The sequence below is a fragment of the Haliotis rubra genome, unplaced genomic scaffold (genome assembly GCF_003918875.1).
Source record: "Haliotis rubra isolate DU_JTF1 unplaced genomic scaffold, ASM391887v1 Scf555, whole genome shotgun sequence".
Lineage (NCBI taxonomy): Eukaryota > Metazoa > Mollusca > Gastropoda > Lepetellida > Haliotidae > Haliotis > Haliotis rubra.
Window position 1 is genome coordinate 73,533 of NW_025767252.1, and position 135,192 is coordinate 208,724.

The following is a 135,192-nucleotide window of genomic DNA, read 5'->3' on the forward strand; positions in this document are numbered from 1 at the left end:
TAGTAGAGGGTATCTTTCTGTTGTATGATCTGCAGATTTGAGGTAGTGTCCTGGTAACTCCATAAATATCCTCCCTTATTTACTTGAATTGCGATCCGTTACAACTGTATATATATTATGGGCGTGGTGGGCGAAGCTGGCTAAGGCGCCAGGCTAGTGATCCAACGAGCATGAGGTGCAGGGATCGAGCCCACCTGTGGCCGGTGTAAAAACCTTGGAGTCAACTTTGTGTGCAGACTCTTTCAGAGTTGTCACAACCCCTAGTGTACAGTACACAACCCTGTGCATTTAAAAGAACCCACGAATCCATTGATATATGACCAGATGGTGGCCACATGAATATGTGCAAACACCTAGTTGCGGGTACAGCAACGTGCAGTGAACTTGGACAAAGTACTGTGACTATGTGTCCCAGTCCACCCAGGTGTGATTGGGTACCTCGTAAGGATGGGAAAGCCGCAATAACTTGGTGCGCCTAGTGGCAGCAAGAGTTGTATGCTCTCCAGGGAGCTGAGATTGATAATAAGATGTGCTGTTGAGATTGACATCCAGTGATCAAGGGAAAAAAATGCCCGTGCCTTGAGCATGCACTAGTGCGTGGATACGTATGTATATTATCCTCCTGTGACTGAGGGTTATAGGTATGTATATTATCCTCCTGTGACTGAGGGTTATACGTATGTATATTATCCTCCTGTGACTGAGGGTTATCCTCCTCCTCCTGTGACTGAGGGTTATATGTATGTATATTATCCTCCTCCTGTGACTGAGGGTTATATGTATGTATATTATCCTCCTGTGACTGAGGGTTATACATATGTATATTATCCTCCTGTGACTGAGGGTTATACGTATGTATATTATCCTCCTGTGACTGAGGGTTATACGTATGTATATTATCCTCCTGTGACTGAGGGTTATACGTATGTATATTATCCTCCTGTGACTGAGGGTTATACGTATGTATATTATCCTCCTCCTGTGACTGAGGGTTATACGTATGTATATTATCCTCCTGTGACTGATGTATATTATCCCTCCTCCTGTGACTGAGGGTTATACGTATGTATATTATCCTCCTGTGACTGAGGGTTATACGTATGTATATTATCCTCCTGAGGGTTATAAGTGATGTATATTATCCTCCTGTGACTGAGGGTTATATGTATGTATATTATCCTCCTCCTGTGACTGAGGGTTATAAGTATGTATATTATCCTCCTGTGACTGAGGGTTATACTGTATGTATATTATCCTCCTCCTGTGACTGAGGGTTATACGTATGTATATTATCCTCCTGTGACTGAGGGTTATACGTATGTATATTCCTCCTGTGACTCCCTCCTCCTGTGACTGAGGGTTATACAGTATGTATATTATCCTCCTGTGACTGAGGGTTATACTGTATGTATATTATCCTCCTCCTGTGACTGAGGGTTATACGTATGTATATTATCCTCCTCCTGTGACTGAGGGTTATATGTATGTATATTATCCTCCTCCTGTGACTGAGGGTTATACTGTATGTATATTATCCTCCTGTGACTGAGGGTGTATTATCCTCCTGTGACTGAGGGTTATCCCTCCTCCTGTGACTGAGGGTTATCAATGTATGTACATTATCCTCCTCCTGTGATGTATATTATCCCTCCTGTGACTGAGGGTTATAATGAGGGTATATTATCCTCCTCCTGTGACTGAGGGTTATAATGTATGCATATATCCTCCTCCTGTGACTGAGGGTTATATGTATGTATATTATCCTCCTCCTGTGACTGAGGGTTATAATGAGGGTTATAATGTGATGTATTATCCTCCTGTGACTGAGGGTTATACGTATGTATATTATCCTCCTGTGACTGAGGGTTATCCTATCCTCCCTGTGACTGAGGGTTATATGTGATGTATATTATCCTCCTCCTGTGACTGAGGGTTATAATGATGTATATTATCCTCCTGTGACTGAGGGTTACTGAGGTGACTGAGGGTTATATGTATGTATATTATCCTCCTCCTGTGACTGAGGGTTATACGTATGTATATTATCCTCCTCCTGTGACTGAGGGTTATATGTATCCTATCCTCCTGTATGAGGGTTATGTATATTATCCTCCTGTGACTGAGGGTTATATGTATGTATATTATCCTCCTCCTGTGACTGAGGGTTATAAGTTATATTATCCTCCTCCTGTGACTGAGGGTTATATTATCCTCCTCCTCCTGTGACTGAGGGTTATATGTATGTATATTATCCTCCTCCTGTGACTGAGGGTTATACTGTATGTATATTATCCTCCTCCTGTGACTGAGGGTTATACGTATGTATATTATCCTCCTCCTGTGACTGAGGGTTATATGTATGTATATTATCCTCCTCCTGTAATTGAGGGTTATACGTATGTATATTATCCTCCTCCTGTGACTGAGGGTTATATGTATATTGTCCTCCTCAAGTGTCTGTGTTACAAAGGAAATAGTAAGCAATACCATACATTGTATACAATTGTATGCATTGCACAGCCCTTGCAAGAAGCTCTGACTCAAAGCAAGTGTATACTGGTGATAGTGTTTCCTGGAGAATGCTTTCTGTGGTGACTTCAGTGTAGATGTGTAAGTCCTACAGCAGTGTCACCGGGGACAACAGGAAGTGTATAGATGGGATTTCACTGCTGTCACTGACTGTAGCCACTCACAAATAAATTGATCAATTATGACTCTGTAATAGTTTCTATTGTCAATACGAGAGGTTAAACATTACACTTTCTTAGAAAAACACAATGTTCTTCCTGTCTGTTTGTCCACAAACTCTTAATGAGAAGAGTGAGTGAGTGAGAGTATGATTTTACGCTGCTTTAACAACATTCCAGCAATATCATGACGGATGTATGATATGCTGTACAGAAAAAAGTGGAATAATAAGAAAAAAAGAATGGTAAAAAACAAAAAAAAAAACCCAAAATCATGATGGGGGACACAAGAAATGGGCTTCACACATTGTACCCATGTGGGGAATCAAACCAGGGCCTTTTGGCGTGACAAGTGAACACTTTAACCACAAGGCTACCCCACCACCCCCTTGATGAGAAGAATCTGACTGTTGTTTTTAAATATTACTGATAAGTGACTGATGTGGAACTGCTAGAAAATATGGCTTAGTTGTAGTTGAGGAGGTGTGAAATTGGGTTCTAGAATATTGCACCAATATAGCAGCATGCATACAAGTGTGTGTCCGCATGTGGACTACTAGTTATATAGTGCTCAGATACCATTTATTGTGGATACCCTACTGTATCCTGTTTCTTTCCTTGTTTTGTCCATTTATGTACCATCCTTTAAGCCTGGTAGTAGGATTGCCATTCTCTGAGTAGATACAGAATACATGTACTTCATAGTCAAGTGTCCATCACTGACTGTTATGTAGCTGATTAAAAAATATCACAAAAAAGATCTTGTTAATGTGGACAGTTCTTTTAACAGTGATTTTAACAGTGATCTTCATGGGTACTTAGGGGCAGTGGGGTAGCCTAGTGATTAAAGCATTTGCTTGTCACTCCGAAGACATGGGTTTGATTCCCACATGGGTACAATGTGTGAAGCCCATTTCTGGTGCCCCCTGGTGTGATATTGCTGGAATATTGCTAGAAGTGGCATAAAACTAAACTCACTTGTGGGTACTTGTGATTGACATGTAGTCATTGTATGGTATAAAGTTTTCTATATCTGAGCAGTTGCAGAAACTGCAGTACTGTTATGTTAAATCTCTTAAAACCAGACTCTGATATGTATCGGTGTGTCTGGTACAGCAGTATGTCACTACAATACAACAGTACCATTGTTGATACTAGTATCAATACATATGCATCATGAAATTACTCATCCATTGTACCACAACCAAAGTATCACACTACACGTTGGTGACTAAATATCAGACCGGAGTGTGGGTCAGTCCCCAACACATCCCAACACATACATCTCCTGCTCTGACATGCTGATGTACACCATTACATGCATGAGTGCTTGTCTGGCGACGTTTTTACACTCCAGCAGGTGCTTGTGTTATCTTGTATCATAGAATAGGTTAACAGACTGATGTATTTATGATAAATCAGCATCTGTGGGTAATTACTATGTGCGATGATCAATGTCATCGGTTCCCAATTGCGCAGATCGATGCTCATGCTGTTGATCACTGGATTGTCTGGTCCAGACTCGATTATTTACAGACCGCCGCGCCATATAGCTGGAATATTGCTGAGTGCGGCGTAAAACTAAACTCACTCACTCATGTGCGATGATCACCAGACGATGACAAATGGCGAGGACATCCATCATGTGGTATTAGTGTATAAGGTCTTTCGTTGACTTGAACAGTGAGGATGACATCCATCAGTTGCTAGATACTTGATGTCAGTAGCATTCTATGATTTTGATCAGTTGAAGCCTGTAAGGTGACATTGTTCCTGAGTATTGCTACAGTTCTGGTGGGGCGGTGGGGTAGCCTAGTGGTTAAAGCGTTGGCTCGTCACGCCGAAGACCCGAGTTCGAATCCCCACATGGGTACAATGTGTGAAGCCCATTTCTGGTGTTCCCCAGCCGTGATGTAGCTGGAATATTGCTAAAAGCGGCGTAAAACCAACTCAGTCAGTCAGTACAGTTCTGGTTTAAGGGGGCATACAACCTGACTCACTCCAACCATTCATGGAATCAGCCTGCCTTGGTATCTGTCAGCTCATGAATTAAAGATTTGAAGACGGAAACAGTTGTAATCTGGAGTGTTATGATATGTTAAACTTTCAGCGAATTGCAATAGTTTGCTCTACGTTATCAGGGTGTCAATAGGAGATCCAAAATGCCAATTTATTGTTGACAGTTAGTATAATAATTGATAGTTACAATAGTTGCAATTTGTCATAAATAAAACATGTTGTGTAAATTTCAAACATGACTTATGGTTGGCATGGCTAACTAAGCAGATTAGAGTTACTTCCCCCTGGGCACATTGGCGTAGCTGTCAGGCCACATCGGATAAAGATGTGAAAGGGAGAAAATATAGTTGTGACATAGTAACTATCCTCCAGTTGTCCCTTCACACAGTCAGCTGGTGGTATCAGGTGTGTATCAGTTATTTATAAGTAATAAGTAAAACTGAATGTGTGGTACGTCAGCAAATGAAATTAGAATGGTTGTGATTGTTTGAGATACCGTCTGTGTGAAGTCTAATTGGTTGGAATTGTTTTGAGATACCGTCTGTGTGAAGTCTAATTGGTTGGAATTGTTTTGAGATACCGTTGTTTCAAATGAAGTCACGTTGACCCTGATTGTTTATCAGATATGGACAAAATGTTTAGTTTGTTATGATTGTTAATGATGAATTGATCTAAAGCAGGCCGCAACTTCAAAGATGAATAATAATGGTAGGTCTTTAATAACAATGAGAAATATCATATACTAAACAAATGTGTCTCTAATGATAATGTACTGTGTTTGAATTCTTTATCAGGAAAAACTATTACGCTGTGTAATAAGCTCAGCAAGGTGAACCTGAGCAGTGATCTTGGGAAAGGTATATGTGAGCCCATCTATTCATCAAGTTGGTATGTCACTCAGTCCCAGGCTGCTGTAGCTGATGTTTGTCCCCGGGGTGCGAACCCCTCCTCAGTCCGAACTGCTGTCATGGATGCATCAATCACAACATCGCTGACGGAGCTTTTTGTCTCTGTACCGTTTGATCATCAGCGATTAGTCTCTTTGGTGTCATCTCTCAGTTCAGCAGAAACAGTTTTTATGTAGCTTTGTGTATGATGATTCATCAAAAGGAAGAGGTTTGAAGGATAATATGATCCTTGAGTGATGGGACTGCTGGGTGCTGGGACAGAGATTGTGTGTTGAGGAGGATGTGTCGGTGGAGGGCGATATGACAATATTGACATAGGAAATGATACGTGTTGTATTTCAACATCCAGATCATATGGAGTACAGCAAATGACTGGTTTCGGGGATGCATCTCGTGGGTAGTTATCTCAAGACACACTGATGCAGAATCGTGTACCATGGTTTCTGTGTCTTGAGATAACTACCCACGAGTGATCATGTCAATCAAGAAATTGTCTGATCCAGACTCAATTATGACACAGAAACCATGTAAACGCTGATGGTACTCCCAATGAATCTGCCAGATTGACAGGTTTCTGCATCAGTGTATCTCAGCTGTCACTTGAATAGGGTGTTATGTTAATTTGTTTGTCTCAGTGTTGTTTAATACTGCACTCAGCAATAGTGACAAGTCAGTGCTCCGTAAGTAATGCTCTGTATGTAACTGAGTCTGGATCAGACAATTTTGTGATTGACATCACAAGCATTGATCTACCCAGTTGGGACGAAATGACATGCATCAACCAGCTCAGCGAGCCCAGTCATGTTAAGATGCTTCTTACAACAAGCATGGGTTGCTTCACACTAGCAATTGGACCTTCATGTGTTGAGAAGGGTGATAATGAATGTGGGATGTCGTTATTAGATGCATCATACCAGCTGTCAGATATAAGCTTATTGGATGTGAGTGATGGATGGCTGCAAGAAGGGGGTGATGGAGAGTCTCACGCCCTGATGCTTGATGGAGATGAATGTAGAGTTATGATGGATGCCCTTACAAAGGGTAGGAGGAAGAGATCAACTTGAAAGCAGGCTCAATCTAAGTCAGTCAATTAGTAGATGATCGGGAATGTTTCCTTGTTGTCAGGATGAGAGGCTGTTTGACCAGGTGTTGGTACATCCAAAGATAAATCCCTGCAACGTTGATGTTGAGTCAGCCAGATAACAACATTTCACTCCCTACATCATACACTCTTTATAGGTCAACTGTATGATGTATGATTTTGTGTGTGCGCTTGTGTGTGCAGGGTTCATGGATGTAACGATGCAGTGGTTGTTTATATGCAGTGGTATATAGCTGTTTATATGCAGTGGTATATGGCTGTTTATATGCAGTGGTATACGGCTGTTTATATGCAGTGGTATACGGCTGTTTATATGCAGTGGTATACAGTTGTTTTTATGCAGTAGTATACGGTTGTTTATATGCAGTGGTAAATGGTTGTTTATATGCAGTGGTATATGGTTGTTTATATACAGTGGTATATGGTTGTTTATATGCAGTGGTACACGGTTGTTTATATGCAGTGGTATATGGTTGTTTATATGCAGTGGTATGTGGTTGTGTATATGCAGTGGTATATGGTTCTTTATATGCAGTGGTATGTGGTTGTGTATATGCAGTGGTATACGGCTGTTTATATGCAGTGGTATACAGTTGTGTTTATACAGTAGTATACGGTTGTTTATATGCAGTGGTATATGGTTGTTTATATACAGTGGTATATGTTTTTTTATGTGCAGTGATAGATGGTTCTTTATATACAGTGGTATATGGTTGTTTATATACATTGGTATATGGTTGTTTATATGCAGTGGTATATGGTTGTTTATATGCAGTGGTATATGGTTGTTTATATACAGTGGTACATGTTTTTTTATGTGCAGTGATAGATGGTTCTTTATATACAGTGGTATATGGTTGTTTATATACATTGGTATATGGTTGTTTATATGCAGTGGTATATGGTTGTTTATATGCAGTGGTATATGGTTGTTTATATACAGTGGTACATGTTTTTTTATGTGCAGTGATAGATGGTTCTTTATGTACAGTGGTATATGGTTGTTTATGTGCAATGGTATATGGTGGTTTATATGCAGTGAGTGAGTTTAGTTTTACACCGCACTCAGCAGTATTCCAGCGATATGGCAGCGGTCTGTAAATAATCGAGTCTGGACCAGACAATCCAGTGATCAACAGCATGAGCATCGATCTGCGCACTTAGGAACCGATGACATGTGTCAACCAAGTCAGCGAGCCTGACCACCCAATCCCGTTAGTCGCCTTTTGTGGCAAGCATGGGTTGCTGAAGACCTGTATTCTACCCTGGATATATGCAGTGTTATACAGTTGTTTATATGCAGTGGTATATGGTTACTTATATGCGGTGGTATACAGTTGTTTTTATGCAGTGTTTTTTTCTTTTCAGTGTGTGCTGATAGGGTTGGCCAGAACGAAGAGGAAGAGTCTGTTGATCCAGTTGTCCTGGCAACCGACAAACTCCAGAACGATCAGGTATTCACCCGAGGAAATGATTCTCATAAAACCATATATCAAACACTTCCGAGTACAAATTGGAATCCTTCTATTTGGCTTTGTCTTAATTGACAGTTTATGTAAAGAACACTTGTTGTAAAGCACTTGTCACGTATTCCACACAACAATCAATACTTACAAAGAATGTGATATATTGGATATTGACTTTTATCAGATAGGGAAGTAATACTTGGTGCATACAGACGAAGTACTGTCCGTGATTTCCTTCTGTAAAACCACTTCTAGAACAGAAGGAACCGACCAGTATCACTTTTGTAACGTGTACATAACTCTATTATACAGAGAACTGTTTCATCTGACGTGACCAGTTGAACATTTAGCTTTATTGATAAGTAAATGAAGACAGATGAACTCAGGATTAGGAAAGTAACAATAAATAGAACTAAAGATGTATTGCAAGGTTTCTGCCCTGAGGCTGATTATTCAACAGGAATTGAAAAGCGCGCTGATGGTATTCTATCACTAGTATGCATAACTGTCAATAGTTTCAATAGTTCCTGAAGGTCATGAATATAACATCAATAATGTATGAGAACATTCAGATTTACAATCAAATCCTGCTGCGTACTGAGTTGCAAGCGATAAGATAATTTCAGGTTTGAGTATTGAGAGGGACGATAATGACCAACTGTATTTACATTTTCAGCAGTACTAGTTTTCACTTCTATTACATTGACTTGTATGCTTAACTAGCCGTAATGTCAGTGTATGAAATAGGCCCGTCCGACTGCACGAGACGGTCTAGATTTCTGACGTACGGTCTAAATTTACAGCTAGCCAGCCCGATGGTCTGGTAAATTATTTAGATGTTCCATACATTTGAGTAAATTCACCATATTTGGTCTGGTTAAATCCATTTTGAAGTTACCAGCCCTGATGTCTGGCTGGATTTTTGGCTTATTTCCTACACTGGTAATGTAATACTACCTCATAATAATTGCAATGGTTGACACGGGGTGAGGGTCAGTCTGTCAATTTGGTTGACAATAATCATTTTGCTATCAACTGGCAATGTTGCAGGTTCACTGACATTCAACAGTTTGATAGCTGACTTCCTTCTGGATAACATGGGGACTTAAAATGTCATCAGAGACAAGAACATTCCGCTGTGCAGCAAAAGCTCTCTGGCACACGCAAACTGTTCAAACAAAACATGAAAGACAGCATGTCTTAAACTGAAGCCTTTCTAACAAAGTAACATAACTACTTTTAAGATATACCAAAGCTTTCATTTTCTTCACCTTGTAACTTAAATGACAATCGTAAATCTTGCAGAGTTCAGAGTACGATGGTGAGAACCCTCTGACAATCAACACTGACTTTCAAGACGAAGACGACGAGAATCCTCACACAAGCAACACAGACTTCCACGATGAGGAGATTGTGAATGAACTGTCCAATCAGCTCAGTCCACATGTTTCGCCAACCAGTATTAACCACCTCGAGTCACACAGCGGCCCTCCCAGCGAGGCAGGGTCGTCACGTCCTCCGTCCCCAAGCAATCCGTCCAGCTTATATTCCCCCAGCCAAAGCTACCCTGTGTTCCCGTCATCTTCCCGGCCCCAAAAGAGGGGGGGCAAAGGTCAGCGAAGAACAGAAGGTCAGAAGCATTCTCTTCTCATCCAATCTTGTGTGAAATGATGTCTTGATCACTGTCATATATCTTCTAAATAATAATGTAATAGTGTCATTTTTGTATAGATCTTTACACCATTGTCAAACCAGGTGAAGTACGAGACAAAACAATTATGGATGACAACTTCTTTATTACACTCTAGTAGACCTGGCATAGATCCTTCTTGAAAACTGTATAAGCCTCTAAATATTCCAGAAGTATTTCTATTACAGTATTACAGGTAATAATGAATTTGTTATCCATTTGTCTCCTTTACCATAAACTGAGATGTAAGTTTGACTAAAGTGCTGAACATTTCTTTCTACATCGCACAGACAGTGGAATAGCTGCAATACTGTTCACACCAATGCTAAGCCTCCCTCCCTCCCTCACTCACTCGCTGCCTCTCCTTCCAGATTCTCCCGGTAGCAGGTAAAGATGGCCTTGCCAAGTTCGTGTGCCCCGTGTGCAAGGATGAGATGAGCACACTACATGATCTCACCGTCCACATCCGCCAACACAACTCCACCGCCATCAGCTCCAACTCCGCCAACAGTTGCACCATCTGCGGCAAGATCCTCAGTTCCCAGAGCTCACTGGACAGGCACATGTTGGTCCACTCAGGTAAATAGAATTAACAACATCAATCACATAGTCAGAAGACATATGATTCCATTCTTCAATCTGAGCGCATCGTGAGCAAGTGTTTATGTATGTTTGTTTGATGTTTAATGCTTCCGTCGGCAATATTTGGCTATATGGCAGCAGTCTGGTACTGACAATGCAGTTGATAACATGAGCATCGCTCTACGCATTTGGGAGGTGATGACGTGTCAACAAAGTCCGCGAGCCTGACCACCCAATCCTGTATGTCCCCTCTTATGAGTAAGTGAGTGAGTGAGTTTGGTTTTACACCGCTTTTAGCAATATTCCAGCAATATCACGGCGGGGGACACCAGAAATGAGCTTCACACATTGTGCCCATGTGGGGAATCGAACCTGGGTCTTCGGCGTGACGAGCGAACGCTTTAACCATCAGGCTAAACCCCACCCCCACCCCCACCCCTCTTATGACAATCATGGGTGGCTGAAGACCAATTCTATCCCAAGTGTTCATGATTCTCAGGCATAGTGATGGTTTAGAGTTTCTGTAGTTTCATAATGTAGATGTGTTTCAACGTAGTGTTCCCTTCCAGGTGAACGTCCATTCTCTTGCCGAGTATGCAAAATGTCATTCACTACCAACGGCAACATGCACAGGCACATGCGCATCCACAGCAAGGAAGCAGAGCTCGGGATGATGCATGGTGTCAAGTCTGGCTCTCGCCGTGGCAAGGGAGGATGGCGCCCTAAGACAGTTGTGCACCCTTCTATGCAAGACCTTGATCTCAGTACTAGTGAAGCTGCCTCAAGATTTCTTGAACGGCCGCCCCCTCAGTTTGCATTTCACATGGCACCCTCCGACATGCCGCCATTTGGTGGTAACAAGAGACCCTCAGAAGAGTCCCAGTGGGACCACCAGTTGTCTCTGAAGATGCCGATGATGTCTGGTGTTGCACTGCATCCTCCGTCCTTGTCAATGACAACCCTTCCTACAGTGCAGCAACAGCAACAGCAGCAGCAGCAGCCCCAGCTCCAGCCCCAGCCCCAACACCAGCCCCAGCGGCAGACTATAGAAAGCACCATTGGCCAGATTCCAGTAAGTGCTACAATGTTCTTGGTGTAAATGAAACTTTGTGATAGAAGTTATGCCAATTTGAAAAGTGTTGCACAATGTCATTGAATTGTAATACAGAATACTGTTTGTCAAAGTTTCAGTACTTGTAAGAAGACAAGAAATATTTTGACATATTGTCTTTTTATAACATTATTTTGATTTATTGTATTCTCAACATATATGTAGGAATAACTGACACATTACGTGTGCATTTAGCACAAATGATAACATATGAAGGACTATTTACTAAAGAAGAAGTTGATGATGATGATGATGTTTGCAGCCTCAATCTGGCAACGTATGCATGAAGGAGGAAGATGAGCCAGCCTTCCCAGTCATTCCTCAGCCAAACTCAAGGACCCTCATCTACCACAAGATGCTTGACCCAAATGGGGTCAAGGTCAAAGACGAACCCAACACATCCTCCACACCAAATCAAGACACAAATGAGGCTGGAATCTCTGTTGGGTTTTATGATTTGGACTTTGTTGACTTCACAAGCAACAAGTTTCCCCTGATAGCCAAAGCATGGTGCGAGCACTGTACCCGTCAGCCAAGTAGCAAATACCATCGATTTGACTGCACTGTGTGCAGGAAGGCTTTCCCTTGTAAGGCTGCCCTGCTCCTGCACACTCCTGTCCACACTGGGAAACAGTTGACTTCCTGCCCGTTCTGTGACTGTGAGTTCGTGGAACAGGATATCATGCAGACACACATGGTGAAACACATGTCGGAGCGGGGTCTTGAAGACACTCAGGCTGTCGACCCTCACTCTGTCTCACAGCAAGACTTTCTGGCACAGTTCAGCCTGGCCCCGAGGCAGCTAGTTAAGGGCAAAGAATCTCATGCCAAAAAATTGCAAAGATTGAAAAGAGAGAAAACAATGAATATTTCCCAAGACTTGGTCATGCTTTTGTACCATCTGTCATGCCCAAACCTCAAGTGTCATTGGACACCAAAGCCAAACTAGCTAAAGAAGTCGAGGATCTGAAACGTATCTACCCACAAGCTATGTTCGTACCCGACAGGTTCATTTTCTCCCCGGTGAACCAATGTCGGCTCTCCCAACAACTGGGTCAGTCAATTCTTGCCGTCCCCCAACAGCCAAGAAGTCACAGCCCCACCCCCATGAGTTCAGTCACCCCACCCCCAGTGGAGTCCAAGCAATCCGAGTCCCCTTTCATTGAAGCGAGTCCTGTGACAACACCTCCACTATGGGAGGAAGGTCAAGGAAGGTTCCCCTGCAGATACTGTGATCTTGCCTTCAACAACCAGAGAAGCCTGAAGGGTAAGTGAGCCTTCCGATGCTTTTGTCAATTTTTATTTATGGAAACATGAAATATCAATGGCCAGTATGTTACATGTTGAAGAATTTCTCAACTTAGGATAGGATGATGTCAGATAATAATCATAGCAATCACAGCTCAACTCATTGTCCAAGATAATCCCCATGGAGTTACAGAAGATAAAACTGTATGGGAGATCGAGTTCCATTTCCCCTGAGCAAGTAACAACAATATTGGAATTCTCACCAAAATGTCACTCCATTTGATGAAACCATGGTTGGCCAAGTCATCTATGGTGCAACAATTCACTGTATTCACTTCCTAAACATGTCAGAAGGCTCTGATTTGGAACTTGAATTATAATTCAACTTAAAAAATGTTGTCTTGGCTTGCCAGCACGACATCTTGAAAAACCTCTGTGGCCTGAGCCACTCTCCTCTTATCGCCTCATGTTGATAGAGCTGGAATACTGTTCTCAGTGGTGTGAAACCAATACTCACTTACTAACAGCAGTTGAAATCATGGAGTTGATGATGCATACTATTTTATCATTAGAAATATATCAACTTCCCAATACAAGTTGTAAATTTCCCTTAAAATCAATGCACCTGTAAACCCGCATACCAGAGTTTTAAATGTGTGTTGGCTGCAGAACATGTTCTTCATGGAGAGTGGTAATTTACTGTGTTCATTTTTAACTTTGCGGAAGGAGAAAGTCAGGTAAGTGTGTTCGTGTCTGCACCTTGGCCATGTTTATTCTGTGTAAGTGTGCATGTTGTGCATCTGTTGGTACACCACCCCTATATTCCTCGGATTATACTTTTTTTTATCATTTTACCTTTTTTGTCATTTCAGTTGTGTTTCTTCTTTTAGATTTACTGTGTAGCATGTGCACTGGTCATGAAAAGAATAGCTAGTTGTTAGGAATACATTTGCTTCTTGGATCTACTTTATGTATTAGGTTGATTATCATTTGCATTGGAGTGTATGGTTTGCTTTGCCTGTACGATGTATCCTGGAGTAGACTTGGTGGTGTCTGGTGGTTAAAGCTTTGGCTCCTCACACTAAAGACCCTGGGGTCCCTTCCACAAAGCGATCATAGTGCTACAACCATCATATTTCTGTACTTCACATAGACTTGTGATAGTCATACAGGCAGAATCGCTTTCTGGAATGAGGCCAGGGATACAATGAGTGATGCTATTCTCAGTGTCTCATGCACTCCTTCGCCCAAAGCTGAATAAAAACTCAAAATAATCACAAGTTCACAATTGTTTGTTTTTTAAACTCCCATTTGAAAATGTAGATATTGCACAATATTCTCTGTGTAGTAGTAGATGCATGTATACGTAGGACTTGTTCTCAACTACAGTTGATGTTTGACATACCGTTCCATAAATGACTTGTCCCCAGGAATGTCAACTGTCAGTTGTTAGGGAAACCATACAATAATGACATTTGTGTTATATTTTGTGATTAAATTAAACAATCAATATGAACTTATGAATACAGATAAGTGATTTTATACAGAACGTAATGCAGGTCATAACTAATGTTTCAAATTTTCAGAGCAAATGTTTAGAACAATGAGGTTTTTAATGTATTGAGAGTAGCACTGATCCTGATTGCAATGAGGTAATTGGCTGGTACATGACCACTAATGTGGGTGCTCTCCTTGTACAGGACATACACGTACACACCTGGGTCTGACGCCCTACAAATGCAACCTGTGCAGCTACTCCAGCGCCGACAAGAGCACCCTCATCCGACACCTGCGTACACACAACGGAGAGCGACCCTTCCAGTGCCTCATCTGTGACTTTGCCTTCACCACAAAAGCTAACTGTGAGAGGCATGTCAGGTGAGAAGATTTTCAGACTTACCAGGCCACAGTAAGCAGGCTTTTATTGTCAGTCCTGAGACTCTGCAAAATAGCTGCAACTGGACCATTTTCCACCCTTCACCAGTTAGGCCACACCAATTTTATTTCTTGTTTTATGGCTTTTTTCCTAAGAAAACCTAAAGGCAGGAGGGAAAAAGACTAACACTATAAAAATAAAATAAAAACAAAAAGTAATGTTCTTTTTAAGTATTAAAAGTATTTTACTTTTGGCAATTTATGAAGTGTATATGGGGCAAAAACAATCTAAAAAAGATTTTCTTGAAAGTTTACATTTTTGGCCAATAAAACATTAGGATTTAATTTTTGAGCAGGGAAAATTAATAAAAAAATTGTTTGTATACTTGAAAAAAATCCCGGACCCGGACGCAAATGAAGCACGATCGGCAGATCCATAAAAAAAGAAATAAATTTGGTCTGGTCTTATTACATTAAACTCCACTTTTTATTGTATGGATTGTTTTCGGCACGATATGGCTGAGATATTGCCGATGTGACGTTAAATAGTAACTCACTCACTCACTATTACATTAAACAATGATACATTGATTCATCCCTACCACCACAATCTGAATTACTTAGTAGTGAAGAAATATGAACCTTATTTCTGGTGTCTCTGCTCCAGGATATTTTAGTATTGCTAACATCAGTGTGAAACGATGAGAACTCATTTAATCACTGACTCACTCACTCTCATGACAGAAAGAAGCATGGCAAGCTAATGAAGGAAGACATTGAGCAGTCCATTGGCTACAACAAGTATGTAATGGACACAGCGTCAAGCATGGACGCCTTCCACTCCCCCGACACGGTCTGCAAGTACTGTGGCATTGACTTCAAGTTCTTCCACGCCCTCAAGCACCACCTCCGGTCTCACAGCAGCTGCCGACAGAAGCCCTTCCTCTGCCAGAGATGTGATGTTGGCTTCTCCACCAAGGCGAACTGTGTCCGCCACATCCAGAAGCAGCACCTGGAGGTCGGCCAACACCAGATCGAGGGCTTGATCCACGTCAATGAGCCTTCCATGATGGATGACATGGAGAGAGTGACCAGCGACAGTCAGGAGTCGGCCAGCCCAGCTAGTCTCTCCAGTAGTGGTAACTTCCAGGTAAGGAAACAAGATGTTGGGTATACTTGAAGGTACAGCTGGCTAAGGCATCTGTTTGTACAGTCAGGCAGACTTTCATGCCCCACACTGTTCAGTGCCATGTTTGACCAGAAATAGTACACGAAAGTGATGTAGGACATCCATACTGACAAGCCTATTAAAATTAAATCTCCCAAAATATCTGTTGTCCTTACTCAAGGCTTTAGCCGACAACATTTCAGAAAACATGTATGTCAAGGTTATTTATCTGTCGTGCGACAATGACTCACTAGTGTAAAGTTATTGAATATTTTCAAGATATATTTGTGTGTGTGATGCTACGATTGTGATGCTGACCTACCTGTGTGTTGTAGGTTTCCCCCCAGTCCCCCCGCAGCACACAAGGTGGAGCCCGTCCTCCCCCACTCCTCCATGCTGGTGAAGCTGGAGCCACACCTCACCTGCACCCAGCCTCTAGACTTCAGTCTGATGAACTCTCCCTTCACCCCAACCCCGGGGCTCAGTCGCAGTGACCAGCCTATGGATCTGTCTGTCAAGAAGAGGTCACCTTCACCAAATGCATCTGGGGTACGTCTTATGATTCAGTGCTCAAAACTTGCCTCCACATTAAGTATCACTTTTGTTAGACCTGCCTGAGGACCTGAGGAGATGTAGACCTTATCGACACTCACTGCAACATTAAATGAAATTCACTCACTCAAACTCATAACATAAATGGCAGGACATACTACAAAAATACTGGGTTTTTTGTATTCCATCTTGATGCTCTGCAATATTTTTATAATTCCATCTTGACACTTCGTAATAATTCTATTTGCAGCACTTAAAATCAGCCCTGCAAAGTGGTGAGCTCCCCAACAGGTTCTTGCAGTTTTCCCCTCCAGCATCCGACCACAGTCAGAAGGACGAGTTGGATGAGGATGACTTTGTCCTTGTCAGCGACAACAACAACAACAACGACAAGCACAGCTGGGAGATATCTCCACTGTCCATGAAGGAGAAACGTAACAGGGAGGCCAAGAAGATGGCGTTCATGGCCAAATACAGGATGCACTCCCCCAACTCAGGTACAGCTGCTCATGCCAAAAGATGGATTTTTTCTTAACATCCGTATCTTTACCTGACCTGATTTACAGGTTGCTGTGATAAAGCTGAAATATTGCTGAATACAGCGTCATGGTTACCATAGCGACTGCATGACGTGAACATCTACTATAAGGAATAATGTCATGTTTCTAGGTGGGGATTCTGTGTCCGACCTTGCGTCCGTCCACAAGATCCTCAACAACACAGGAGCCTACAAGTTCAACATGTTCCTTGGAACCAGCTGTGATGCCGAGGAGGAGGACAAAATGTCAGCCTTCAGGAAGCAGCTAATAAACACTGCAATCCACAAACACACCTCCCCATGTGACTCTCCCTCCTCCGAAGCCAACAGGGGTTCCCCAGACAAGGGCTCGGCTGAGTCGGATGTACAACTCCTGGCTCAGTCATACAGGGAAGACGTCAGGAGCAACATGAAAGAACAGCAGCAGCAACAGCAGGAGGACGAGGAGGACGATGAAGAAGAGAATGTGGTTGACGAGGAAGAGGAAGATGAAAATGGGGAGGAGTCAGGCTTTATTGATGACCAGGAAGAAATGGATTCCAGCAAGCATGGCATGGATCTCGATGTAGGTTCAGGTTGAATTCATGCTAGCATGATTTCATCAACTGTTGTTTGTGCTAGATCTGAAACATCAATGCCTGTTTCATTTATCTGCTGAAGCAGATTCTGTCATGTGTTAAAGGCAGTATAAGCAGTGGAACAAAAAAGTCACTCACTTACTATGAAATAGTTTTGGTCATGCATGTTTAGTTAACTTTGGAGCTTTCTGTAAAACCTAAAGACTATTGTAAATATTCTGTTCCCTTAGTCTGTTCTTCAAACTTAGAAATTTGTCATGGCTTCTTGAAGTGCTGAAGGTTTTAACTTTTCCCCAGGAGGAACATGATCTAAGCAATGGACTGTTCCCTGAAACACCAGTGAAGAAGAAACGTAATTCCTACGCAGACTCCCCCCACAAGTTGGCATGTCCTTACTGCCCCCGGTCATTTCCATGGGTCAGCTCACTCAACAGGCACCTACTCACACACACAGGTGAGGAATCCTTCTGTGTAAACTGTGTAAAAAGCACTTGCTCACAAACACACAAAAGTTAGGGATTCTTGTTAACAATGTAACAGGGTCCTGCTCAAACTCAGATAAGGAATCCTTGTTAACAATGCAAAAAGTCTGTGCTCACATCAACAAGTTAGGGATCCACGTTAACAGGGTATCAAGCACCTGCTTTCACAGAGATAACAAGTACCTGCTCACACAGTCCTTGTTAACAGTGTAACTAGCACCTGCCCACACACAGATAAGAAATCCTTGTTAACTAGGTAACATGTACCAACACACAAACACAAATTAGGGTCATTTGTTAGTGTAACAAGCACCTACTCACACACGTGTGGAATTCTTGGTATCTGTGTGACAAGCACCTGCTCACACTCTCCCAGACTACACAGTTCAGTGTCTGTTTTACTATGTTGATCCTCCAGGCCAGAAACCATTCAAGTGTCCTCGATGTCCAGTAACCTTCTCCACCAAGTCCAACCGAGAACGACACCTCATACGCAAACACGGAGTGAACATGTTGGACCCAGCCTCCCGACAGACCATGGACAGACCATACAAGTGTCACCTTTGTGTCTTCAGCTCCTTCTCAACTGAAAGTAGGTCCAGGAGTAGCTAGATTTGCATTTACATGTAGGAAAAACATGAATTGTATGCATAAAAACACCTATACTGTTTGTATTCTGAGGGGCTTGTTGGCTACATATGTGTCCAGGAACCTCAGATCTGCCATTTTTGCCCAGTATGAACCATAATTATATTGTCTATATGTATTTTTGACTCAGTAAATTGAAATTGCCATACAGATGAAGCTGAGCTTAACATTGATGGCTCTGAAGTCATGTCAGTCAGCAGATGGGTTAGCAGTTATGAAATTAATTGTAAGAAGCTGGTACATAGTCAGGTGAGCTACAGTGCCTGTGGCATTACTTGCTATTTTAGGTGTTTTGACAAGACACCTCATTGAAGGTCTTGTTCCAGGCAACTTGTTGAAGCACTATCAGGAAAGACACAACGGAGTGAAGCCCGAGCCAGTGCCGGAGGGATACCCTATAGAGGGAATGGAGAGTGAAGTAGGCAAAGGTATCGACAACGATGATAGCTTCTCTGACGATGACACAAACATGGTGAGGAGCATATTCAGATAATGCAAAGTATTGATTATTGTTGTCTATTTAACATGGTTCATTCTTGGCATCATTGAAAGATATCAACTCACAGCAAGACTATATTGTCTGTTAATTTGAATTGATCAGAAACTATGTCAAAATAATTTTCCAGATCTCTGTCAAGTCCAATGATGCAATGCCAGGTCCAAGTCCTGGTGACAGCGGTTCCGATCTGGACCAATCAAAAGCTGACATGTCCGACTACAGTTCATTCATCCAACAGTACACTTCAGCAGAACTCGAAGGTCAAGTTCAAGGTGATGATGAGGATGATGATGAAGACATCATTGCCTCAGCAGGATCTGGTGAGCGACAAACAAACCCAGAGCGAGACAATTACAATGTGGACAAAATCAAACATTGCTGGAAATGTGGAAAGTCCTTCCCATCACGTAAGATGCTAGTTCGTCATCTGAAGGAACATAATATCGACCTGCCCTTCAAGTGCTATCTCTGTGATGCCTCATTCGACCACAGGAAGGAGTGCCTGCTGCACCAGGAGAAGCACCACACCCGGGACTGGAACGTCCTGAGGGAGAAGAACAGCGTGGACGACATTGACTGCTTTGCCTCCAAGATGGATGTGGTGGTGGAGCGTCACTGCCGGGCTGGGAATGGAATCCTGGTGGAGGACAATGACGAGGAAGATGGTGGCGAGGAACCCATTGAGTCTGTCACATCCGACTACAACCAGAGGAAGGTCTACTGCTCTCTGTGTCCTAAACGCTTCTGGTCATTGCAGGATCTCCGGCGACACATGCGCTCTCATACAGGTGAGTCCTCTCAAGCTTTGTAATACAGACATTGGTGGAGGCCTGATGGTTGGAATCTGTAGAGATTTGCTTTGGTACATTTAAGAGTTGAATGTAATACATTGACACATATGCTTATTTTCTGAAGTATTATAAACATTAAGCCTTAACAGGTTAATATTACTTTGTTGCTTATGCAAGGTAACATAAGTTTGACATCTACCATAGATAAATTTCCTGTGGTACTACAATTATCAATTTAAATACAGATATTAAGTAGTATCTGTTGTAGCAAGTACCACCAATCTTGATTCAGGAAATTTGTTAAGTTGAATATGCCATTCATAATATGTTCTTGTATACCATCCTGTGCTTATCTTCATATAGAAGTGAGGAGTTATCTCCCTTGAAGGTACTTATTATACCAGTACTATTCAATATACACTGGCCTATATATTCGTATGTACCACCCTGTGACATGAGTCTTGTGCTGCTGTAGGGGAGCGCCCCTTTGAGTGTGACGTGTGTCAGAAGAGGTTCACTTTGAAGCACAGCATGATGCGACATCGCAAGAAGCACCTGCCTGGCTCCCTCTCCCGCTCTCTCTCCCCTGCATTCAGTGATGATGAGGACATTGTCCATAATGAGGAAACTGTTCTGCCTGGTCAGTGTTTATGTGGATTACCAACTCATTCTTTGTAAATCGTGCCCCACTGTAAATCATTGTGCCCACTGTATGTCATTGTGCCCCCATTTTGTGTCTCTGCTACCCTGATTGTGTGTCATCCAGACTCCTGCTCACCAGCTTAACTTTCAAACTTAGGACTTTTCTACAATTCCAGTTTTCTGAAATCAAGAGGTATTTTACCATTGCAGTTAAGCATTGCATTCAACACATTGACAGAGCTGTTCCTCACTGTGTTATCAGTGCAATAAAGCTCACCACTTTAAGTCTCTATATGTTTAATTGTTTACATTCCAATTTGGAAGTATTTGCTGAGCTAGTGGACATATATCTTGGAAGTAATAAAAGCCATTATATTTCAGGGCCTGGTCGAGGGAGAAGTGCTCTCCGTTACCATCTGACCACAAACACAAGGAGAGATAACCCTGTACGTACATGTTTCCAGGAGTTACACCTTGGATAAGATGATGAAAGAAGTTCCAGAATTTGTGAATAATGAAAATATCTAACAGATGTATTTCTTATCTCATCCTTTGTTACAATGTAGTTTGTTCATAACCTTGATTCTGAGATAAAGTTTCTCAATGCCTCTTTTACAACTGTCATTGTTTACACTGTGTCTGCTACAGGTGTTTGTACCTGAGAGGACCTCCGCCAGCATGGTGCCCCAGATGAATGGGGGGAGTGATGACCATGATAGAGATGATGACATTTTGCACAACCTCCTGGGAGTGGACGAGTCAACCATCAACACTATGCTGGACTCGGCTGATTCTGCAGCCAAGATGCTGGGCTTCAAATAAAATAACATGGACGTGAAGATGCTCCATGTCCAAATATGGAGGAAGGTGTGTCCCTGTGTCATTGTGTGATGTCCTTGAACCTTGTCTGAAGTCTGGTTGGGAGGCAGATAACACAAGTTATCATATAACGGATGGCGTCAGGATCCAGTAAATATGCAAATGAGGTCTTCCAGCAGGAACTACGTCCATCCAACGATTTAATGTCTGCTTTATACGATGTGTCTGCATTGGGGTTTTCTGAGTTGTGGGTGATTTTGTAGACAAACCTGGCTGCAACTCCTCTGGGACTTTTGACAGTTGTGCCGCTTTACTCAAGAACTGTATACAAATGTAGTTCTTTGGATGAAAATATGACTTAAACATTAATCATTGCCTTCATCTGTTTCTATAAAGTCACCATAAAAATTCCAATGCCTGATCTTGGACACATATTTTACGGAGAAGGTTGATCTCTGTTTGTCTGGTTGTGAGCCCATGATCTTAATGATTTGTCGAAGCCTGTTTTGTGACTTATGGTAGCTGTGCTGAGCTGGTGCTACACTATAGGTTACAACACCTTGACGTCAGCTGACTGACTCGAATGATAATGCCATAATCTACCCTGTTGAATATAGAAGTATTGTTGGCATAATTAAACTGTGGTGAAGATTGAGTGATCAAGGGTTGCCCTTGATATTGCCACCAATGTACATAGTGAGAGCTGGACGGGTGGTGCCATCTTGGAACATCACAAACTTCCATATCCCAGAGGGAATTGTTTAGCGTTAGACCAACTGTGTCCAGATCCCCTACTGATCCCCTACTGACATTCTATATTTAAACCAAAGCCAGGATATGTATATCTTGCAATATGCAAATATTATCAGCAGTATGCTTTTTACATACATAGTATTTTTGCTTGTACAAGTTGACTTTAGCTGTTTGTGTTTGGGAGGAATGTGTCTTGGAGTAAAAGCTAAATTATTAAAACCAGCATTATGATGTGGTTACAACGGTTATATCGTGGTTGTGTGTGCAGCATTACAAAGTTGTTACAATGTAGTACTGCTGTTGATACAGTTTGTTACTTTATATCTGTTTTCTTTTCGGGACAGTATCCTACTTAAGTGGACTTGTCACGTGTGTATATATTTGTATAAACTTGTGAAACATTCCTTGTTTACCACTGGTATAGTGTATATTGTGTTATTATGGTCCTTGTCTCATGTGAATATGCCTTAAATTCGTCCAATTAGAGATAATCATTGAAGAAGTTGTTAATTTATAGACTTGATAATTTCCCAAGGAATATATATTTATTTGGTTATTATCATCATACAGACATCATTCCACAGATTGTGATTTTATTACTGTAAATATTTATTTTATATTTTCATATTTAATGAAATTTGTCATTTTTACAAATATTTTTGTATTCATTACACATATGTTGATGATGCTGAGAGCATCTGGATGTGTCCATGTTAGAGAAATGATCTGAAGAGTAGACTAGGTTGTCAAAGTGCCTTGAGACGTACAGCTGTTTCCCTATACTGTTGCTGTGTTGCTTACACAGAGCAAGACCCTCAGCTGCTTGTCATTTATTCTGTTTAAGATTGTCTTGAAACATATACATATCTAGTAGGGATTTAGTGCTATAAAGTTATCCCGTCAAATTTCAAATTGATTGACTGTTCCAAGTTTTGCTCTTGTATACAATACATGTGTAGTATGAGAAATGCTTTACATATTTCATATGTAAACTTACCTAGATGTTTTGATTAGCTTCAAAATAGCCCAAAATGGATAGAATGAATTTTCTTGATTTATTTGTTTGAACTACAAGTTTAGGAATTGCTCTAATCATATTTGATGAGTTCAAGCATTATTTGTTCTGCTTCCAGAATTAGTAGTATTGCCACAGAGTATGATTTGCGAATCAGCGTAGTGTAGGATCAGGCCCAAGTATTTCATCAGCATTACAGGAGTATTCACACATGGTTTATAGTTTTAATATTGCTCATATTTTGGGGATGTCAAACTCAGTTTTGCAATAATTTCCTCTTTTTTTCATCCCACTTTCCTAACATTTTCAACTAGTATTACAGTTTTTTACTCCTCCGACGGTCGTTACAGACAAAACTAGATTTAGATGTTTTGCGTTCTATAAATGGCTTGAAGATAGTATTGGAATATGCATAATGTATGGGAGTGTGTTTAACTTATTACACAAGTGTTCAGTGCCTATTGTGTGGCAGCAGATAAGCTTTGTATTGTCAGCATTTACAGCATAAATGAAATTGTTCAATCATAATGAAATATATTTTTTGTTTTATAGAATACTTTTTGATTGAGAAATTCATGTCAATATTTTGCAATATGTGTTTGATCTGTTGTGTATTTGTTGTGTTTTTTTTAATGAATTTAGAGATCTGAGACTTAGTATTTGGCAAATGTTCAGTGTCACCATTAGACTGTTACTAACGTGTTATACCACCCTGTTATAGCTCAGTCTGTTCTTATATAGCCTGAATTTTAAAAATTGACAGAATGGCTGAGCTGTTTTCTTTCATTTTATATCAAGTAATTTTGTCATTAAATATTTAATTTCCTTTTTAATAACAATTTCCTTAAGAAGTCGAAATTAACAAAAAGTTCTGATTGTGTTAGTGCTTCAATTACAGAATGAACATACACTATTTTTCTGGCTGGAGTGATAGGTTTAAATGATGCATACAGTTGTACAGTATTTGTTATAAGGGTTTATGTACAGTAAATAACTCCAATTCTGTGTCCACTCTTGCCAGGAGCGCAGTTGCCTCAGTCGTCTAAGGTGCCGTGATTTGCTGTGCCAAGATAAACCAGAAACGTACAGTCTTGAGTTCAAATCCCGGTCTGATGCCTAGGTAACCATGCTCAAGGGTTTCACCCCGTGGTATTCAACTCGGCGTCAGTTCTGGCTTTCCTCTCACATCAAGGCGACATGCTTTAATTTGACAAGAATAATGTTCAAAGCGACATTACACCCAACTCACACAGCACCTGCGATCTGTAAACTGTATGGTGTGAACAGACTACATGTGACATGTGAGTGGAGGTTGACTGGTGTGTGGGGTGGTATAACAGTAATAGTGTCCTGCTGAGGTTACTCTTCATTGGCTGAGTGTTGGTAGTGTTCTGTTACTACAGTTACCACATACAGCCAACTGAACTATGATTATATAGCACTTTACACACCTATAGATGCTTTATATTCAGGTTTAATTTAACACATACTAAGAAAGTTGGAAGGTATGTTTCTCAACTATTGGTATATGATAGTGGAATTTTAATGGATAAGGGTAGTATCGCCATGCAACTTAAAATGAAATAAATGACAATTTGACAATGATAGGAACAGTGAAAGCTAAACTATGAAAATAGATATCAGTCACATAATTCATTAAATTGACTTTTTTAAGCTTATTGTGTATAAGGATTGTCTAGTATGCAAATTGAAGTTCATACAGAAGTGGAGGATATGATATTCAGTCACAAAAATTGAAGCCAAGATCTGTTTTATTAAGTGAGGATCAATCTTGACAGTTGTAGTAAAGTGTTCAGTATATCAAGGATATTATCAGCTGGACTGTCCAGTGTCAATCACATATCTGTGTGTTGTCTGAAGGATATGTGGGATATAAATCAGTTATCTACCTTCCAGTGAATCAGTGCCAAGCCGTCAACCAAATATGCAACATCTTTATGCCATCATGTGATCTGATCATGTGAGATATTGCCACTATGTATTGTCATAATTCTTTCATTTTTGTCAAATATTTGTGACCAAATCTCCATTAATTCATTTTCATAATCAGGGTTTGAAAAATAACCACAAGATAAGCTAATACCTGAACCTTCTGCATTCAGACCTGTGAACAGTCTCACAAACCAAAGGCCATAAGTATTTTTCTCATTAATTTATGCATAAAACAGAACATTCCCCAGTGATGTATCACTTCAGAGATCTAAATCAGTTTTTAAGATGATTATACAAATTATCTATAATACATTTACTTTTGATTTTCTTTCAACCTACTGACCAAACTTTTCATTGTCCAGGTCTGTAAACCAAATATTCCCATATCACTGGCCTTAGTCATGTGGGCCCGAAAACTGCAGGGGAGTTAACTCCTAACATTATATGAGAGAGACTGTTAGGGAGTTTCACGGTGACATATATGACCCTCACAATCAGCACTATGTGGCTGACACGTAACTGATACTGCGCAGGTACCGATTGAGGTATGTTGAAAGCCCAAATATATGCAATCAGTAAGATTTGACATGCCATTTTGAAAGTATTATGCAAACTATACTGCTCAACTTTTGATAAGAATACACAATGTACTGAGATACTTCATGCTACATCATCTATATTTGTACCTTGATAGTGTTGAGTGCTGCTGACGATATTTAACACTGGATTGCCAAGACCTGATTGGTCAAAACCTGATTGGCCAAAAGTTGATTATTTATGGACCTGTCATATAGCTGGAATTCTGTGGTATCTTGTGTTAACAACAACAAAACATGAACAGATGTAAGTGGGTTGCTAACAGAAAATAGTTAGCGTATCTCAGTAAGTTGAATAGTGTATTTAGGCATTTTGTTGTTTATACGGTGATTTTAATAAATGTACATTGTGATATTAAATCTGTGATTTAGGGCAAAGTGAAACCATAATTAATCTCAAGCATGTTTTGTCAACATTATTACCACATACTAAAACCACTTGTTTTCGGCCTTTGAAGGTCGTACAGTATTGTAGCTGTTTCACGTACAGTAAACTTCTAAACTGAGTGTTCATCTGTTATCATACTAAGTATTGATAACCTTAAGTATTCACACCAAAGATATTACTAGAAAACAGTATTAACATTGACCGATGTCAAGTCGTGAAATCAAACAGGGTGCTGTTGTACAAAGCGATCTTAGGGCTAAGGTGATCGTAACTCCCATCGTAACTCCCATACCTCCCATCGTAACTCCCATCGTAACTCCCATACCTCCCATCGTAACTCCCGTAACTTACGACAGTCAAAGTGCTATTGTTGCTTTGTACAACACCACCCTGATACTTAATGCTTACTACATATACGTCAAAGTATTTCCTATCTCGGTGGAGCGGTGGGGTAGCCTAATGATTAAAGCGTTGGCTCGTCACGCCGAAGACCCGGGTTCGAATCCCCACATGGGTACAATGTGTGAAGCCCATTTCTGGTGTCCCCCTCCGTGATGTTGCTGGAATATTGCTAAAAGCGGCGTAAAACCAAACTCAGTCAGTCCTATCTCGGTCTACAATGTTCATGAAGTGTATTTTATAAAGGTCGGCACTGTACAGAGTGTCGACAGCAGGTACTTTGTACAGGTTCATGTATCCTCAACACAAAATGTTGGTTAGAAAAAATATTTTGGGGATATTTTTTTAATGGAGACTTAGCACACAATTTCATAGAAATGTCCCCTAAGATGTTGATGATCCCTTTCTTCAGTATATATAAACCTATACTTTACTGTTCAGTATATGTACTATTCCATGTTAAAGCACAGGTAAGAATTTCTTTTATTGTTAACATCTCAATGTAAGAATCAAGTGTCTAGTTCTGTACAGATTGGTTTCTTTGTGTCAGTGTGCAGTAACAGTTTGCTTTCATTCTGAAGCTTTATGATTCTATTGAATGTGAAGAAACGGACAAGATTGACATGTACAGAATTTTGTTCGTTCATCAGCAGTGTGAGGCAGCAATTTAGTGGTGTTGGTTGTAGAACTGAAAGATGCTTGTACCAGCTGTAGGCAGGCGTGGAGATGCACAGTTATCTCCCTTCCTCTGTCTGGCAAGCTGCAACTAAGGGCGTCCATCCACCTGCACTCGTCAGGTAGTGATAAATACAATAATCTATCTACAACATAATACCATGATGATGTCTGACCTATTTACATAGTCTTTGCCAAAAGAAACAGAATTTAATGTTTGAATTTAAAATTTCTTTAAAAATTGAAGATTGAGTAGATTTAAGGATTTCAACTTTTTTATTCTTTCAGTTGCTATGGCTTGGTAAAGCGCTAGTACCTTGTTGAGCATGTCTATGCACAGGTTGCATTTTGAAACAATACAGAAGTTGAAAACGTAAGCAAACAATGGGATTAATCTTTTGTTGTAAGAGTAATACATTGAGAAATTCCTGCTATCATCTGTTTTAATAATGTGTTTGTAGTTGTTCATTGACTAGGTTGTTTTTTTCACTTCAATGGAAAGTTTGGTTTGATTAGTTTATTGTTTGTAGCAGGTTTAAATTGTGCAGTCTCCATGATGTGTGTGTTCCTGCCTACCTGCTGTCTGACCATATCGGTGTGATACAATTCTATGCTGTAACACTGTCATATCTCATAGTCCAGTATAGTATAAATGATCACCATCATTATGGAACCAAACCATAACACCACCAGTGTTGAAATGATGGTCAAAAAACCTTACGTAGTACCAACATAGAATTATTTAACCACGTTTTCTGCTTTTGAATACTGTTCTTCATCTTACGTAGAGGTGTAGTTGTGTGTGTGTTAGATTAACTTAATTTATGTGTATCATTCTGCTGAGTGACCTGTTATTTATTTGTTGGTTGACTAGTCTAGACACAGTATTGTTCCCACGTTGGCTGTAGAGTTAACCAGTGACTGTCATGTTACAGGGAGAGACATTCATAGACACCTGCAGCCTCTGTCTATGCAGGTAGAGCAATGGCTTTTCCAGAACCAGACTTCAGGTGTTACCATGGATACAGGCACTTGATGCTTAAATACTGACCAGATAATACTGTAATGAAGACATAGATAGTGTGATCTCAGGCTGACTTTTTCATGCGTACAGATTGTGAAATCAATCCTAATGACCAAATTTTGATGATGTTTTACACCTTAAAGACAAATTTCAGATACATGGGGACCTTGTAAATATATATATATATAAAATATCTCTCATTATATAATTTAGGTCATATAAATACTTTTATATTATATTTGCCAGCCTTTTGGTTCTTTTTCCATTCTGTTTCTCTTTATTATTTGCATCAAGTGCCTCAAGCCAGGTATTGGTCCTGATGGACAATTATATTTGTTCCAAAGCAACATATTTTGTAGATCTTTTGCCACCGCTGTTTTATACTATGAGCTTGACAACATTCCAAGGACAGCAGGATCAGACCATGATGTGTCATATTGTACTGATCACCTACTATTGATGACATGTCTGGAGATGTTGAGTAGGAACATGGATTAAAGCGACAGTTGTTGACTAATGGTCATGCAGGTAGATTATATTGTATTTGAATCACATTCCAAACTATTGTTAGGGTTTATTCTGATTTTTTACTTTTAAAAATTATATCAGTTTTTACACTGATGAGATTCTGTTCCTTCCTGTGTGTATGTTGATGACGTGTGTTACTCCATGGATTGGATCTTCTCTCACAGCAGTATTTTGTACTGTGTTATGCCTGAAATAGACCAATGTTACATTGGAAAAGTGTTCAACCTGTCTTTGTCCAAATCCATTGTCTCTAAAATATCCCAAATCATGAAGTAAATTCTTAATACAACACATTTGCATTTGTTATTTCTTCCTATCAATAGGCTTGTGAAGATCCGGGCTAGAATTGGTCTTCAGCAACCCATGCTTGTGGTAAGAGGTTGGTCGACCAACTGGATCAGGTGGTCAGGCTCTCTGACTTGATTGACACATGTCATCATGTCATCGTATATATATCTACCATTTGCATTGATCGTTGCTCATGCTGTTGATCACTGGATTGTCTGGTCCAGACTCGATTATTTACAGATCGGTGCCATAATGCGGTGTTAAAGAACAAACAAACAAACAAACATCCCGTCAATATGCTGACAAGGAGGGGGCGTCACATGCCAAATGGTCTGATATGACCTTATTTGCTGTATAGAGTTGAATTCTTTGGTGATGACACAACCTTATGATCGCTACCATATAGCTTTAATATTGCTGAGTGCTGTGTTAAACAAAAAACAACAAAGGCCTGTTTATGGTTGTTGGTCTGTGAGCACCATACAAGGCTGGTGTGTTTCACCAAAGTTTTAAACATCTGAGATATCAGTTGGAATATTGTTCAAAGTGAGTTTAGAACCCAACTCACTTTTCACTCACTTTGCCACTCATATTGTTATATTCCAGGCTATATTGTAATCGTTCGGATTATTATTGGTCTGTAAGTCTCCTTGGAGCTTTGCGCACCGAGGTGTAGATCCATATCTAGGCTCTTGGCTTGGAATTCAAAATTGTTCCAAAGCAACGTTTGACATTAAATTTCTCAAGATCTACTCCAACACTCACTTGTACAGATGCACAATCGAATTCCCAACAATTTTGCCTGGACGGGTCAAGTCGCTCAAACGTACCCTCAGTTATTTTGTCCACCACATATACTTTTCTATTAGTTTGATCCCAAAATGTGAAATTCTGCACAATGCCAGTATCACAATGATGTCCTGGTGATTCCAGAACACTAATTGTTTTGAACGTAGACAAAACCGAAAAAAAGGTACATGACACTGCCGTGACCTCGGCTGTATTTGGATGATCCGCTCGCCTGTCAAAACACGTGTTCTGTCCTGTTTTGGGCGATGATATCTAGCTGAATACAATAGATGAAAAAGTAAAGCCAAGGAGACCTCATCACCTGCAACTATATTTTGATTTATTAGTCCTGCAAACTCAAATTAAAAAAATAATTTTTTCTTTGATTCTGAACCTTTGGGGGAGGAATTTCTCACTGCATAGGCAGATCCAGAGTGGGAGTGCAGGGGTGCGCAAAAGCTGTCCTGAATTTGTTCCCATTGCACCAGTGATAGATACAGGCACTGTTCTTTTTAATGACTCCTTCAAAATGTATGACTACACCACGTATAGTATGACCAGAAATTATTGAGAATTTTAGGAATATGTTTAATTGGATGTCTAGTATAAACAACCTTGACCAGCTATCAAGTGCTTGGTTTCATTCAAGAGAGACAACTCCATTAATCCTTTTTCATAAGTTTGTGAAAAGTTATCCCCCTTTGTTTACTTGCTAGCAGACGCCAGTTTCAGTGATCCTCAGTATGGATGATTTAGAGAAGAGGAAGTTTGATTTTAGAGTATTATAACAAGGACATCAGATCAGCTAAAGTGATTTCAAGTAGAACAGGCATCCCTTTGACCACTGTTTATCGTGTTTTGAAAAATATTGCAAATGGATATGGCATTGAGCACCAGGGGAGGCGCAGGTAGGCCCAGAAATTGACTGTTGGTGACAGGAGGCGGCTTTGTATTCTTGTTTCTAAAAACAAACGAAGGAGTTTAGAAAACTTAAGGCTGGATATGATTGATAGAGGAACTGTGGCTGTCTGTAAGGAGACAATTAGAACTGAGCTGCATGCAATGGGTTGGCAGAAAAGTCGAGGAATTCCATCACCGATCATGAAACCTGAACAAAAGGAGCGAAGGTGGAACTGGTGCTTACAGCATAGAAATTTTATTTTTAACTGGGACAATGTGATGTTCTCAGATGAAAGTTTTGTGTGACTGTTTCCTAAAACACTGAAATTCTGGACCAAACAAACTGAAAAACCTTTGTATCAGCGCCCAAAGTACAGTCCGAAATTTAACGTGTGGGGTGGCATATCTGTGTTAGGGGCAACGCCCCTCTGTATTTGAAGGGAATATGAACAGTGAACGGTACAGAGATATTCTCGAGGGACATTTACTTCCATCTTCTGCTCACGTGTTCTATGGAACTTTTTGGATTTTCCACAGGACAACGACCCAAAACATCGTTCAAAGCATTCACAGGCCTGGTTTCGGACCCACAATAGGACATTTTTAGATTGGCCAAGCTATAGCCTTGACCTAAATCCAATAGAAAATGTTTGGGGACTTATGAAGGAAAGTGTCAATAAGAAATATCTGACAAATATTGCTGAAATGAAAGAAGAAGTGGTCCGATATTGGGACAGCATGGACCACGACTTTCTAATTTCTTTGATCAGTAGTATGCCCCGCAGCATTGAAGCCTGCATTGCTGCCCATGGTGACTTGACAAAATACTAACTGTTCACCTGTCTTTGAATCTGGAGTTATGTTCTGCTAATATTCACATTTAATAGGTGAGTAATGAGTGAAATATTTAAGAAAAATTACAATAATTAAATTCTCAATAATTTCTGGTTGTACTGTATCGTCCCCACTGCAGGGTCGCATGGTTTCAGTAGCTACAGAGGTGGTTGTGTAACCTTGTGGTTAAACTGTTCGCTCGTCACGCCAAAGGCCCGGGTTCGATTTCCCCACATAATTACCACGTGTCAGCCCATTTCTGTTGCCCCTCCGCCGTGAAACTGATGGAATTGTGCTAAAAGCATCGTTAAACCCAACTAATTCACCCATTCAGTATCTACACCGGCTTCTGTTCAGAAAGCACCCCATGGTTGACCATGGTAAGGAGGCGCACTGAGTACAGTGATGTTTGTTCAGTGAGAACATCGTCCAGAGCTGACAGTCATAGTGACACGTCTCTAGAGGCAAACAGACCATCGCGCCAACGGGTATTGCTGACCTCTATGTCCCGGTACAGTCTTCTCCATACAACGACTACGCATATACAGGGACACTCTAGGCTACTTGGGTTTCCCGAACTTTCCCCATTGTCGGAATGATTGTGCAGATATTGGATGACTTTTCACGAGAGGTAAATATAGCAGGTACTTTAGAAGAGAACAGTAGAGGTCTTTACACACAATTAGGACTGTCGTGTCAGATTTGAAGAGGAATCGAATGGTGTATTATATACATGAAATAGCTGTGTGATATTAGACATATCTTTTCAAAACAATCCGTTGGGTCAGGAACTCTGAAGTATATTGCTTATTGAATGTATATATGTGTTTAATATTACTCGAATGAGATATATCGGGTAAAAAGGTTTCTGAGGTCATTCGGTGCATGTTTGCACAAACTAAACACGCACATGGAATGTGAGCTGGAAAAACAATAAAAATCCATTTAAATTTTTGTTTGGAAATGCCACGCCTTTCAAATCAAGAACGTCAACGTGCTATGGGGTGGCTTGATGCTGGTCAGTCTGTGGTCGCTGTTTCAAGATTCTTAAATTGCTCCCGACAAACAAGTTTTAATCTTAGGATGAGAGTGCATCAAACCGGAACTGTTGCCGACCGCCCGAGGGCGGGAGCGTCACGTGTACGTGTGACGTCACTCCGGGAAGATCAAGCAATATGATTACGTCATCTTCAATTCGAAACAGATTTGTTTCAGCAAATTCCACAGGTAGGGAGATGTTTGGTGGAAGGATAACTGCGCAAACTGTCAGAAATCGCTTGCGTGCCGCTGGACTTCGCGCCCGAAGACCCCACAATGGCCAATTTTAACTCCTCTTCATCGCCGCAAAAGACTGGTGTGGGCCACAAGACACATAAGGTTCTGTCAAAGACAGTGGAATTCGGCTGTCTTCAGTGACGATCTCGATTGACACTGAGATTTACCGACGGCAGAGCCCAAGTGTACGTCAGGCGAGGGGAACGTCACGCTCAAGTCTGCGTCCATGATGTGGACAGATTTGGTGACGAAAGCATAATGGTATGGGGTTCGTTTTGCGCACACGGACGCTCTCCCTTTGTTGTCGTTCGAGGGAACACCGCCCAGTACAGGGATAAGATTTTGTAACCTGTCCTGCTTCCATTTATGCAGAGACATCGCCCTGGACTGACGTTCCAACAAGACAACGATTGACCGCATACGGCAATTCTTACACAGAATTTTCTACGAAATGCCGGTATTCCAGTTCTGGATTGCCGTCGTGTAGCCCCGATCTCAATCCTATCGAACACATCTGGGACAAGCTGGGTCGGCGTGTTCGTCAGCCAGTCAATCCACCACAGGCGTGGCATCTCCTCTTCTTGATATTTTACTACAAACTGGAAATAATGATATATGGACTCAACAGCTTTGTGAAAATAAATGATGGAGAAAGCACAAGATAAAGAATAGTCTCATTGATTTGTTTATACAGAAGTGGCACTCCGTGCAACGCTGTACATCAAGGGACCATCTGTATTCAAAATCATAGTTTATTGGAAAGTAAAAATGTCTCGGATTTGATTAAACTGTTAACCTTTTGTCGCCCTGTATTATGCAATTTTAACTAGATCTCATGTCGCCATTACTTACCTTATGTATAGATCTCTGTAAACCCCAATCGTGATATGTATTGTAGCCTTGAGAGAAAATAAAGTTCAGTTCAGCAAAATCTTCCACGTCACCTTGTGCAGTGGCGACGTCGGGGTGTGTTTACTAACGTTCTAAGGTCCACGAGGAGACGTTGTGTGGCTGTAAGAGACGCTACAGGACCCTCACTGAAGACCACAATCGAATTGTTCTCTACGCTGTTAACTTCATGTTGGAGGGTGCCTTGACATCATGAACGTTGTCGTTGTTAAAGGTAGGCAGGTAAGGTTTTTGGGCGACCTTGGGCCTTAAAAGGCTTATATACGCCCAAGACTTAACAATCTGTTATATTTTTGTTCAGTTAAATTACGTCGTACTTACCCGTTTTAACGAGGAAGTCTCATGCAGCTCTTTGTATGCAACCATACATTAAATTATCTCCAAGTATTGCGTTCATTGTAAACGTATTTTTGGTTTTGTTAAGCACAGTTTCTTTAAGAGCCTTACGTGGGTTTTCATGAGCTGGACATTCAGTGAGATAGTGCTGAACTGTTTCTGGGCAGTGTAAGTTACAGCTTTCGCACAGGGGACATAGGTCTTTATCTAAAATACTTTTATATGCCTTTAATCCACAATGACCGACGAATTTTAAAATGTTTGTTTACTACAGGACCAGTAGAGTACATGTGTCTACCTGTATTTTTATTGTCCCATTTATTTTGCCAAGATGCAGTTAATAATAATAATAATAATAATAATAATAATAGGGCAGAAAGAAAGAAAAAATGGGAAAAGAAGAACAAGTATATCAAACAAAATAAACTTTTTAGAAATAATGAAAAACACTTCTACAGGCAACTGAAAACAAACGGTGATGGTGAACATGACAAACGGCCTCCAATGGATGCCAATGAAAGGTTCTGGAAACAGTTGTGGTCTCAACCCGGCGACTGTAACCTGGAGGCACCATGAGTCAGTGATTATGACTATGCAATGCATGAGAAAGTAACTAGATCGTTTGTCTGCTACATCTCACCAGATTGCCTGAGAAGTGTTATCAAAAAGTCCAAATCTAATACAGCTCCAGGCTCTGATGGCATTCCAAACCGGTACTGGAAATTGTTCCCCTGTCTCCAAACACAATTACTTCATTGTTTCAATTCTCTCGTGGACACAGGTGATGTTCCTCCATGGTTCTGCAAAGGTCGCACAATACTCCTTTCCCAAAATGGAGACTTGACTGATCCGAAAAACGTCCGCCCTATCACATGTTTGAATACACAATATAAATTATTCACAGGGTGTTTGACAAACCTCGTGTCATCATACTGCTCTGCTAATGATATAATTTACAGAGAGCAGAAGGGAGCGAGAAAGGGATGTTGGGGTGCAAGGATCAACTTCTTGTACAGAAAATGATTTTGGAAGAGGCTAAAACATATCACCGCAATCTCTCCATGTGCTGGATTGACTATAAGAAAGCATACGACTCTGTCCCTCATGAATGGATTCTGAAGTCTCTTCATTGTATTGACCTCCCGGAGCGACTACTTGATTTTCTCAAGTCTTTAATGAGTTGCAGGTCGACTCAACTTGAGATCTACTCGCAAGGGCAGGTGCAGACTTCGGAATCTATTCCAATCAGAAGGGGGAATATTCCAGGAGGACTCCTTCAGTCCTTTGCTTTTTTTGTTTGTCTCTAAATCCTTTTGAGCTCCCTGCTCAACAGAGAGGAGGGTTACCATCCCTGACCTCCTCAGCACAGATCCCAAACACCGCTTACTCATCTCCTTTACATGGATGACATCGAGCTCCTTGCCAAAGGAGATACCAATTTGAAAAAGCCGGTTCTCCTTGTCGAGTCCTTTTCGAGTGATATTGGCATGACATTTGGACTCGACAAATGTAATACTCTCCATTTGAAACGTGGCAAGGTAGTTAATGGTGTATCGGTCAAGTTACAGGGGGGAGGAGTTATTGAGCATCTTGTGGAAGATCAGGCCTACACCTATCTTGGAATGTAAGTTCGAGACAAGCTCCAGAATGCCCAGATTCAAGAAAAACTTCGGGCGGAGTATAAATCTCGCTTAAAGAAAATCTAGAGCTCAGAGCTAAATGCTCGACACAAGGTCAAATCCACCAATACTTTTGCTGTGCCAGTCCTTTCCTATTCCTTTGGAGTAGTTGATTGGACAAAACAAGACATCCAGTGTCTTGACCGCCTGACCAGAAGGATCATGTCTGATAACAGAGTTCACCACCCTCGTTTCTCTCTTAGCCGTTTATATATGCCAATCAATTCTGGAGGTCGGGGTTTGATTAATGTGGAGGCTCTTCATGATAGAATTCTTTTGTGTACTTTTGCACATATTTATTTGTCGGACGATCCTCTGGTGATGCATGTGAAGACTCATGATGAAAGCAAGGTATTCCACAGCTATTTTAAGCGTGCCAAGGTTGTTGGACAGAATCTGAAATTTGAGGTTGATTTTACTGATGGCGATGTACTGCTGGACGGTACAGCGAGGGGAGTAAACCAGGTGAAATCCTTCACCAATTGCAAGTCTGCCCAGAGTCGGTTATTTGTGGAGAAGCTTTCTGAGAAGCCATTGCATCGTGTGTACATACAGTGTGTGGAACAGAATAGCAATCCCACCGACTCCTTCGCCTGGATGAAGTCGGCTGGTCTCAAATGTGAAACTGAGGGCCTCCTTTTTGCTGCTCAGGACCAGTTACTTCCCACTCGCAATCGCCAAAATGTGATTCTTAAGGAAAATATCAATATGAAATGTCGACTGTATAATGAATTTACAGAGACTGTCCAACACCTTGTTAGTGGATGCCTTTCCTTGGCACAAACAGCATATCTTAAACGACATGATGGTATGGCTCGTTGCTTTTACTACCGTCTTCTCTATGCTTGTGGCTTTGACTCCGAGGTCCATCCATGGTACGACCCTGCGCCAAACTCCACGATAGCTGGTATGCTCATGGCGCTACAAGTAAAGTTATTTGGGCGAGACTCTAGACAAAGTATTTCTTAAATAAAAACATTTCGAGGAGAGTTTTGAAGGAGAGCAAGCTTTGGGTTGTTTTGAGATCTTCAGACAGAGAATTCCATAGAACAGCTGATTGGTAGGCAAATCTGGGCAGTGTGCACAGAAGATTAAATGCCAAACCAGTAATCTCTTGGTATTGGCTTAACTGATTGAATATCTGGATGTGGTCTGTTGCAAGCCATCTTAGTCGTTGTTAAAGAGTTTCAGCGAGGGTTATCTCCCATTCTTCAGACAGTCATTCTTCAGACAGTTATTCTTCAGACAGCTTAAAACAACATTTACGGTCTAATGCACAGCAATCGAGAAAGCTGTTACCTTTGATACAGAAATGGAATAACCCAGTTAAGTATTTCAATTGAGAAAGGGAACACAACCACATTGACATATATGTATGTGTATAATTTATTTATATGATATCATCATGTTGTCATGAATAACATGTAATGAAATGTTCATACATTGTATGTTCATCTCTATTCATATATGTCAATAACAATTAGGTGGTAAAGTTTATGCTCTTTTTGTAGATTTCTCGAAAGCATTTGACTCGGTAAATAGAAATAAACTATGGAACCTTTTATGAATGCATGGATTGAGTAGGAAAATGAATAAACTTTTAGGCAGTATTAATGAAAATGTAAAGGTATGTGTAAAACATAATGATGATGTCTCAGAAACATTTACAAGCCAGTTAGGAGTAAGACAGGGCTGTCTAGTACTGTTAATGGTCTACAGAGACAAATTGATGAATTAGAAAATTATTGTGATAATTGGAAACTATGTGTAAACAAAGATAAGACGAAAGTTGTAGTTTTTAAGAAAGGTGGCAAAATATCGGGTAAAGAAAAGGAGAACTTTTAGAAATAACATCGTTCTATAGATATTTAGGTGTTTGCTTCACCAAAACCCCCTCATGGAATAGACACACTAGTACTGTAAAAGATTTCTTGGCGTTATGACAAGTACACCTAGTGTTATGGTTTTCGGTTAATGTAGTAGATTCCCGATGCACATATTTTCTCAAGTTAAGGCTATCAGATACTGTATGTCGAGATTGTCACGGTCCGCTAGGCAGTGCAGTATGGCACATGCAGCATGCCACGTGACGCTGACAGACAGAGATTACCCTCACAGGTGACTGTCATCCATTAGCTCACTCTCTGTAAAAAAAAACCTAGCGTTGCACCGTCACCACGCGGTACTCTGTGTCTACCTCAACACATGTTCAACACAGAAACACCCCGCGTCCTTCAGAACAGGCACTGGTCCATCCTTCCATACTTGGCCAACTCACGAAAACAGCATTGGAAAAGGCGATCCAGATCAGACTGAATACAAAAACACCTCTTGAAATAATAACCTCTGAAAAATGCGGTGAGGTGGGGTAGCCTAATGGTTAAAGCGTCCGCTTGTCACGCCAAAGGCTGGGTTCGATTCCCCACATAGATACAATGTGTGAAGCTCATTTCTGGTGTCCCCCGCCATGACATTGCCGAAATAGTGCTAAAAGCGACATAAAACTGTACTCATTCATTCACTCACTCACTCTGAGAAATGCTCGTTATTCGTTACCAGAACTGATTTCCCGCTTTAGCCTAGACATGAGTAGGATCTAGTTGTGTGTTACTTACAGCTGTGTAAAAGTATAACCAGATACCTCTGTCTAGCGTGTATACACAGATGTACATTACTGACAGCCTTAGAATGTGCTGAATCGTCGGTATCGACTATATTTGTCACATTATCATCACTGTACAGTAAAACTGAACATATCTTGTACCCTGTACCCGTTTTTTATTTTGTAATAATAATTCTTGATCTTGAGCTATGTATGGCGAAGGCGCCGATGGTGATAAAGATTGGAACCGCCTTCAGCATCACCAACGACGTACCGCGCTGTATCGTGTACAACAGTGAACATGCAGAACATGCGGCTCCGTGCTGGCACCACTAGGGATGGTAGAGTCTCTACATGACGGGTGTGTAAACCTGCCTCCCCGTCTCCCGATCAAACTGCGGGATATATAACATAGCTGTATGAAAGGTAAGATATAGTGTTTAGCAGTCGTAATGTTACCCATTTGTAATTTGTTTAGAAATATGTTCTTTTTCTCGAGGAGTTTATTAGTTTGTTTTACTCTTCAAGACATACCATGATGCTGACAGCGTTGCCGTATCCTCTCATACAGGTTTGTGTCTTCAGATGCACTACCACAATGACGCACAGCGCAAGTTGAGTTTAGGATTAGTGAGATGTGTGGTTACGGACATCCCACATCTTCCTCGAATTGTGGAATCTGTTAATTCATTTCAGGCAATGTTAGAACTTGAAGTCATGGGATGTGTTTATGGATAACAACTTCTTTTCATTCTTTACACGACGTTTCAGAGTTAATTCTTGATGCTTCATTGTTGACCTGATGAATGTTAGAACTGGCGTTTATTTGAATGCACCCCGGTTTTTATGTCTCAATCTGTTAAACTATTATAGATACGTAAACCACCTGTGTTTATGGGAATATGATATGAAGTCTACGTCGTTTATACTGTATATATCTGCAAGCTGTGCACATCGTGTTTACGTTTATATTTCCATATAGTCAAGCTTTCCAGTGGCGAGATGTGAAACAAGCTAATGTGGTCGGGGACGCTGCCGAGAGACGTGATTATTTCACCACCAATGTCTTCAAAACCGTCACGCAATCTCATTTGTCTGTGTCCACGAGACTCTATACTTAGCGCCACCTAGCGACAATCTCCAGACGAAGGACCCTAATTAACGCTCACAACGAGCTTGCTGTCAGCATGCATCGCTGTTTTGTGGGGTTGGGGTAGCCTAGTGGTTAAAGCGTTCGCTCGTCGCGCCGAAGACCCGGGTTCAATTCCCCACATGGGTACAGTGAGTGAAGCCAATTTCTGGTGTCCCCCGCCGTGATATTGCTGGAATATTCCTAAATGCAGCGTTAAACCAAACTCACTCACTCACTCACTCGCTGTTTTGTTGTCAAATTAGTGCTTCACGTTACCCGGATGTTTGATACAGCCTGGAGCATATACAGTCCAATATTTGCCGTCTACAGGGTGAACCCTAGACTCTCGTACAGACCCTGAAGCAAATATATCCAAGAAAGCCCACGCAAGTCTAGAAAATGTGGCAAGTCTAGATTTCCTCAGCTTCTGAAAATGAAGAAAGTCTCAGGGCTCCTTTTCATTATATTATATTTATTTTTTTACTATGAACCTTTTTCAGTAAAATATGTTCATTTCAGAGACTAGTTGTTAGTCTAGGTGAACCCCGCTGTCGATGCTGAATCAATATGCATTTCATGACTCACGTGTAACACGTTTTGCTGTAGCATCAGTTGCTTATTTTATCTCTCGGTATTTATCATTAAAGGATTCACTCGCGTTATCTGTGAACCAAACCGTATTGCCTTCATGAATTCAATTCATTATTCGTGGTCATTAGAACATATTTACGAGCATTTATATCAGAGGGTCCTGGTATGTTGTTTATCTAAGTGCGATACGCAAAATGGAAATTGTGTGTCACTGAACTGTAGGTGAAATTGTTAGCGATGTATTGTTCATTTGCTTTACAGAAAATATGTAAAGGTTCCAATCTAAGTATTTGCATGATATATTTGTTATTCTATATTCCTTGATATTAAACCAGAGACCATATTAAACATAAAGTATTCATGAATAATTACTCGTATTCGTCACTGCATATTCGTAAAACATATCGTATTCGCTTCATAGTGTATTCATATAGTGTATTCTTTGCAGCCCAGGTAACTGGCGCCGATGGTGATAAAGATTGGAACCGCCTTCAGCATCACCAACGACGTACCGCGCTGTATCGTGTACAACAGTGAACATGCAGAGCATGCAGCTGCGTGCTGGCACCACTAGGGATGGTAGAGTCTCTAGATGACGGGTGTGTAAACTTGCCTCCCCGTCTCCCGATCAAACTGCGGGATATATAACATAGCTGTCTGAAAGGTAAGATATAGTGTTTAGCAGTCGTAATGTTACCCATTTGTAATTTGTTTAGAAATATGTTCTTTTTCTCGAGGAGTTTATTAGTTTTTTTACTCTTCAAGACATACCATGATGCTGACAGCGTTGCCGTATCCTCTCATACAGGTTTGTGTATTCAGATGCACTACCACAATGACGCACAGCGCAAGTTGAGTTTAGGATTAGTGAGATGTGTGGTTACGGACATCCCACATCTTCCTCGAATTGTGGAATCTGTTAATTCATTTCAGGCAATGTTAGAACTTGAAGTCATGGGATGTGTTTATGGATAACAACTTCTTTTCATTCTTTACACGACGTTTCAGAGTTAATTCTTGATGCTTCATTGTTGACCTGATGAATGTTAGAACTGGCGTTTATTTGAATGCACCCCGGTTTTTATGTCTCAATCTGTTAAACTATTATAGCTACGTAAACCACCTGTGTTAATGGGAGTATGATATGAAGTCTACGTCGTTAATACTGTATATATCTGCAAACTGTGCACATCGTGTTTGCGTTTATATTTTCATATAGTCAAGCTTTCCAGTGGCGAGATGTGAAACAAAATAATGTGGTCGGGGACGCTGCCGAGAGACGTGATTATTTCACCACCAATGTCTTCAAAACCGTCACGCAATCTCATTTGTCTGTGTCCACGAGACTCTATACTTAGCGCCACCTAGCGACAATCTCCAGACGAAGGACCCTAATTAACGCTCACAACGAGCTTGCTGTCAGCATGCATCGCTGTTTTGTGGGGTTGGGGTAGCCTAGTGGTTAAAGCGTTCGCTCGTCGCGCCGAAGACCCGGGTTCAATTCCCCACATGGGTACAGTGAGTGAAGCCAGTTTCTGGTGTTCCCCGCCTTGATATTGCTGGAATATTCCTAAATGCAGCGTTAAACCAAACTCACTCACCCACTCGCTGTTTTGTTGTCAAATTAGTGCTTCACGTTACCCGTATGTTTGATACAGCCTGGAGCATATACAGTCCAATATTTGCCGTCTACAGGGTCAACCCTAGACTGTCGTACAGACCCTGAAGCAAATATATCCAAGAAAGCCCACGCAAGTCTAGAAAATGTGGCAAGTCTAGATTTTTTCAGCTTCTGAAAATGAAGAAAGTCTCAGGGCTCCTTTTCATTATATTATTTATTTTTTTTACTATGAACCTTTTTCAGTAAAATATGTTCATTTCAGGGACTAGTTGTTAGTCCAGGTGAACCCCGCTGTCGATGCTGAATCAATATGCATTTCATGACTCACGTGTAACACGTTTTGCTGTAGCGTTGCTTATTTTATCTCTCGGTATTTATCATTAAAGGATTCACTCGCGTTATCTGTGAACCAAACCGTATTGCCTTCATGAATTCAATTCATTAGTCGTGGTCATTAGAACATATTTACTAGCATTTATATCAGAGTGTCCTGGTATGTTGTTTATCTAAGTGCGATACGCAAAATGGAAATTCCAATAATTGTGTGTCACTGAACTGTAGGTGAAATTGTTAGCGAGGTATTGTTCAGTTGCTTTACAGAAAATATGTAAAGGTTCCAATCTAAGTATTTGCATGATATATTTGTTTTTCTTTATTCCTTGATATTAAACATAAAGTATTCATGAATAATTACTCGTATTCGTCACTGCATATTCGTAAAACATATCGTATTCGCTTCATAGTGTATTCATATAGTGTATTCTTTGCAGCCCAGGTAACTGGCTGCAGAAACGTTTATCTTTTCGTGATATTAGAATTACTTCTATTCGAACCTTGACCACCGCGCCTATTATTGCCCTGTCAGACGTTAGAGGATGGTACCTATTGTTGCCCTGTCTGACGTTAGAGGATGGTACCTATTGTTGCCCTGTCAGACGTTAGAAGAGGTATGGTACCTATTGTTGCCCTGTCTGACGTTAGAGGATGGTACCTATTGTTGCCCTGTCTGACGTTAGAGGATGGTACCTATTGTTGCCCTGTCTGACGTTAGAAGATGGTACCTATTGTTGCCCTGTCTGACGTTAGAGGATGGTACCTATTGTTGCCCTGTCTGACGTTAGAGGATGGTACCTATTGTTGCCCTGTCTGACGTTAGAGGATGGTACCTATTGTTGCCCTGTCTGACGTTAGAGGATGGTACCTATTGTTGCCCTGTCTGACGTTAGAGGATGGTACCTATTGTTGCCCTGTCTGACGTTAGAGGATGGTACCTATTGTTGCCCTGTCTGACGTTAGAGGATGGTACCTATTGTTGCCCTGTCTGACGTTAGAGGATGGTACCTGTCTGACGTTAGAGGATGGTACCTATTGTTACCCTGTCTGACGTTAGAGGATGGTTCCTATTGTAACCCTGTCTGACGTTAGAGGATGGTACCTATTGTTGCCCTGTCTGACGTTAGAGGATGGTACCTATTGTTGCCCTGTCTGACGTTAGAGGATGGTACCTATTGTTGCCCAGTCTGACGTTAGAGGATGGTACCTATTGTTACCCTGTCTGACGTTAGAGGATGGTACCTATTGTTACCTGGTCTGACGTTAGAGGATGGTACCTATTGTTGCCCTGTCTGACGTTAGAGGATGGTACCTATTGTTGCCCTGTCAGACGTTAGAGGATGGTACCTATTGTTGCCCTGTCTGACGTTAGAGGATGGTACCTATTGTTACCCTGTCTGACGTTAGAGGATGGTACCTACTGCTGCCCTGACTGACGTTAGAGGATGGTACCTATTGTTGGCCTGTCTGACGTTAGAAGATGGTACCTATTGTTATCCTGTCTGACGTTAGAGGATGGTACCTATTGTTGCCCTGTCTGACGTTAGAGGTTGGTACCTATTTGTGCCCTGACTGACGTAAGAAGATGGTACCTATTGCTGCCCTGTCTGTCGTTAGAGGATGGTACCTATTGTTGCCCTGTCTGACGCTAGAGTATGGTACCTATTGTTGCCCTGTCTGACGTTAGAGGATGGTACCTATTGTTGCCCTGTCTGACGTTAGAGGATGGTACCTATTGTTGCCCTGTCTGACGTTAGAGGATGGTACCTATTGTTGCCCTGTCTGACGTTAGAGGATGGTACCTATTGTTGCCCTGTCTGACGTTAGAGGATGGTACCTATTGTTACCCTGTCTGACGTTAGAGGATGGTACCTATTGTTACCTGGTCTGACGTTAGAGGATGGTACCTATTGTTGCCCTGTCTGACGTTAGAGGATGGTACCTATTGCTGCCCTGACTGACGTTAGAGGATGGTACCTATTGTTGCCCTGTCTGACGTTAGAGGATGGTACCTATTGTTGCCCTGTCTGACGTTAGAGGATGGTACCTATTTGTGCCCTGACTGACGTAAGAAGATGGTACCTATTGCTGCCCTGTCTGTCGTTAGAGGATGGTACCTATTGTTGCCCTGTCTGACGCTAGAGTATGGTACCTATTGTTGCCCTGTCTGACGTTAGAGGATGGTACCTATTGTTGCCCTGTCTGACGTTAGAGGATGGTACCTATTGTTGCCCTGTCTGACGTTAGAAGATGGCACCTATTGCTGCCCTGACTGACGTTAGAGGATGGTACCTATTGTTGCCCTGACTGACGTTAAAAGATGGTACCTATTGTTGCCCTGTCTGACGTTAGAGGATGGTACCTATGATTTCCCTGTCTGACGTTAGAGGATGGTACCTATTGCTGCCCTGTCTGACGTTAGAGGATGGTACCTATTGTTGCCCTGTCTGACGTTAGAGGATGGTACCTATTGTTGCCCTGTCTGACGTTAGAGGATGGTACTTATTGCTGCCCTGTCTGTCGTTAGAGGATGGTACCTATTGTTGCCCTGTCTGACGTTAGAAGATGGTACCTATTGCTGCCCTGACTGACGTTAGAGGATGGTACCTATTGTTGCCCTGACTGACGTTAGAAGATGGTACCTATGGTTGCCCTGTCTGTTACATTATTGTTGCCCTGCCTGACTCACAATCCCACTCACTCACTATTTGGTCTGGTTTACAGTTAGTTTTAAGTCTTCTACATGCGAGTATTGAAAACAAATATTCCCAAATCCAGTTCTAACTAAAAGTTTTCCTTATTGTTCACATTACGCAGACCCTGTCTACAGAAGAACCTTGTCCTATCTCTGTACACATGCCAGCTCGCATTGTCTAAATACACTCAGCGTTCAGTGCATGTCCGAACTCCCAAGAATCCACCTTCTACATAATCGTTGACGTAGTCGTGACCAGACCAGATGGTATCTCCGTTATCGTCGGACCATGCTGCAAAGTAGCAAGTTCTGTGAGATGGGTTGTTTGAGTATTTCCTCGATGAGAAGAAGACAGGTACTTAACTTACAAATGTAGTAATTACCGGGATCACTCCGACACGTGCACACAGCCCGGGGGTAAACACTCTGTAGATGAGGGGATGAAAAGGCAGGCGTGGAGTTTGTGCAGAATTTGATTAGCGACTGAAATAGGGGTCGGATCGGATGTCAGAATGGTCAATTTACTCTAACAGAAAATCCGGAAAGGAAACAAGAATGGCGCATATTTTTGCTGTTTGTCATTCTAATGATATGATTTCACTTTGTGTTATTAACCGCCTGTCCGGTTTATTTTGGGGTGGGTGAGTTAGTGTTGTGTTCCGTAGTATGCTATGGTTCGAGATAAGTGATAATCGACGTTTGGTCAGCGACTGAAAGTATCAGCAACGATCCTCACGCCATGGGCGGTTAACGACGCGACAACGATCCTCATGCCATGGGCGGTTAACGACGCGGCAGCCCGACTCTCATCTTAGCATACCGCATACAGCACAGCGGATATAACATAACGCGTAAAGTATACCGCATACCATGCACATACCGTTTTTTTGTTTGTTCGTTGTTAAACACACAGCAATATCCGGCCAGTTGACCTCGTCCTGTAAATTCACGAGTCTGGACCAGAAAAACCAGTGATAGATATTGTGAGCCACATGGGGACCCGATAGCACGCAATGAACGGGTCCTGCTCAACATGCGTTGCTGGGGACACATTCTTACATGGCGTCCCTATTGGTATACGTCATCAGACCCGTCAGACAACAGGTATCACCACGTCATCAGACCCGTCAGACAACAGGTGTCACCACGTCATCAGACCCGTCAGACAACAGGTATCACCACGTCATCAGACCCGTCAGACAACAGGTATCACCACGTCATCAGACCCGTCAGACAACAGGTATCACCACGTCATCAGACCCGTCAGACAGGTCATCAGACCCGTCACCACAGGTATCAGACCCGTCAGACAACAGGTATCACCACGTCATCAGACCCGTCAGACAACAGGTATCACCACGTCATCAGACCCGTCAGACAACAGGTATCACCACGTCATCAGACCCGTCAGACAACAGGTATCACCACGTCATCAGACCCGTCAGACAACAGGTATCACCAGTGTTAAGGTGAACTTGCCCGATGACCACTGCTGTCCGGGGTAAACAGTCGGACTTCTTGAAGCTGTACCTTGTCCAGTTCGACATGTTCTTGATGGGGAAGACTCGTGGTTCTGTGTTAATTCGTTTGCCCTCATTAATCAGTAGCACACCTCCCGAAATACCAGACACCTGTGAGCATGACTGATAGGGGTCGTTGTCGACGTTGGCCAGGATTCCTGCAACTGTACTTGTATAAGGTGAACATTCTGTACTTGTAGAAGGTGAACATTCTGTACTTAGGATACTTAAGAACAGAATGAATCCAAATCAATGCTGAAAGATTTAGCAGCCCAGGTTGCCTAATCTCTGAAATATGAAGCAGTGTTATGGGCTCAAGTCGGATATATTATCCTTTTTGTTGATGTATACTTTAGATATTTCTTTAAGTGTAGGGGGTAAAGTGAATGGGGTGTACCGCCCAGTACTCCAGTAATATAGCGACGTGCATGCACGTGAGTGTGTGCGTGTTAGCGCGCATGATGTGCTGGCCCGAACCAATGCCTGTGTTATAGAAATAATGTCTTCCACCAACATATACTCACGGAAACAAATAAGGGAACACCTGAAAGTACAACTGTTCCTTTATTTTTTTCCAGGTTTCTTCACAAGCTTTGTATTGCACTGTTGGTGAAATTATGAAAAAGAATAAAGGAACACCTGTACTTTCATGCGTTCCGTTATTTGTTTCAATGAGTATATGTTGGTGGACGACATTAGAAGACACATGGTGCATCCGTTTAGGGAATCAAAATCGGGGCTTTGGCGTAACGAGCTAACGCCTGAAAGGAGAAACCAATCATATATGTAGTGCTCAGCAGAAACGCATCAGCTTTGTGCTTAAGGATGTATCTCCCTTGTGTTAGTGAGATGTTTATCTCCTATGTGTTAGTGAGATGTTAATCTCCCGTGTGTTAGTGAGATGTTTATCTCATGTGTGTTAGTGAGATGTTTATCTCATGTGTGTTAGTGAGATGTTTATCTCATGTGTGTTAGTGAGATGTTTATCTCCCTTGTGTTAGTGAGATGTTTATCTCCCTTGTGTTAGTGAGATGTTTATCTCCCGTGTTAGTGAGAGATGTTTATCTCATGTGTGTTAGTGTTTATCTCCCTTGTGTTAGTGAGATGTTATCTCCTATGTGTTAGTGAGATGTTTATCTCCCTTGTGTTTTATCTGAGATGTTTATCTCCTATGTGTTAGTGAGATGTTTATCTCCCTTGTGTTGTGTTTTATCTCCCCTTGTGTTAGTGAGATGTTTATCTCCTTTGTGTTAGTGAGATGTTAATCTCATGTGTGTTAGTGAGATGTTAATCTCCCGTGTGTTAGTGAGATGTTTATCTCCTATGTGTTAGTGAGATGTTTATCTCCCGTGTGTTAGTGAGATGTTTATCTCCCTTGTGTTAGTGAGATGTTTATCTCCTATGTGTTAGTGAGATGTTAATCTCCCGTGTGTTAGTGAGATGTTTATCTCCTATGTGTTGGTGAGATGTTAATCTCCCGTGTGTTATTAGCTGGAAAGGATTGCCAGGAAGCTAGGGGAGTCCAGCAATCACCAGGTCGTGAATGCGCCGGTTGTCGGTTTATGCGCGCAGTGAATGCAGAAGCAGCACCGTGCGGCGACACCTGATGGGGGAGTGAGGGATGTTGTTGCCGTCATTGACTAGCTAGCACTCGCGTGTTTGGCGTTATGAAATAAGTAATGATGGTCGCTACTGGGTGGTATAACATGTCAAAAATATCTGTCTACGCGAGGTGGTTAGGTGGTCGGAAACCCACTAGACAAGCCGTGGACATCATCTCTTGGTCTTCCATACAGACCCTGAAACAATTATATCCAATACCTATGTTTATGTATGAAGGTTGGCAAGTCTTAGATTAATGTAATTCAGGTATGACGAGATACTCTAAGCTCATTTAAGTTTTTTTTATTAAGATATTAAACAACGGTCTTAGATTTTACTTGTAGAAGGTTAAAAAATCAGTCTAATCATCTGTCAGCCGGATCGGTGGGTGCGAGACTACAGTATGACGAGAGATCTGGGTGCTACAGCTGAGCTCAGATCGGTGGGTGCAAGACTCAGTATGGCCGCTGAGCTCAGATCGGTGGGTGCGAGTACAGATGGCCGCTGAGCTCAGATCGGTGGGTGCGAGACTACGCCGCTGAGCTCAGATCGGTGGGTGCGAGACTACAGTATGGCCGCTGAGCTCAGATCGGTGGGTGCGAGTCTACAGCCGCTGAGCTCAGATCGGTGGGTGCGAGACTCATGTATGGCCGCTGAGCTCAGATCGGTGGGTGCGAGACTCATGTATGGCCGCTGAGCTCAGATCGTTGGGTGCGAGACTCATGTATGGCCGCTGAGCTCAGGTGGAACCAGCAAAATCTCTTGCAGCACCATCTCATAAAACATTACGGTCACCTTACACTTCAAACGTCAGTGATTGTACAGGTGATAGAACACTCGTCCGCTGTGTGGCGCTGTACAGACATCTTCTTCTGGTTGTCTTAACAGCAGTCAAAATGATGGCACAGGGCAATAAGCTCCCAGTAGCACGTGCAAGTAGGTGTATCGTGCACCGTGTTGCGAGACTGGTAGACTGAACAACAGGTATGTCCATGTATCTGAGAAACGTTGTGTACCTAAACGGAAGTCACGTTGTCATGATATACCAGCCGTTAAACACTGGCGTCCCGGGAATAAAATACCAGCGTAACTTGGTGCAGCGTGTTTGAAAGAAAACATAAACTAATTTAAAATCACGATGTTCTTGGGAAACGAAAATTATTAAAACATATTTCCTAAGGAGTGTTGCTTTTAGCAAACAGTAATAGTGTTTTATCTCTTTCATACCAATGTCCGATAACACATTAGTCACGAGGTTCAGCATTAGTTCGTGGCAAACAATTCTACCACGTGAACAATGATTTGACTGTGGGGTTGGTTACCAAGTGGGCTTCCAACGGTCCCCAAATTCGGACGGAATGCACAGATGAGCTGGGAGTGTTTCGTGGTTTCTGGTTTCTTTTAACCAGATGATCCTTCCATATCGGAATATAGACACCTAGCTCGATGACGTCACATTGAAACAATGACTTCCAGGCGGATCACGTTAGTTAGCTGGACTCGTGGCATCATTTCAAGACAGCCTCGGCGCCTTGACACTTATCAAAACTCCTCTCAGATCCTATTCCATCCCGGTCCCGGGACAATAGAGTGTTTTCGTCTCTTAACCAAGTATAAATATGTCATTAAATAGCAAGCTATCTATGTGTAATACTTGACCACTCGATGGACAACATGGAGCTATGCCTGAGACGACTTTAAAGTGTGTGTGTTGTTCTGTATGGTGTGTGTGAGTGTGCGTGTGTGTGCGTGTGCATAGTATGTATGTTGCATTTGTGTGGAACACATCACATTGTTAAATGACGATTTCCAGTGTTTCATGTGTAGCATGTACAAACGTATGTTGATCGATAGCTGAAATCCTATCAAATCAGTTGATAGTACAGTTTAGTATGCCGCAGGTTTCCTTAGATGTCTGAGAAATAGCTAGAAACAGACACCGTGAATACCTGCTCCATTACTGCTGCGGCGTCACGCACTATTCACTCACTAGCTTACTGACTATTGCATACATGCTTAGCTCTTCAACATCAGTTACTCTGGTCGCTAGCGCCACGACAATGATGCGACTGTACCAAGAAAATCGATTTAGTGAACTTAATTGACATAAACGTAAGACCATAAACAGAGATTCCATCCTATTCAGCTTTTTCGAAAATTTGTTCAGAAATTTGGTTCCGGTTTGAAAATACGGTTTTATATTGTAATTAGGTTTGCTTGTTTTGCAGATTGCCTGTGCCCCTCAGTGGAGCATATTGAGTGGCCGGTGGCAGAGATTGGAACGTAACTGTACTTGTGTGAGATGTGGAGTCAGAAAGCCAGATGAATGCTCATCATTGTTAAAGAGAAGAATGGCCTTAGTAATTACCTTCACCGATGCTTTGTTGGACGTGTTAAGTATGGCAGCGAGTCACGCTAGCCACATCTATTGACACTGTTATGCGTTAACGTGCTAAGGAACAAAACAAATTTAAGTCAGGAGGGAGAACTGGGCACGGTCTGTACGTAGAGCCATGGCATCTGTTGACAACGTGGACGACGAGATGATGTCCTATTCCTTACTCCCCTTCTTCATTCTCGGCGTCGTCAGGATTGCTCTCGCATGCTTCGGCATCATCGCCAACATCGTATCAATCCGGGTTCTCACTCACAAGTCAATCTGGTCCGCTACATCAATCCTCCTCATCTCCCTCGTCGTGTACGACACCCTCTTCCTCCTCACCGGCGCTGTCGTCATCATTGCCGGCCTCCCGGAGTACGAGGAGGACCATCTGTTCATCACGGTCACCCTGTTCTACCCATTCCGCTACATCTCACAGATGGGATCCGTCTACTCCATCGTTGCCGTCACCGTTGAGCGGTTCATCGTTGTCGTGACGCCGCTAAGGGCGAGGTCCATCTGGACGATGAACAACGCCAGGAGGGTAGCAATCGGCGTCTTTATCTTCTCGCTTGGGTTCAACATCCCCCGATGTCTGGTCTTCCACCAACTGTCGTCAACAGACTGGGTGGAAAACGGCACCCTGACCCAGTCCGACACATCCCAGGACTACCTGTACTCCCGAGTGTACGAGGTGTACCTGACGATGGTGGTGTTCTACATCCTCCCCTACACCATCATCATCGTCATCAACATCAAACTCATCGTCCACCTCCGTATCAGCGCCAGGGTCACCAGAGCCATCAGTTCCCGTCACGACGCTCGTCCGTCCGTCTCTCCAACCGACAAGGAAGATGGACTGACCATCATCGTCCTCGGCATCACTACCTGCTTCTTTGTGTGTTGCGTCATCCCTCTCACATACCATATTCTGTTACTAGCCGACCTGGACATGTTTTCCACCCCTCACAAGGTGTACCTGTTTGCCGTCAGCGACACGATGCTGTGTCTTAATTCAGCTACAGACTTTATTTTCTATTGTCTGCTGGGACGTAGGTTCAGGAGAGTCTTCTTCAAGCTCTTCTGTCCATGTATGTGTGGGAAGAGAAGAATCAATGTTAATCAGAACTGACTTGCTATTTCGCCGGGGAAAGGAATTCCCCGAATTGAACTGAAACATACAGGACTGGATACAGTGCTGTAGTTGTAGTGCAACATGGATGGATGCTGTTTGAAGAGAGTTGATGTGGACATCACATGGGCTGTGAGGTGTACGTTAAAGAACAAAAGACGTTAAAGAACATCTGATGTGTGATATAGACTATCATCATATAACAACATAATCTTATTTAAATCTGTATGTACATCGAGTCAGTATAGTGTGTTCGGGTGGAAGGTGTCACTATTTATTTGTCAATACAAACTAATATCTAGAACCTATGAGGGGCCATTTGAAAGAGAACTACTTTATAGTGAAATGAAAGCTATAAATACACGATGGCATTTACAAAGTGGTCGAATGTAACAAGTGTCATATATGGGATTACACTTTCTCAGTAAAGTACTTTTGTTGGGTTGGGTACCATCCGGGATTCGAACCCACACTCTCAGAGTCAGGCAGCTATGAATACTCGATACCATTTAGATTTTGTGTGTTGGCATTAGGCAAAAGGCTAATAGGTGCCTACTAAAAGTACTTAAATCTGTACATTATTGAGAAAGTGTAACCCTAAGTATAACACGTGGCAAACTAACACTTGTCTGAAGTTGCCCAAGCCCTGTACTGGCTAAATTGACTTAATAAGTCCCAATGTAAAGAACACGTAGAAACGCGTAGACAACACTATAGAGAGTCAAAGGTAGTGTCCATGAGCTGATATGGGTGACGCGCCGTGACTCCCGCTTAGAAGGCAATGCAGTTTTCAAAGTTATAGTCTTCCTGTGCCTCTAACTAATTAATAGATATATTGTACCTGATAGAGAGCAGTTATTTGGATGTATTTTGTGAAATTTTAAGAAATAACTAATTTCTCCAAAACACCTTTCCCTTTGGGGGATCACGGCGGGATAGATATCCCTTCAAAATATACTGCGGTGTGTCTGTGTTAGGGTCACCATATCAGCCCATGGACTATTGTGTTTAGTCAAACGCACATTCATGTAATGTCGTGAAGTAAAGACAATAATATGAACCTTGATTCATGTTAGATGCCATACTCGGTACATCAGCTGGACTGCTGATCAATGTACAGCGTATTTAAGTGCAAAACAGTGACGCGGGTGCTCAGTCGTCTGAAGCTCAATATTCGCTGTGAGGAGTTGCGTCCCTTGATCTTGACGGAAACATTTGACAGCAGGATGGAATCCCAGATGGTGTTTCACGGCTTGTCGGCACCGTGTTAGCACACGTGATTCTTCAGCAGAGTGGTAAACGCCTAAGACCTGATCAGTTCATGTCGTCTTCCCACATCTACTTGACACGCCATGATGTAACTGAAGTACCACTGAAAGTTGAGTTTAACTGTTGCTTCATGTGTAGTCAAATGAATGAACACTGATGGTAGAAAGCGTTTCTTTTGGAAACCATGGGATTCCGGGACGACACTGACCCATCATTCCCACTGCTTGTAAAACAACAAATGCGCTACTTGGTTGTATATGTGTCGTACTTCGAGAACAGCCTGAATTTTCTCCCGGCTGTCAGATACTGCCTTACCTAACCAGTAGACGAAACCGGCTCCGTAGTGTAGTGGGCAAAGCGTCTGCCCCGAGTACCGAGAGTCGGTGGTTCGATCCTGGGTCGCAGCATACCAAACGACGCTAAACTGTGATACTTAATTACGGGGACAAAGCAAGCACTGGTCGGCACGAAGACTCTCTGCTGCGTCTGAGTGAGGTATCCATATTAAGCTGTGGTATGGCAGTGGAGAACCGCAATAACACCGACATTAGCTAGTAAACGTGCATACACGGTGCTCAAAGCCCCATTCTACCTCATCTCGCCTAGCTGCCTGACACATCCATACAGGTGGAGCATTCGATATTTTTCTAGAAGGGAAGAAATTCAAATCAAGTTAAAGAAAAGACAGACCCATCTCTGGCACATCTACCTAGCAACAGACTTTTTATTTCCCCAAAATAACACCCTGGTCTTTCAGCCACTGATATAGCCAGTGATATGGAGATTGGTCAGGGATAGGCTTCTGTGTTGTCGTCGTAGTTGTCGTTGTGGTCTTCCTCGTTGTTGGCGTCGCCGCGATCGTGGTTACTTTGGCCAGTTCCTTGGCCATTGCCTTGATCCCGTCCCACGCCTCGCTGGCAAAGTTGGTGATGGTAGATTTGGGTGGGGCGAAGTTGTATCTGCTGCCCATCCCTGGAGGCAGCTCTATGGTGTAGCTGAAGTCGATCTTAGAGCCGCCCTTAGCGTAGTCGTCTGAACCCCCGGCCGCCACGTCTGGAAGGAGACAATGCTTATTAACCTTGTCGTCACCATCCTGATTGACCTTGGTCTAGTGTCTCCAAACTTGTGTGATAAAAACACGAAACACGAGGGATGCATTCGGTACTGTGGCTACTTTCAGAGCCCGATTATATCACATGACACTGACCATCCAATGAAAGTACTCTCATGAGCGACATACTTTCTGTGCAGCATTGGAGATAGGATTTGTTAGTGTGTTGTATAACGCCCAGCAATATTCCATAGGATTTGTTAGTGTGTTGTATAACGCCCAGCAATATTCCATAGGATTTGTTAGTTAGTTGTATAACGCCCAGCAATATTCCATAGGATTTGTTAGTGTGTTGTATAACGCCCAGCAATATTCCATAGGATTTGTTAGTGTGTTGTATAACGCCCAGCAATATTCCATAGGATTTGTTAGTGTGTTGTATAACGCCCAGCAATATTCCATAGGATTTGTTAGTGTGTTGTATAACGCCCAGCAATATTCCATAGGATTTGTTAGTGTGTTGTATAACGCCCAGCAATATTCCATAGGATTTGTTAGTGTGTTGTATAACGCCCAGCAATATTCCATAGGATTTGTTAGTGTGTTGTATAACGCCCAGCAATATTCCATAGGATTTGTTAGTGTGTTGTATAACGCCCAGCAATATTCCATAGGATTTGTTAGCGTGTTGTATAACGCCCAGCAATATTCCATAGGATTTGTTAGCGTGTTGTATAACGCCCAGCAATATTCCATAGGATTTGTTAGCGTGTTGTATAACGCCCAGCAATATTCCATAGGATTTGTTAGTGTGTTGTATAACGCCAATATTCCATAGGATTTGTTAGTGTGTTGTATAACGCCCAGCAATATTCCATAGGATTTGTTAGTGTGTTGTATAACGCCCAGCAATATTCCATAGGATTTGTTAGTGTGTTGTATAACGCCCAGCAATATTCCATAGGATTTGTTAGTGTGTTGTATAACGCCCAGCAATATTCCATAGGATTTGTTAGTGTGTTGTATAACGCCCAGCAATATTCCATAGGATTTGTTAGTGTGTTGTATAAGGCCCAGCAATATTCCATAGGATTTGTTAGTGTGTTGTATAACGCCGAGCAATATTCCATAGGATTTGTTAATGTGTTGTATAACGCCGAGCAATATTCCATAGGATTTGTTAGTGTGTTGTATAACGCCCAGCAATATTCCATAGGATTTGTTAGTGTGTTGTATAACGCCCAGCAATATTCCATAGGATTTGTTAGTGTGTTGTATAACGCCCAGCAATATTCCAGCTAAATGACGGCGGTTTGTAAATAATCAAATCTGGACCAGAAAATCCTGTGATTGACATCGTGTGTATCGATCTACAGGAATACAGTAACATGTGTTAATCAAGTCAGCGAGCCTGATCCCCCGATCACAATAGTTGCCTAATACGACAAATATGGGTTGCTGAATTCCAATTCTAACCCGTACCTTAGAGATAGGAATGATGGAGGTGGTGGCGTCACTGCCGTCGAAACGTCAAAACAGCGTTGTTGGTGAATATGTCCACAGTATTTGTCTTAATAGAATCGAGAATATTACTTGCTAATCTCATCGGTGATCTTAACCTTCTTAATTCGGGAGGTTTACATGAATCAGGTGATCACCCATCCGCTTCCTAATTCCTTGACTTTAAAATAGCAAGGGCAAGTTAGATGCTTCCTGTTCTCCCAACCAGTCACGCCCGGGCCTAACCACACACATAACTCATACAGCCCGGGCCTAACCACACACATAACTCATACAGCCCGGGCCTAACCACACACATAACTCATACAGCCCGGGCCTAACCACACACATAACTCATACAGCCCGGGCCTAACCACACACATAACTCATACAGCCCGGGCCTAACCACACACATAACTCATACAGCCCGGGCCTAACCACACACATATACTAATACAATCCTGGCCTAACCACACATATAACTCATACAGCCCGGGCCTAACCACACACATAACTCATACAGCCCGGGCCTAACCACACACATAACTCATACAGCCCGGGCCTAACCACACACATAACTCATACAGCCCGGGCCTAACCACACACATAACTCATACAGCCCGGGCCTAACCACACACATAACTCATACAATCCCGGGCCTAACCACACACATAACTCATACAATCCCGGCCTAACCACACACATAACTCATACAATCCCGGGCCTAACCACACACATAACTCATACAATCCCGGGCCTAACCACACACATAACTCATACAATCCCAGGCCTAACCACACACGTAACTCATACAATCCCGGGCCTAACCACACACATAACTCATACAATCCCGGGCCTAACCACACACATAACTCATACAATCCTGTCTGTACACCATGGCTCATTGATGGGAAATGTGGAGAAAGACATGGGCTACTCACAGAGTGCTTTTGCGGAGCTTCCTGTGGTGTAGTCAGGACTCATGGCGCTGTTTGCGGCCTGAGCCACTCGCTCCTGAAAACACGAGAGAGAGAGTGAGTGAGTGAATGGGTATGGTGACGAGAGAACGCTTTAACCACTAGGTTACCCCACCGCCCTATTTGTGTGGAAATAGCAATAGGACCTACACTACCCATCTCCCAGATCGTCACAGGTCACATCCTGTAACATCCACACACGCCTCCAGATCGCACATCAGGAAACATCCGAAACAGACATAAAGGACACGGTGACGCCGTGGTCTAGTGTAGTAACAGACATTATATGTAATAATGGCGGTGAGTGAGTGAGTGTGAGTTTGGCATAACAGATTGGACCAGTGTTCCCGTTATATCAGGGCCTGTCTTCCAGGGGGTGGAAGGAGGGTGACGTCAAGACAACGGGGGAGGTCGTCGTAAAACTCGGGTGAAATGTGTACATAGATCAAGGTTAAAAATTAAATCAATTCGAACAAAACAACCAGCGGGTTCCTGAATGATGTATTAAGCGCGGCAGGTTACGAAATTGAAGACAGTGATCCCCACATGAACCACACCTACCAGCTCGGTCGCATCAGGTGGCGTCACGTCGCGACTGTAACCCCAGGGGTAGAGGATGTAGCGGCCGAAGGAGTGGAGGCTGAGGTAGGCCACGATGGTGTCGTTGTGCGTGTCAAGGTAGTCCTTCAGAACTGTTGACTCGGGGGCACTGAACTTGGTAGGACCAGAGTAGATGTCGCTGCAGGGGTTGAAGCTGCCACCGGCGCCTGTAACACAAAGAGTACACACTGTGATTGGAACTGATCAAGCGATGCTCGCTCTCCCGGAGAAATCCGTTCTTGTGTACACACGTATCAGTGTGTTGACTTCGATGAGTACAACATCACGTGATGTGGTGCAAAGTGATAGCTGCGCGGGAATTCGTTCAGTCTTCGGCCCTGATTGATATAAATATTTGTCAGTTCACTGCTTGGGCTGCTGCTTGTTTCAACTCATACACCACATCACAAGATCAGTCCTAAATAACAAACAGGCGAGAATGTCTGATGCGTCCGTGTCGTATCATGGATCTGAACCACATATGTACCAATGATCTGAACCATATATGTACCATGGATCTGAACTATATATGTACCACAGATCTGAACCATATATGTCCCACAGACCTGAACCACATATGTACCATGGATCTGAACATATATGTACCACAGATCTGAGCCATATATGTACCATGGATCTGAACCATATATGTACCATGGATCTGAACCATATATGTCTGAACATGGATCTGAACCATATATGTACCATGGGTCTGAACCATATATATATGTACCCATGGATCTGAACCATATATGTACCATGGATCTGAACCATATATGTACCACAGATCTGAACCATATATGTACCATGGATCTGAACCATATATGTACCATAGATCTGAACCATATATGTCCCATGGATCTGAACCATATATGTACCATGGATCTGAACCATATATGTCCCATAGGATCTGAACCATATATGTACCATGGATCTGAACCATATATGTACCATGGATCTGAACCATATATGTCCCACAGATCTGAACCATATATGCACCATGGATCTGAACCATATATGTACCACAGATCTGAACCATATATGTCCCACAGATCTGAACCATATATGTACCATGGATCTGAACCATATATGTACCACAGATCTGAACCATATATGTCCAACAGATCTGAACCATATATGTACCATGGATCTGAACCATATATGTCCCACAGATCTGAACCATATATGTCCCACAGACCTCAACCACATATGCACCATGGATCTGAACCATATATGTACCATGGGTCTGAACCATATATGTCCCACAGAATTGAACCATATATGTCCCACAGATCTGAACCATATGTGTACCATGGTCCTAAAGCTTACCATGAACTGACTCAGAGCATTATATTTATATGATGGTCGTCCGTCTGAGCCTGTACCGTACACTTCTGAACATGTGTTCAGTTATCTAGGGTACACACAGCACATCGGGATCACTTGTCGCCATGAACTCAAAGCCCCATCAAACAAAAAAAACAAAAAACACGTAAAAACTGACTCATCACCTTAAAGGGGCATTGATTTCAAGCAAATTGGCAGCCCCTGCAGGTTTGGTTTAAGTCATTCTAACACAACAGTGCAATATTTAGGCGGAAACGATGACGGTTACAACAAACATACACTTGGCACTTGTTCAACAGACCGTGGAGCACAGTCGCCTTCTTCAGAATACATGCTACCTGAGTAGATGAAGACAGACGTGTACTCACCTGGCATATGTTCAGGGTAGCCGAAGTTCCTGTTGAGGTCAGTGCCTATACATTGGCTGCCTGCGTTTGCTTGACGGTTTTTCCTCCAGTACCTGGTCTGGGTGGACTAAAATAGAAATGTACAAGGTATATACAGTGGCATTATTCAACAGAGAATCCTGTATTAAATCTCGCTGGCCATTTACAGTGTCATCAGTCAGCCATGTTTGTTGTTTAACGCCCCACAAAGTGATATTCAACTACACGACGCAACCTGTGAACAATTCCATCTCGACCAGACAATCCTGTGACTGATAGTATGAACCACAATCCACCGAGAAGGAAGAAACCGCATCAGCCACGTCAATATATCAACAACTATCAACGGAGAAGGAAGAAACCGCATCAGCCACGTCAATATATCAACAACAATCCACGGAGAAGGAAGAAACCGCATCAGCCACGTTACTATATCAACAACTATCCACCGAGAAGGAAGAAACCGCATCAGCCACGTTACTATATCAACAACAATCCACCGAGAAGGAAGAAACCGCATCAGCCACGTTACTATATCAACAACTATCCACCGAGAAGGAAGAAACCGCATCAGCCACGTTACTATATCAACAACAATCCACGGAGAAGGAAGAAACCGTATCAGCCACGTCAATATATCAACAACTATCCACGGAGAAGGAAGAAACCGCATCAGCCACGTCAATATATCAACAACAATCTACGGAGAAGGAAGAAACCGCATCAGCCACGTCAATATATCAACAACAATCCACGGAGAAGGAAGAAACCGCATCAGCCACGTCAATATATCAACAACAATCCACGGAGAAGGAAGAAACCGCATCAGCCACGTCAACATATCAACAACAATCCACCGAGAAGGAAGAAACCGCATCAGCCACGTCAACATATCAACAACAATCCACGGAGAAGGAAGAAACCGCATCAGCCACGTTACTATATCAACAACAATCCACGGAGAAGGAAGAAACCGCATCAGCCACGTCAATATATCAACGACAATCCACCGAGAAGGAAGAAACCGCATCAGCCTCGTCAATATATCAACAACAATCCACGGAGAAGGAAGAAACCGCATCAGCCTCGTCAATATATCAACAACAATCCACCGAGAAGGAAGAAACCGCATCAGCCACGTTACTATATCAACAACAACCCACGGAGAAGGAAGAAACCGCATCAGCCACGTTACTATATCAACAACAATCCACGGAGAAGGAAGAAACCGCATCAGCCTCGTCAATATATCAACAACAATCCACCGAGAAGGAAGAAACCGCATCAGCCTCGTCAATTTATCAACAACAATCCACGGAGACGGAAGAAACCGCATCAGCCTCGTCAATATATCAACAACAATCCACGGAGAAGGAAGAAACCGCATCAGCCTCGTCAATATATCAACAACAATCCACCGAGAAGGAAGAAACCGCATCAGCCTCGTCAATATATCAACAACAATCCACGGAGACGGAAGAAACCGCATCAGCCTCGTCAATATATCAACAACAATCCACGGAGAAGGAAGAAACCGCATCAGCCTCGTCAATATATCAACAACTATCCACCGAGAAGGAAGAAACCGCATCAGCCACGTTACTATATAAACAACAATCCACGGAGAAGGAAGAAACCGCATCAGCCTCGTCAATATATCAACAACAATCCACCGAGAAGGAAGAAACCGCATCAGCCTCGTCAATTTATCAACAACAATCCACGGAGACGGAAGAAACCGCATCAGCCTCGTCAATATATCAACAACAATCCACGGAGAAGGAAGAAACCGCATCAGCCTCCTCGTCAATATATCAACAACAATCCACGGAGAAGGAAGAAACCGCATCAGCCACGTCAATATATCAACAACAATCCACGGAGAAGGAAGAAACCGCATCAGCCACGTCAACATATCAACAACAATCCACCGAGAAGGAAGAAACCGCATCAGCCACGTTACTATATCAACAACAATCCACGGAGAAGGAAGAAACCGCATCAGCCTCGTCAATATATCAACAACAACTCACTGAGTGGAAGGAAGAAACCACCGAGAAGGAAGAAACCGCATCAGCCTCGTCAATTTATCAACAACAATCCACGGAGAAGGAAGAAACCGCATCAGCCTCGTCAATATATCAACAACAATCCACGGAGAAGGAAGAAACCGCATCAGCCTCGTCAATATATCAACAACAATCCACGGAGAAGGAAGAAACCGCATCAGCCACGTCAATATATCAACAACAATCCACGGAGAAGGAAGAAACCGCATCAGCCACGTCAACATATCAACAACAATCCACCGAGAAGGAAGAAACCGCATCAGCCACGTTACTATATCAACAACAATCCACGGAGAAGCAAGAAACCGCATCAGCCACGTCAATATATCAACAACTATCCACGGAGAAGGAAGAAACCGCATCAGCCACGTTACTATATCAACAACAATCCACGGAGAAGGAAGAAACCGCATCAGCCACGTTACTATATCAACAACAATCCACCGAGAAGGAAGAAACCGCATCAGCCACGTTACTATATCAACAACAATCGACGGAGAAGGAAGAAACCGCATCAGCCTCGTCAATATATCAACAACAATCCACGGAGAAGGAAGAAACCGCATCAGCCACGTTACTATATCAACAACAATCCACGGAGAAGGAAGAAACCGCATCAGCCACGTTACTATATCAACAACAATCCACGGAGAAGGAAGAAACCGCATCAGCCTCGTCAATATATCAACAACAATCCACCGAGAAGGAAGAAACCGCATCAGCCACGTTACTATATCAACAACAATCCACGGAGAAGCAAGAAACCGCATCAGCCACGTCAATATATCAACAACAATCCACGGAGAAGGAAGAAACCGCATCAGCCTCGTCAATATATCAACAACAATCCACCGAGAAGGAAGAAACCGCATCAGCCACGTCACTATATCAACAACAATCCACGGAGAAGGAAGAAACCGCATCAGCCTCGTCAATATATCAACAACAATCCACCGAGAAGGAAGAAACCGCATCAGCCTCGTCAATATATTTTCAATTTAAGGGGTGGGGGGGGTGTCTGTAACGCTTAGACGAATGTTCCATTTGCTGAAAGTCAGCCATAGCTGTGAGATTCGTTGGACACTAGGACTCATAATATCACTATGGGGACTGACAAGGAGGTTTGGTAGAGTGTGTGACGCAAGCATAGAGGGTGTGGTCATTTCCCCGTGTGTTACCCAGTTGAAGTGGGTGTGCTCAACTCATCGTGGGTGACCCTATAGCAGGGGGTGTACTCAGTTCAATAACCACAGAGGGAGTGTTTAACTCACCGTGTGTGACCCTACCACAGAGGGAATGTTTAACTCACCGTGTGTGACTCTACCACAGAGGACTTGTTTAACTCACCGTGTGTGACCCTACCACAGAGGGCGGGTTCAGCTCACCGTGTGTGACTCTACCACAAAGGGCGGGTTTAACTCACCGTGTGTGACCCTACCACAGAGGGCGGGTTTAACTCACCGTGTGTGACCCTACCACAGAGGGCGGGTTTAACTCACCGTGTGTGACCCTACCACAGAGGGAGTGTTTAACTCACCGTGTGTGACCCTACCACAGAGGGAGTGTTTAACTCACCGTGTGTGACCCTACCACAGAGGGAGTGTTTAACTCACCGTGTGTGACTCTACCACAGAGGGCGTGTTTAACTCACTGTGTGTGACCCTACCACAGAGAGTGTTTAACTCACCGTGTGTGACCCTACCACAGAGGGAGTGTTTAACCCACCGTGTGCGACCCTACCACAGAGGGCGTGTTTAACTCACTGTGTGTGACCCTACCACAGAGGGAGTGTTTAACTCACTGTGTGTGACCCTACCACAGAGGGAGTGTTTAACTCACCATGTGACCCTTCCACACAGAGGGAGTGTTTAACTCACCGTGTGTGACCCTACCACAGAGGGAGTGTTTAACTCACCGTGTGTGACTCTACCACAGAGGGCGTGTTTAACTCACTGTGTGTGACTCTACCACAGAGGGAGTGTTTAACTACCGTGTTTAACTGCTCACTGTAGAGGGCGTGTTTAACTCACCGTGTGTTACCCTGTGTGTGACTCTACCACAGAGGGAGTGTTTAACTCACCGTGTGTGAATACCCATATCCGTCTGGGTTGAGGACAGGAACAATCTCCCAGTTAAAGTCCCTGAGTAAACTTGCTGACGAGTCGTTGTACGCCAACTGAAACCAAACAATATTATATGAGTATTATTACACAGCTTCAGGTGAGTGGTTGCTGGTGTCGATACCCTTGAAGCCAGGTACAGAAACAAAAGGTCTGCTTCAAACCTAACAAAAAGCCATATGCCCAGCTACTTCCCTCCTTCAACTATCATTACTACAAAATGCAGCGTGGGTATTTATTACAAGAATTATATATATTTTCCATGGTGGACGGATACTCATTCAAACGGGCGAATGACTGGATACAACGATTCTGAGCGGGAAGGTGATGAAGGACGGAAAACACACCATGCAGACACACACATGCACACATTGATAATGCTTTGGTTAGCGTAAAGTTGACATGCCCATGAAGGTATGCGTGGAGATCATTAATGCGCAACAGCTGGCGCTCCTATGATGTGAAGCACTCTTATAATGTGTCTAAACCCACGTAAGAATCTCTGGCAGTCTGTTGATAGTCAAGTCTGGGCCAGACAATCAAGTGATTTGTATACAAGCCTGACAACCCGATCCTGGTAGTCGCCTCTTACGGTAAGTATGGGTTGCTGAAGACCAATTCTAACCCGGATGTTCACAGATATCTAGGTAAGATAACCCCGGCAAGTAAGAGAGACTGGAAAACAGTTTTCCGTTTTAAAGTTAAAATCTTGCTAGGATGAGAGGCGACAAGGGTGCTATCAGCTATTACTATGGTTGTCATAGTAACACAGTTATACATCGGTGTAGATCAAGCCTGCTGAAGTTCCATAGAAAGGGGATACCGAGGTTTCCACCATAAAATCTTATTATATCTACATAAAAATAACACATGCACTGATTTCAAACGACTGTGAAGTAAATCCCGTGATCGATAAAGTGAGCTACAATTCACACCGCCTGAGTACGATGACACACAATCAACTAGACCACCTTGTAAAACACCTGATCCACCTTGTCACCCCTAACGACCAGAATAAGTTGCTGGGGACTGGTGCTAAGCCGGACCCCCCACGGGGACGTTACCTGGTACAGGATGTAGTTCGCTGTGGCCGGTGCTATCCACTCCCGCGCATGAATACCAGCGTCAATGAAAATAGTTCTCTTCTTTTGCTGAGATGCATCCGCCGAAATCTGGGAGGAAAAGAACATGTAACAACGTCACATGATCAACTAAACCAGAGTAATTACACAAGTGTAAGAAGAAGCTAGCTTGGGTGGCCCAGTTGGTTCAGCCGCGGCACTGTTCACCGTGGAGACGTATGTGAGTCTTAGTTCGAATCCTAGATTAACTCCGATTATAATTGTATACAGGTCGAGACTTTGTGTTGACTTAACCAGGTCTATTGTTATAGTACCCTGTCAACACTATGAGACAAGGAAGCGATCGTAAAATGACTACCTTGTGTTTTGGAGGTTCTCTCCGTTCTGAGCAGCATACACGTAAACCTCATCAAAACCTGGACCCCGTTAATCTGCGTTCCCACCTTCCAAACCATTACATAATTCAGTTAAAGCGATATTTCTGCATAAACACGAAGCGTCATTCGTGAACTATCGTCCAGATCAACCGGGTGGCCGGCATGTAATACAGAAGAGCATTGTGTCGCTTGAAGAAGTGATTAAAACAAGGAATGAGTGAGTAAAAATTAAATTTAAATTATGAAAACAAGGAGACGTACCCTGATCAAGTTGATGTCTCTGTTTTCTGATGACCGCCCGATCCGTTCCTTGACCAAATGAGCTCTGCTTGACCCAGTTAATATTTTGTTTTGGAAGGCATATTGCTGGAATGGTAATCAAGTTCATTATTAAGAAAGTATTTTAATGAGTGAGTGAGTGAGAACGGTTCCGAACCACGTTTAGACATATGTAAGAAGCTTCAGGGTTGGGTGATACAAAATAAACATGCACTCATGATGGGATTCGAACCATATATTCTGCACAACGAGCGAACACTCTTTCCATCTTTCCATCTTTATATTGGCAAGAACTTGTTTACGAGACGTGGTGTCTAAAAGAGTAGTTGTAATCTATGATTCTGATGTGATTCACGTTCTGCCAGATACCATGTGTACTACTAAGATGTAGAAAGTTGCTCTACCCTGCTCAGATCAAGGAAGTCGAGAAGGTCATCTTCTTTTGAAGTGGTGGCTCGCCTCTGTCTGTGCCTCATCCTCTCTCGGTACTCCTCCTCGGCTACTCTGTAACAGTGTAACATACTGTGACAATGCAACAATGTTAGTCTGTAACACAGTATAACATACTGTAACAATGCAACAAGCAGAACACTGCAGCCACTGGGTACCATTGTTACTCTGTAACAGTCTGACATACTGTAACAATGCAACCAATGTAAATCTGTAACACAGTGTAGCATACTGTAACAATGCAACCAATGTTGGTCTGTAACACAGTGTGACATACTGTAACAATGCAACCAATGTTGGTCTGTAACACAGTGTAACATTCTGTAACAATGCAACAAGCAGAACATTGCACTGACAGTTTAGTTCAATGAATTACAGAATGTTTGCTAAGCAAGACACAGACATCTGTGTCTAGGTTTTCGAAGCTCTCTTAGCGCTAAGATAGTCGTAAGTGCCATATATTAACATTAACTTACGACTATCTTAGCGCTAAGGGAGCTTCGAAAATCTAGGACCAGGTGTTGCGGCTGATAGCTGCTTCGAACGTAGACTCTGTGTCAATGATTAACCGAACTGGGGTTGTACTTACTTTTCCATATCTTCGTGTATGACAGTGAGTTTCCCTCCTTGACTCTTGACAACCTGGATGAGTTCTCCCAGCAGCTGGGGCGGCACCATCGCGGTCAGACTCGTCCCCTCGCTGCCGAACACATCCACCTGGAACAACGAGGATGATCTCGATATACGTGCGAAACTCTGTAAATTCATATTGTCTGTATTTAATCGCGGGTATTAACACGTCCGTTACTGAACATCCAGCTAACAGTTTCCGACAGGCAAGTATTTGGTGAGTGAGTTGAACCACTGAGCATCTTAATGGGTAAGTGAGGGAGTGTGCGACGTCGTTTACAAATGATGGTGTTGTATGAACATAGGAATGTGTCGTATGAACATAGGAAGGAGTTGTATGAACATAGGAAGGTGATGTATGAACATAGGAAGGTGTTGTATGAACATAGGAAGGTGATGTATGAACATAGGAAGGTGTTGTATGAACAAAGGAATGTGTTGTATGAACAAAGGAATGTGTTGTATGAACATAGGAATGTGTTGTATGAACAAAGGAATGTGTTGTATGAACAAAGGAATGTGATGTATGAACATAGGAAGGTGATGTATGAACAAAGGAATGTGTTGTATGAACATAGGAAGGTGATGTATGAACATAGGAATGTGTTGTATGAACAAAGGAATGTGTTGTATGAACAAAGGAATGTGTTGTATGAACATAGGAAGGTGTTGTATGAACATAGGAAGGTGTTGTATGAACAAAGGAATGTGTTGTATGAACAAAGGAATGTGTTGTATGAACATAGGAATGTGTTGTATGAACAAAGGAATGTGTTGTATGAACATAGGAATGTGTTGTATGAACATAGGAAGGTGTTGTATGAACATAGGAAGGTGTTGTATGAACATAGGAAGGTGTTGTATGAACAAAGGAATGTGTTGTATGAACATAGGAATGTGTTGTATGAACAAAGGAATGTGTTGTATGAACAAAGGAATGTGTTGTATGAACATAGGAAGGTGTGTTGTATGAACAAAGGAATGTGTTGTATGAACATAGGAATGTGTTGTATGAACATAGGAATGTGTTGTATGAACAAAGGAATGTGTTGTATGAACAAAGGAATGTGTTGTATGAACATAGGAATGTGTTGTATGAACAAAGGAATGTGTTGTATGAACAAAGGAATGTGATGTATGAACATAGGAATGTGATGTATGAACAAAGGAATGTGTTGTATGAACAAAGGAATGGTTGTATGAACATGTGATGTGTGTATGAACATAGGAATGTGTTGTATGAACAAAGGAATGTGTTGTATGAACATAGGAATGTGTTGTATGAACATAGGAAGGTGTTGTATGAACATAGGAAGGTGATGTATGAACAAAGGAATGTGTTGTATGAACAAAGGAATGTGTTGTATGAACATAGGAAGGTGATGTATGAACAAAGGAATGTGTTGTATGAACATAGGAATGTGTTGTATGAACAAAGGAATGTGTTGTATGAACATAGGAAGGTGATGTATGAACATAGGAATGTGATGTATGAACAAAGGAATGTGTTGTATGAACAAAGGAAGGTGTTGTATGAACAAGGAATATGTTGTATGAACATAGGAATGTGTTGTATGAACATAGGAAGGTGATGTATGAACATAGGAATGTGTTGTATGAACAAAGGAATGTGTTGTATGAACATAGGAATGTGTTGTATGAACAAAGGAATGTGTTGTATGAACAAAGGAATGTGTTGTATGAACAAAGGAATGTGTTGTATGAACAAAGGAATGTGTTGTATGAACAAAGGAATGTGTTGTATGAACAAAGGAAGGTGTTGTATGAACATAGGAAGGTGTTGTATGAACATAGGAAGGTGTTGTATGAACATAGGAATGTGTTGTATGAACATAGGAATGTGTTGTATGAACATAGGAATGTGTTGTATGAACAAAGGAATGTGTTGTATATGAACATAGGGAATGTGTTGTATGAACATAGGAATGTGTTGTATGAACATAGGAAGTGTTGTATGAACATAGGAATGTGTTGTATGAACATAGGAAAGGTGATGTATGAACATAGGAAGGAATGTTTGTATGAACATAGGAATGTGTGTGTATGAACATAGGAAGGTGTTGTATGAACATAGGAAGGTGTTGTATGAACATAGGAATGTGTTGTATGAACATAGGAATGTGTTGTATGAACATAGGAAGGTGTTGTAAACATAGGTGTTGTATGAACATAGGAAGGTGTTGTATGAACATAGGAATGTGTTGTATGAACATAGGGAAGGATGAACATAGGAATGTGTGTATGAACATAGGAATGTGTGTATGAACATAGGAATATGAACATAGGAATGTGTTGTATGAACATAGGAATGTGTTGTATGAACATAGGAATGGTGATGTATGAACATAGGAATGTGTTGTATGAACATAGGTAAACAAAGGAATGTGTTGTATGAACATAGGAATGTGTTGTATGAACATAGGAAGGTGTTGTATGAACATAGGAAGGTGTTGTATGAACATAGGAATGTGTTGTATGAACATAGGAAGGTGCTGTATGAACATAGGAATGTGTTGTATGAACATAGGAATGTGTTGTATGAACATAGGAATGCGATGTATGAATATAGGAAGGTGTTGTATGAACATAGGAATGTGTTGTATGAACATAGGAATGTGTCGTATGAACATAGGAATGTGTTGTATGAACAAAGGAATGTGTTGTATGAACATAGGTAGGTGATGTATGAACATAGGAATGTGTTGTATGAACAAAAGAATGTGTTGTATGAACATAGGAAGGTGATGTATGAATATAGGAATGTGATGTATGAACAAAGGAATGTGTTGTATGAACAAAGGAAGGCGTTGTATGAACAAGGAATGTGATGTATGAACAAAGGAATGTGTTGTATGAACAAAGGAAGGTGTTGTATGAACAAGGAATGTGTTGTATGAACATAGGAATGTGTTGTATGAACAAAGGAAGGTGTTGTATGAACAAGGAATGTGTTGTATGAACATAGGAAGGTGCTGTATGAACATAGGAAGGTGTTGTATGAACATAGGAATGTGTTGTATGAACATAGGAATGTGTTGTATGAACAAAGGAATGTGTTGTATGAACATAGGTAGGTGATGTATGAACATAGGAATGTGTTGTATGAACATAGGAAGGTGTTGTATGAACATAGGAAGGTGTATGAACATAGGAAGGTACTGTATGAACATAGGAATGTGTTGTATGAACATAGGAATGCGATGTATGAATATAGGAATGTGTTGTATGAACATAGGAAAGTGTTGTATGAACATAGGAATGTGTTGTATGAACATAGGAATGTGTTGTATGAACATAGGAATGTTTTGTAAGAACAAAGGAATGTGATGTATGAACATAGGAATGTGTTGTATGAATATAGGAATGTGTTGTATGAACATAGGAAGGTGTTGTATGAACATAGGAAGGTGTTGTATGAACACAGGAATGTGTTGTATGAACAAAGGAAGGTGTTGTATGAACATATTCTATTTAGTATTTACCCAGTCTCGACCTGTCACTATATTGTTAAGCTGTTCTTGCGATGGTGCATCCACCTTCACCAGTTTGTAGCTGAAGAAGAAAACAATATTGCATCTCAATGTACATCTCACATCACTAACATCTTAATGTGTGAGGATAGGGCGCGACCGGGTTCCCGTCTACGGTTAGGACCAGAGGCGTAAAGCTGGCCTTGCTAATCAACAAAGAAACCAGTCTGGATAGGAAGACACGCAATCAACAAAGGCTGTCCACACCCCACCCACCCCAACCCCACCCCCATCGACGCCCGCAGGCACGTGGTTGGATCACATGACTTCCTGCAGCAGGATCCTGACAACATACTCAGTTATGACAACTCCAGGTTAACATGTAATGACGGTCTCGCAATTGCTTCTTGAGTTTTATCATTAATAATCTGAACACTCAACGTGTGTCTTTTTTATAAAATTTCCCATAGGGCACGGAAAATGTTCCCAATAGTAGTTAATGAGCAGGGTAATTCTTACTTCACGCTGATTGGCGTATTAGTGACAGTTTTCCGTTGCTCGGAAGTTAAAACCAATACCTCACATGGAACAGATAATCCGTAATTGACCCCATTGGCTATTCTCTAATTTGTTTACAGCCGCTCTGTGACACACGACATCAATTATGACGTCACAGATGAAGTCCAAAAGAAGGTGAAGCTCTGTCGTGTTTTACCATCTCCCATCTAACCCGGGGCTTATATCCAACTAGGGATTACTTTTACAACGTGTTACGTAGTATCATGTAAACATGTACTTTTCTATTTGACCCGAGGTCAATATCTATGGGTAAATATACCCGAGTCAATAGTCAAAACTCGTCGGTCAAACGTCATACTCATTCAAATGGGCCATAAACAATGTTTTCGCTTGAACATGCTTCCTATTTCTCCTCAACTTGCTGTGAGTATAAAAGTCTGAACACAAATAACTCATACAGTGAAACCGGATTAATGCGAACAATAATTGTAATAAAACCTCATTTATACGAATAAGACATACAATGGAACCTCATTAAAGCGAAACGTTATCCTTTCCGACGCTCTAGTTATGAACGTCAGCACCTATACAATTGCCACGACTCCGTCACAGTGATTCTAGTGTACAGAGGACTTGGCCGGAGAGCGGAAGGTCAGTGGTTCCGTACCCGGAGATGTCATGCACAGGGACGTTAGAGGGTGGTATTAATTGTTACCGTGCCTTTCATTAATAGAATATAACAGTGGGTGGATATATGTCTGAGAGTGGTGGACATGTAAAACGTCAGCTAGTAGTCAAGGGCTTGTGAGGACACACACGTTGACGAGTTTTCACGTGCAATAACCTTGCCACATTTCACCTCGCTGGTAATCTGGAATACGTTTATTAGGAACTATTCGACAGAAACGGCACCGTTCGATTCAACGATAATCATTCCATGAATATCTAAATGTTTAAAATTAATAACCTAGGTGTTAAGATGAACCACATTCCACCTTCTCAGATAACACCCGATATTGTTATCACAAATGGCAGACATGCAATTAAATATACGCATGGAAAAAGTAGCGCAACACCTGTGATTTGTAACCCCTGTATAGCCATTTATATTCATAACATAATTATGCTTGTATGATATTGTTTTACCCTTCGTGCGCACCAAACATTGATTTCAGATATCTATGTGCTATAATCAAAGGAGAACATCATTACATGGAAGCCATCATTAAAAATAATATCGATTTTAAGGAAACAATTCTTCAGTTCGATAACTTGGAAAAAAATGGCATCTAACGGGATCGGATGGTCAGGCTCGCTGACTTGGTTGACACATGTCATCGGTTCCCAATTCTGTAGACCGATGCTCATGATGTTGAACACTTGATTGTCTGGTCCAGACTCGGTTATTTTATACAGACCGCCGCCATGAAGCTGGAATATTGCTGAGAGCGGCGTTAATCAACCAACCAACCAATGACAAGGGGCACGTCGTAGTATGGGTAATGCTGGCATGTCATGATCATTGACGGCTATCGCGAGAGATGTTGGTTGTCATCAGGAAAACATCAGCACACTAATGACGTCAAGGACCGTCAGCGTTCAGGCCGACGCAAGACTTCTCCGTGTTAAAAGTGTGTCTTCCACGTCGTCGTTTTCCCAACAGAATGTTTCGAAATCACATTGGCCGGGTATAGAGCAAGACGACCTGACAGACGTTGAACCCCAGACAACAAAGCAGTACGACAAGATCCTTTGATAGGCTTTTTAGAAGTTGTAAAGATCTATAGAACTTGGTTTCTCCACTACGACAAGATCCTTTGATAGACTTTGTAGAAGTTGTACAGATCTATAGAACTTGGTTTCTCCAGTACGACAAGTTTGGTGTCAAGCTATTGATGCTAAGGAAAATATGGGATGATGCAATACTTTCTTCCATGTGTATACTTGAACGTTTGAATCTGTTTCATTACCTTTCTGTACTTTACAGATAAGTAGATTAGAAATGTAAAACTTGGAGATTATCAGGTGGAATGATTGTTTTGTACGCGGTGAATACCATGGACCCTGTTAACTGAATTCTCCTACTATTTGACAAAACACCGTTTTACATCAGATATTCTATACTGCACATACAGTAAGTCATGTGATATAAACAATTGCATGCTATTTCGGCAAATCTACTATCCACAAAGATTTTTATAATGGGCCTGAGGACCTACGACATTTCTGCAACAAAGACGTTCTAAATGAGTTTTTTTTATATACACTGGATCTCTTTGAAATGCAAATCATGTGATCAAAGGTCTGATGGACAATTATACACAAACCCACTCAACGCCTCTCCTTGCTACACATTTTCTCTACACGTATCGACATTTACCAGTGGCCCTTAACACTGTAATTACTTTTTGAAGGATACCTGGTATATTTGTCAGCCAGCTTCTGATGGAGCTGAATGTGCTTAGAATGAAGGGATTTGTTTTAATACGCGCTAGATGACAGAGCCGTCATAATTCGCAGTGCACACAGAGTTATGTGCCTTGGGTGTGCCAGGATCCGTCGTTCCCAGATTCGGTCTAATGAAAATTGAACTGCCGACATTTGGTCGTTACAACAATTTGCTGTACATAGTAGCGTTCCCTGGCCGTGTTAGACATCTATGAGTATGTTTCCAGGTTTGGAGACCCGCACCACCTTGGGGTTTTCCCCCAACTTAAAGGCACTATTTCACACCACACTTCTCTAAAAATAAATGATGCATTTCCCTGATACAGCCCTCAGGATAGCTACCATGTAATAATTTCTAAAAATATACTCATTTACATTACAATATTAAATGAAAACGTTCGAATGAATTAATGTAACGTTGCATTAAATAGACTCTCGCGCCCTCTACCGTCCGATCCCAATAGAGTTATGTCCCTTGTGACTGAAACCAGTTCGACAAACACCAACAACATCGCGTGCGACAGTTTTCGATGTACGGACCAATTGTTTGCAATCCATATTATATGGATACACACAGTTTAAGGCCTTGAATTGTCAAAGATGAATGTGGACTCCTGAGCTGTTGAATCTACATCAGACCTACCCACACGTGGCTTTGTGTGCGTTATGCATGTTTAGTCCTAACCGTGTTTAGATCTATGATAAAGTATGATTACTTAACATAATATATATTAAATGTGCTTGATGCCACCAGTCTGGGTGGGTTAATGTTTATTGTCCAGTATCATCTATTAGAATTGTAGCACAATATATACCAATATACGTGTAAAGATTATGAAATCGGTGACATATTGAATTCAATTGTTTACTCAGTAAGACATAATTACAGATATTAAAAGTTCTTTAAACACTTAAACATATTTCCATGTAAGGACTGAATGTTTTGTTGAAAATGGTAGAAATAATGAAAGCAATGATAAAAATAATACTGGCAGAAATTTCATGAACTGAAAACAAACAACTTAATCTCCTTTACGCTTGTCTATTTTCTGAAAAATAAAGACGTTGAATCCAGAAGTCAATTATGTCCCCGTTGATATGTTAGTTAGTAGCACGCCACTCAGGGACGCTACTTACACACAGACTGCGTTACTCACCTGCGGTAGCCCTCCTCCAGTCCCCACACCGTCTGCCCGAAGGTCAGGACCAGCAGAACACACACACCTGACAGTATAGTCATGACAAGCCGCGGTCTGAAACAACCAGGATATACCCGTGAGTCTCCCGTTCAGTCTGGTCACCCGAAGTCTCCCATGATTCTCTGGGGGTGCCCCGTGGTTCTCTCGGGATTCAGTCACCCTGAGCCCCTTATTTCCCCGGGGGGTCGGGTCTCCACGAGGTAAAGGGAAGACATACCCGCAGGGAATGTCCGTATCTCCAAACGTCCACACATCCAGTGTAAAACAGCTCGTTCATAAAGGATCATAATTGCATTAATGTACAACAGCGGTACATATGATTCTCCGGGATTAAGAATACGTCAGTTACGATTCAGTGTACGTAAGCCAACAAACATTGTTTAATTCTGTGTTTTGTCACACACAGCCTACACACAGTCTATAAGTAATTGTGTGTTGGTACACATAGCCTACATACATTGTATAATCTCCAGTGTTTTGTCACACAAATCCTACACACATTGTATAAGTCCTTGTGTGTTGTTACACAAAGTATCTGTTCTATATATGAAATGACAGCATTAAATTAAAACGACCTTCAACAATCCTTTAAGGTGTGTTGCGCAAAGGCAATCATTTTTTACTACACTCGTTATTTATTTTCTGGAAATCGTTTCTTTCCAGAGACAATATTTCAAATCTATATTGGTACACGCATAGTTGAAAAGAATTACATCAACACTGACATTTAAGGAACCAGTAAAACGCCATCAGCTGACTCGTGAGTCAGCGACACCTCCCCCAGTTACCGTACCAGCGAGCGTCTCTGTAGGTGAACATTATGCATTATGTTCAGGTGTGGGTATCCACTGACCGCTGACTGGTGTCTATCACGTTAACTGGTCAGCAACTAACACTACGGCAATCCATCCTACCAGAACCATCGGGGAAACTGAAGGCCACACGAGATCCGATTACAGACAGTCACACATCACACCTCCTCATAAAACACTTACCTGGATATTTCAGGCGAGATGACGAGAGAAAAAGAAATGTTGTCTGATATTCAGTTCAGTGTGTGAGACATGTGCTGTTACACATGTACAACAAGGAAAACTGATGAGGACTGATCACAGGGTTAAAGTATACTGCGAGTTTAAAGGTGTACATGATACAAAATATCTAATTCCCATCGGGAGTCTTACGTCCATGGACGAATAGGTCCAATTGTGTCAGCCTTATCACAACAGCAGGATAGGTTCCTCGGTGTCTGTTTTTGCATAAACCAGTGTCGGTGTGGGGCAGTATTTTAACAGTATTCCTGTTATATCACGCGTCTGCTTGATGTGGGAGGGAAGCCCGAAGTAACGAAGGCCGTCACAACCAAGACACGGGTGTGGTACCTACAGAACACCGGTCATAATGGCAACACCCTTGATGACGAAGAGCGCTCTCCAAAGAGTGAGTGAATTATTTACAGACCGCCGCCATACAGCTGGAATATTGCTGAGTGCGGCGTTAAACAACAAACCAACCAAATAACGACTGAATCTATACTTGTTACAGAAATGATGGCGGCTTGTCTGTCAATATGTTGTGTAGGGGTGGTGACAACTGGCGGAAGAGCCACCTGAACACAGAGATCCATTCGTCAGTGGTCTGTGATGTGATTGTGAGCGGTGCACAGATTGTACTTCTTACTAAACCATGACCGCACATGTTGTTCGTCCCACGTTGTTCGAAGGACAATACGTCAAGTGTCATCATTTTGTCGATATACGTGTTGATGATTGAATAATGCATCCCATGACTTGATGGATGACGTCATCGCGAGTACAAATATAATACAGTTTATGCAACAGTTGGTTTTAAGGTTGATATGATGGCGTCACACGCTATGAAACATAAAACAATGGGGACTAAATCATGCAATACACTCATCTGTCCTCCTCTAAATGAGTTCTATGGAAACAAGTGCTGTACATTTTACACCAGCGGACGCCGATAATACATGCTCATGTCGAGCTGTTAAAGAAGTCATGATTGTCAACTGGATGAAAGCCACTACGGTCTTCTCGCTGAGGTAAATGTCCAATACGTTAAGCTGGGAACATAGGTATAGTTTTTAAAGGCAATTGTGTTCAGATCACTTCAGATATTTAATGATCACTTTCAGTTGATGTGAATTATAATGATGATGATAAAGATCACTTGGTTTTGCCGACAGATAAGTCTTCCAAATACATAAACAACACGCTACTTATTAATGGATCAAGATGAATGTTAAATAATATTGTTACACCTAGACAGGTTACATGAGTAAAATACCTAGATTCAATGCATTGGGAATAATTGACAGCGTGGGTTTTCAGCCAAACATAATATGCCTGTAGGGTTGTGCTGAGATTTACATTGTCGTGAACTGTGAGTGAGTGAGTGAGATCGGTTTATTGTTTACCAGCACGATATTGTTGGAATAGCGGCGTAAAACCATATTCACTCACTCGCGCCCTGTCAGCTGATCGTTGGAGTGAAGGCCGAAGCGACACCTGTGTCTGACAGTTTGGTAATGCAACGAGTAGAAATATGGTGGTGTCAGACCACGACGCGCAGGGCTGAAGTGGGATTCGAACCCACCCGTACGTCTCCGTCATGGTTCAGCGGTATGGTGTTAAGCCATGCCCGTCACTTAACGCCACAGTGTGATAATACTTCCCGATTATATTGATTATATAGCCCCAACCCCACCGTGGGGCTTTGTTAAGGGCCATGTTGAGGTCTATGTTAAGGCCATTTTCAGGGCCATGTTCAGGTCCATGTTCAGGGCCGTGTTGAGGGCCATGTTAAGAAGCTGCGATCGCTTTGTGGAATCCACTCTATTTATTACTCCAAGATAAATTAATCATTTGCCGTACAACCAGTCATTAATTTCTCACATCAGACGCGTTGTCGAAACAATTTGATAAATGAAGTTTGTCTCTTCTCTGTTTTATTTTACCCCCGTATTAGAATATTAACCACGTATTTTATACACTTGTCAACCAGCCTTAATGCCATCTTGTAACTCAAAGAAACGATTTGTAACAGTAACATATTAATCACATAGTAACAGGAAAGAACATTTCAAATGCATCAGTTATATGAATCAGACATAAATATAAATCAACACAGATTGACAAGAAAAACGAACGTACCTATAAAACAGCCGAATTCAACTGAAGTTCCATCACCGAACGGAGAATACAAATTGGGACTTAACAGCTAAGTAGAAAGCTTTAACATACCAACAAACTAAATGATTTTACCTGTAGCTGTTAAGCGACGTGGCAGATTAAACGACACTTCCAAAGCCGCCTGATTCAGTGGAAATGCTCGCGATCAGCCGCACAGGTTGTTATATTTCAAAGGATGCTCGCTCTTTTGTAGAAGGCATTGAAGTTGTAGGCCACGAGCACATCGTAGTTTAAACACGCCGTTAACAGGTGCTACTTTCCCAACAACTATGTACATCATTTGTTTGATTTCAGTATGGGATAGCTTTGTGTAAGTACAAGATTTGTCACGATAGCAGATCAGTTTGAGGGACGTGGGTAACGAGGGTTGCTGACAATAGATACATTAGGTAAAGTGGAGGATGAATCGGTCCGCCGGATTCAGTGTATCTACAGGTTAATATCCCGTTTGTGAAAAACTCGACACAAGCGTACAAATCTGGGACAAGGAAAGGTGACGCACTCATTACGACTGTTCCGGATATTTATGAATACACTTAAGTACTCGTCGGGGTGGTTCGAGTGGGTAAACAGACTTAAAGACATGAATTTGCAGGATGAAAAGGATTAGAAGCAGTTGATGTGAAGCTGAAGAATAAGGATGTACAGATATGGGCGTTGTTGCTAGTAGTAGTAGTAGTAGTAGTAGTAGTAGTAGTAGTAGTAGTAGTAGTAGTAGTAGTAGTAGTAGTAGTAGTAGTAGTAGTAGTAGTAGTAGTGTGGTGGTGGTGGTGGTGGTGGTGGCAGGAGTATATGGTGCTATATGTCTCAGCTGTATCAATGCATATTCACACACACGCACACACGCACACACGCACGCACACATTTTCATACGGCGAGCGCCAGCATCCATGTACAAGGGTGATAGACAGACAAACTGGTAATGTCAACGTAGATGTGGAGGGTAAACAGCAAATCTGGAACGATTACAAACAAACACAGATTATATGTGTTCGGGTACATCCGGGGGCGCTCAGCTTGAGAAAACGTAAGAGATTCCCAGTGGAACAATAATTTTGTAGCCTCAAGCAATATTTTCTCTTCACTTCCTGTGTTCTGAGCCTTTACGTCAGAGCGCCATCCATTCCCTGTTCGTGTAAGGCATCCTGTCTACGTGCGACGAACGCTTGCAAGATTATCCGCTCTCAGCCTTGGGTTCAATCAGGTGTTTGTATGGCTTGTGAACATAAAGTCAAGTCACTTATATATTACATCTTCCTTCACACCACGTCCTATATTTGCACAATGCCGTGACTGACATCATAACCGCATATTTCCATAGCATATGTCTGTACCCGGTGACATAAACGACTGACCCCGTACACACGTTTTAGCTGGAGACTCTTCAATATTGTGAATGTGAAGCTTTCTAAGATATTGTAAGGTTCTGGTCTTAACACGATTACCGTAAGTCAATGTTTAACCATTGGTATTTAAGATACTTCTATGTATATATTGCTGTTTTCGGGACCCTGAACTTTAGAAATGATTTCGTATATGCTGACAAAGCACCTGATTCTCGTTCCAGAGAGCGTACATGTCTTAACTCACATGCTTTAACTCAAGGTACCACAATCACAGAGCGTACCGGTCTTAACTCACATGTTTTTACACATTGTACCACAATCACAGAGCGTACCGGTCTTAACTCACATGCTTTAACACAATGTACCACAATCACAGAGCGTACCGGTCTTATAACACATGCTTTAACACAATGTACCACAATCACAGAGCGTACCGGTCTTAACCTCACATGCTTTAACACAATGTACCACAATCACAGAGCGTACCGGTCTTAACTCACATGCTTTAACACAATGTACCACAATCACAGAGCGTACCGGTCTTATAACTCACATGTTTTAACACTATGCACCACAATCACAGCCCCAACTGTTTCAGGAAAGCCAATTATTGGATAAAGCAAGATGAAATGTCACGTGATGTGTTGACGTGTGGAGGTTTTTAGATTAGTATAGCGATGTCTACGACGTTGAGATGACATTATTTTTCACCTGCGACCAGAGCCTTGCCCCCTGAGACGAAGTTTGTCGAGTGGTGACACTGCTTCCAGGCAGCAACACTATCTGTAACCACCTAGGAACCAGGAACCTAGAAACTACACAGTCAATGTGGAGCTGTGTACAAAGACGTAAGTGTACGACACAAGACCTGATCCAGGTATATAGAGCTTCAACACCCCAATTAGTCATTATGACCATCGGATACACATTTACTTCTCAATCTGGGGTCCAGCCATCCTGGAGCTCTGAGGTAAACTTTCCGCACTCAGCCCGTGTCTCGAGTTCAAAGGATAATTCTCCATAGATAAACCGGAACACAGTACTAAGCCAGTTTGGTTCGCCCGAGATTACCTAAATATGCAGCCAGTCGCGTTTCAGTCATAGTAAATCTGTGTTGGGGCTAATAGTACTGACACTGCTAAAACACGCTGACCTGGGTCGCGGAATTCTAAACATAGTCTCTGAAAACCAGATTACCTTGTCTATACAGGTGAGAACATGCCTCGTGAGGGAATACATCACAGACTACCACGCCCATCTCTCGCCTGGGCTGAAGAGGAGGGAAGGCGGAGAGTTGTATAAAAGTAGACAATTTGGAACTGTCTAGACAAGTGTCCTAGACAAGGGTCGTCACAACACTATGGTGTTTTGATATATCAACACTGTTTCTCAACTATCGACTTAATTATATAAAATATACTTCTGTCTACACAGAGAAGGTATATGCACACCATGGCTGGGCGGGTTAGGGGTCTGACTTTGTGTGCTGGCGATTAGGTGCCTGACTCTGAGGGTGTGGGTTCGAGTCCCTCATGGGACTCAACCCTACAAAAGTACAAGAATCTGTAATCCCAAATATAACATATGTTACATGTACACCAAGCAAGCGATGGTATTACCAACAGAGTATATTTAGTTTGCAACTTCGGCCAATGTTTCTTGATGGGGCCCCAAGTTGCGAGATAGACCGAGTCTGTTGTGTCGCCAATTTCCGCAATATTCCAGCACTATACCACGGTGGACGCGACAAAACAGCTCCGCAAGTCGTCACCACCAGAAGAATAGAACACAGACCTTCTGCTTAACAAGCGAACGGTTTACCCTCAAGGCATGTTGAATAAATCACAAATACTAACATAGTTGCAAGCAACGATGAGGGCTCCTCGGCTTCAGTTCTATCTAGCCTATTGTGTCTGTCACATATTTGATGAACCATAAACTGAAAACAAACATAACTGCCAACGGTACAATTTAGCGACTTGACCCGTCCAGGCAAAATTGTTGGGAATTCGATTGTGCATCTGTACAAGAGATTTTGAAGTGTTGGAACAATTAGTTCTTGAGATATTTGCTGTCAAACTATGAAATTGTGGAATTAATTTTGAATTATGCCCCCTTTGCTATTGGACCTAGAGCCTAGATATTTTTAAGGGGAATATCTACACCTCGGTGGGCATATGTGTGATGTTTTGTAAGCGATTCGGAGCTTTGGTTTAGGAGATATGTTTAGTACAAAAATCGGCGGAATAATAAATAATAATAATAATAATCCGAACGATTACAATAGGTCTCCTGCCTAGAGGCAAGTAGCCCTAAATATAACAGAGTATGCATACTTCCACGTCAGACTAAGGCGATCATTGCAATCACTGCAGAGATCTTTTGAATACAATGACCTCGTATCCAACAGTTTAAAAAAACACATATTAAGTTCAAGATGCGTAAGATATGCGTTTCTGAATCGTTATTGTGTCACCCGATCCGTGTTCATTAAGCGTCAGTAACTTTAATGACATTTTATGATTGTTCGTTGTGCCCTAACCCACGCATCTAACATGAACAGGTTGAGGCGGATCTAAGACACATGACTCTGTGGTCAATACGTGTTGTGTGGTATACCCCAAATGGACATGACCTTTTCACAGAAGCGTGGTCATATTCGTTTACATGTGCCGAAAAAACCCACAGAAAAACATGGACGAAACGGGAAGCAAATTCTTCAAACTATATAGGAATGACGGGTAATAGAGGCATTGATCAGTTTGATTATGTGTCGTACTGAGCGACATCGCGGCTCACTCTGCAAGACGGCTGTGATCAGCATGGTTCTTCCTGCTGTCTATCTCAGCGAACCATGTGTGATCATGTGTGATCATCGTGAGTGATTGTATCACCATGCTTCGTACCTGCTGAGGTAGCACGGGCGGTTCGATCGCCTAAGGCTGCTTGATGTACCCAGTCATGTCATGTGAATGTAGGTTCGAATCTCACATTCGCTCTGTTCCTTTTGGTTTTCCGGCACCGTCCTGTCCTTTCACCAAAGTGGAATCCTGCTACATATCTGATTCTGTATCACACAGCTGACTCACACACCTGGCGTGCATCTAGGCAAGACCATATGTGATCATGTGTGATCATGTTTGTTGATTAACGTCGCCCTCAGCTCTATAATCGAGTCTGGGGCCCGTTTAAAGCGATCGTGTTGCGCTACGACCGTCGTAAGTCTATGTTAAAGTATGGGAGTTACGATCACCTTAGCGCTACGACCGTCATAAGTCTATGTTAAAGTATGGGAGTTACGATCACCTTAGCGCTACGACCGTCGTAAGTCTATGTTAAAGTATGGGAGGTACGATCGTTTTGCGCTACGACCGTCGTAAGTCAATTTCAAAGTATGGGAGGTACGATCGTTTTGCGCTACGATCGTTTTGTGGAATGGGTCTCTGGACCATGAAGACCCAGCGGTTGACGTCATGAGAATCGACATGCGCAGTTGGGATATAATGACATGCATCACCCGAGTCATCGGACCTGACCACGTGATCCCGTTAGTTATGACCATGTGACTTGTGTCCATATGTGATCACGAGTTACCATGTGACACCATGTGTGACCATGCCGAATTCAGGGGTCAGTGTGGTGAATTCACAAAGAAGCCTGGTTCAGTAACATGTACGTCAACAGTAGATTTTAAGAAATTAATCGTATTTGGATCTGACCGTTCACCTAGATCTCGCTGAAGGAAACCGGGGGACCGGTCCTAATGTCCGCTGGGGTAATCCCATCACGTGTACTTTACGCGGCAATGTCTGGGCGGCTTTGATGAAGTGGGAGTCCGTTGTGTGTGGACGTGATCCAGTTTTGGAGAGGACGTCGTCACAGTGACATAGTTCCCTCATGTCGCATGCACTTGGCCTACTTGATTTTCACGTTTCTACGTTTGTCTGGTGCTCGGCACATGTCTTCTGGCCTTCTTCAACTCACAACATGTGAACCTTCATTTTGAAGGGCGTTTAACATCGTTACGCCCCCTTGAACAAGTTCCCAGAATTTAGTCATCTTTTCGAAAATGACGTCATTATCCCCAGCCCTACGTCAATAACTCGACTGAAAATGTTTCTCGTTAGAGTGTGTCATCTGATTGGACGGCTATTCGGCAGGCTATTTGAATCAGGTTGAAAACGAGGCTGTCATGAGCGGATAAGATCAGGCTATAATATGGCCCTGGATACTGGAGGATGACACTACTCCAACACGAAGGCAAAGCTGTTTGCAGAATTTGATTCCAGGTACATACTAGAACAGTGTCGTGATTCCAGACAACAAGAGATAACTTATGGTTGTATTCGGAACTATAAAAGTGAAAGATCGTGACATAGTCTTGGAGATAATTCTAAATTGAAGACTAAGCGCATAATGCCATAACACCCCCTCACACACACCCTCCCCCCACCAACACCCTCACATTCCTCCTCCCCTCCCCAACACCCTCACCACACCCCCTCTCCAACATCCTCCCACACACACACACCTCCCCCTCCAACATCCTCTCTCCCTCACACACACACACCCCCCACCAACACTCCTCACACTCCCCTCCAACACCCTCACACACACTCCCCCGTCCAACACCCTCACACACACCCCCACCAACACCCTCTACACACACACCTCCCACACTCCAACACCAACACCTCTTTCTCTCTCTCACACACACACACACACCACACACACTCACCCCTCCAACACCTCCTCCCTCTCACACACCCACACACACCCTCCCTCCAACACCCCTCACACACCAACACCCCTCTCACACACCTACCCCTCCATCAAACACACCTCCCCGTCAAACCCCCCACCCTCCAACACCCCTAGCACACACACTCCCCTCCTCCCCGTCCAACACCCTCGTCCCTTCCAATATTCATGATCACTATGAGAACAGAGTATTCTTCCAGTATATGTCATGTCAACGTTGAGGCCGGGATCAATATCAACATTTATTGCTTTCTGAAAATAGGTAGGGGTGACATGTATCATAATATCTGTTAATTCGTAACTGTGACTCCGCCATTGAGCAGACATTTTACAGGCAACAAAACAATTCACGTCTGAAGTACCTGCCTAGCAGTTAAGAAATATGGATGATTTCACTTTGATAGGAAGAATAGTGTTCTCACGCAGATGTTCAGTTAAAATACAAACTTAGAAATCTAGAAAGAAATAGCCACAAATATACTGCTATACAGATCTGAGATTCGAGTGAGCTTGTGATGATACATCTCAGTGAATACCTCACACCAGGAAGCTCGTACAAATTAGCAAATCGTGCAAGCGATGGCAACCCCATGTCGGTCAATATTTGTTCTACTTATAGAAGTATACAAGTTCTGTCCTTGTTGTAAGAGGGTTTGTTGACTCAGCAGTTTTCCGATTCTGTCCATACAGACGCTGTGTACACATACAGTGATTGTACAATCTGCTGCAGATCGGCGAGTGACGTGCGTAACATATGTGACAGTGTATATGTCTTAACATCCGGAGAAAAAACCGTATGTATAAACATTGACATTCAGCAAACATAGAACTAGTACTTTTCTTGTCATACATTATTTTCATTTCTTTATGTTATTGTGGCGCTGTATCAGAACTGGGGTAGTTCTCGTATTCATGGACTCCTGGTTTCCGAAGTTTAATGTGTGAGAAACATTCGTCCAAAACATCTATTTTGACGATATCCTGTGATACACAGAGTAGAGTCAGTCAGTGAATCAGTCAGTGGTTTCTGGAAATGGGAATGGTTTTGTAACTTATATATTGTAACTAGATTTCAGCATCATCATGGCTAGGAAACACTAGGTGATGCAGGTACCAGGCGTCTAGAACTGACGAGCATAGATATAGTGGTTGGGTTTGTTGTTTAACGCCGCACTCAGCAATATTCCAGTTATATGGCGGCTGGATATAGTGATTGACGTTAACAACTGGACCAGTATGGAAGTCCAGTCCACGGTCAAGGGTTGTCCAGTGGTGTTAAAGTGGAGCAGTTCCATGTACCGTATGGCGCGGTAAACTGTTGTAGCTGTCTAAGCAGAGCCGCCAGGGCGTTATCGTTCTCCGTTACAACGTTAACAGTTGTAGCCGTTCGGTAAAGGAAACTACAAGTCTTCTCATCGGGCATTAAGATGCAAGTAGACGTGTATATGGAAACATGATATAGGGAAAAACAGTGGTAAAACATTTTATAATATATAAACGCTTACCTTTTCAAGCATGTATTGCCTCCCATAAGCCCGTGTGTGGTTTTAAATTTCAAGAAGTTTGTTATTGAAAGAAATAGAACGCAGTTTCGGACAAACTGCTTTCAGATTGAAACAATTTTATAAGTTAGCGCTAGTAAATATCATACAGCTGAGACCCGTGTGCACAAGGAAACACATTTCATTGGAACGAGAACGAAGTGTATGTCAGTCGTTATAGACACGAACATCATGCGGTGCACCAGAAAGTCACTACCATCACGTTCTAATGATTAGAACGTGCATGCTGAATAGAAAATAGGAAATCTGAAACTAATTTAAGAGTTAAAACGCCAGAGTGGAGTGGCCCCCCGGAGCTCGCACTGTTGTGTTTTGTCATCGACGAGAAATGATTAAAGAATAAACATCATATTGTGATGCTGATCTATGAATATTCATGATGCACTAGGTATTAAGCTATTCTTTGCGTGTGAATGTGCTTTACAAGTAAGATAACCTCATCTTTATCTGTACTCATTGTTGACTGCCGTCACGTCTAAATATGTTAAAGTCTCACCACGAGCAGTCCAAGTGTGAATACAAAAGTCCTTTATGGTTTTGCTCTTTGCTCTAAACATCCCCAACAAGATCATCACCAGCATAAAAGTTCACTTTAAATTTTCATCATCATCACCATCATCATCATCCATCATCATCATCATCATCATTCACTTTAAATTTTCATCATCATCACCATCATCATCACCATCACCATCACCATCATCATCATCATCATCATCATCATCATCATCATCTTTAAATTTTCATCATCATCACCATCATCATCCATATCATCATCACATCATCACCATCATCATGTTTTAAACATCATCAACAACATCTCAAAATCACCATCATCATCAACAAACATCCTCAAAATCATTATCATCATGACTAAAATCATGACCAACCTTATCATTGCATGATTCCAGTGCCACCACCATGCCCCTTCTAACTATATTTCTGTGTCAACAGTTATTAAGCCATTTATCAACTATATTGACTTATTCCTGATTTGCCACATGCCCCCTTCTAACTATATTTCTGTTCGAATCCATTTATCAACTATATTGACTATTCAATGTGTGTGAAGCCCATTTCTGGTGTCCCCCGCCGTGATATTGCTGGAATATTGCTAAAAGCGGCGTAAAACCAAACTCAGTCAGTTAGTCAGTTAGTATTCCTACTTACAGCTTCCTATCATGCTGTCGGTATTACACCACGCCGCTGTGTCTATCTCACTCCGAAACCATACCATTAACTCAATATGCCCATATTGTACCATGTCCTCAAATGATACGTTTTTATCCTAAATCATAAATGAGGTATCAATATCATATCTTACATCACGCACTCAAAATGATTAAAGTAGTGTTATTTTTTCGCAGTCAATATCACTCAAACACAAAACTGTCTTAAACGTCAAACACGTCTGCGTTACAAAGTCAGACCGTTGTGTTTGCATGACAAACTTATTTACGCAAAAAATATATTTATGAAATGCTAAAATCTGTTCAATACTTAGAAGGTGTAACATTTGACTACTTTCTACACAGTATCATATATTCAAAATCACACAACTTGCTCATGATATGATTCGTTCTCGCTGTTCAGGTATTTAAAATACCTCAACCGAGGGAGTGGATGTGTGGGTGGATGAGTGAGTGAGTGGGGTTCAAAGCCTTTTTGATACTTATTTCATGTATAGATGAACCTGTGAAGATCCGGGTTAGAACTGATCTTCAGCAATCCATGGTTGCCGTAAAGAGCGACTAACGGGATCGGGTGGTCAGGCTTGCTGACTTTGCTGACACATGTCATCGGTTCCCAATTGCGTATATCGATGCTCATTATGTTGATCACTGGATCGTCTGGTCCAGACTCGATTATTTACAGACCGCCGCCATGTAGCTGGAATATCGCTGAGTGCGGCGTTAAACAACAATCAAACCAAATCATTTATAGATGACAGCTTGACAGACAACAGACAGTTGCCACTTTGATGGAACAGGTATGCCGCTGACACACCAAGGTTGAGAACCAGTACGATTCCTTGATTCCAACCAAAGATCAACAGATAAAGGTGATACAAACAGACGTCACTCGGAACAGCAAATTCAAATTCTTCCACCAATGGCTGATCAGGTGGAATAACAGCTTCTTATTTAATTCTACATTAGGCATGGACACAGGTAACACGATACTGACAGCATAAGGCTTGGCATTTAACAGTCGTATTTCTACACTTGTTGTAAATACCAAATAGTGACCATGACCTCATAAAAATGTATGCAAAGTGAATATCAGTACAAAATGATTAATCGTGCGTAAGAAATCATAGCTATAACATCCATTGTCCATGTATCTGAGAGAAAGACGTTATCTAAACTAGTCTAAACAAATTACACGCTCACACACAATGGTGGTAAATATCATGATAACTTTTCTGTTTGTAGGGGTCGGGTGGGTGCAACGTCAATGTGACGTAACTGTGTATTTGTTACTGTTAAATCAGAGACCATTATAGGTCTCTGGTTTAGTACATTCACCAATTGGTAATTATCGTCTTACGTCAAGTTTTGTATGTTGTGAGATGCGGGCTGGGGTCTAACGTAGTTCCCTATTGGTCAACTTGGGACTTCCCTTCGTGATCAACTGATTGCAAGGTATCGCAGGCAAGTTCCATATGGCGACGAAGGACTAACTGTCCAACATTCCGTAGTAGTCACGGATCCAACATCGAACAGCTAAGTCTGTCTTCCAAGGCACATGGAAAGTGATTACAAATATTGCCTGCATCCCTGATCCTCTGGTCACGTAAGTTGACCCAAATTTGCCCCAATCGTACTTTTTGCGGTTCATAAGTGCCGTCGTCATTTCCCATTCGGATCAATTCGGAAATAAGCGTCATCTACTTAATGCTTTGTACAGGAATGGGGAAGTGGCACATAACGATCAAACCGGAAGTTTGGGTACACAATGGACGTTCTGGTATACACTGTAGAGCAAACACACAGAAGCAGTAAATGGAGGTTTTACGTCATGTTACATTGTGTCACGTTACAGTCACATGCACGAGGCTAGCTATGGTCTGGGTTTCAGTCCGTTCTGGGTCCCACGTGACTGAAGCCAAGCATTTCTTGTGCCAATTCCAAGTGGAATAGGTTTTCATTCTGAAACTTAGCGCTTCCGGCTGGCAATAACCAATGTTGTCCAAAGCAGTCACGACTGTCCTTGAGTACAAGATCCTGAGCAAGGCTGAACGTATGACGTACGTATCTGTTCACGTGGCCCTGATCAAGGCTGACCACATGACATACGTATCTGTTGACGTGACCCTGATCAAGGCTTACCGTATGACGTACGTATCTGTTCACGTGACCTTGATCAAGGCTGACCGACCATATGACGTACGTATCTGTTCACGTGGCCCTGATCAAGGCTGACCGACCATATGACGTACGTATCTGTTCACGTACGTTTCACGGACGATGACTGTGTGACAGAACAAAGTTCCGCGTCATCACATGTACCTCTGCACTGTCACAATAGATTACACAGATCACTTGGCATCTGCGAAATAAGAATTATTTGAGAATGGTCACGTACAACCTTTTAAGCAAAGACATCAAAATGAAACACCAAAGTTATATATTTCAACCTTATTTCACATTATCACACGGATTTTTGGATCACAAATCACAGCACTGGTGCCCCTTTTTCAGAATGAATGAGTTTACGTCACAAGTAACAACTGAAAATATCCCTACATCACGCGAGACTCTCTCCTTCCTTCTCCAGCTAGTGTAGCGATACACATTTCTTCCCCACTATCGTTGAGCATATATTGTATGCACAGGAATAACAACATCTCACTTGACAGGAAATAAGAGTCCATATAAAAATAGTCTAACACTCAACTCACACCCTACCGCACCCTAAAACACAAGCACACACTACAGTCGATATATAGATAATTTGATCTGACAACTCAACTCACACCCTAAACACACCCTAACACTCAACTCACACCCTACCGCACCCTAAAACACAAGCACACACTACAGTCGATATATAGATAATCTAACACTCAACTCACACCCTACCGCACCCTAAAACACAAGCACACACTACAGTCGATATATAGATAATCTAACACTCAACTCACACCCTACCGCACCCTAAAACACAAGCACACAACTCGAGTCACCCTACCGCACCCTAAAACACAAGCACACACTACAGTCGATATATAGATAATCTAACACTCAACTCGCACCCTATCACACAATCGCACCCTAAAACACAAGCACACACTACAGTCGATATATAGATAATTTAATCTGACAACTCACACCCTACCGCACCCTAAAACAAATCTCTTTCAGTGATCCGCGAGAAATAATTTCTAAAAGTAGAGTTCCTCCTACAGAGCAAACACATGTTTATGAATATCTCTATCAAAGACTAAAAATTCAACTAATGTTTTAAATACTAGAGTGAACAAAGAGGCTCAGGGATCAGTAATATCTCTGACTTTTTGTGTTCAGTTGGCATACAATCACCACTCTCTACTCAGTACATAAGTCAGAAACTGCCAGTTCCATGGTTGGCTGTGACATAGAACTCCTTTCTTTACGTGAGGGGCGGTGGGATAGCGGTGAAGACCCAGGTTCGACTCCTACATGGGTACAATGCGTGAAGACCATTTCTGGTGTGTCCCGCCGTGATATTGATGGAATATTGCTAAAAACGGCGTAAAACCATACTCACTTTTTACGTGAACGTCAGATCGTACCAGTTCTATGGTTGGCTGTGACACAGAACCCTTTTTTACATGAATGAATACTACGACAAATCTTGACATTGCGAGCTGTAGTATACGCTGCCGTAGCGTCATCGGGGACGTCATCGGGGAAGCGTAACGCGCGGTCAACAATACTGACAAAACATCATCTCAGAGATTTTATAACCGTAATGAAACTGTCAAAAACGGAACGAAGCCAAAATAAATACAGATATGCCACGTGTGATTTATCTACTGATGGGGTGTTAGAAGACGTCTTTCCTCTCTCCGAGCAGGAAGAAGAATGGTCTAATCAAAGGTGATGTAGAACTCGCTAAATATTTCAAAATATTTTATGGCAGACATGTGGAGGATATTTTCAAATTTGACGCATCACATCAATCCCAATGCCATTCCTATTTTGGCGTGTACGGTATGTTCTCGTGGTTTGTGAATGACTGACCTGCCCTTAACTTCTTTGAGTGGCATTTAGAAGTTGGTGTGATGAACAACGGGAGAGAGTTCTGTGGATATACAACTTCTGTATTATTAGTAGGAGTGACATTTCGGTGTACCTGCTAACATTAAATACGTCGCTCATACGGATAAAGAAGTTGTATATCCAAAGAACTCTCTCCGTTGTTAACTTGCCCTTGCAAGTGTGTGTGTTGTATGTGTGTGTGTGTGTGTGTGTGTGTGAGTGTGCGTGTGTTTGTGTGTGTGTGAGATATGGGTGCCACAGATGGGGAAACACTCCTACCGGACTCGTAGTGTGATTATTTGACAGGTACTCATAAACACATGCTCCTGATATAGTCGACCTCTTATAGCAGTTCTGTCATGAATGTTGAAGCAGGTTTCATGATATATGTTTGTTGTGGGAAAACTGAATTTTAACTATAAAATAGGATTTTAAGGTGAGAAATTGGTATGTTAATGATGGTTAGAAAACCCTGTTTTGAAGTGCAAAATAATACCTGGAAGTGAGAGAGGAAACGGTCATAGTGAAACATTGGTTGCTGTTGCAGTACAACAAGGTCATGCTGCTGTACAACAAGGTCATACTGCTGTACAACAAGGTCATGCTGCTGTACAACAAGGTCATGCTGCTGTACAACAAGGTCATGCTGCTGTACGACAAGGTCATGCTGCTGTACGACAAGGTCATGCTGCTGTACGACAATACTACATGTAATCATACAGCAGATTACTGGAGCAACAGCATGGCAACTTATTGTGCAAATTGTCAACACACTATGGATATACATATTGCCAACATGTTGGATATGGTTGGATTGAGTTTGCTAAAGATACTTTGTACAGGGTTGGATTGCATTAATATGGGTTTGGACTAGACTTGATAACGATGGAGTGCGATGGTGTTGGTCAAACTGTTTAAGGTTTGGACGCTAGGGATACTTGTGATATCCTGGAACTGTGGTATCCGTGTCCTGGCGGTAAGTGTGGATAGATCACTCACATCTTACTGTTACAAACGTTATCCACTTTTTCAACCTTTCTTAAATTTATGTCAACAACTAATTTATATCGACGTAATAATCCCACAAACAAAACGAAAAACGGTCGTTATCAAGTATTATGATAAATATTATGAGTGAGTGAGTGAGTATGGTTCTACACTGGAGCGGAGACGAGAGACAGACCTGACGTACACGTGTGCCACTGTAGGAAATGGAACCCGGACACTGATTTGTTTAGCAATTTACTGGTGTACCTTGCTTGGGTAGTATTGGGCTATTGTTCAACCCATGCATTCACTCGGTTAATTACTCCAGTAGCACGTGACACCAGTGCAACTACTATCACCGTAAATTCGAAGTGCAACCACTATCAACGTACATTTATAGTGCAACCTCTATCAACGTACATTTATAGTGCAACCTCTATCAACGTACATATATAGTGCAACCACTACCAACGTATGAGTAGCTTGACCAGTATCAATGTGCGTCGGAAGTGTAACCACTATCAACGAAAATTAATTGTACCAGTATCAACGTAAATCCGTTGTGCAACCAGTATCAAATCGGTAGTGCAACCTATTTCACAAGTCAAAAGTGCTACCAGTAATTATCAAACTGAACTAGGGCAGTATTACAACAGTTATGAAATATATCTGCAAATAACGTCACGCTCAGCAAATGAAATGTATAGGTGAAATTCATAGACTTTCGTTTTGCCTGTGATACTCAAGTTATAGTACATCTTCTAGAGCGAGAAAAATTATTAAAGTGAAAACAATCAGTTGATGGCTTCCATATGGCCTAGCTAGTGTAAAAACAAAGCTAGCTGAAGACATGTTGTCTGTGTAGCATCGTAATACAAAGGGAAGCTCCGTATCTGCACCTCCAACAACCTAAACGGTGTGTGAGTTCACTATGTAGAAGTTAGTTTATAAATGCCATTACACAAACTAAAACATCAGTGTGTTCAATGATAAATTACAAGTTCCAATCTGGCAAGATTACCAATACTGTAGTTCAAAGACACGTAAAGTCCTGACCGAAGACTTTCCCTGATCCTGTTTAATACTGGTGAATGTAACTCACCTCGGTCGACTGTCCGTTGTCCAGCTACTCTGTCCTGGAAGTGTGGTCACCTACAGCCTGTCCACGAGGACCCAAGTTATCCATCACTCCTCTACACGCCCACTATTTAAGTGCAATAGCAGCACAGACTCTCTAGGAGGCTGTAGGATTAACATCGCGCAGCATAACTCTCTATTTAACAACGGACACAGGATCACATTCACTACCGTCTCGTCACAACTAAAGATCAAGTTCAAATCTCTCGCGATTGGCGATTTATTATGGTTTGAACTTCATGGCTGCATCTTAAATGATTAATACGCGATTATTAAAATCTATTTGGAAATTGGCTATATTTTTCTGTGTACATACTTGCCGCATATAGGATTTAGTACATGGCAATACGTGAATCTTTTCTGATAATCTACACAAATGGTTGTTCGTAGAGGATGTGTTTACGTATACTATACTGTACACAAATGAAACATACATTACTGGTAGGGTCAAGGGGTGCTTCTGGATATTATACAGTACTGGAAACAACGTGGAGAACACCCACAATTGGGGATCTGTGTGGGGCAATATCACGTCAGATTAACAGTAGCCATGTGAAAACGTATGGAGGATGTTCCTTGTGTCCGGTGAAACATGATGTATCTGTCACCCACTGACGGCAATTTATATTGTTCTTCACGTCATATTTCAGTAGACACATGGACTATTCTATTTAAAATATTCTCATAAATTTGGTTTAATTTATTAATCCAAGATTAACGAAATCCAATTGCTCACAACTGTCAACTAAAGACTGTACACTTCTTTTTGTTCGAATTCAGGCACAGATAAGAAACAGTTCGAAAGTACAATAAAAATATTGACAACACAGCAGCAGCTATACTTGATGAAACGATCATTTTGGTCTCAGTGTAAACCGCAAACTCGAATACGTATACTTAAGAAATATACCCATAACCATCGACATTACAGTGCCCGTGTGTTGTACATCTGTAGATCCACGTCACAAAAGGCAGTCCACAATTACGACAGCACTAAACTCTATAGATCCAGTTCACCACCACCACCCCTCCCACCCCCCTCTTCGAAAAAAACAAAACCCAAAGTGTGTGTGTGTGTGTGTGTGTGTGTGCGTGTGTGTGTGTGTTGTTTGGTTAAGGCGATCGTTCCTCACGGTGAAGACCCGGGTTCGATAACCCACATGGGTACAATGTGTGTTTTGGTGTCCCCCGACCCACTAACCTCACTCACAATGACGACAATACTACATGCTGTAGATCCACTTCACACAAGGGGGCGGCCCTGAACGGTCAGCTCATATGATGGCCTTGAGCTAGGATACTGATGGGTGCGGCATTAAACAACAGACATATGAGGGAACCGTAGCTGCGTAGCTTCCATCTCTGTATGTGAGGGAACCGTAGCCTCGTAGCTTCCATCTCTGTATGTGTACTAGCTATACTTCTAGTTTATTGCATAGAGCGACGTTTCGGTGTGGATTCTTCCAAGGTTATCAATCTAAATATAACTTTTTATAAAGTTGTTATCCATAAAGTCGCAATCTTCGTTTTGGACTCACCAACGTCTAGAACGCAATGAGCACGCCTCCTGTTTCCTTTTGTTAATATAAAACTCCCCTACCCAAACCACCCAGGGAACTCATCAAGAAAGATTTCTGCAATCACGGAAAAGAGGATGTTTATTTACTGCATATCACGTGTCCTTCTGCGCCATAGACAACCAATGTCAGACAGAGACTTTGCCAGGACTTCCGAAGGTGACCCACCACTCCCGTGTCCTTCAACTTCACCGACAACAGGTGATACAGAGTTGCCTCCCTTTAGGCGTGCCAGGCACCTGCTGTCATAGTTAAATTCGAATCTGGATTTCTAGATTTCCATAACGTGTGTATATGAAATACAATACAACCAAGGACATGTTACCATGGTGACCGTTAAGTTCAGATTCTTGAAATACTGCTGATATTTACACAGGTGAGTACACTGATTACACACTTCATTGGCTGAGATCGGAATCATTTCCATAACAGAAAAGACATAAATATCAGTTATCACGTGAGTGTGTTTTTTGATGGTTGATATCCTGCATTAGGAATAACCATTGTATTTAGCGAGCCTTCTAAGATATCAATTCGAACCCACACTCTCATATTTAGGCACCCAATCGCAAGCAGACGAAGGCCATCACTTGCCTGACTCTGAAAGTGTGGGTTCGAATCCCGGATGGGACTCAACCCGACAAAAGTACTAGAATCTGTATTTTACTGAGAAAGTGTAATCCCAAATATAGCATATGTTACATTTGAAAACTTTCTACAAGGCTTTGCGTATTCGTACGACCTGTCAGTAACGGCAAGAGGCGAGAATAACTACAACAGGGCCCGACCTGGGTGCCGTTGTACAAAGCGATCTCAGCGCTAAGGTGACCGTAACTCCCATACCTTAACATAGACTTAAGGCAATCTTAGCACTAAGGTGACCGTAACTCCCATACCTTAACATAGACTTAAGGCAATCTTAGCACTAAGGTGACCGTAACTCCCATACCTTAACATAGACTTAAGGCGTAAGGTGACTTAGACACTAAGGTGACCGTAACTCCCATACCTTAACATAGACTTAAGGTAGTCAAGTCTTTAACATAGACTTAAGGCAGTCTGAAGTTGTTTTGTACAACGGCACCAAGAACAGATACGTCTGAGAGACCTTAACTCCCATACCTTAACATAAGGCGGCAGTTTCAAATGTCATGGTCTGCAACCGCCAGATTCAAACCCTAGATCTCCCAGAATAGGAAAACATGGTCGGTAAAAATATGATTTCGAAAACCAACGAGCGAGCTTGCCCGTTTGCATGTTCATTTCTTCCTGCCTTCAAATTCTGCCTCGAAGGGTGACTTGTGAATATCTATGAAATTCATTGAAAGGCTATATGAAAAATGCTACAGTTGAGTCAGAAGGGAATTCCTGTCATTGTATCTGGGATTCCCTTATATTCTGTATATGTTTTCAGGGGACAAAATGTTTAACCGTTACACGTGCTATAACGAGAGGTGACACAAACACGTTGTACAAACTGGTATTCGGGTGACAAATGTTTGTAACTATAGTGAGAAATATGTTTCAACGGTTGTTCACACAGTATACCAGAAAACAACTAATATTTCTAAAGCGTCGGAAAACTGTTAACACTGTAATCGTGGCTTTGTTCGTCGTGAAATGAATGAAAAAAGCAGGGTTCCCACATTTTTGTGAAAAAAGTTCATGATTTTTCCATGATTTTTCGAGACAAATATTGCTTTTCCAGACACAACAATATATGTCCTAGGTTATTTCGATACCTTTAATGCATACATATATATTACTGTGTCCGAGATAAGTTCTGGAGGCAAGGAGCGCAAAACCCTTTCAACCTTCAAACCCTGAATACATCATATTGTTTACAAGTTTAGTACATGTATTTAAGCAAGTAGTCACATATCTGCAAACTAATCCAGATAGACATATTGATGGCTGCCATAGCCCTTGCAGTACTGTTAAGAGATACTGTTCTGTTAGACAACAAAATAAAAACAAGATTATTCCAGGATTTGTCCATGATTTCATCCATTTTGTTAAAATTCCATTATTTTTTAAAGACTGGAAAATGGGGTGTGAAATTTCCAGGTTTCCCATGTCTTGTGGGAACGTGAAAAACACGTGAATTGCGCTGTTCCCAAGAAGAAACTGAAACGTGGACCAGGAATCAGTCCGTAAAGTGAACTAGGTGTGAAAACAACCAAACAAATGTGCTGTTATTATCAATTGATTTCTAAAATGAACTAAGTTCACAAATCAATACAAATTGAAATGTGTAACCATAGCAGTATAAACCTGTTTATAGGTACATAAAATACAACAGCAGTGATTATAGCAAAAACACAGTGACGGGAATATTCACCACTCGGCAACAGTAATTCAAGGCAAGGCAAGGCAAGGCAGGGCAAGGCAAGGCAAGGCAAGGCAAGGCAAGGCAAGGCAAGGCAAGGCAAGGCAAGGCAAGGCAAGGCGAGGCAAGGCGAGGCAAGGCGAGGCGAGGCGAGGCGAGGCGAGGCGAGGCGAGGCGAGGCAAGGCGAGGCAAGGCAAGGCGAGCAAGGCAAGGCGAGGCGAGGCGAGACTTCGTGCTTAAGAATATTTCGCTTATGTGACGACGTGCATGCGCGTGTCTGTTTGGCTGCTTGTACTAGCCCAGACCCTTTGCTGGTTTTAACCTGACCAACAGCAATTCACACAATAATACAGACAAATGCCAGATTCATTAACTCAACGTAGACAATGAAATGCCTTATATGGACTAGCTGAAACACTCACTAGTGTCGTAAGAGAATAACACTACTTACATCAGCACACTGTCCTCTGTAAGACGATGCTTTAGAAGACAACACAACATCTTGTAATGGCTACTGTAGTATTACAGCCACAAATAAACAAGGAATAATGACGTTGTAAGAAATGCAAAATGACTTTTTCAAAGTGTCAGTTGAGTTTGGATGATGGATGAATCATACCTGCAGCCATTACGAAAGTTCATATCACAACATGGACATATATAAACAACAGCTGTCTAAGAATGAATCGGATTGTCGTCACACATTGTCCACGAGATTAATGTATAGTTGATGCCTCGTAAATGCAGCTGACACTGAAGTCGCGCTAGACTCTCCATTGTATCAGTAGGCTTACATCAGAAGACATTCTGATGTACTTTCTGAAACCATTTCCAAGGTATCAGACAAGGGAAATCACGGGTGCCCTGGCAAGGACTATCTCGTCACACAGTGCATGGATGTAGACAATAAACATAATAAACAACTCAGATAATGATAACTCATTCACTTACTCAATCACAATCAAACTCAATCACAAACTCACTGACTCAATCACCCACCCACTCATTTAGTGAGTGAGTGAGTGAGTTTAGTTTTACGCCGTACTCAGCAACATTCCAGCTGTATTCGGTCTGTAAATAATCGAGTCTGGACCAGGCAATCCAGTGATGAACAGTATGAGCATCGATCTGCGCAATTGGAAACCGATGACATGTGTCAACCAAGCCAGCGAGCCTGACACCCGATCCCGTTAGTCGCCTCTTACGACAAGCATGGGTTATTGAAGGTTCATTCTAACCCGGACCTTCATGGGTTCCCACTCACTTACGCACGTACGTACGCACGCACTCCCCCACCCACCCACCCATCCAAACACTCAACTCACGCACGCACTCACCCACCCACCCAAACTCACCCACCCTCACCTCGCCACACCCACTACCCACTGACTCTCTCATAGCGATCAGCATGTCACAGAAGTAAGTTAAACCAAGCCCAGGGAATAACACATTGCATGACGATATGGCACCAAGTTTGTTTTTATACCATTTGGAGGTTCATTATATTTTGCTGATGGGGATATGGTGGTTAATTCATTAAAATGAATGTTGTTTTTCTCTGTGACGGATCACCGCCAATCACATCCCTGTTATCGGTTTGATATGGAATGTGATATACCGCCGATATTAAGAGCTGATAATACTGGCAAATAAACATTGTATTTGAGGAAATTGTCTTGACGTGAAGTGGTTCCCACTGCAAATGATGTCCCTAGGCAGTGAACTGGTCGATTAAGCTATCTGATATCGAGAACTACAAACGTTTTGACTGCAGCAAGATACTTTAGTTCTCGCCATTGATAATAATAGATCATATTAACATAAAGCACGCACGATGTGCTCTATAATAATCATGTGTTCGATTTATACGTCGCCGTTAAGAACACGATAATATGGAACTGATACTTCTGACTTTTAAATCAATTTTATTATTGTTTTTATTTTAGCACAGTAGGTTCATATAGCATCATAGCTTCTAACTTCTTTGAGAGGAAGTTAGAAGGAATATGCATATGGAAGGATGACAACATATGGATTGCAGTCATAATCCCCAACAGTACCGTACAAACATCTCCTCACGCTTGTATATATGCTTCTCTATTCTCATTCTGTTCATCACTTGCTTGATAACGGTGTTGGAACCTACACCGAAACGTCGTCCTCGCTGTAATAAAGAAGTTCCATAGTTTCTATCTGTGAAACCATTCTTTCTTAACAGCCGTAAACACCAATGACATATCTGCTTTCTAACTACACCAGAAAAACATCCACTTTTAAATGATATTTTTCAGTGTAAATTTCACAGCTGCCACTTATCGGTTGGTACAGGTGCTAATATGGACATGGAGGTGGTAACATGGACGTGGAGGTGGTAACATGGACGTGGAGGTGGTAACATGGACGTGGAGGTGGTAACATGGACGTGGAGGTGGTAACATGGACGTGTTGCGTAACGCTGTACTGGGAACTTGACCCAACCACAGGTGGCGCCACCTATCAACACCAGTATCAACCTCTGCCAAGATGAATATACTCTGTATAACACGTGTTTCATAACATGGCGGCAGTGGTAATTAACGATCTGGAAACTTTACATTCAAATTAAAGGGATGATTTCACATGTACATTGAAACTTGGTATATACGGACGCCTGCACTTACTCACCGTAGTTTCCGGAATGAGTTAACGCGAAAAATCGTCAACGCCACGGAATAAATATAGTCCCGATTACCTACAAAACCAGATTCCAATACACGCTAAACTGTGAAGTAATCACTCAGATATGACTTAAAATGAATATGTACTTCGTGTGCAGTTCAACGAACCACCACACGCTACAGGGTAGACTAAGGCTTAGTCTCTGAATATATATAATTTTGATAGTAACAAACAAGCCCATTTATATTGAAAAGGAGCCCTAGGAAGACCAGAGATTCCTGAACCTGAGGAAATCTAGACTTGCTTTATTTAGGGCTTTAGCACTGCAGAGAGGGTTTAGCAGTAGGGGAAATAATGTGGTTCAGGGACTGTGAGACAGACTAGCTACAGGGCTATCAAAGCAATTTAACATCGTCATGACATGCCCAGATTATCACATGAGCTGAGAGAGGTCCTCGGTATGATAGAGAGCGGACTACCCATTGACATGTGGAAACAATCTTAGGCTGCATGGTGCATCACAATGACCAGACTGAATACTCGCTTCCGCCAAACAGGCAGTGTCAGGGACGGGCCCCAGGGCACCAGATCACTCGTGACCACGCCCAACTATGACGTTAAGACACCCGTGACCACGCCCAACGAGGAGAGTCAGACACCCGTGACCACGCCTAACGAGGAGAGTCAGACACACGTGACCACACCCAACGAGGAGAGTCAGACACACGTGACCGAGCCCAACAAGAAGAGTCAAGGAGACGTGACCACGCCCAAAGATGAGAGCCACATACGTGGGTCCCAGCCGTACCGTACTGATGGTGGACTCCCCGCCGACAAGGGTACGGGAGGGTTCTGTATCCTGTACAGCAGGACCCCAGCCCTGTTCCACAAGACAACTCCTGTCTTGATCAATCAAGTCATGATCAACCTTACCCTGGCTGCCATGATTTTACGACTTCTCCCCTATAAAGCATCTGTCGTACTGTTGGGTTTGCTGGACCACAGAGCGACCTGTACATCTTCTCACAAGACCATGTTAGACTGAGACGCCGGGTTTTAGGTTTCCTCATCAGACGTGTGACGAACTCAGTCAAGGGCGCAGTCAGTGGAGGACACAATCGTTAGTGACTGATCGGTGTAATTATCCTCAAGTTCATTTCATCGTGAATGTGCCCTTTGATTATTTGCTCGAATACTGACATTATTATTTGCAGCAGCTTTTGTTGTCTTTTCGTAATTTGGAATCTTCTCCTCAGCCCGTCAGAGTACGCCACTTTAGCCCATACACCTGTTATTAAAATTTACTTTCATTTTTCACAATGGTGGTTTGTCGTTTTGTAATATCAGTGATTTCGATTTGGTGTCGTTTCTTTTGCCCGTTAGTTTATATGCCCAGCGTACCGCATGCAAGTCTTAGCTGGACTCTTGAAGCAGTTACAAACTGAAGCTGGACTCTTGAAGCAGTTACAAACTGAAGCTGGACTCTTGAAGCAGTTACAAACTGAAGAAACTGAAGGAGAGATGAAGAAATGTTAATCATTTCAGGTTGGTTGTATACGTGGTCAAAATTCATTGAGCGTTAGCAAATATCGTCTGTTGGTTAGTTCGTCAGCTCCTGTTTAAGAATATTTCGCCATGTAAAATATTTATTTTTATCAATTGATGTGAGACTACATGAGTTGATCGTGTTGATGAGTTAGATGTTTCCATCTTGCTCTCAGTAACAACAATAACTTTATTCTTTATGTCTGCGTGACTATATGTATTTAATCGCCTATCGTGATCTTGCATAACATAAAAAGATTATTTGGCCAATAATGGCATTGTCATGCTAATCCTGTGTATCCGATGTTGCTAAACTCCAACACGACGGACGTCGCCTGAGGCTCTCAGGTCTGTAGGAGCCATCTTCGTCATTACGTGAAAACACAGAGACGGAGAGAGTTGGTTCAAGCAGCCATTCGTCACGCCAGGCATCGGGGAACACACCTCACGTACGTGACGTGATCTACAACGTTGCTACACCTGCAACACCAGTCACATCCGGGCACTCCTTTGACTACCGGAAGTTCTAAATGATGTCCGGAGGTAGGTGAGGTCCGATAAAAGTACAGAATTTGCCAATCCAAAATACTGTTAATAATAGCACCTGTGACAAACAGTCATTCACGTATGCTATATTTTGCACGACACGTTCTTCATAATGCAAACATTTCCATCTCAACATGTGGTATATTGCGAGGGACACTCCCTGATTTAAAACATAATCCTGAAAACATCCGGATATGGAATAGAGAGAAGGCTCATGTGCACAAGCCACCTTTAATGACAACGGGCAGCTATTTGTGGCACACTGTCATCATATCTTATTGTATCACCCCAGGGTAACGCAACTGTGATCACGTTCTCGTTTATCATACGGTATTTCTTAGAAGCATGTATAACTCGTGCTCATACCCGGCTCGTTTTCAAGGAAATATAATGTTCTGCATATGTCGGGCTGTTTGGCAACCTTACTTTCACCTAAAAGGGATGTGCAGTAGGTCGAAAGGGAAGTGCTATATGAGACGAGATTCATTATGACGCACATTAAATCTTCACCTTGTTCTTTCTTGACTTGGGTTTCTTTGTTGTGAACGCCGTGTACATGAATGGAGTATGGTGGACCTGACAAGACAGGGAGTCATCCCAGTTCCCAGGTCACGTGATACGATGACGCACAATCACCCAAATCACCAAACCTGACCCACCGATCTCAACATCTAAATACAGGTTGTTGTAGATCTGTCTCTCACACACACACACACACACACACACACACACGCACACACGCACTTTCTCTCACTCTCTCTCTCACACACACACACGAGGCCACCAATGGGGCAGGATTCACTCACATTTTCGCGCACGTCCATTGTCATCATAAGCTTCATAAACACTTCATAACACATGTCTTTATATGAATGCAGATTTCTCATGTTTATTTCAGTGATTTGTTCCCTGATCCATTGTCCATAAGTAAGAAAATGATGGTGGAACAATGCACCTGTATGGTACAGATACCAGGTATGACTTGGATACCATGCACTCACTCCAGCCTTCCACGGGAAATGTCGGCTGTAAGAAAACCTGGTACTTAGAACACAATCTGTGACATCTAACATCATATCCATTCTAATTGATGTTTCTTAATAATCCATGATATTCCTTGTCAATAGACGATTAACAAACCCGAAGCGCATGAGGGGACTACGTCGAGGTTAATAAAAATTCGGTTGTCGTCAGTTGTCTTTCAGAAGCAACATTAAGTATGCGATGAACACCAAGGGGTGGTAGGCGATGTTGACACCATATTGAAAGAAGATTGGAATATTCAGTGTTAAACGTTGCGGTTTTAAACTTCACAGTAGCTCTTGAAACCCGCAAACCTTGGATCAGTTAATGTTTACGCTCTGAATTGCGAATTTGTCTGTGTAAACAAGCGTGTTAAAACTCGTCATGAATTTAGACACATCCATGCATAAAAGCACCTGCTACAAGATTTAGGTGCGTTAACACAACTGCTTTAGAGGCAACAAAAGGATGTACTGTACTGACAGGGTGACAAGACTGTTGATGAGGTAGCAGAACCCGGATGTTGCCAGGAGGTAGGTGCAGTGACTTAGACAAAATGCTGACCAGTTCGGGAGATCGAAACCACTCAAAATGGTAATGCATTCGCGTGTTCTTTATCTCAGTGTCCCTTATTCGATTGGATGATTAGGAGGGACGGTCTGCTCATCAGTTACTCACGAGAGAACGTGTTTGTCGTCTATGGTGGTCCTGTCCTTAGTTTCTTTGGCTCCAAATACACCAGACTATTGCAATCTTCTCTACTTTAACAGCGTTAACCATCCTGATCAGGTAATTTGTAGACTCGAGTAAGTGGACGTGATTAAGGTATCATTTAGCATAGTAGATTGGTTTTGTTGGAAGTTTTACCCCGACGTCGTCGCAATTACAGCACCATCAGTATAGTCCGTGAATAACTAGCACCACACAAACCATTGATTGCCAGGACGCCACCGGAGTATGACCACGTCCATTCAGCAGGGTCGCATACCGTAAACCATTACTGCATTACCGCATACCGTAAACCATTACCGTATACTGTAAACCATTACCGCATACCGTAAACCATTCCCACATACCGTAAACCATTACCGCATACCGTAAACCATTACCGCATACCGCAAACCATTACCGCATACCGTAAACCATTACTACATACCGTAAACCATTACCACATACCGTAAACCATTACCGTATACCATAAACAATTACCGCATACCGTAAACCATTACAACATACCGTAAAACATTACCGCATACCGTAAACCATTACATACCGTAAACCCTTACCGCATACCGTAAACCATTACACATACCGTAAACCCTTATCGCATACCGTAAACCCTTACCGCATACCGTAAACCCTTACCACGTACCGTAAACCATTACCACATATCGTAAACCATTACCGCATACCGTAAACCATTACACATACCGTAAACCATTACAACATACCGTAAACCATTACCGTATACCGTAAACCATTACCACATACCGTAAACCATTACCACATACCGTAAACCATTACCGTATACCGTAAATCATTACCACATATCGTAAACCATTACCACATACCGTAAACCATTACCGTATACCGTAAACCATTACCACATACCGTAAACCATTACCATATACCGTAAACCATTACCGTATACCGTAAACCATTACCACATACCGTAAACCATTACCATATACCGTAAACCATTACCATATACCGTAAACCATTACCGCATACCGTAAACCATCACCGCATACCGTAAACCATTACCACGGTCAGAAGAACAATCTGCTGGACCCTGAGTCCGCTGGACGGTTCCTGTTATATAATGATCATGTATTTATGAATCGTATCGTGCCCCACAGGTCGCAACGATCCCAAACACATGTATAGGCAAGTCAACTATTTATCTAAAACACACGAGATTGTATGATACAAGTCAAACACATATAATTACTTTTCACTAATGTGGCAAATCTGGAAACATCATCCACCTTTTTACCTTAAATTTGTTTGAAATATTTCCCTTGAATGTTGTAACTTTGGAGCAAGGTACTCTTTGAAAGCACATCTTACCACTATAGTCTGTTAGTGTTAGACAAGGATACACGCGTATTGGTCCTCTATACTAGTCGGAAGGGAAGATTCGGAATTACATAACGCGGTCAGATTGTCACAATCAGTAATGTTTGCTTTTATTCTTTCCACGTTGATTCATGCCCCTGTTTTTTATACATTTATATTTGGCTTGTATTATCCAATATATGATAAGCTACATATACAGCTATTATAACTGAGGCCATCACATATATATTAACAATACAACACGTCGACGAGAGGCAATAACCAGTCTTGGTTACCCGCAGATTCCTGAAATGATGACACCAGGTGTTCTCTAAACGGTAATACTTTCCAAAGAATTTAACTCAGTTAGTTAGTATTTTCAATATATGCAAACGTTTTGTAGGTATGGAATTGTGTTACAAATATAAGCGTGAAGTCCAACTTACCTCTCTCTTTCACTCCGCAAGTTGAAGAAATAATCTTGGAGAATGCTTCAGTGATTGACCAATGAGTCAATAAGACGGTTCCCAAATGCCGCCTGTGGTCCGAGATGAATTGCCTCCCTTTCGGAAGTGACGCCATGTTTCTATATCATCCCCGTCCGCTTGAGGGTGCAGGTGGCGGAATGACTCCAATCTAATTACCGTGTCACAGACTCGATACGTGGGTCGAAACCATAGACACCTAGTCCGTCATGGAACGGAAACAATGCTGTTAGAATGAACGAGGTCGGGCAAATCTGGCCACGGATTCAGTCCGGCCGCTCATTGAGAATGCCTAACCGGGCCTTGGGACTACAAATGAATGTGTTACACTCTGCCATCACATGCCGGGTAACAGGGTCCTGGCAGCGCGGTGGGACAGGCAGCATTCTTTCGCGCTGAGAATTGTCTTTGCCGCTCAATATAGACATGTCAAATCTCCCACGCGACACGTGCGTTCATGTGATTTATAAGGAGGGGAAGATCATTACACGCGATGCTTTTTAGTGGGTCGGCAGTTTAATAAACTGAGTTTTTTTACTGATATCTGAGAGAAGTAATTGATGTCAGAGATTTATTTATTCCTGTGAAAAATCATCCTTTGAAGCTACTTTTCTGATTCTCCATTTGAAATGTATTTCGTAATATATTGGAAAGTGGGAATTTGGTCGAGTTGTATGCCATCTAACCTCATGATAGATAGATAGATAGATAGATAGATAGATAGATTACATCAATCGTGTACTTGGTTTTGTTTATCATAGTATAATCATACTGAGGTTGTACAACGTGATACCGACGGAGGTATAACGTGACACTGAGGGAGGTATAACGTGACACTGAGGGAGGTATAACGTGACACTGAGGGAGGTATAACGTGACACTGAGGGAGGTATAACGTGACACTGAGGGAGGTATAACGTGACACTGAGGTTGTACAACGTGATACCGACGGAGGTATAACGTGAAACTGAGGGAGGTATAACGTGACACTGAGGGAGGTATAACGTGACACTGGGGGAGGTATAAAGTGACACCGAGGGAGGTATAACGTGACACTGGGGGAGGTATACCGTACAACGAGGGAGGTATAACGTGACACTGAGGGAGGTATAACGTGACACTGAGGGAGGTATAACGTGACACTGAGGGAGGTATAACGTGACACTGAGGGAGGTATAAAGTGACACTTAGGGAGGTATAACGTGACACTGAGGTTTTAGAACGTGATACCGACGGAGGTATGACGTGAAACTGAGGGAGGTATAACGTGACACTGAGGGAGGTATAACGTGACACTGAGGGAGGTATAAAGTGACACCGAGGGAGGTATAACGTGACACTGGGGGAGGTATACCGTACAACGAGGGAGGTATAACGTGACACTGAGGGAGGTATAACGTGACACTGAGGGAGGTATAACGTGACACTGAGGGAGGTATAAAGTGACACTGAGGGAGGTATAACGTGACACTGGAGGAGGTATAACGTGACACTGAGGGAGGTATAAAGTGACACCGAGGGAGGTATAACGTGACACTGAGGGAGGTATAACGTGACACTGAGGGAAGTATAACGTGACACTGGGGGAGGTATAACGTGACACTGAGGGAGGTATAACGTGACACTGAGGGAGTTATAAAGTGACACTGAGGGAGGTATAACGTGTCACTGAGGGAGGTATAATGTGACACTGCGGGATGTATGTTTAAAGGATATGTTTCACGTGGCACTTTTGGAATACCCTAATAAAAGAACGACACAACTTTGTAACATATTCAATCATAAATGAGGGGTGTCCGTTGTCTGTAAGACGCATCCTCGGCACGCCGTGCAAACATACGTTCAGTATCTCAACAAAATATGCATTCTTGATGCTTGTTTTGTAGTCAAGAATGTATATACAAGTGTACACATGGCTTGATGAAGTATACAACGTTTCTTTGTTTCCATAGACTATGTTTTGTTACAAACCTCGAGGACTGGCCAGTACCAGGACACACAGAACTATTATAAATCTTTCAGGTCCTAATTTCATCATCATCGATATGTCGTGGTGTATTATAGGATAATGAACGTCTAGACCAGCACAGTGACATCGTTACCATTGAATACAGACCACTCGTCCGGTTGATAATACCAAATAACATTAACGACACCTGTACGTCGTCTCCTGAGTGTGACGCCAGTTTATTTATATCACCAAGCAAATATTTTAATGATGTGGTGGTTAATGTTGTTAAAACCGCAATATACGACAGACTCTACATTGTATAATGTAACATTTGATAGATCAGGTTGTATGGATACAAACGAGAAGGGAGAGTAACTAGCGTTCATTAGTCATTAGTCCAAACAATCCAACAGATAGTTGCGGCGTCATTTACTGTCACATCAGATAATGGCCGCTGAAATGCCTGATTGAATAAAGACTCAATGAGATACAGAATAACAGGTGCTTGGTTTACCCCTGTATACACACAAACATGTTTACGTATACATACATACGTACACGCACGTGCGCGCGCGCGCGCACACACACACACACACACACACACACCCTTTCTCTCACTCACTCTCTCTCACACCCCACCCCCCCTTTCTCTCTCTCTCACACACACACACTCTGATACACATATACACACATGCACATATACCAGCCCTTCCCTTTCTCCCAACCCCATCAAATATGGACAGTTGTTTTTGTCTTGACCGAATCCACAAGTGCTCGTTTCCGAGTATCGCTAAGTTAATATCTAACTGTGCATCGTTTCCGAGTATCACTAAGTGAATATCTAGCTGTGAATCGTTTCCGAGTATCGCTAAGTTAATATCTAGCTGTGCATCGTTTCCTAGTATCGCTAAGTTAATATCTAGCTGTGCATCGTTTCCGAGTATCGCTAAGTTAATATCTAGCTGTGCATCGTTTCCGAGTATCACTAAGTTAATATCTAGCTGTGCATCGTTTCCGAGTATCACTAAGTTAATATATCTAGCTGTGCATCGTTTCCGAGTATCACTAAGTTAATATCTAGCTGTGCATCGTTTCCGAGTATCGCTAAGTTAATATCTAGCTGTGCATCGTTTCCGAGTATCGCTAAGTGAATATCTAGCTGTGCATCGTTTCCGAGTATCGCTAAGTTAATATCTAGCTGTGCATCGTTTCCGAGTATCGCTAAGTTAATATCTAGCTGTGCATCGTTATAACGTGACACTAGGGAGGTATAACGTGACACTGAGGGAGGTATAACGTGACACTGGGGAAGGTATAACGTGACACTGAGGGAGGTATAACGTGACACTGAGGGAGGTATAACGTGACACTGAGGGAGGTATAACGTGACACCGAGGGAGGTATAACGTGACACTGAGGGAAGTATAACGTGACACTGAGGGAGGTATAACGTGACACTGAGGGAGGTATAACGTGACACTGGGGGAGGTATACTGAACAACGAGGGAGGTATAACGTGACACTGAGGGAGGTATAAAGTGACACTGAGGGAGGTATAACGTGACACTGAGGGAGGTATAACGTGACACTGAGGGAGGTATAACGTGACACTGAGGGAGGTATAACGTGTCACTGAGGGAGGTATAACGTGACACTGAGGGAGGTATAACGTGACACTGAGGGAGGTATAACGTGACACTGAGGGAGGTATAACGTGACACTGAGGGAGGTATAAAGTGACACTGAGGGAGGTATAACGTGACACTGGGGAGGTATAACGTGACACTGGGGAGGTATAACGTGACACTGAGGGAGGTATAACGTGACACTGAGGGAGGTATAACGTAACACCGAGGGAGGTATAATGTGACACTGGGGGAGGTATAACGTGACACTGCGGGATGTATGTTTAAAGGATATGTTTCACGTGGCACTTTTGGAATACCCTTATAAAAGAACGACACAACATTGTAACATATTCAGTCATAAATCACGGGTGTCCGTTGTCTGTAAGACGCATCCTCGGCACGCAATGTCCAAACATACGTTCAGTATCTCAACAAAATATGCATTCTTGATGCTTGTTTTGTAGTCGAGAATGTATATACAAGTGTACACATGGCTTGATGAAGTATACAACGTTTCTTTGTTTCCATAGACTATGTTTTGTTACAAACCTCGAGGACTGGCCAGTACCAGGACACACAGAACTATTATAAATCTTTCAGGTCCTAATTTCATCATCATCGATATGTCGTGGTGTATTATAGGATAATGAACGTCTAGACCAGCACAGTGACATCGTTACCATTGAATACAGACCACTCGTCCGGTTGATAATACCAAATAACATTAACGACACCTGTACGTCGTCTCCTGAGTGTGACGCCAGTTTATTTATATCACCAAGCAAATATTTTAATGATGTGGTGGTTAATGTTGTTAAAACCGCAATATACGACAGACTCTACATTGTATAATGTAACATTTGATAGATCAGGTTGTATGGATACAAGCTGACACAAACGAGAAGGGAGAGTAACTAGCGTTCATTAGTCGTTAGTCCAAACAATCCAACAGATAGTTGCGGCGTCATTTACTGTCACATCAGATAATGGCCGCTGAAATGCCTGATTGAATAAAGACTCAATGAGATACAGAATAACAGGTGCTTGGTTTACCCCTGTATACACACAAACATGTTTACGTATACATACATACGTACACGCACGTGCGCGCGCGCGCACACACCCCCTTTCTCACACCCTCTCTCTCTCTCTCTCTCTCTCTCTCTCACACACACACTCTGATACACATATACACACATCCACACATACCAGCCCTTCCCTTTCTCCCATCCCCATCAAATATGGACAGTTGTTTTTGTCTTGACCGAATCCACAAGTGCTCCTTTCCGAGTATCGCTAAGTTAATATCTAGCTGTGCATCGTTTCCGAGTATCACTAAGTTAATATATCTAGCTGTGCATCGTTTCCGAGTATCGCTAAGTTAATATCTAGCTGTGCATCGTTTCCGAGTATCACTAAGTTAATATCTAGCTGTGCATCGTTTCCGAGTATCGCTAAGTTAATATCTAGCTGTGCATCGTTTCCGAGTATCACTAAGTTAATATCTAGCTGTGCATCGTTTCCGAGTATCACTAAGTGAATATCTAGCTGTGCATCGTTTCCGAGTATCACTAAGTTAATATCTAGCTGTGCATCGTTTCCGAGTATCACTAAGTGAATATCTAGCTGTGCATCGTTTCCGAGTATCACTAAGTTAATATCTAACTGTGCATCGTTTCCGAGTATCACTAAGTTAATATCTAGCTGTGCATCGTTTCCGAGTATCACTAAGTAAATATCTAGCTGTGCATCGTTTCCGAGTATCACTAAGTTAATATCTAGCTGTGCATCGTTTCCGAGTATCGCTAAGTTAATATCTAGCTGTGCATCGCGAGAATTTCTAACGAGCATCGCTAAGTTAATATCTAGCTGTGAATCGTTTCCGAGTATCACTAAGTTAATATATCTAGCTGTGCATCGTTTCCGAGTATCGCTAAGTTAATATCTAGCTGTGCATCGTTTCCGAGTATCACTAAGTTAATATCTAGCTGTGCATCGTTTCCGAGTATCACTAAGTTAATATCTAGCTGTGCATCGTTTCCGAGTATCACTAAGTGAATATCTAGCTGTGCATCGTTTCCGAGTATCACTAAGTTAATATCTAACTGTGCATCGTTTCCGAGTATCACTAAGTTAATATCTAGCTGTGCATCGTTTCCGAGTATCACTAAGTTAATATCTAGCTGTGCATCGTTTCCGAGTATCGCTAAGTGAATATCTAGCTGTGCATCGTTTCCGAGTATCGCTAAGTTAATATCTAGCTGTGCATCGTTTCCGAGTATCGCTAAGTTAATATCTAGCTGTACATCGCCTAATGTGTATATTTTGTCTGAAGGGGTCTACAACTTAGTTGTTCTCTGTTAACCCAAACCATATGATCTCTACACAAACAGGAACTCCGTTGGTATCCGAGCTCATCATCCCGGAGATGACTATTAGGGTGCTCTGAATGAGTGTTTCAAGTTAGCCTGGGACGTGTGTTCAGACTGAGTGTCTTCTACCCTGGGACGTGTGTTCAGACTGAGTGTCTTCTACCCTGGGACGTGTGTTCAGACTGAGTGTCTTCTTCCCTGGGACGTGTGTTCAGACTGAGAGTCTTCTACCCTGGAACGTGTGTTCAGACTGAGAGTCTTCTACCCTGGGACGTGTGTTCAGACTGAGTGTCTTCTACCCTGGGACGTGTGTTCAGACTGAGTGTCTTCTACCCTGGGATGTGTGTTCAGACTGAATGTCTTCTACCCTGGAACGTGTGTTCAGAATGAGTGTCTTCTTCCCTTGGACGTGTGTTCAGACTGAGAGTCTTCTACCCTTGAACGTGTGTTCAGACTGAGTGTCGTCTACCCTGGGACGTGTGTTCAGACTGAGAGTCTACTACCCTTGAACGTGTGTTCAGACTGAGTGTCGTCTACCCTGGGACGTGTGTTCAGACTGAGTGTCTTCTTCCCTTGGACGTGTGTTCAGACTGAGAGTCTTCTACCCTTGAACGTGTGTTCAGACTGAATGTCTTCTACCCTGGAACGTGTGTTCAGACTGAGTGTCTTCTTCCCTGGGACGTGTGTTCAGACTGAGTGTCTTCTACCCTGGGACGTGTGTTCAGACTGTGTGTCTTCTACCCTGGGACGTGTGTTCAGACTGAGTGTCTTCTACCCTGGGACGTGTGTTCAGACTGTGTGTCTTCTACCCTGGGACGTGTGTTCAGACTGAGAGTCTTCTACCCTGGAACGTGTGTTCAGACTGAGTGTCTTCTACCCTGGGACGTGTGTTCAGACTGTGTGTCTTCTACCCTGGGACGTGTGTTCAGACTGAGAGTCTTCTACCCTGGAACGTGTGTTCAGACTGAGTGTCTTCTACCCTGGGACGTGTGTTCAGACTGAGTGTCTTCTTCCCTGGGACGTGTGTTCAGACTGAGAGTCTTCTACCCTGGAACGTGTGTTCAGACTGAGTGTCTTCAATCCTGGGACGTGTGTTCAGACTGAGAGTCTTCTACACTGGGACGTGTGTTCAGACTGTGTCTTCTACCCTGGGACGTGTGTTCAGACTGAGAGTCTTCTACCCTGGGACGTGTGTTCAGACTGAGTGTCCTCTACCCTGGAACGTGTGTTCAGACTGAGTGTCTTCTGTCCTGGGACGTGTTCAGACTCAGTGTCTTCTACCCTGAGTGTCTTCTACCCTGGGACGTGTGTTCAGACTGTGTGTCTTCTACCCAGGAGCGTGTGTTCAGACTGAGAGTCTTCTACCCTGGATCGTGTGTTCAGACTGAGTGTCTTCTACCCTGGAACGTGTGTTCAGACTGAGAGTCTTCTACCCTGGGACGTGTGTTCAGACTGAGTGTCTTCTACCCTGGGACGTGTGTTCAGACTGAGTGTCTTCTACCCTGGGACGTGTGTTCAGACTGAGTGTCTTCTACCCTGGGACGTGTGTTCAGACTGAGAGTCTTCTACCCTGGAACGTGTGTTCAGACTGAGAGTCTTCTACCCTGGGACGTGTGTTCAGACTGAGTGTCTTCTACCCTGGGACGTGTGTTCAGACTGAGTGTCTTCTACCCTGGAACGTGTGTTCAGACTGAGTGTCTTCTACCCTGGGACGTGTGTTCAGACTGAGTGTCTTCTACCTTTGGGACGTGTGTTCAGACTGAGTGTCTTCTACCCTGGGACGTGTGTTCAGACTGAGTCTTCTACCCTTGAACGTGTGTTCAGACTGTGTCTTCTACCCTGGGACGTGTGTTCAGACTGAGAGTCTTCTACCCTGGGACGTGTGTTCAGACTGACTGTCTTCTACCCTGGGACGTGTGTTCAGACGGACTGTCTTCTACCCTGGGACGTGTGTTCAGACTGTGTGTCTTCTACCCTGGGACGTGTGTTCAGACTGAGTGTCTTCTTCCCTGGGACGAGTGTTCAGACTGAGAGTCTTCTACCCTGGGACGTGTGTTCTGACTGAGTGTCTTCTACCCTGGGACGTGTGTTCAGACTGAGTGAGTGTCTTCTATCCTGGGACGTGTGTTCAGAATGGGTGTCTTCTACCCTGGGACCCTGGGACGTGTGTTCAGACTGAGAGTCTTCTACCCTGGAACGTGTGTTCAGACTGAGTGTCTTGTCTTCTACCCTGGGACGTGTGTTCAGACTGAGACTGTCTTTTTCCCTTGGACGTGTGTTCAGACTGAGAGTCTTCTACCCTGGGACTAGTCTTCTACCCTGGGACGTGTGTTCAGACTGAGTGTCTTCTACCCTGGGACGTGTGTTCAGACTGAGTGTCTTCTACCCTGGGATGTGTGTTCAGACTGTGTTCTTCTACCCTGACGTGTGTGTTCTGAGTGTCTTCTACCCTGGGACGTGTGTTCACCCTGACTGTGTCTTCTACCCTGGGACGTGTGTTCAGACTGTGTTCAGACTGAGAGTCTTCTACCCCAGTCTTCTACCCTGGGACGTGTGTTCAGAGTGTCTTCTACCCTGGGACGTGTGTTCAGACTGAGAGTCTTCTACCCTGGGACGTGTGTGTCTTCTACCCTGGGACGTGTGTTCAGACTGAGAGTCTTCTACCCTGGGACGTGTGTTCAGACTGACTGGGACGTGTGTTCAGACTGAGTGTGTCTTCTACCCTGGGACGTGTGTTCAGACTGAGAGTCTTCTACCCTGGGACGTGTGTTCAGACTGTGTGTGGGACGTGTGTCAGACTGAGAGTCTTCTACCCTGGGACGTGTGTCAGACTGAGTGTCTTCTACCCTGGGACGTGTGTTCAGACTGAGTGTCTTCTACCCTGGGACGTGTGTTCAGACTGAGTGTCTTCTACCCTGGGACGTGTGTTCAGACTGAGAGTCTGTCTTCTACCCTGGGACGTGTGTTCAGACTGAGTGTCTTCTACCCTGGGACGTGTGTTCAGACTGTGTCTTCTACCCTGGGACGTGTGTTCAGACTGAGACTTTTTCTACCCTGGGACTGTGTGTTCAGGGACGTGTGTTCAGACTGTGTCTGAGTGTCTTCTACTGGGACGTGTGTTCAGTGTCTTCTACCCTGGGACGTGTGTTCAGACTGAGTGTCTTCTACCCTGGGACGTGTGTTTCAGACTGAGTGTGTCTTCTACCCTGGGACGTGTGTTCAGACTGTGTGTCTTCTACCCTGGGACGTGTGTTCAGACTGAGAGTCTTCTACCCTGGAACGTGTGTTCAGACTGAGTGTCTTCTACCCTGGGACGTGTGTTCAGACTGAGTGTCTTCTTCCCTGGGACGTGTGTTCAGACTGAGAGTCTTCTACCCTTGAACGTGTGTTCAGACTGAGTGTCTTCTACCCTGGGACGTGTGTTCAGACTGTGTCTTCTACACTGGGACGTGTGTTCAGACTGTGTCTTCTACCCTGGGACGTGTGTTCAGACTGAGAGTCTTCTACCCTGGGACGTGTGTTCAGACTGAGTGTCCTCTACCCTGGAACGTGTGTTCAGACTGAGTGTCTTCTGTCCTGGGACGTGTGTTCAGACTGAGTGTCTTCTACCCTGCGACGTGTGTTCAGACTTTGTGTCTTCTACCCAGGAGCGTGTGTTCAGACTGAGGGTCTTCTACCCTGGATCGTGTGTTCAGACTGAGTGTCTTCTACCCTGGAACGTGTGTTCAGACTGTGTGTCTTCTACCCATGGGCGTGTGTTCAGACTGAGTGTCTTCTACCCTGGGACGTGTGTTCAGACTGAGTGTCTTCTACCCTGGAACGTGTGTTCAGACTGTGTGTCTTCTACCCTGGGACGTGTGTTCAGACTGAGTGTCTTCTACCCTTGAACGTGTGCCCAGGCCGGATGTTTTCCCCCTCAAATTGGATATCTTCTACTCAAGACCGAGTGTTCAGACGGGATGACCTCTCCACATGCATGTGCGTTTAGATTGGGTGTCTTGTCCCCAGGACACTTGCTCATGTTTGTTTCTGTTTGAGTCCAGACTCCATTATGGACAAGCCTTCGTGATGGAGGAGCACTGCGGCGTCAAACAACACTCCATCGCGTAGCATTGCTTGAATAAACTACCACTCACTTGATGCTTGTTGAGGATACGCTCATGGCGCTCGTTTTGTCAATGAAGAATTTAATTAACTATTTAACAACTAAAACGTTTCTGAGTTTCGTACTAACCAGATTGTTGTTCCTATAGAAAATAAAACAGGTATGTGTGTTTGCAAGCTCTTAGCCAATCATGAGACACGAGTATTTGTGCAGACAAAGCCCGTCCATGTCCAGCCCAAAGTTTAAACATGGCTGTTGCAAACAATGAATACTAACTCAATTATTCCAACATATGGCCGAACTCACCTCGCGGCGGCGGATGTCTTAATTCTCAACTAAGGACATCCTGTCAATGTGTGGAAAGAATATTTACAAACACAAAAAGTAACAGAGTGTTAGCGCATGTTACAGACGCCACAGACCCACCAGTGCTTGGGGTGTTAAAGATACGCTACCTTAAGGGAATCCTGGATAAAAATTGAAACCTACATGAATTAGAATCACTGAGACATCATCAGCATCAACAGCGTCATCAGCACCAGCAGGAACACATGGATGAGATGATAGAGTCTTGTGGGCTGTGGGCTGTTGGCTGTGGGCTGTATCGATCATTTCGGGGCAGGTTACTCTGCATCGACTCAGTCGTCTACATTGGCCGAGGAGTGAGAGAGTTTAGTTTTACGCGGCTTTTAGCAATATTCCAGCAATATCATGGCGTGGAACCACAGAAATGGGCTTCACACATTCGCAGGGGCGGATACAGCTTTTTGAGACAGGAGGGATGCGCACTCTTGAGAGAGGGAGTGGTAATGTGTGTGTGTGTGTGTGCGTGTCGCGCACACTCATTTTCTCCCGTTTTCCATGATCATCTAATTAACGTTCAGGAACCTCTCTCTCTCTCTTCTCTCTCTGTCTCTCTCTCTCTCTCCCTCTCTGTCTCTCTCTCTTCTCTCTCTCTCTCCTCTCTCTCTCTCCTGTCTCTCTCTCTCTCTCTCTCTCTGTCTCTCTCTCTCTCTCTCTCTCTCTGTCTCTGTCTCTCTCTCTCTCTCTCTCTCTCCTCTCTCTCTCTCTCTCTCTCTCTCTGTGTCTCTCTCTGTCTCTCTCTTCTCTCTCTCTCTCTCTCTGTCTCTCTTTCTCTCTGTCTCTCTCTCTGTCTCTCTCTCTCTCTCTCTCTCTCTCTCTCTCTGTCTCTCTCTGTCTCTCTCTCTCTCTCTCTTCTCTCTCTCTCTCTCTCTCTTCTCTCTCTCTCTGTCTCTCTCTCTCTCTCTCTCTCTCTCTCTCTCTCTCTCTCTCTCTCTCTCTCTCTCTCTCTCTCTCTCTCTCTCTCTCTGTCTCTCTCTCTCTCTCTCTCTGTCTCTCTTCTCTCTCTCTCTCTCTCTCTCTCTCTGTCTCTCTCTGTGTCTCGCTCTCTTCTCTCTCTCCTCTCTTTCTCTCTGTCTCTCCCTGTGTCTCTCTCTCTCTTTGTCTCTCTCTCTCTCTCTCTGTCTGTCTCTCTCTCTCTCTCTCTCTCTCTCTCTCTCTCTCTCTCTGTAGCGTACAGAAACCACAATATTTGTATTGTTTCATGGAGAATAATCCCAAAGCAACAGGTTTCTACTTCCTTTTGAACGTCAACGTACAATATGCGAGGATTAATTCCGATATGATATTTGTTACATTATTTAATAAAATTTTGTATTTTAGGTTATTCACATTTGCAGAAAGATCATCTGTCCACCACAATAAACACTTGTCCATTTCATCAGTGAATGCTCATAGCTATTAGAGCAGGTCTGAGAGTATCTACATCTTTTAAGTCGAATTATGACATTAAGAACATGATCAGTTACTTTAAACCATGAGTATACACATTTATAATCACAGCACATGACCTTGAGAATTGCACGAAGGGATGACGAACAGTTTCATGACCGTTGTCAAAACCCGCGAGTCCTTAAATATCAGCCATTTTTTTACATAAAGGCGAGGCGCGGTGGGGTAGCCTAGCAGTTAAAGCGTTCGCTTGTCACGCCGAAGACCCTGGTTCGATTCCCCATATTCGTACAATGTGTGAAGCCCATTTCTGGTGTCCCCCGCGGTGATATTGTTTGAATATTGCTAAAAGCGGCGTAACACTCTCATCGGTAAGACATAGCATTCAGCGTTGAATGGAATCTGGTAACCACGGTTACTATATGAACGCTAACAATCGAGTGTGACTAAGTTCCTATAAAAACATCAACAATTACTTACACGTTTGAGATCTTAAACATATCGCGCTGGTAATGTTGAGATTGTATTTTGTAGACTTTGTTCAACAACTAGAATATCTTCAGGCTGGAGCAACAATCTGAAGGACGATAACTCTCACGTTTTGCATAAATTCCCTCTCTAAATTGGAGATCACAAACGTGAGAGTATTGTACAATGATCAACAACAGAGGCTGAGATTTAGATTTGACACTTCTTCCATACACTGAAACAGTAGGCAGTTGCGGAGGGTGTTGTTGTTGTTGTTGTTGTTGTTGTTGTTGTTGTTGTTGTTGTTGTTGAAGTGTTCTTAGCATTGATACCGGCTGTGGGGTAGCTTATTGGTTAAAGCGTTCGCTCGTCACGCCGAAGACCCAGGTTCGTTCCCCACATGGGTACAATGTGTAAAGCCCATTTCTGGTGTACTCCGCCATGATATTGCTGGACTATTTCTAAAAGTGGCGTAAAACCAAACCCACTCACTCACCCTTAGCACTGATACATCCACACTTGTTATAAGTGAGCGGGTATATGTAAATGCTAAGCAACACTCTGCCTTGCTCACTTGGTTTCCAAGACTTGCACATTACTAAACGCGGATTTAGTATCACAATATGCACCCAACAATCTTTCCAGTTTGCTTTCAACGGTCTTTCATAAGAGTGACCTGCTAAACAACTTGTATGTATGTGGAGATTCGAACCCGGGTCATTGGTGCCACGTCCGTACACTGTAACCTCCAGGCAACTCCTTTAATAAGGTAAACTGTATATACATGCAGAGAAGCATGAAGCAGATATGTTCTGCTTTCTCATTAGAGCTGAGATTATTTTGAGTCACGGATTTAGTAAAGACCATCGAGGCTATAACACTCAATGAACATGACAGAAAACAGAATCTATGAGAAGTCATTGAAAAACATACAACTAATTGTAAGTGGAATTCGTTGACGTTGGAAACGTTGTTGTCGCTGAATATCGTTAAGCGTGATGTACATTTCGTTTATGTAAAAAATGTTGAATACAATGGCTGCTTACAGTTCTGGAAGATAAGGCAGTATTGGGTATTTTTTGTGGAATATTAACTGAAGACATTTATAAAGGACACAAGGAACTCGATGGAGGTTACATACGCGCGTGCTGCTTAGCAACAAATATTGACACAGGATGGTGGAGTAGATTACTTGTTAGAGCTTTAGGCGAAACACACGGCTACAATTATAAACATGGGTTCATTATAAGAGGCACTTCCTGGCCGTAGTATTAGTAACACAATCTACCTCACACATTCATTCCACGCACGACCAATACATCGACACAAAACCTCACTCACTCATTCAAAGCACGACCAATACATCGACATAAACCTTCTCTCATTCATTCCTCAAACAACCAATATATCGGCATAAAACATCACTCACTCATTCCACGCACAGTCAATATATGGCTATAAAACCTCACTTGCTCATTCCACACACAACCAATATATCGGCATATAACCTCACTAACTCATTCCACGCACAGCCAATATATCGGCATGAAACCTCACTCACTCACCCACTCACTCATTCCACGTACAACCAATATGTCTTCATCAAACCTCATGCTCATCCATTCCACACACGACAAAGATATCAGCATAAAACCTCACTCACTCACTAACTTATTCCACACACAACCAATATATCGGCATCAAACCTCACTCAATCATTCCACAAACGACCAATATATCGGCGTGAAACCTCACTCACTCACCCACTCACTCATTCCACGTACAACCAATATGTCTTCATCAAACCTCATGCTCATCCATTCCACACACGACAAAGATATCGACATAAAACCCCACTCACTCACTCATTCCACGTACAACCAATATATCGGCATCAAATTTCACTCACTCCTTCATTCATTCCACGCACAACCAATAGATCGGCATAAAACCTCACTCACTTCTTTGTTGCACTCAGTATATATACTTTGCCACCACTGCATGTTACATTCCTGCTCGACAACGGTACAAGAATCTGTATCGAAACGTCGCACTCTCATAATATAGAAGTTGTTAACCATAAAGTTTGTCTATTTTGTACTTCCCAGCTTCTAAAATGCCACTCAAAGAAGTTAGATTTGGTTTAATGGCCCCGTCTCCTCTCCCCAGATACCTTCCAGCAACTGAAGGAGACTCGGGAAGACCTGGGTGAAACGACTACAGTTCTCATTACCATCGACCCCAAGATCTCATCATTGTTTTCACCATCATTTTGAACTTTTAAACAAAATATGTCTGAAGGAAAACCAAGTTCTATGGATAGTCAAATTCTTTATTGCAACGAGTGCGACGTTTCGGTGTAGGTACTAACACCGTTATCAAGCAAGTGATCAAGCGGTGTTTGTGCCTACAACGAAACTATCCATAGAACTTGATTTTCCTTCATCTATACAACTTCTAAAATGCCTCTCAAAGAAAATATGTCTGGCTTCGTCAACATATAGTTTTAGTTTTAGCCAGCAGTATTAACCCATTCCAGACAGATATGTGTTGAAGTATACCCATTCCAGACAGATATGTGTTGAAGTATACCCATTCCAGACAGATATGTGTTGAAGTATACCCATTCCAGACAGATATGTGTTGAAGTATACCCATTCCAGACAGATATGTGTTGAAGCATAAGTCGTATACCTGATTCATATAAGCATTTACACTGATTTAACGACGTGTATAAAGCCACAATCACTGAAGTCATGTGACACCTTGCCAAACCTGTATATGAGCTGCGTTTTACTTCCAAATCATTTAGACCCGCCCATGAGTGTTGTGTTCCGAGGTTTCTTGAGGTTTCAATCGTTCAGTATTCTGTGATATTGTCTACAATACCATGATGGGAAACTGGCCGCATGTGAAGGTCGTGTCGATAAAAAGTGTGAAACGGTTGAGTTCCCCAGTTACAGTTGAGTTCCCCAGTTACAGTTGAGTTCCCAGTTACAGTTGAGTTCCCCAGTTACAGCTGAGTTCCCCAGTTACAGTTGAGTTCCCAGTTACTGTTGAGTTCCCCAGTTACTGTTGAGTTCCCAGTTACAGTTGAGTTCCCCAGTTACAGTTGAGTTCCCCAGTTACAGTTGAGTTCCCAGTTACAGTTGAGTTCCCAGTTACTGTTGTGTTCCCCAGTTACAGTTGAGTTCCCAGTTACAGGTGAGTTCCCAGTTACTGTTGAGTTCCCCAGTTACAGTTGAGTTCCCCAGTTACAGTTGAGTTCCCAGTTACAGTTGAGTTCCCCAGTTACAGTTATCCTCATCAGATGAAAACGAATAATTTGGGGAAATCGGAAGCATTCTTTTCCCCATTAAGTGTAAAGCGTTCGACCCTGCAGTCCTAATCTTTTCAACACTCACCCTCAGTTGGGTGTTCTCAGCTTTACCAGTGTTACCGGTGTAGTCGACTCAGTTGGGTGTTCTCAGCTTTACCAGTGTTACCGGTGTAGTCGACTCATGTTTGGTTCTAGTGCTGTATCTCTGTGTACTATTATATATTACTGTTATTCAACAGGGAATAAAGGTCGGTTATTATTCGAGTTGTGTTAGTGTTTCGTGTTCGAGGAATGTGTTAAAGTATGCTAGCATGTGACGGAGCAGTCAGCAATATTACAGCTGTTCTAGAGGCGACCTGTAAATCCGACAACCAGTGACCAGTAGCACACTGTTCACGTAGTTTGGGGTCGACAGCAAACAGTTGACGGTTTTCTTCTCATAATCGAGGATCACGGTGATAAATGTTGCTATTTAAGAAAATTAAATCGTTGACTGAATTACAGTTGTTCTGCCTGCTTGAACAGTGTATATGATAAACCGACAGACAAGCAAATACATAACTGTTACATATTTTAGAATGTCTCCTTTCTCAAATACCAACAACTATTTTAATCCATGACATGTTTCGAAGAACATTACAGGATCGCGGAGTGAAAAGTGACAGGCTGCACCCCATTATTCCACTTCCACATCTCTTGTGGACGATCTCACAATGACGTACTTAATGGAAATTCGTGAAGAGGCAGGCGATACAGATCAAATGAAACACCCGTTTGTCGTAAAAAGCGATCAACAGGACCGGGTGGACAAGTTCGTTCATTTGGTTGGTGTATGTCACCATATCCCAATTTGGTAGATCTATCATGATGATGTTAAACAACAGGTCCATGTCTGACACAACAAACGAACTTTAGAAAGTCTATCAAATGGGGAATTACTCAATGTGTAGCATTGACTGACGTGGCAATCGTTGTCTATAATTTTGAGATTTTATAAAACTTCTTTCACCTGTCACATACAACTGTGGTTGTATCTTAATGGAAGTGAAACTGTTGGGCCTTTGTTGTCGATGCTGTTGTGTACAACTTGAACAGTCAGTCTTTAGACCGGGTCTGGGTATTGCTGTCCTCATAGCACGACGGCGTGGATCAAAGATCATAACATCAATGCCTGGTTTAGCTAGAGTATCTTTATGAAAGGAAATAAAAAAAAATATACTGAAAAGACAAGGCAACAAAAACAAAACTGAGCATTTTGTTGTCAGTGAAAACAACTCACCAGGTCCTCATGAGGAAGGTGTCTTTCCAGAGCAGGAGGTAAGTTTTGAGTTGATCAATCTGATTTCTCTGTATATTATCATTTCACGTAAAACTCTTTCCACAACCTGGACAGCTGCTTACACCCAGTTTGTGTGATCCAATATGATATGGAATCAGAGGGTCTGAAGCCTTCTTTTATACCCTTTACTTTGTGGACGTTTCAAGGTTGCTAGTGCCCGTTCCACCACAGCCTTCATCTCCAACACATGTTGTATTTTCACTGGTTGTGTTTTCAGTACAGTCTTTTGTCCCTTCTTGGTTGTCATCATCTTCTTAGGTACAACCTGTCTCTTCTTGTTAGGTACAACCTGTCTCTTCTTGTTAGGTACAACCTGTCTCTTCTTGTTAGGTACAACCTGTCTCTTCTTGTTAGGTACAACCTGTCTCTTCTTGTTAGGTACAACCTGTCTCTTCTTGTTAGGTACAACCTGTCTCTTCTTGTTAGGTACAACCTGTCTCTTCTTCAGCAGTGTCCTCTTTGGTGCCTTTGTTTTCCTCTGGCGTGGTTTTCTCAACTTTCACTTGGTCTTGCTTAAATAAGAGAACATTATCTCCTGGTCCAACTATATCCTCTTTAACTCTCGTCATGTTGAAAGAGCAGGTCTTGTCTGTCAGCGTCAGCTGGCAAGAGTGAAACTGTCAGTCATTCCACACTACCGTGGAGTTTCATTCTAGCTCTTTACTGTAACATTTACAGAAGAGAAACATGAAAGACACTTTTTACTTCACGGCACACTTGTCGCTATGTATTAAGAAATGAGAGTAAGTGTATTTCAGTCTGGTCTTACAGTAAACACTAGTAAACAAACCCTCATGATCTTCACCGTTGACATCCAGAGGCAGCAGACCTCGCCATGGGTCACACAGGTAAGACATCTTGAACTGTAGCCGCTCTCAAGATCTGATGTCTAAAACGTGGTATCTGTGCTTCCACATACTTCCTCTCTATTTCGTCTGCATCGTTCATTCATTATCATAATTGTTAATTATTCATCATATTTCATCCTACTTCATAGATGAATGAATCATTAAGACAACTGATATTCATTATTTAATACTGATGGATGGATTGATGGATGGATAGGTATCATAAAACATCTACTCCAGTCTCTATTGTGGTAATTTGTACTTTCAACACACACCCTCTATTCAGCTTTGAATAGAAAAGCTGTAGAAGTAGGTCGGGCTGTCGGTGAGCATGCACTGTTTTAATGAAAGTTTTTACTCAAAATAACATGAGCGCTCATTGACCTTTCTGACCTGTGACGTCATGCATACTTTACCATCTGAATGAGTTCTACTGCATATTTATATTCCTAAATATAATACCATTCGATACGAACCATATTTCTATGTGAAAGGTTTCTCCCTGCGGGATGTGCTAAATGGCAATAACTCAGTATCTCATCAGACGAATATGGATATTCTACGGTCAGTCCATCAATTCATTATTACATCAAAACGATTTGATTAATAAAAGTTTTGTAGCTTATCTTATTTTTCTATTTGTATCAACTGGCCACGAAACAAAACCAAGATAAATGGTTGATATCCATGATTGTTATTATTCAGAGATAACTTGTTATAACCATTATAAATATCTACAACATTATGCACAAATGTGAACCTTCACATGTATTATGGAGCGGCATTAATATAAGCCATTTAGGCTTGTTTGTCTTTCTTCTTGAATTGAATAAAATATGTTTAAACCGCATATTTATAGCTGGAATATTGCGTAGAACTAAAGTCACTCACTCACTCTACTGCATATTCTTCTCTGATCCAGATGATCCGGGAAAAGGGGGGTCCTGTGGACCTGTACTATACTACTACTGTTGTTATTCATAAACAACGTGACATGTATTGACATGTATTCATGTTCCAGCGATCATTCTAGGCTGCACTTCTCGCTCACTATTCGTTAACATGGAGCACAGTACAGGTACCTGCCTAGTCATGCCAGTGGCTCAGTGCACCTATAAATACAAATCTGAAGCACATCACGAGTTTGTTTTCACTTGGCTACTCAAGCAAAACTTAAATACGTCTTTGAAAAACAAAACAGTACACCTATTCTCTCCGAAACGGGTTTTGAGTACTCTGAACTCAGCTCATCGCTTTCAAACCGTGTTCAGAATGATAGTGCAAAACCGGCATATCAGTGTAATAAGAAAAACCAAGGTGCTTCGTATAATTGGTTGCGATAAATCGGTTTCATTAAGTGAACTAATCACGTTGCAGTTTTACACTTTTGTTGCAATGGGGAACACACTGGCTGTAAAACGCAGATATCAATCTGAACGTCTTACATTTTTCGAGAAAAAACAACGTACACGTGTTTGGTTTTTTAAAAATATGTGGTTCCATCTGTGGCCAATGGCTATCATTCAAACAAGCTACAAATCGTAAGATGTGCATTAAACAGCTGATTAACAATGTGTTTACGTTGTATGGTTAAGTACAGGTTGAGAATCTGAACCAATGTTACAGGTATCCTCGTGTTATTGGCTTTGGGACGCTTAAACATCCATAAACAACATTATTTGTAAAACATGTCATTAACTTGTTTGAGTGGCATTTTAGAAGTTGAGATGTACAATAAAGAACAAAGCAAACCCAAATCATCAAATAGAGTGGTCTGACATCACCATTCTTGCCAACAACCAAACGCACTTCACTAAACGCAAGCTCACCGAAGCCATTCACATCAAACGCCATAAGCCCCACCATCAACCGTGACCAAGGATACTTCTTTCCATCCGCTTATGATGCACTCCTGCACCAAGCCCAGTCTATTGTATAAATATCTCATCTATTGTATAAACATCTCCTTTATTGTAACTATTCCTTTATTTGTACATCTCTGGCTTCCATTCACTACCCTTTGTGTACTCACTGGCTTCATCAGCTTACTGCTTAACCAATTATGGCAATTATGTTGTTTTCTTTGTCAGTTATGTTGTCTCATTGTTATATATATATAACACTTCATGTATCACTCTTGCTTGACAACGGTACAAGAATCTGTATCGAAACGTCGCACTCACGAATTAAAGAAGTTGTTATCCATAAAAAATTGTTCTATATTAAACATGTCATTAACCCCAAACATAATCCGACAATATAAATGCAATAGTCACTTTCAGACTGATTCATAATCATAATAAGAATCACTGTTCATTGCTGAAGTGTCCATCTGTGTTCACTTTCAGGTTAAAACTCAGACTTGGTGGTAGCAAGACTAAGAAAACTGTTCAATCAATACTGAAATGTTCCGGCAGCTTGGGTTATCCGGGGCAATAATAAAACTGTCGCACTTTGAGCGTACCCCTCCATGGTGCGGCATTCAGCGCATTACAAATGCCCTTACTATTACTATGTTTTACAGATTAAGATGAAAATTGCAGCAGAGAGGGTTCGGGTGATCCTGGCACTGTCAGGCTAGTTAGGCTCATCATCAGCTCAGAGCCCTAGCCCCCTCTACACGCAGCCCAGACAGCGAAAGGGACTTCTCCCAGGAAACACTGCCTGGTCGAACCCACCGGAGAATATGTAGATTCCCCAATACTGCAGCCTTCAACACAACCCAGAGCGTCGAAGGGATGTGCTCCTGCGCCAAGAGATCAGAAGGTACCAAACCAAGGGCACCAAGAACAATGGGAAGCCTGACGACAATATACTTGGGATGCAAGCGAGACATTTCAAAGGAAAGGTCCGCATATTTAGCATGCTTTTCCTGAATCTTGCCAATCACGTTGGCAAAGGACAAGGTCAGGTTTGTTGGCTGGTATTCTTCTTAGGCTGTATATCACAGTTTCACATTTAGGACCAACCGACCTCATCCAGGCAAAGGAGTCGGTTGGATTCCATTCTCTTCCATACACTGCATGTACACACGATGTAATGGCTTCTTAGAAAGTGTCTCCACAAATGACCGACTCTGGGCAGACTTGGTGAAGGACTTCACCTGGTTTATTCCCATCGCTGTACCGTCCAGCAGTACATCGCCATAAACAAAATCAACCTCAAATTTCAGATTGTGTTCAACAGTCTTGGCACGCTTAAAATAGATGTGGAATTTCTTGCTTTCACCATGAGTCTTGACATGCAACACCAGAGGATCATCCGATAAATAAATATGTGCAAAAGTACACAATAAAATTCTATCATGAAGAGCCTCAACATTAATCAGACCCCGACCTCCCGAATTGATATGCACGATTAAGAGAGGTGGTGGTGGTGGGTTCTGTTATCACGCATGGTCCTCCTGGCCAGGCGTTCAAGACTCTGGATATCTTGTTTTGTACATTCGAATACTCCAAAGGAATAGGAGAGGACTGGCACAGCAAACATATTAGTGGCTTTGACCTTGTTTCGAGCATTTAGCTCTGAGCTCAATAGTTTCTTTAAGCGAGTTATATACTCGACCCGAAGCTTGTCTCGAACTTGCATTCCAATATGTGTAGGCCTGATCTTCCACAAGATGTTCAATAACTCCTGCCCCCGTAACTTGACCGATCCATCATTTATTACCTTGCCGCGTTTCAAATGAAGAGTATTACATTTGTCGAGTCCAAACGTCATGCCAATATCATTTGAAAAGAACTCGATAAGAAGAACCTGTTCTTTCAAATTGGTATCTCCTTTGGCAAGGCGCTTGATGTCATCCATGTAAAGGAGATGCGTAAGCGGTGTTGGGGATCTGTGCTGAAGAGGTCCGGGATGGTAACCCTCCTCTTTATTGAGCAGAAAGCTCAAAAGATTTAAAGACAAACAAAAAGGCAAACAACTAAAGGAATCCCCCTGGAATATTCCCCTTCTTATTGGAATAGATTCCGAAGTCTGCACCTGCCCCTGTGAGTACATCTCAAGTTGAGTCGAACAGCAGTTCATTCAAGACTTGAGTAAATGACGTAGTCGCTCAGGGAGTTCAATACAATCAAGAGACTTCAGAATCCATTCATGAGGGATAGAGTCGTATGCTTTTTTCGTAGTCAATCCAGCACATGGAGAGGTTGCGGTGATATGTTTTAGCCTCTTCCAAAATCATTTTTTTGTACAAGAAGTTGACCCTTGCACCCCCAACATCCCTTTCTCGACCCCTTCTGCTCTCTGTAAATTGTATCATTGGAAGAGCAGAAAGATGACACGAGGTTTCTCATAACACCATGTGAATATTTTACAGTATGTCCTCAAACATGTGATAGGGCGGAAGTTTTGGAGATCAGTTAAGTCTCCTTTTTTGGGATTGAGTTTTGTGCGACGTTTGCAGAACCACGGAGGAACATCGCCTGTGTCCACGAGAGAACTGAAACAGTGAAGTAATGATGTTTAGACACAGGGGAACAGTTTCCAATACCGGTTTCGAATGCCATCAGGCCCCGGAGCTGTATTAGATTTGGACTTTTTGATAACATTTTCAGGCAATAAGGTGATATGTAACAGACAAACCACCTGGTTATTTTCTCATGCATTGCATGATCGTAACAAGTCAAATCATTGATTACACAACAGTCTCGTTTCCTGCTGTCTGGGTTTCGTGCTATTGCGCAACATAGTACAATAACCAGTCCAGAATTTTGAGACCAATTCATTCAACTGGATACATAAATATTAATCAGTAATATCTGATACATCTAAGCACTTGTATATTGCAACGCTCCTTGCTCCTTCTAATCCTTACAAACACGTCGTGCAGCGTGCTCTGTCGTACAGCGTGCTCTGACAGACGGAAATCTGGAAATCGTGGGAATCTCAAGACGAGGCTCTGCCGCTAGAAAGGTTTGGCGGTCTGGTACGGACTTCATATTATATCAATCACATTGTGCGTTACAAAACTACACTGAATAAGCGCAAAAAAACACATAACAGGTGTAACCAGTGAGCCAGATGCATTGTGAATCATTTTACGATCTCATCAAACAGGGACAGTATGTGACGTCTTAGTTAGGGTCATGCTGCCTACACCTCGCAAAAAAATATAGAAATACGATGTTATTAAAGTTTAAAATTAATATTAACTTGTAAATATCATTTGGAATTCAGAGTAACCATAGTTGTTTGTGGTGTCTCTTTTCACTTTCACACGAGAAAATTGGGATGGCCTAAAAGTCGGGCCAAGAAAAGTCGGGCCGGGCCGGGCCACCGGGTAATACTAAAAATGGATTGCAGAATATTAAAACGAAACCTGCACATTTGGGTCGATACACTTCCCGCCTTCACAAATGCATAGTTTGATTGAAAATGTATAGTTAATGGTGAAAAGATCCACACAACAACAATGACTACATACCGAGATTCCCTTAGAAAAGACACCGTCTTCTTGTTATGTGTTTTCCTTGATATGTCTTAGCGTGTGACATCCGGGGGTCCTGGGCAAGTAACAGTATTTTGACTGCTTTTCTTTCCTTAATTAAGATATTAGGGTTCCCTAATTAACCTTTATTGTCTCAGGCTGAAACAGCACAGGATGTTTATGTTTAAGAGACGTGGATATCGGCGAGTGTCAATGGGCAAATATGACATGGCAAATATGACATGATTATGTATATTAAAAGAAATCACAAACTTTTGTAATATGTACTAATACACATAAAGGATCAAACACCAATAAAGTAAAGTAAAAGTGAAACCCTATGCATTAAAGCACGGGCCACAAACACAAAAGCAGTATGTTACATGTTGCATTTTACAAAGTGATATTTATGTAATATAATGCAATCTATACCAGCCCAAATCTGTGAGGTATAAGGTGCGTCAGATAGCCAGCGCGTATGCATATGCTTATATTTACTAGATATAATACAATCTATGGATTTAAACACATTTCAAGATACACAAAGGTGGTATTATGACAGCACGGGGCCAAGTCGAGCCTGAACAATAAACACTTCATAAAATGGCTTCACTTTAACGAACCAGTTATCTTTACAAGTGGCATTTTGTAAGTATTTAGGTAGATATAATACTAATCTATTGATTTAAACACAAATCAGAATACTTGAAACCCTTTCTCTCTTTGAATGTATTTCACAAGCGAGGTGTTTGCTTCAAATACGATTTGTAGGAGAATATATAAGCACAGACCAAACACATTTCTGAACAGAGACTTTGATTTTTTGAGGGGCTATGTTGAAAAGACTGAGATTGAGGCTATGTTGAAAAATGAGAGGCAAGGGCTTCACTTTAACGGAGCAGTTTTCTTTACATGTTGCATTTGATAACATTACAAAGTGATATTTATGTAGATATAATGCCAATCTATGGATTTAAACACATTTCAAGATACATCTGTGAGGTATAAGGTGCGTCTGAGAGCCGGGCCAAGCCGGACCGAAAGCTTGTGATACTGTGTCTTTGAATGTATAGAAAATAGGGCTTCACTTTGAGCGAGGTGTTTGCTTCAAATACTACGCTTTGAGACTCTGTGAAGTGATATGTAGGTAGATATAATACCAATCTATGGATTTAAACACATTTCAAGATACATGTGTGAGGTTTAAGGTGTTTTTGACAGCACGGGCCAAGTCGAGCTGAACAGAGACTAAACACTTTTGATTGAGGCTATGTTGTGAATGGAGAGAGAAAATGGCTTCACTTTAACGAACCAGTTATCTTTACAAGTGGCATTTTGTAACATCACACATTGATATTTAGGTAGATATAATACTAATCTATTGATTTAAACACAAATCAGAATACTTGTGTATTTTGGGAGCCCGAGCCAAGGCGGACCGAACGCTTGTGGTACTGTGTCTTTGTTGAGAATATGTAGAAAAGAGAGCTTCTCTTTCAGCAAGGTTTTTGCTTCAAATACTACGCTTTGAGACTCTGTGAAGTGATATCTAGGTAGATATAATTATAATCTATGGACATAAACACATTTCAAGATACATGTCTGAGGTTTAAGTTGTTTTTTGACAGCACGGGCCAAGTCGGGCTGAACAGAGACTAAACACTTTTGATTGAGGCTATGTTGAAAAATGAGAGACAAGGGCTTCACTTTAACGGAGCAGTTTTCTTTACATGTTGCATTTGATAACATTACAAAGCGATATTTATGTAGATATAATACCAATCTATTGATTGAAACACATTTCAAGATACGTGTGTTACGTTTAAGTTGCTTTTGACGGCTCGATCCAAGCCGGACCGAACAATTGTGGCCGAGATAATGTTGAGAGTGTGGTGAAGAGGTGGGCATGCTTTAAATACGATAAATAGTGAATTTATGGGGTGGTATGTGATTGAATATAGATGTAAACACATTTTCGGGCCAACGGAAATGTGTATCGGAATTGACTGAAGTATTTATACTTTTTAAATCCCGTTTCGTTTAACGATTCCACTTTTAGACGTAACCTCGGTCAGCCAGTTCACAGGCTTCTCGTCTTCCTGGGTTTTAGCCGATTTACTCGTAATAGAGTTATTATGGTATGCGTTTGTGGCTTCCGATTGATCATTATTATCATGAGTGTATGTTGCATTGATTAATTGTAGGCATGTTTTTCATTAATGGGTTTATTAGCCAATAATAGATTTGGCCCGCCTTGGCCCGGCCCGGCCCCGACTTTTAGGCCATCCCGAGAAAATTCGGATCGGCTGAAAAGTAGGTCATTGCCTGAATAGTTAATGAGACTCATATTTCGGTTTGCATGGAACCCACGCCTCCTCAAGGTTATTATTTCACATACATTCCTACAATTGACTCAGATCCAATATACTCATAGAAACGAATAAGGGAACACTTAAAAGTACAAGTGTTCCTTTATTTATTTCCAGAATTTCACTCAGTGCAATATATACATTGTGACTGACTGACTGACTGAGTTTGGTTTTACGCCGCTTTTAGCAATATTCCAGCAACATCACGGCGGTGGGCTTTACACATTGTACCCATGTGGGGATTCGAACACGGGTCTACGGCGTGACGAGTCAACGCTACATACATTGTGAAGAAAGTACACTAGTACTTTCATGTGTTCCCCTTTTTCGTTTTCATGAGTATATCATGCTAGTTAGCCCTCTGAACGCAGCTGGAAACAAGCAGTCACGTGGCAGCATGGGTGAGTGGTTATTGTGAAAAGTCACATTCAGGAATACTGAAACGACCCTCACCATTGAGGTATCATGATTAGCCATGTTTAGAAGAGGTAGCCATGTATCTGTGTTCCTCCTCTGATACTAACTTGTCTCCTACAGAGCTTCTGTGCTCCATACAAACTGGCGTAAATGTAATGTTTTTGATGATAACAACATAATATGCAATCTTTTGTCTGACCAACATTTTATAACTAATACTGAATATATCCGATACCAAATACGAGGAGATAAAGTGGCACGCCCTATACAAGGATGGTCTCACAACTCAATTAACAATGTCAATATCTGCCTGGATGCAGACCAAACAACGACAAATGACTGAAAAATAACTAAATGTCTACCCAGATTTGAGCCAACTGAGCTAGCGTTACCGACGGGTACGATCCTGTCGAAGTTGCCCGTCCATCTCATCCTAGACATGGTCCTATCGTATGTGCCCATCCATCTCATCCTAGACATGGTCCTATCGTAGGTGCCCATCCATCTCATCCCCGACATGGTCCTGTCATTGGTCGTCGTCTATCTCATCCCAGACATGGTCCTATCGTAGGTGCCAGTCCATCTCATGTCAGACATGGTCCTATCGTAGGTGCCCGTCCATCTCATCCCAGAAACAGTCCTATCGTAGTTGCCCGTACATCTCATCCCAGACATGGTCCTATCGTAGGTGCCCGTCCATCTCATCCCAGACACAGTCCTATCGTAGGTTCCCGTCCATCTCATCTCAGACATGGTCCTATCGTAGGTGCCCGTCCATCTCATCCCAGACACAGTCCTATCGTAGGTGTCCATCCATCTCATCTCAGACATGGTCTGTGGGAACGAAGCGTGGAGAAACAGACTTCCATGACAGGACAGTAATGGAATGCCGCCTCAAAGCACATCACCAAGTACAAACGTGGTGGGACGTTTCCCGCACCGTCACGTTACGTCTCTAGTTTGCACACATGATAGAGAATGATCTCGAGCAATGCCGTTCAAATTAACCTTCACGTGGATTAGTTGTGTTCACGTCCAAAACTGAGGACTGATGTGATGGAGACGTTCCTGAAACGTTCCCAGAGACGCTTGTGGACCGTTGCGCGATCATCAAAACTGGAACCCGGACTCATCTTGGAAGCGAGAAGAAAGACAACACAGTTAGGAAAACAACACCCAAAGCAGATGAGAAATTGGACAATTCAGGATCATTCAGATAAACTTCACTACGAAGCGGGCGAGAAAAGAAAAAAACACACATTCATACAACCGGAACTGCCACGCAGACAGGATTGTAAGCAGGGCTAACATTTTTCCAAAACGAATCCATATTTAGAAAACAACATCGACAAAACAAGTGTTAGTTACTTCAGGAGTACACAACTTCCCATGTGTTTGAACTCGATTTCGCTATGACCTCGTCCAGCCATACGATCAATACGAGCTAGAGTTATCTTCCCTGAAGCGTCTTCAAGTTGCTACCTGTCCGACAGGGGACTCTGACCTGACATACACTGTCATGCTTGTGGGACCCTCGCTTTGGTAACGAGGACGCTTCTATAAACACTCGCTAGCGACGAGACATCTCAAGGGGATTTCAGCTCAGCACGTTTATAACTATTGTCTATAGTCAGGTAAGGGTGAAATCTACACGAATCTATTTCAGCTTGTTTACCCGAACCTCAGTACATTGATTGTTGTATCTATAAACAACGGTGAGCATAGCAAAGCAATAAACATGCAAAGCGACAGGTGCTTGGTCGTCTCTTAGGTTTTGTCTTTACGATCGAAATCGGAACATGTACAGTTTGGTAGGACGCGTGTACCTCTGGTTGGTTGGCATTGATTACTGTGTATTAATCGACCCAGAGAGGCTTATCAGTGACCCTGCATTAATAATGCAGGGATGTAATTACCTGTACAGCCATCGAGACAGACAATCAGGGATAGAGTGATGGCCGTTTACAATCACAAGTGACAGCTATTCGTGTCTCGATGTTATAAAATCACATTTCATCGTATTTATATATCGAAATAATAATTAGCGAAAATAACATGTATAATAGGTAGTGTTTTACGGAAGCTGTCGTGGACGGAATTAGGATCTAGCATGACAATATAAACGTATCGACCACAGTTGGGACTGCTGTTGTTACAGTTTTATGTATGGCTGATATACGATACGTCCCTTTCAATAGCTCGTCGACGTACTTGTATGTTTAATACACTTGCCTCTGAGCAGGTATGGGTTTTCGAGACTGATTAAAAATGTATTGTCCAAAAATCGAAACAAAATGCTAAATGGCATAAATTTGAATACAACTACGTGAAATAGTCTTGATAGTTGTTAATTGAAAATACTACTCAGTTTGCTTTATGGTAGGATGATATTGGTGACTGCTCAGTTTAATGACACAAGGTGTGGTTATATTAATAATAAAATAATAAGTCATCTTCTATAGCGCACACTTTCCAAACACCAAGTGATTTCTCGCTGCGCTTTATCAGAATCTTATTGTTATTACCCGGATAACCCAAGCTGCTGGAAGGTTATAGTCATATGACTTTATCCAACCGGGTACCAATTTTCTGCTGGGTGAACAGACGCAATTTTGAACAAACTCACTTGCCTAAGGTGAGACCACATGTATCACATGTGCTTCGTTGGGGGGCAGGACTGAAGTCCTAGTAACTCTCAGGAGTTGAGCCAAACAGCTTGATTTGATAAATGATTTATACTAGAATATCGCACTGTGGTCATGAGTGATATGATTTGCATGCTGCAGCAGCTTGTCATACCTGTATGACCAGGGTATTGTCTACCGGGAGACATACTGTTGTATATACCATGTCCAGACAATAACAACTGTGTACATATATAGCAAAGTTCACTGGAAACTAACACACACCTAACACAACAAACACTCCCGAGTCCACTCAATAACACCCTAACCTACAAAGCCTTAGGTATATTTCTGATCAGAACTAGCCTTCCAGGTCGCACATAATCCCACATAAATAAATTGTACCACATAACCCGACAAAATCAAAAACAAAACATAAAAACATACACCAAGCAAACCACCCCGTACTTCAGCTCCCCCTACCACTTCTAGCAAATTTCCAAACTAAGAATTAATACATATTTAATTATGTAACCCTAACGCCCCTCCTCCGGTTGCCACGTCTATCGGTCAAATCAACCCTCTTTTGATCAAACACTGAATGGCCTGGGGGGCCTGTGTGAGAAATACGCACGATGTCGGAAAATGAAAATCTGCATCACTTCTAGCTGTCCCACACATTAAGCCGCGTTATAACGGGAATGCTTTCCAAGCGTCGTTAAGCCAACTCACCAACTCAACATAATAACATTAGAGGGTTTCCTGAAACAGTAATGGCTTCTCTTCAGTTTTACATATAGAAAAGGAATCAAACGTAGTCCATTCCAGAAATCAGAACATCTTCGTGCCACGACCTGTGAACACGAAGCAACAAAACCTAAAATCGGAAATGTTTCTCTGAGGAAGTGTTCGAGATTTTTATTTATAAGAAACATATCTTATTTCGAAAACGAAATATTGTCTCGTCTTTCAAATCTACAACACAATTGCCACCACGATAGATCCGTAGCTATTTGCTAACCTGAAACCAGTATGGTTTGTCTGACCGGTGCATCGAGGGTATACATTAGTTCCTTTCACGCTAGGGTAGCTGCAGTACTCCAGAACCCACAACCGTATCAATAATGTTTGACCGGGACAACACGTCAAACGATCGTGTTGCACGTACACAATGAGCGCTCTAAACTTATCTTCCTATACGGCGTGTGTTCACAATGAGTCAGTAGTTACCAGTCTAAGGGCAGCGGAATACAAGAGAGAGGTCGCATAAACTGCGAGGGGTTGTGTTTGTGTTTTGACGCTCTCGTCTAGGGTGTCGTGTGCATTGCTTTGTGATAATGATTTGTCGTCTGCTTTGCTGTGTCGTCTGCTTTGCTGTGTTTTCTGCTATGGCTTGCCGTCAGTTTCCTGTGTGGCTTTCAACAACCTGATGTTTGCTGTAGTCTGTGGTTTTCTTTGACGCATCGCCTGCTCAACCATATCCCCGCTTCAATTTGTCAGCTCTATGGTGCCGTCTTGGTTCGTTTGTTGTCTTCTGTGACTTTTGTTTGTTGTTTGTTGTCTTGAAGGTTCCTTGTATCCGGTGATTGTAAGAACAGGCGAGATAAAGTAAAGAGGAACTGGCTTTGCCTACCCACGTGTCCTAGCACTGCTTTCATTGATTGGTCCACACTTGATAATCTGTAGGCAGCTCTGAGATATGATGCACCTGCGTGTAACGACTCTCACTCACACACTCACTCACTCACGCCTGCTAGGACGTGAAGTCTATTGTCGTCTGTTTTGTCAGCATTGTCTTCTGTGGGGGTTGTAGTTAACATACCAGTATTGTCATTCCATATTAACTTTCGGGAATACAGAAATGTCTCATCTATCTAAGTTAGTGATCTTGATATAAACTGTCGCTGATAAATATACCCTGGTTCCTTATTTTGAGGATATTTAGGGTAAGTATTGTTTAGACCAAGAGCGGTGGTGGCGTAAGAGCTTTGCAACGGGAGACAAGTCACATTTTCACTCTTCAAATATGCATGTTGCAGAATGGGCTACAGGCAGTGATATCACCACACAGATTGGCATATTGTATGGCATACTGATTTGTTTATTTGGTGAAATAACATCATTACCTTGTCCTTCCCAGTCCGTGGTTTACACTGCTGTACATAAGTGCAGCGTTGGTTCGGCCTTTGACAGCATCTATCTTATACATCAGCTATTTATGACGTATATGTATATATTGTCGTATGTCAGTGACGCATAACATGTCAATTGATGTTTGTCAATGTCGTGTATATTTGAATTGCTGTTTGTCAAAGTCGTGTATATTTGAATTGTTGTTCGTCAATGTCGTGTATATTTGAATTGTTGTTCGTCAATGACGTGTATATGTGAAGTGTTGTTCGTCAGTGTCACGTATATGTGAACTGTTGTCCATGTGAAGTGCCCAATGTCCATATATGAATTGTTGTTCAATGACGTGTATATGTGAAGTGTTGTTCCAGGCAGAAATGTTAACCATATATGTGAACGTTGATATTTGAATTGTTGTTCGTCAACTGTTCAGGATGTCAGGGCAGCAGACCAGCCCTAATGTCGTAACCATATCCCGGATCAACTGTTGTGTTGTCATGTCGTCATGTGAAGTGTTGTTCGTCAGTGTCATGTATATGTGAACTGTTGTTTGTCAATGTCGTGGGCCATGTTAACGTATTCGTCAATGTATATATGTGATATGTGTCAAGTAAATATGTTAACTGTTGTTCGTCAGTGTCGTATATATGTGAACTGTTGTTCGTCATGTGATATTTGAATTGTTGTTCGTCAATGACGTTTCATATGCCAGTGGCAGAAGTTGTTCCAGTCAGTGTCGTAAACGGATGGATAACTGTTGTTCGTCAGTGTCGTGAATATGTGAAGTGTTGTTCGTCAGTGTCGTAAATATGTTAACT

The 135,192-nt window shown here is 42.3% G+C and overlaps 3 protein-coding genes and 1 long non-coding RNA gene across 6 annotated transcripts; 2 read left to right on the plus strand and 2 right to left on the minus strand.

The window, feature by feature from the left end:
- The first annotated feature begins 5,401 nt into the window (after window positions 1-5,401).
- Window positions 5,402-21,706, plus strand: LOC124253818. Its single transcript, XM_046687664.1, is given in 22 exon segments — window positions 5,402-5,414; window positions 5,501-5,563; window positions 6,518-6,655; window positions 8,085-8,170; window positions 9,488-9,641; window positions 9,739-9,812; window positions 10,244-10,451; window positions 11,024-11,526; window positions 11,828-12,404; window positions 12,407-12,832; window positions 14,514-14,691; window positions 15,433-15,838; window positions 16,192-16,347; window positions 16,659-16,905; window positions 17,078-17,511; window positions 17,822-17,978; window positions 18,425-18,598; window positions 18,981-19,126; window positions 19,281-19,941; window positions 20,420-20,584; window positions 20,968-21,032; window positions 21,235-21,706. Coding segments are annotated over 22 exon segments (5,205 nt in total). The 3' UTR covers window positions 21,409-21,706.
- A 5,231-nt stretch (window positions 21,707-26,937) lies between these two features.
- LOC124253840 lies at window positions 26,938-46,891 on the minus strand. The gene is made up of 3 exons (XR_006892306.1): window positions 46,880-46,891; window positions 46,459-46,466; window positions 26,938-27,005 (listed from the first exon to the last, which is right to left on the minus strand). It is a non-coding gene; the product is annotated as an uncharacterized LOC124253840 (long non-coding RNA).
- A 3,464-nt stretch (window positions 46,892-50,355) lies between these two features.
- Window positions 50,356-52,414, plus strand: LOC124253820 (FMRFamide receptor-like). The gene has a single exon (XM_046687665.1). It carries the CDS (start codon window positions 50,356-50,358, stop codon window positions 51,352-51,354), a length of 999 nt encoding a protein of 332 aa, XP_046543621.1. The 3' UTR covers window positions 51,355-52,414.
- A 906-nt stretch (window positions 52,415-53,320) lies between these two features.
- LOC124253837 (carboxypeptidase B-like) lies at window positions 53,321-91,456 on the minus strand. Of its 3 annotated transcripts, none has more exons than XM_046687687.1 (12): window positions 91,365-91,456; window positions 73,107-73,202; window positions 68,995-69,064; window positions 65,451-65,578; window positions 64,816-64,915; window positions 64,394-64,498; window positions 63,738-63,845; window positions 62,634-62,729; window positions 58,467-58,572; window positions 56,713-56,918; window positions 56,116-56,188; window positions 53,321-53,676 (listed from the first exon to the last, which is right to left on the minus strand). In XM_046687687.1, exons 2-12 carry the CDS (start codon window positions 73,187-73,189, stop codon window positions 53,348-53,350), a joined length of 1,404 nt encoding a protein of 467 aa, XP_046543643.1. In that variant the 5' UTR covers window positions 73,190-73,202; window positions 91,365-91,456; the 3' UTR covers window positions 53,321-53,347. The 3 variants fall into 3 exon arrangements, with proteins under 3 accessions (XP_046543643.1, XP_046543641.1, XP_046543642.1); XM_046687685.1 differs by lacking the exon at window positions 91,365-91,456 and adding an exon at window positions 83,973-84,035; XM_046687686.1 differs by lacking the exon at window positions 91,365-91,456 and adding an exon at window positions 76,433-76,546.
- Window positions 91,457-135,192: the final 43,736 nt, after the last annotated feature.

Coding starts and splice junctions, on each gene's coding strand:
- LOC124253820 (XM_046687665.1), top strand. CDS start 50,356: ATGGCATCTGTTGACAACGTGGACGACGAGATGATGTCCTATTCCTTA.
- LOC124253837 (XM_046687685.1), bottom strand. CDS start 83,998: ATGGGAGGCAATACATGCTTGAAAAG. Junction 69,065..73,106: donor CTGGAGGAGGGCTACCGCAG/GTGAGTAACGCA, acceptor TTTCTTCTTCAG/CTACAAACTGGTGAAGGTGG. Junction 58,573..62,633: donor GATATGGGTATTCACACACG/GTGAGTTAAACA, acceptor TTTCTATTTTAG/TCCACCCAGACCAGGTACTG.